The sequence below is a fragment of the Rousettus aegyptiacus genome, unplaced genomic scaffold (assembly GCF_014176215.1).
Source record: "Rousettus aegyptiacus isolate mRouAeg1 unplaced genomic scaffold, mRouAeg1.p scaffold_m13_p_7, whole genome shotgun sequence".
NCBI lineage: Eukaryota > Metazoa > Chordata > Mammalia > Chiroptera > Pteropodidae > Rousettus > Rousettus aegyptiacus.
Window position 1 is genome coordinate 47,549,866 of NW_023416310.1, and position 134,752 is coordinate 47,684,617.

Here is a 134,752-nt window from a genome sequence, read left to right on the forward strand (position 1 = left end):
TCCAGCCCTAATCAATGGGCCGCAGCCGGCGGGAGGGACCAGCGGGAGGATTAGGGTGGAGAAGGGCAATTACAGGCGATCGGCCGCCCTCGGCTTTCCTCCGGCGCGGCTCAAATGCCACATTTCGGATGCAGTGCCGCGCTCTGCCTGTTTGCTCGCTGAGCCGGGGCCCAGGGGCAGGAAGCCAACTCGCAAGTGTATCGGAGATTAGGAACCGCAGCAGCGGGGGCGGGCGCTGGGCAAACACCCCGCGGACGCCTCAATCCCCCGTCCTCAATTCCGCCCGCGGCGGCGCGGGCCAGGCCATGACTCTGCCGTGTGCGGGTGTGTGGGGAGGGGAGCCCCTGCGCCTACCCCGCCCGGGGGGCCCTCGGCACCTGCCCCAGGGGAGGCTCAGCCTTCTGCGCCTGCAAGCGGGAGAGGGCGGGGGGAGCTGAGCTCCCAAGGGGGCGACTCGGAGGAGGCAGGCACCCGGCGGGGGAGAAATGGATTTTATTTTCTTCCTTCCAATGTTATAAATTTGCTCCTTTTCCTTAATAAGCATACACGTGGGGGACCAACTCCCTTAAAAACTGGGGTGGTACCAAAGATCATGATAGAAGAATGAGGGAAAGGAGGGTAGGGGAGAGACAGCAGGACCGGAGAGGGGTCGGTAGGACAAGGAAAGGCCGGAGAAAGGGCAAGAAGAAGAGCGAGCGCCGTCTCCTCAAGAGAGCACCCTCTCCTTTAGTCCATCCTCCTGAATTTGCCCCTGGGCCTGACTCTAACCCTCCCACCTCCCCGCACCCCTAATCCTCCGTCATTCTGGTGGGGCGAGGGGAAAGAGCGCCTGGTTGGGGACGGGTTACGAAAAAGAGCCAAAGGTGGAGATGTGATGATCAAAGTAGCCAGCCCTTCGTACCGGTGCGCATCTGGGACTGGGAGCCTCACCGCGGTGCCAGGGGTCCCAAGGCGACGAGGGACAGCGCCACCTGGTGTCCAAGGACCTTGCTGCTTGGCGCTGACCGCCTCCCAGGTCTGAGTCCTCCTCGCTCTAGGAAGTGAGCCTCTTGACAGTCTTCCAGTAACCTCGAGTCCGAAAGTCCAGATCTTCCAGGGCCCTGGAGGTTCAGAGTCTAGGACTCCGGAACAAACTCCTCTCCTTGGCGCTGGAGGACACCCTCACACCGCCTCTGCCACATCCCCAATTAGAGCTCCACCTTGCCCCTGACCCCAACTCACCCTCAATCCATACTCCTTCCTGTTTCTAAGTAGACTGGAACTCTTCCAAGCATGTCTTTGCTCAGGCTTCTTGGAGGGTCCAAATTCTGCTCACGTACAAAGGCACAGGAGGCTTCTAACCTCTTTCTTTAGGAAGCCCTTCAGGGTTTCTCCAGCTCAAAGACTCTTTGAACCAATTTAGTATCTGATTCCATCTCAGGATCCCTCTGTGTGAGGCCTTAGCCTTCTCTCTTCTTCAAAGACAGGCTACATGTTCTGTTGGAGCTAGGAAGTTTTGCCATGGGTAGGATTTCCCCCCACCTCCAAACACACGCTGGAGCTTGAAAGGGCAGTAGACTGGTCCCTGGAGCACCTGTGCCCACAGGTTCCCCTCTTCCTTCCAGTTTCCCTCCCAGGGACCCCCTACCTGTGCATCACTCCTACAGCTGGCTCCTATGCACTGCCCTAACCCATCCACCACGGACCCTTGGGAGATAAGAGCACTTTGTAATCACCTCACTTCTGGATGCAGTTATGAAATTCATTCTCTTGCTATTGACACTTCTCAACTCAACCATCAAGCCCCCTCCCTTCCTCTTCACTGCCCCCTCTATGTTCCTTGGTGAGCTGCTGGAACCTGTAGAAGTGACTGGGCCAGTCAACTATCAGTTCCAAGAGTTGGGGGATTTGGCTCTCACTTCGAGAGGTTGTGCCTAAACCCATCAGGATCCTCCCTTCGCTGTGGCTGGACATATTGACCAGGCAATTTTTGTGAAGGGCAGTGCGGCAACATCAGCCAGCATTTCGAATGAGCCTCTTTCTCTTCCCAGGAATTGCACATTAAGAATCTCTCCTGAAGAATATTTCCGGGAGCACAGTGCCCATAGGATGCTTTTCATGGGCAGAAGGGAAAAATTGTCTCAAGGCCCATTAGTAGTGAGCTGGCTCAACCATTTGCATACTGTAAACCACTTATTAAAAATTAGGCGGAGCCATGTATACTGACTCAGTGAAGTGTGCAATATATATTAAGTGAGAAAGTAAGTTAAAAAACAGTTTTATAGTTTGATTTTTGTAAAAATCATTATAATAAATATATGTTAGTGTATATATGGAATAGAAATAAACTTGAAAGTTCTGTTCTCGGGGGTTATATTATCAAGGAATTATGAAGAGGCTTTCATTTTCTTAATAGTAATGTTGATGTTTTATTTTCATTATATATGTATGTATATATTACATATATGTATATATATTATACATACACACACATATTAGTTTGGAATCAGAAAAGAAAAATACGCCTGTGAATCCATTTTGTCAGGGCAGAAGTACCTTGGCCAGCGGCACATTTGGGGCCGGTAAAGGTTGTGGTCTGAGGGCAGGAAGATGGGTCTCCCCTCACACACTGCCACCTCCCGGGTGTGACTGCATAAGAGAGATAATTCCCCCCGCCGCCCACTCACCCTGCTGTGAAGAGGGGGAGATGCTAGTTTCTACCTCGCAGTTAGGAAACGTTGACTCTACCAGAGCTACAACAGCAGCAGTGGGTGCCGAAAACACGGTGCCTCCTTTCTCCTCCCCACCCGGGCTCTACCGCCCTCCAGCACAGCGTCGCGGCGCACCTCCCCGACTCCGGCTTCATTTCCTGGAGCTTCTGAGTAGTCTGTAAAACAATTTGGTTCTAACTCTTAGGCTACTGTGTAAAGGGGCTTCTCTCTCCCGGCACAGTCCCCTCTGGCGCACTCTCAGGGGCTGCTGAGACCCCAGGGGTCGGGTTTGCAGCAGGCAGCGGGTGAGGCCCGCGCCCCCATCACACAGTCTGCGCGCGCCCCCTGCTGCCTATCGCGAGAAACAACCTCGGTCGACTGGACCCTTCAGTACCTGATTCCAGGCGCCTCCCTTCCTTCCCCATCTCATGTCGTGGTGCATTCTGTGGCCTCGCTGGAACAGAGCGCAAAGGGACGGGCACTTAAAAAGTAAAATGGTGCCTCCAGGACTGGGCTCGGCACCCCCTGAGGCTATCATCCCACTTCGCAGGGGCCTAAGCAACTTTCCTTTAGCACGTCAAGCAGCAAGTTAGATGTAGGTCAGAACCAGAGCCTCGGTATCCTGACAGCAAGTCCAGACCTCTACAAACCAGTGACAAAATAGAGGGCTTAAATTCTCCAGGGCCCAGTACTAGGAGCTCTGTGGAAACTGAAAAAACTGAATCCTGCCTCCCAGGAACTGAGAGCTCCAGGACAGGCGGGGGTCTGATTCCATGCCCTGTTGCCCACACAGACTAGCTTTGCCAGTCCTTGTTCTGTTGCTGGGCGTAGCCTACCCAGACAGTGAGCCCTGACAGATCCTCCCCAGAACCAAGTTCAAGTGTGTTCCCAGCCAACAGAGAAGCGCCAGCCCAGGAAAACTCCAGAAGCACCCCTTCCCCCAGGGCTGAGAGTGTAAGTTCCCTGGGGAAGGAGGGACAATGCAAGGTGAGGGCCAGAGGAAACTGAAGGGAAGAAATGATGTCCCTTTCTTCTGCCATGTACTAGCCGTGCCACCTACATAAGGGGCTTTCCCTCCTTTCAGAGCCATGTGATCCTTATTTGCAAAGTGGCATTAATGATTTTTCACAGGTGTGGTGATGTTTCACTTCTACAATTATGCAGGATCCATAACATAGAAGATGCTCCATAAATGGTGGTCCCCGAAGCCATTGGATCCCCAAAGGCTCCCCAATGACATGATCTCCCCTGTTTCCTGGAACCACTCTGGCTACAGGGTTGAAGACTGTAGAGGGGCAAGGACAGAGCAAGGGAACAGATAGGTAGCTGCTGCAGTGATCCTAACAAGAGATGGGAAGCTTGGCCCACAGTGGTATCAGCGGAGGTGGTTGGATGAGGTCAGATTCGGGATATATTTGGAAGGTAGAGCCTTATGAGAATTATGCTAATGGACTAAATGTGAGAATGAGAAAAAGAGTGGATCCAGGGATGACTCCAAGACTTTTGGCCTGAGCAGCTAGAAGGATGAAGTTGCCATCTTGCGGGGATGAGAAAGGCTGCAGGGGCAGCAGGATGAGGACAGACGGGGAGGTGCAATATATATTAAGTGAGAAATAAAACAAGCGTTGCAAACTCCCCAATGCAAATATGCACAAGTCTGATGCAAGCCTAGGTCTGTCTGATTCCAAAATCTTTTCTTCTGCTGGTCGTGCCTGCCCTGGAGAAAAGGCAAGGCAAGAAGGGTCCAATCCCTGCCCTCCCTGCCTTTACCCGGGTCAGCATATTCTGGGGGGGAAATTATGCCTTCAAACACCAAATTGTAGTTAGTTTTTGACCAGTTGCGTTCTGTGAGCTGACTTCATCTTCAAAGATCTGTCTATTCAGTGAACAAGAGTTACCATTTGTCACTGGGCTTAGCCTGTGAGATTCTCAAATTATTGAGCTGCCATGGCCTCCTCTCACAGATCTCCCATTCTAGGAAAGAGCCAGACCATGCAATGTGTTTTGCTTATCTGCTGCTGTGTAGCAAGCCACCGTAAAACTTTGTTGTTTAAAACAGCAACTGTTTTATCTGCTCAAAACTCTGCGGGAATTTGGGCAGGGCTCAGCTGGGCTGTTCTGCTTTATGTGGTATCAGCTAGGATCTTTTATGAGGTTGCTATCAGGGCTGGCTTTACGGGCTTGTGACCTATGCGATTAGTTTGATGCTCTGCTGTTGCTATCTTGAATTCTTATTCATTTTGGAACAGCGGAACCTATGTTTTCATTTTACACTGGGCTTCACAAATTATGTCGGTGGTCTGGGTGCATCAGATGGTGGATGACAATGGAACCAGCAGGAAAGTTTCTTTCACAAATCTAGGGTCTTGGCAGGGTTGGCTAGGAGGCTGAGACCTCTCTCATCCTCTCTGCATGGCTAGCTTGGGCTTCTTCGCAAGAGTGAACATCCCATATGAAAACGGGAAAATTTCAGATCATAAGGCCTAGACTCAAAAAGCTACACAGTGTCACTTCCTCCATATTTCGATGTCCAAAAAAAGTCACAGTACCAGCCTAGATCCAAGAAGAGGGGATGGGGAAATAGCAGAGCCTTTTTGCAACAAAGCACGTGGAAAGGAAGGTATCATTACAGCCATGTTTAGAGAAATAGCCTGGCACACAGTGTTTGTGTCCTAAATGCCCAACATGCCCAAGTTCCCAAGAGGACAAGAGAAGGATGTGCCTGCTACTTTTGCTCCTGCCCTCTCCCTACCTTTGTCATGCTGCCCAGCTAGAGCTAGTTGAATTGGTTTGTCTCAGGTAGAGTCGAGGATCTGTCTTGCCCACTTAGACCTGAGAATGACTAGAGGGCTGGCCTTGGCCAGAGAGACTGTGAGGTCTGCCGATCACTTTAAAAAGCAAGGTGATGGGAAAAGGTTGGGCTAGGTGAATAAGTGTGGGAAGCTTAGGGACATGGCTCTATGCTCTGTCCCCCTGAGGACAATTGAAATGAGGAATCTAAAGCACTTATAGAGCCTTGTGGCTCAAAGGTCCCCGGACCAGCAGTACAAACATCACCTAGGAGTATGTTAGAAATGCAGGCTCTGAGGATCCAACCCAATTGAACCGCATCCTTAGGTGATCTGTAAGCACATCAAGGTTTGAGAATCTGGTAGATTTAGTCAGTGTATAGCCCAACTCTTGACTGTACAGTGGAATCACCTGAGAAGGTGTTACGACTCCCAGTGCCCCAGCCACATCTCAGACCAACTAAATCAGCATCTCAGAAGTGGGACTTTGGCATTAGGATACTAGGCAGTTCCCCTGTGAATGAGGAAGTCAGACTCCAAACCCTTCCTGACTCAGGACTCCTCCCTGGAGAAGCTGCACTTGGCTCTTCTCTAGAAAGTAAGAAGCCAGGGCTGAGCTACCAGTGGGGCCCAACTCTTCCCTCTCCTCATCAGGGGTTTGTAGACATTGATTTTCCCAGATTATTCTCTAGACCCTGGAGGCCCTGAGTTAGGGCCATAATCCCCCTTCCCACGCCCACCACTATGTTTGAAGCGAGGACTCCAAGGAGCAGCTCTCCATCCAAGTGTGAAAGGCAAACAAATCAGTCTGGATGCAAATAAGGACACTTCCTAACAGGAACCTCAGTTCAGTGCTGAACAAACAGGCAGCCAGAGCTCCCGCCCCACTCCTAGACCCCCAGCTGGTGGCGAAGCTCAGCCTCTGCACCTGGCCTGGGTGATGAAGTTTCCCACAACTTTCAGCGCCCCTCCCCACACCAGTTCTGTCCCATCCTGCTCCCAGTCCCTGGACTTAACCTCCCCAGCCTTAGTAGGTGGTGGCAAAGCCTCGGTGAGAACTCTAGAAGCCTGCTTGTGACAGAGCTTTAAAAAGGTTACCAGGGGATAAGGGAAGGCCTGGACTAGTATATGGGGCCTGTGACAAGTCTGTCCCCTTCTCCCTGCCAATACCACCCAACATCTACCTGGAAGACACACACACACACACACACACACACACACACACACACCCATCACCACCACCACCAACGCCATCGTTACCACTACCACCATCATCATCATCATCTATTAGCCTCCCTCTGAGGACAGAAACCTCTCCCTGGGATTCTCTCCTCTCCAACTCCATCTGCTTACAAGACTCTTGGAAAGGTCATGCACTCTTTCTGTGACTTTCCATTTCAACAATAGCCCTGAGTGTCTGGACTCTCAGACCACATTCGAATGTTGATGATGCAGAGGAGATGAAGCCTGATGAGCAGCGACTTTTAAAAAAGAACCAATGCCTCTGTTTGCCTCTTCTACTGGGCTTGGAAGCTCGGTCAGTTATGAGTAGTTAAGGTGAGTTAGTCCTTAAAAGGATTTACTTTCACACACACAGACTCTCTCTCTCTCTCTCTCTCTCTCTCTCTCTCTCTCTCTCTCTCTCTCTCTCTCTCTCTCTCTTTCTCTCTTGCTCTCTATCTCTCTCTCCTCTCTCTCTCCCCGCCCCACCAAACTCCATCCCCCATTCACCTCGAAGGAAAAAACAAGAACAAACAACCTTCCTCTTCTAAGAGCTGTGAGCATAGAGGAGAAATCAATTCAATTAAATTCAATTTCAGCTATTTAAATCTACACTCTCATTTTGAAATTGAGTCAGACAGACCTGATTTTGAATTCTGGTGGTTCACTCATTGTAAAACAAAGCACTTAGGTCTGCAAGATCTAAATGGGACTAACAGCATGATTGTGGGGATTAGCAAGATGCACAAACACGCACCCTGAACACCGCTGGGGGGTGTAAAGGAGTTTGAAGACCATCCCTCTTCCTTGTCCTTTCTTCGGACTGGAGGAATAAGGGAGAAACGAAATTCAATTCAGGAAATACATGTGTACTTACTATGTGCTGGGCACTGTGGTAGGTAAATGGCTGGTAGATAAAATGACAAATAAGGGCTGACCTGGGTCTTGATGTAAACCCCTGGGCTGTCACGGGGGTGTAGTGTAGTGTGAGCTAGAAGCTCAGAGCCCTGGACTGAGTTTTGCCTTTTGGGCAAATCACTTCCTACTTAGTTGGGCTTCAATGTCCTCCCTTTTCTGTACCACAAAGGGCTTTGATTAGTTTGCTGCTAAGGTCACAGCCAGATTGAAGTACTCTAAGCAGGTAGAAAACATACTAGTCTCATGTACAAGGGTTGTTTGCTGGGGTCCTTGTCCTTCCTTTCTGATCATTCCCTCTTCCCTCTGTCTTTCCCCGTCCTTGAAGTTAGAAGCCCAAGGGGGACCATACTCACTAGCCCATCTCTCTTCTTTCACAACGCTTTCTTTCTGCGTAGCCTCACCCACTCCTTGCCTTCATGAGTTTACCTCTCATTGGCAGTATCTACAGAGGAAAGCCTCCTCCACGGAGCCTTTCTGGATCCCTGAAGTTATAACTAATCTCTATCCTTCATATTCCCATAGAATCTGCCTCTTTAGCTTGACAGTTGCGTTACTTTGTTGTGGATGAGTCTCTCTGCTATTCCCTCCCCCACCATGAGACTGCGAGTTCCCAATGGGCAGAAACTCAATTCTTCACTCCTTTGTACCCCTCATAAACCCAGCACATAAAATAGGCCTCAAACAAATAGATGTTTGTTGACTTCAGTCTAATTGAAAAGCATAGAATTTCAGAGAGTCTTAAAAGCAGCATACATAAGAAAAAGTTAGGAAACAGTAGGTAACTGCAAAGTTCAGTGTGTGTTAACATATACCATGCCTCCTCTCTGTCACTGTGCATTCCGAGAAGGGAGGAACAAACAACCTTGTTTGCTCTTGACCTGTCAGGTGCAGGGGACACAGGAGGGGCAGAAGAGAGGAGGAGCAGGTGTGGGCTGGAGCTGAGACAGCCAGGCAGGAGGAAGGGGGGGGGGCGGGGGGCTTCTCCCAAGGTAGCCCTCGGGCCCTCTCATCCTGCATATTCCCATTTAGCACCTTTTTTTCTGGATGGGGAAAAAAAAACCTCCCTTTGGAAAGATGAAAGAGAAAGACAGAAATGGAGATAGACACTGCATTAGAGAGTGAAAAAAGACAGAAGGGAAAAGGATTCACAGGGGCGTTGGGAGAATGGGCAGCGCAGGGGCCTCCCGGTGGTGTATCTCCCCCAACTTGCAAGGTCCCCTGACTAGGGATCTTGACTAGGGCTCAAAATGTTGGTGCCTATAGCTATGGTTCTTCCCTCAATTGTAAGCAAGTACCTATAGAAGTAAAAAAAGCTTTGATTGACCAAGTATTTGCTTGAACATACTTACAATGAGATTGGGGGGGTGGGGTGTTTTTAAGTTCCCTAAAGAACTTGGGAAAAGAATATGATGAGTCAGAGTTTCACGTTCCCAGCTCAAGGTCCAGGTAGGGACCCGAAAATTTCTGTGGCTGTCTCACGGGAAAAATTATGGTCCTAACTTCACAGGTCTCTCCTGTAAAATTAGGTAATTGATTGGAAAGGATCATGAAAGTTAGGATGGAGATATGTGTGAATGTGGGGACCTAATTTCTGCCAAACTTCCTTTTTTGCAATAGAAACAGTCCTTCCAGCCCTATCCGAGGAAGTCAATCTCGCCTTGCTTGAAGGACCTTTAATTGTCTTCCGTGAATGCGTGATCCTGATTTTTCTCAGAATCTGCCTTATCACCTCTCATTGTTTATAGATTCAAGTTCAAAGGGTAGAGTGCAAAGCATGATCCTGAGAAGGTATGATAGTTACCAAAATAATTGCATGGTTTTTCCAATTTAAATCAACAGAGACCTGGGGAAATATACAGACTTGGATCCCTAAGGTGTGGGATCAGTGTGGAAAGAATACAAAGTCAGGTTAGGCTGAATTTATTTATGAGGGCTCACTAAGTGGAGATTCCTGATTCAATGTTTAGCTTGAGTGGTTCTAACAGTTTGCTCAGTTGGTTGATTGAAATCTGGAAATTGAAATAACAGAACTTCTTTAATGTGCTATAAAAGAAAGTATCCAAAGGCTAAGAAAGATTGGAATGCTAGAGTTATCATGTAAGACCTGTTTACCTGTTCCCTAAATATATACCTGGGAAAGTCCAGAGGACTTCTTTCACCAAGCTTGTATGAAACACATTCTTGAGGAGAGCCCTGATATCCTTGAAGAACTCTATTGTGGCTAGTCTCTGTAGACCAGATATTATAGTAGGAACTTATGCCATTGAACCTGGCTCCCTAAATTCAGTGGGGATGATGGGATTCCAGGTTAGCAGGGACAAAGCGGTCACCAAAGACAAGTAAGTACGTATAATTACTATAATAGTCTCGTGAAAAATGTAGCCATAGTGGGAGGGATGGAGGTATATATGGGCTTATTAATTTAGATTCCCACCCACCAAGGCCCATCTGTCTATAGCCATTATTGAGTACTCAACCAGCCAACAGCAGTGACCAACACTGGACCCACAATTTGGAAACCAATCAACCAACTAGTGGCAGGTTGGTTATGTAGGAAGGGTCGGTGGTTTGTTCGCACTAGAATAGCCAGTTACAATGACATAAATTTTCCTTCAATGTTTCTGCCAAAATCACCATCCATGAATTTACAGAAAACTTTATCTACAGTCATGGCATTCCACAGTCATATATCGGGTTTCCATATGTTTACCTGGGTCTGTTTCTGGATTTTGCATTCTGTCCCACTGGCCCATTCACCTATTCCTATGCTTATCTTACACTGTCTTTATTACTATAGCTTTATGAGAAATGCTGATACTGGGTAAGGCAAGTTCCTTCATTGTGTTCATTTTATTCAGATTGTCTTAGATATTCTTGGTGCTTCATTCAATAGTTTTTGAATCAGTGTGTCAGTTCTACAATTCTATTTGAATTTTTTAAATTATAATTGCATTTAATTTTTAGATGACTTAAGGAAGAATTGTCATCTTTTGACATTGAGTCTTCCCATCCATTTACTCAAGTCTTATTTTATGTTCCTCAATATAATTTTCTACTTTTTAAACATTTTGTACATCTCTAAAGTTTATTCCTATGTATCTTATAGTTTTTGTTGCAGTTATGAATCAGATATATTTTTCTATTACATTTCCTAATAATATTTGCCTCTACTGATTTTTACATATCGACCTCATATCCAGCAACTTTAATACATTTTATTAGTAGTTCTAATAGTTTCTCTGTGGATTTGCTTGAATTTTCTCTGTAAATAATAAATTGTCTACAAATAAGAGTACTTTGTCTCTTCCTTTCCAGTTCTTATATCTTTTTGTGTCTTATTGCATTGACTAGAATCTTCAGTATAATGGAGTTTTTAAAATTGTAATCATATTTAATTTTTAGATGACCTAGGGAGAATTGTCACCTTTTGACCTTGATTCTTCCCATTCATTTATTCAGATCTTATTTTATGCCCTTCAGTAATTGAAGAACATCACAATAACAGATATACATGTCTTATTTTTAACTTTAATTGAAACTGCTTCTGAAGTCTCATGTTTAAATGATTCTTGCTGTAGGTCTTTGATGACTACCCTTTACCCTTTAGTTTAGTAAAAGAAATACTTTTTAAATGAACAAATGTTGAATTTTATAATTTTTTTCTTTATCTACTAAGATCATTATATTTCTTCTTCAATCTGTTTATAGAGAGTACTACTTCGATGACTACCTTTTACCCTTAAGTTTGGGACTGGATGTATTTGGAGGGAGGAGTGAAGTAGTTCAAAAAAATTTGATTTCCCATTAACAGTTAATGATATGTTATTTTTTATTTTTTCTAAATTTTATTTTGACAATTTATATTTTTCTAGAAAATTATCTCTATCATGTTTTAAATGTATTAACAATGTTATTCATGATGATTCTTTACAATATAATAATCTCTATTGTATTTCTAGCCTTGCCCTATCATTCCTAATAATATTTGTTATGCCTTTTCTCTTTTTACTCTCGATAAATCTTGATAGTGATTTGTTTAGTCTATTATCTTTTCCAAAGAACTATTTTGGGTTTTGTTGATATTCTCGGCTGTGTCATATTTTTTTATTAACTGTATCATTTTTTCTATTTCACTACTTTATGTTCTTATCTGTACTTTTTCTTTTCTTCTACTTTCTTTAATTTTTCTCTGTTGCTTTTTGCCCTCTCTACTTAAGTTAAACACAGTTTATCATTTATTGCCAGTGTTTGTTTTTATTGTTACTTTTTGTTATAGAAAAATTTAAATATAAACAAAATCCAAAAGAATACCATAATGAAACCCTATGCTTTCTCATCAGTCAACTTCAACAATTTTCAACTCATGGCCAATCTCATGTTGGCCAATCACCCACCCAAGATTATCTTGAAGCATATTCTCACATCATATATTTTCATGTATAAATAGTTCATTAGGTTTTTCTAAAATATAGACTCCTTATACCTAAACAATATCATTATGTTACCTAAAATTATACCTACTATTATCATACATAATACTATTATTGGACCTTAGAAAATACCATTATAGCACCTAAAAAAACCCCTCAAACACCAATAATCTTTCATTTCATCCAAATAAAGTCCAATCATTGCAATTGGTTAGTATGTCTCCTATGACTCTTTTAACCTATAAGTTCTCTCTTCTTCTTCTTTTTTTTTTTTTTATAATTACTTGTTGATGAAGATGTATGTCCTATCGAGTGTCCCATAGTTTGGATTTTGATGATTGCATCCCTGTGGTGTTGTTTATCACATTGCTCTGGCCATTATATTTCCTGTGAATTGGCAGTTAGATCTAAAGACTTGATCAGATGTGGGTTTGATTCCTTTTTTTTTTTTTTTTTTTTTAACAACAAACTTCATAGGTAAGTTGTACTTCCATCAGCAGGCACATGATTTCTGATTGTCTCACTGTTGGTGAATGTTAGGAGCCACTGGTGATCATTGTCATTACATCTTACGCTACTTTACTTCCCTTCATTTTGGTTCCCTGAGGTTATTTCTCTGGTAGATTCTTTAGGCAGAGATTGTGGGAACAATATTTTCATATATTTTTTTTAGTCCTCAACAAAAACATCTTAAGAGCAAACTCAAGAACCATGAAATTAGTAAACCTATCCTGGCCTCTCCTCCCTTCTGGAATAGAAACACTCATCTCACTGAAACATAGGCTAAAGGTCTCTGTCTTTTATGTTGTGGTGTGAATGCTTCTCTACTTGGACTTTTTCCTGCTATCTTTTTTTGTACTTTCTGTTTACCATTCTTTTTAAAATTTCTGTTTGTCTCCTTTTCTACCTTCTAGAAAACTGGTAAAATTTTCCACACATGCCTTGCCTCTCCTTTTTAAAATTCTCTGCTGGCTCGGAAACTATGGATTGTATTTCTATTCTTTTAGTCTTTGCCCTTAAATTTTTGATATATATTCTTAACTATTATTTTTGCCTACTATTAAATAAAATTAGCTAACATTTTTAATTCTTCTTCTGAACATGACAATGACCTTAACGGTCCCATTGTTAACATGCTCAATCTTATTATTGCTGTTATTTCTTATGATAACTTGCCTACTTGATCTGGCTAAAACTTGCAGTAGTATGTTGAATAACAATTGCAAGAGGGGACTTTTTTGTCTTATTTGTGATCTTAGAGGAAAAGCTTTCAGTTTTTCACTGAGTAGGATGTTCACTGTGGGTTTGTCATATATGACTTTTGTTTAAAGTACTTGCTTATAATCCTTTTTATTTTTGTAGAATTTATAGTAATATTACCACTTTCATTTCTGATTTCAGTAGTTTTGAGTTTTCTTTCTTTTTTCTTAGTGTATCTAGCTAAAGGCTTTTCAATTTTATTGATCTTTTCAGAGGAACAACCTTTGGTTTGATTGATTTTTCTCTATTGTTTTTCTATACTCTTATTTCATTTATCTCTGCTTTAATCTTTATTTTCCCTTTCTTCTGCTAGTTTTAGGTTTAGTTTGTTCTTTTTTTTTTTTTTCCTAGTTCCTTAAATTGTAAAGTTAGGTTGTTTATTTAAGATTTTTTTTTTTGAAAGAAAACTTTCAAAGTTATAGCTAAAAATTTCCTTCTTAGCACTGCTTTCACTGCGTTCCTTAAATTTGATAAGTTGTGTTTTTGTTTGCACTCATCTCTAAGTATTTTCTGTTTTCCCTTGTGATTTCTTCTTTAATCTACTTGTTTAAAAGTGTGATGTTTAATTTTCACAATTTTGTGAATTTTCCAGTTTTCCTTTTGTTACTGATTGGTAATTTCATCCTGTTGTGGTTAGAGAAGATCCTTGGTATAATATCTATTTTTTTAAATCTATTGAGATTTATTTTGTGTTCTAACATATAATGTATCTTGGAAAATGTCCCATGCTCACTTCAGAAGGATGTGTATTCTGTTGTTGTTAGGTAGAATGTTCTGTGTGTGTCTGTTAGACCTCATTGGTTTATTGTGTTGTCTAAGCCCCTTATTTCCGTACTTATCCTCTGTCTGGTTGTTCTATCCAATATTATAAGTGTGGTATTAAATCTCCACCTATTACTTGAATTGTCAATTTCTCCCTTCAATTCTGTCAGTTTTTGCTTCATACATTTTGATAGTCTGTAATTAGGTTTATAATTGTTATATTTCTTGCTGTATTAAAACTTTTAATATATGATGTTTTTTGTCTCTTGAAACCTTTTTTTATTCAAAATTTATTTTGTAGCTGTCTCTTTGGCACAATGGATAGTGCATTGGACTTCTAAAATACATTTTGTCTGATATTAGTATAGCTACTCCTGCTCTTTTGGTTACTGTTTTCATGAAATATCTTTTTCCATCTTTTCACTTTCAACTTGTTTTTGTTTTTGGACCTCAGATGATTCTCTTGTAGGTAGAATATAGTTGAATCATGTGTTTTTATCCATTTTTCAATCTCAACTTTTGATTGGAGAGTTTATCCATTTACATTCAAAGTTATTACTGATAAGGAGGGACTTACCTCTGTCATTGTGCTAGTTGTTTCTTATGTGCCATAAAGCTTTTGACCTCCATTTTTTGCATTACTGTCTTCTTTTCTGTTTAGTTGATTTTTTATAGTGAAATATTTAAATTTATCATTTCCTTTTGTGTATTCTATAGCTGTTTTCTTCGTGGTACAAAAAATTAGGATTCCATTTAAGATCCTAAAGTTATAACACTTAAAAATTTATACCAACTTAACTTTAATAACATACAAAAACTCTGCTCCTTTATAGCTCTCTCTCCACCTCTTTTGGTTGTCAATGTCACAAACTTATATCTTTATACACTGGTGCCCCAAAACATAAAATAATAATTCTTTCAAATGTGTTAGCTCCTTAAATTATATAGAAAACAAGATTTAGAGTTACAAACCAAAGTTACAGTAATATTAGCTTTTACACTGATTTTTTTTTCTGTTGCAATGTATTAGTCTCTTAAATAATGTACAAAATGAAGAACACAGTTAAAATGATGGATACAATTAATTTTAAATTTTCGTGTGTTTGAATCAATCAATATTTTCCTTTATAGCTCCAGCTTTTGACTCATCCTTTAAGTCTTTTCCACAAAACCTACTCAAAGATCAATTCTACACCTAAATGTAAAAGTTTAAATAACAAAGAATCAAAATAATAACAGAAAAATATCTTCATGACTTTGGGTAGGCAAAAGTTTTTTTCAAGGATACAAAAGCAGATCATTAAACTTTGTTAAAATTGGTAATTTTGTTTATAAAAAATTAAAAGAATTAAAAGGCAGACCACAGGGGAGGAGAAGTATTTGCTTCTGTTTACCTATATTGCAACAAAGAACTTGATTCTGAAATATCCATATCAATCTATACATAAATATCCTTATAAATTAATAAGTAAAAGATAGTAACCAAACACACAAAAAAATAAGCAAACCACTTGAATTGGCACTTCATTCAAAAAGAAGATATCCAAGTGGCTGATAAGCTTATGAAAAGATGCCGAACTTGAACAGTCTTCAGGGAAATAAATACAAATTAAATCCACATTTTGCTAATAGTCACATAGCTAGGGGATTTGAACCTAGGCAGACTATTAACCTCTCTTGCTCTATTTACTTATATGTAAATTAGGGTTATTTATGTCCATCCTCAGGAACTTACAGTCTGAGGAAGAATAAGTAAAGGAACAGAAAACAGATAAAACACAGTGAATTAATATGTACTGAAAATCAGAAATACAGTGAATTATTATGTACTGAAAATCCAGAACACACTGGCCATATATTTTCCCTAAAAATCAGCAAAAGTAGACTTAAAATGTTCATAAGTCTTCCATCACATCAGTTTTGTATCATTCTTTGTCAACTTCCCCTTATTGCAGGGTACATGCTGCTGCCAGATTAAAGCAGTGAGAATGTCAATGCATAAAGGACACAGACCAGGTGCTTTATCTTAGCTCTATAAATCTGACCTCATCCTATCTTTCACTGCACCCTATTAAGAATCTTAGTCCACCTCATCTACCATTGCAAATACTCCTTTTCCTCCCCATAATAGCTACCACTTAGGTAAAGACACAAACTCGTTGAATTATCATACCAATCCTATCGGGTAAGTATTTTCTTACCTAAGAGATCATTCCCATTTTATATATATATATAAAAAATGAGGTTTAAATTGAATAAACCACTTATCCAAAGTCACTGAAATGTTCCGTGACAAAGCTGAGATGTGAAGCCAGATTTGTCCAACTCACAAATCCACATTTTCTGTCACTGTGCTCCACTCTCCCTGAACAGCATGAACTGTTTGCCATCTTTGTGGGCCCAAAAAGGTGGGCCCCCATGCCCTTCTTCACAAGGCATGCTGTTGGTGCCTTGACACTGCTGTCTGCTGGGTCCTAGGGGCTGCAGGGCCCCCACTCCTCAAAAAGAAACATGTTGAGAAGTGGAGCGGCATGTGTAGGATTTGAGAGTTATGAGTGTGGGGTTTGGGGAAGGGTCTCTAGGACTTTTATCCAATCCCGCAACTCCCACAGGATCTGAACCTCAGGTAAACCAGAGCCCCTCTTACAAGTTCACACCCCCACCCATGCCTCTTACTCAGGGCTGTCCTTGGTGTTCCCTCATCTCTGACTCAACAGCCCCTGGCTGGACCACTGTAAGCCTAGACCTTGGACCAGTTGAGCCACTCACCCATCATTTCACCCACAGTCTCAGTTCCAGGCTGCCTGTGGGGGCTGCTCAGAAGGCTCTGCTGAGTATTCCCTGAAGTGTAAAGAGGGGTGGGGCAGGCAGCTGCCCACCCAGCAAGTTTTCTCTGGCTCCTACTTGGCAGTGCAAAAGGGGCATGTTTGTGTCTCAAACAGTTGGTGTCTACTGGTAATGCCATGGAACCACCCTGTACCTGATCGGGCAATTTCAATGTTAGGAATTGATTTGAGGAGGCAGAATGCAATAATGGGAGCCTGGGAGTCAAGAATTTCTTTGAACGCCACCATCACGGCATAGTGCTCTCTATGCACAGGCCAATTCCAAAGGCCTTACATGCATTACTCATGTAATTCGCACCCCAGCTCCATGAAGTAGCTATTATCACCATTTTACAGGTGAGAAAATACAAACAGGAACTTGTAACTTAACCAAGAACAACAGCTAGTAAGTACTGATTATCCATCTGTAAAACAGAATGCCTGCCCAACACCAGCATAAAGCACGGAGTCTTCTAAGCCGTCAGCTCCCATTCATTAGCAATAAATGAGTATTTCTTAATCGGGAACCGTTACAGTTTTTCCCCTGCAACTTTTTTGGATATAGGAAACATTTTTCCAGTGGAGCCTAGGTAATGTAGGTGCAGAAGGTTCCTGGAAAGATCTAAAAGAAGTTGGTAAACTCAGCGGTGCCGGCAGACAGGGAAAGTATGTGGCTGGGGGAAAGAGTAGGAAATTTACTTTTCACTGTGCTTATAAACAGGATATTTAAATCAAATGAAAAACAATTAAAGGTGTGCGCAGTCACAGGTGAATCTGGCTGAGGCACCTGCTTCAAAGACAGCCCAGGAATAAGTGGAGACCTGATGGCGCCCAGTGGCCAGGTGGCTTGCCAACGGTCACCTGGGAGCCACAGTGAGTCCAGGTCCTTCCCCTGGCCACGCTAGAGTGGGCATTTTTAAATGAAGAAGAACAGGGGTGGGGTGGGGAGAACCGCCCTTGGCGCTGTGCGCACCTTGACTTCCCCAGGACCGAAGCGCCAACTTGGAGGTCTGGAGTTCATAGGCTTTGGAAGGTCTGGGACTCCACCGCGCGCGCGAGGCCCCGCCTGGGCTGCAGGAAGAAAAGGCTGGCTCGCCCCGCCCTGTCCCGCCCTGCCAAATTTAAGAGCCCTCGCAAACAGTAGGGCCCGGTCCTGGCTTCCTTGTGCAAGTCTGTCTCCCTTTTACAGAGTGTCATCTCTCGCCTCTCGCGCTCCTCTCCCTGCGCGAGATCCAGGGCCACGCCATGCCCAGCCCGGTGGACCCTCGGGTCCAGCCCTCACGCTCAGGCAGCTCTCCCGAGCCCCGGTCCCCCTCGCCCCAGCGCCACTCTGCCCGCCCTGGCACGCCTCGTACTCCCCGACGCCTCGAGTCCTCCTTCTCCATCCAGGCCATCCTGGCGAAGCCCGACCCCCCGGCGCCCGCCGCCTCCCCGCTGTCGGCCTCCGCCTGTGCCGCCTCGGGCCTCTGGACCGCTCCCTCGCTGTCTCCCGCCCCAGTTCTGCCCTGGGCGTGCCCCGCGCCGTGGCTGCCAGCCTCCCTGAGCGTGGGGCTCTGTCAGCGGTGCCTCCAGCCTTCAGCGCTGGGGCTGCGCATGGCTCACCTCTGCAGCCTCCAGGGCCTCGGCGTCCCAGGTACGAGGTGCCCGAACTCTCGGGTCCAAGGAAGCGGGTGGGGTGGCTGAAGAGTGGAGGCTACAACAGTGGGCACAGGGTAGAGACGTGCCTGAGTTCGAGAAACACACGGTTGAAACTGAAGCCCCAGAGAAAGACTGGCTGAGACCAGCCCGGGTGCCAGGCTCCCCCCAAAGGCTGCTGAAGTGGGAGAGGGTGTGTGTGTGAGGACGGGTGCAGAGCGGGAGGTGCTGGTGGGCCTGAGCGGGGCTCAGAAGACTACCAAGGCCAGCCCTGGGGCTGTAGCGGACCGAGCCCTACTCGCTGGCAAAGAGCCCTTTGCTCCCTCCCACATCCCCTCTGGATAACGCTTGGTGGCGCAGACTCTTCCTCAAAGTAGCTCTCATCTGGAACCCATGGCCCTGTCCTTAGCTGGGAGAAGCAGACGCTAGGGGTGGTGCGATCAGCTGGGAGCTGTTAGGAGCTGGCAAACCCCTAGCCCGTAATACCAGCTCCGTCGCTCACGTCTATGTGAGCTTGTGCTCCACACTGAACCTCTCTGAGCCTGCCTTCTTATAGTACTCTTAAAATAGTAATTTAAGGCTCTGGAGTGCAGGCACTTAAATCTCAATGAGAATTTAACTGTTGAAGTACTTTCTCCTCTAGCATTAACATCCACCTACAAGGGCTTTTGCCGTTTTGGGCTCTCTGGTTCTTTCTCCCCCATGTGCCCATAAAGAAAACAAGAGCAAAGTTAATGCAAGCCTTATCAACCCACACCAAGATTGTTGTAACACCATCTTACTTGGTTCCTACTCCCTAAGCTTCCCCCATCCTGTGTTTCCTCAACTCCTTCAGCTGGGCATTCCTCCCACCCATGGTGAGGAGAAGCCCTGGGCTCCCAACCTCATTCAAATCAATGCCACTGCATCTGGGAGCCACACCTATCACCCCAAGCCACGTTCTTCTAAAGTCCTCACACACCTGAGGTCTGAATTGCAGTTAACTACTTTATATTAAAGTTGTCTCATTTTCAAGTTAGTTTTTGAATAGGCATTATATTCACACAGTTCAAATGTCAAAATGTTTACTAAGAGACATGGAGAAGAGTTTCCTCTACAACTAGGTGACTGACCTTTAGTCATCTAGTTCCCCCCACCCCACAAGCAGCCAATGACACATGTTTCTTTATTCTTCTAGAAGTATTTTATGCATATTTAACACCTGGATACACATGCATACATTCCCCCCCATACTAGATACACTGCTGTGAATATTACTCTTTTTACTTGATTCTTTTTACTTCTTACTTGAGATTTTTCCATATCGATCTATACAAAACTTCTTTACACTGCAGAGTGGTCTACTGGAAGGATGTATGGTAATTTATTTAATCAGGCCCCATTGATTGTTTCTCATCTCTTGCTATTATGCTTATGCTTATGGTAAGCTGGTGGGCCCCGTGGTTGGGGTTCTGGGCAGCCATGGTCCTGGCCTCATTGCCTTTACTGGGGCAGTCTGATTGCCAGCGCTGGAGCTTCCCCAAGGCTTGTGGGAGGTGAGGGGTCTTAGTGCTGCACTTGCTGTTCCTCTGTCTGGAACAACCCCTCCCTAACAGCATAATGGCTCACTTTCTCATTCTTTTCAAGTTATGACTCAGGTATGTCCCTGGTGGACAAATCTTCATCTCATTGGCCCACACCTCAGTGAACTGAATAGCACTTTTGTCTGCATTAGAAAAAGGAACTCCTTCCTTCAGGCAGACATAGTATCTTGTCAGGGGGCAAGAATTGCCTATGGAGAGTGGGCAGAATTTTAGATTCCACTAACCCTCTCAGCTGGGTACCCATATGCAGGGCACAAACTACATAGTGGCCCTGTTCAAATATCACCTCAGTGAGGTGGCTACCCTTTCTAAAGATGCAAAAGATTCCCCGCACACGCACACATTCACCCTGTCCTTCCCTGCTTTATTCTTCTTACTAGCACTAATCACTTTCTAACATACTCAATGTTTTCTTTATATTTTCTACTGTTATACAGGGATTTTCTATTTTTCTCTGGAATCATGTCTGCCACATAGTAGACATTAAAAAAAGGGTCTGTTAATGAATGAAAACGGTAAACCCTTGGGGTCCCTTTTCTACCCATCCTGTGGAGTTTCCTGAGGTAGCCAAGGAAAGGAGTGGAGGGCAAGGAGAGATGGAGGTCAGGTAAGCTCTCTTAGAGCCAGAAGTTAAGCCACTGAGTTGGAGAATAGTGGAGGCAGAAGGGGTCTCACAACATTGTTCCTTCTGTCTCACTTGGTTTTTTTCTGTGGTTTTTGCACAGTCTCCTCCCACTCTGCCTCTTGCTGTTACCCAGCCAAGGCCAAAGGCAAGGTAGGGCAGTGGAGCTGTGAGCATGTTCTCTCTCCTCCAAGATGGGTGGGTAGGTGGGTGCTAGTTAATTTCTTCTCTGCTGGTTGCTTTTTAGGCTTGGAGCTGGCTCACTACCCAGGCCTTTGGGGTCCTTCAGATTGGGTCCCAGCAGAGGAACTTGAGGACACTGAGAGACCCCAAAAGAGAGTTCGAACTATGTTTAACTTGGAGCAGCTAGAAGAGTTGGAGAAAGTGTTTGCAAAACAGCATAATCTGGTAGGGAAGAACAGAGCCCAGCTGGCAGCCCGGCTCAAACTTACGGAGAACCAGGTATGAACAGGGGCTCCTGTACAACCCAGGCTACACCTGGGGACAGATACTCCTCTCTCAAAAGCCCTGGGTGGTGGTTTGGAGGAAGACATGGGGCCCCCTTCCTTTGTGCCAGGCCACTCCATTTGAAATTACATTATGAGAACAATGTATGACATTAATCTAGAAATTTATATTTTCATACTAAATAAGGCACTGACAATAAAATTAAGAAGGTATTCAAGGTACTAAATATTAAAAATAATAGGATGTGGTTCCATAGTGTAGCAGTTAGCATGTATGCTTTACACACAGAAGGTCCTGGGTTCACGCCCCAGTGGAGCCACAGTCCATGGTCTATGGCCATGTCACCTTGAACAAGCCTGATGTCTGATCTTGGGAGTTAAGCAGGGTCAGGCCTGGTTAGTACTTATATGTGAGATCACCTAAGAAGACCAGGTGCTGTAGGCATAAATAATAATAAATAATTTTTAAAAATAATAATAAACATTCCCTTGACCCTCATATTCCCTTCCAGCTACTGCTCCATTTCTCTGCCTTTTTCACAGATGAACTCAACTGGCTATGTTCACTGTCTCCATGTCCTCACTTCACATCTACTCCCTAACTCATTCTGCTGTAAATTCTTTCCCTAATATTCCTTCGAAATTTCTCATCAAGGTCTCTAATGACCTCCACATTGCCAAAGTCCACAGATGCTTGTCTTTCTTATCTTACTCCACCATTCTGTGTAGTCGACTGCTCCTTTTCTTATAGAAACACACTCTTCTCTTGGTTTTCCTCTCAGTTTTCTGCCTACGTCTTATCTTTGCCTTTGTAGGCTATTTTTCTTTTTGTGACTTTAAATTTTTCTCCCAGCCAATCTTATCTATTCCAATGGTTTTAAATACCATCTATAAGCCAATGACCCCTCAATTTGTATCCACCCCCTTTTCTGACTTGTACATCTACCTTCTTGAGGTCTCCACTTACATGTCTTATGGGTAGGCATTTCAAACTTAAAAAGTCTAAACCTCAATTCTTGACTTTTCCTCCCCACATCTTTTCTTCTCCCCACATATGACCCCATCATCCACCCGGTTTCTCAAAACACCTAGTCGTCCTAGATTTCCCCTTCTCTCTCACTTCCAATCCATCAGTTAAGCCTTATCGCCATTCTTTCCAAAATACAGCTGAAATTGCTTCATTTCTCTCCATTGTTCCCACCCCATACCAGCCCCAGCTCTTGTTGGATCACTGTAAGAGCCTCCCAGCTATCTCCCTGCATCTGCCTTCACCCATTTTCACACAGCAGCCAGATGTGCCATTCACCTGAATTATAAGTAGGACTATGCCACATTCCACCTAAAAGCCTTGAAGTTGACACTCCTTACCCACGATCCTCATGTCCCTGGGCGATCTGGCCCCCACTGACCTCTTCCACTTTCCCTTCCTTTGCTTTCTCCTCTCACTTTCAGGTGTGCCAGCGATGCTTTGTTCCCTTCTGTCCACAAACCCTTGCTTCTACCTTAGAGCTTTCCTACAGGTTGTTCCCTGCTCTGGCCTGTTCTTCTCTGTCCCCATCAAGCTGGCCTCTCAATCTTTGAGCCTTGGCTTAAGTGCTGGTTCTTCAGGGAGAGTCAAACCCCTGTTTGTATCCCCATTTGTGTTTATATATGTCTGTTTCTATGTTTGTTATTAGTCTCTCTCCACTAGACTGAGCTCCATGAGGGCAGGGACCATACCTCTGTTGCTCACTGCTGTCTTATCATCACTTAGGGTAGTGCTGAGTACATAATAGGAGCTCAGTAAATACTTGTTGGATGAATGGATGAATGAATGATAACTGGAATTATAGGGAAGGATGTTTTGGAGGCAATGCTTCCCTTAGAAGGAAGAGCAAATTTTGGCCAGAGTGAAGTGGGTACTGTGGGAATGGGGGAAGCAGTGGGAACTGCTGGTCATATTCCAATCTCTGCCCCACTGCCTCCAATTACAGGTGAGGGTCTGGTTCCAAAACCGCAGGGTCAAGTATCAGAAGCAGCAAAGGCTGAAACCACCAGCCACATCTGCCATGGCTGTTTCCATGGATGAGCCCTCCAGCAGCTCTGACACCAACATCCAGAGAGAAGACACTGAGTCAGGAGTGGACAACTGAGGACTGGAACAAAGGCTCATCCCAGGCTATCTGGGCTAGCTCTTCCTTGGGGCACCCGCTGGACCTCCCTGCCCCACATCTTAACACTGAGCCTCGTCAGGGTCAAAGGGCACCAGAAGAATCTCAACTGTTAAGAACTTTTCTGTATTGATTCCCATGCGCTGCAATAATATAATGGTCAGAGGCACAGACTTTGGCCTTCAGCTATGTACTTGACCACATTAGTGAACTTCTGAGCCTTTTTCTTCACCTGTATAATGAGCATGTTGATAACTTAGACCTCCCAGGGTTAAGATGATGTCTGCAAAGCACTTACAGTGTGCCAGGCTCAGTGCTAAGTGTGTAGCTTATCAGGCTTATAAGGTTTCCTTCACCTGAGGGAGTGGTGTCAGTATCAGCCCTGGCTTCTCCAGGAACTGATTTTTTCCTGGTCTGGCTATGGAGGAAAGGGAGCCTCCCAAATCAATGTCTGGGCATAGAAGACTTCCTCATGAGAGATGGCAGTGTTGACAGCAAAGAGGAAGGAAAGGTAGACCATTTAGCTCACTACTCAGGAGTTCAGGCCCAGCTACCTCCTTACAGCAGACATGCTATCCTGACCACCATCTCTTTCCCTCTAGCTTTGACACTGCCACCACCCCCTCCCCCCCATTTTATATTGAGAAATTTGACTCTGCCTTTGCCAAGGCTGGCGTTTAATCATAAACTCTGCTGTATTTTTACAGGACACTTATTATTTCCCCCTTCAGAGCCCGGACTCATGGCTCCCTTTCCTTCCCAGGAATCTGCTTGGTTTATCTCTAAGCTGCCTAGCTAATAGCCTTTCCCAGTCAAGATGGCCACCAGCATTTCCAGAGCTGATTTCTCTAGCGATCCACATTCCTGGGTGGGCCTCTGGTGAAAGTATTTCTTTAGAATCTAGAATAGTTTCTGGGTGCTGAGGTGGAAGGAAGTCGACTCTGCCACCTGGTGGTGAGAGAATTTCTGAGCGAGGAAAGGCAGAGAGCAGAGACCACCTTGGAAAACCACCTGCCCCAAAGCAGTTTACCATCCTATCCTGGACAACAGGCTGCAGGCCTGAGGGAGGCCAGGGTCCAATTCCAAGAATTCTTTGTCCCTATCTTCAGGGAAATCATTCCTAATGCTGGATCCAAAGTCAACTCTTTAATCAAAGGAACCTGCTGAATTTCATCTGCCTCTTCCAGGAACAACTGGCTCATTTTTTTTTTTTTTTTTTTAATCAACAGTCAGTTACTAATTCAGCAGTTACTGGGCTCTACCCAATCTCCAAATGTCACATGAAACCATTGCAGAAGCAGACAGAGGTCCCTTTTCAAGGGCACAGAATCAACTGGAGGACAAGGAAACAAGACATGGTAGTCAGCTCTGCCTGTGAAGACAGATGTTATAAGTCAGTGATTTGAAGCTTTTTGGGTTCCCAAATGAGAGTACAGCCCTCCTCCTGTTGTCAGGACAGTGTGCATAAGCACACTCACTTCTACATACAATTTCAGACCTGAAATCCACTCTGGACCCCTATCTGCCTCCTCACCCCCAGCAGGCTACAAAGTCCCTAAGCCTCTGTAGAGTCTGAGATAGCCACAAGTCCAGCTTGATGATTCGTAGGACTGTCTGCTCCGCTGCCAGAGGGCCCAAGGAAAAGGGAAATCTTGCGCCAGACTGTGGGGTAAGCTAGTCAGTCCTTCCCTTTAGGCTGAGGTTCAGAGAGGACAGGAGTAGCTGGGCCCGTTGCCGTCCTACCCCTCGGCTGGGTCCAAAGACCGCTTTACAAAAGATGGGCACTGAATGGACAGAGACGACAGACAGACACACAAACTCGACACAGATGCACACATCAAAACTATACACCGCACACAGGCTCTACATACTGGTCATGAAGACAGACACAGATGCAAAACTTCACAGATATAAAAGCACAAAGGCAGGTCCAGCTCCCCGCAGTCAACAAACCTATGGACCTAAACATACGTAGGTCAAACAGACCCAAATTCGGAATCGCGGATGCATCAACCCCGGCAGCTTCCAGGACACTCACGGCGGAGTCGGGGCCAGTAGGGGCGGGGCTTTTCGGGTCGAGCGGGGTCAAGGGTCAGAAGGCGGAGGCGCGCCCAAGATGGCGGCCTCCATGTGCGACGTGTTCTCCTTCTGCGTGGGCGTGGCAGGCCGGGCCCGGATTGCCGTAGAAGTCCGATTTGTAAATAGCTCCAAGGTGAGGCCGGGGCGGACCCCGCCAAGAGACCCCACCCCGTCGGCTTTGTAGACAGCCCCCGCGAGACTCCAAGCCTGGAGCCTAGAGGCTCTTCTGCCGCTCGCGTGCTGCGGCCCGGCTCCTGCTCGCGGCCGGGTGCTCCCGGTCCCCGCGCACATGCTTCTGGTGCTGTAACGCGGTGGACAGGGGCTTCCAGAGTCTCTGTGCGCCCCCCCTTCTTCCGGCTCGCCCTGCGGCAGCCCTAATGCGGCTGCACCAGGAGGAGATGGGGAGCCAGCCCAGGCTGGGGGATATTGCTGCTGGGCCCTCATAGCTTTGGGCGGGGACTTGCTGAGCAGAGGGAACTGAGGTGTAAAAAAGCATGAGTCGTCAGGGAACTTTCTGAGTGAGATTCGGGTTGGGCATGAGGAGATAGGCCACGACCTTCACGAAGGGCCTTGGAGTGCTAAGGAATTTGGACCGGAGCCTGAGGCCCGTGACCATTCGAGGGGTTTGGGGAGACTGACATGATTTTGTCGTTTTATCGTTTTTTTTTAAAAGTTCGTTGTAGAAAAAAAATTTTAAATACATGTAAAGAAAGATAAGGTAAAAATCACTTATAATCCTATTCTTGTTCAAACATGTATAGGAACTCCTTTCTGATGCGGCAGTAAATCTATATCAATAAACCTATTTCTATGTATTAATTTTTAAGAGTTATAGTTAATTTCATGGAAGGGCCACAGTTCTCTCAACCAAATACTTATTAATGGGCCCTTATGTCTTATTTTTCATCTCTGAGGTCATAGGTCTGGTAGCTCATATTCTGTGCATGCATCCTTTTCTCTCAAGCACTGAGAATTTTCTTTCCTAGTTATTTTTGCCAGTTGATATGTACAAAATGGTATTGCTTTCTTCTCATTTACATTCCTTTGTTTACTAGTGAGGTCGAATAATTTATCCGGTGTAGGGGTTGTGTATATCCTTAGTTCTTGCCCTAGATATCAGCCTTTTAGTCATCTGTCTCCTGCTGTCAAGCACGTTCATACTGATCCAGTTCCCCAACCCAATCTTCCATTGCCCTCTTTCCACACCAGAGGCATCTGGAGCAAGCATTCCTCTTCTTCCATGGAAAATCAACTCTCCTACATCCTTGCTGTCAGCTGCTCACATTTCCATCTCCACCCTAGGGCATCTGGTACTCCTCATTGGATCAAGCTGATGGTGTCTCAGTTCCATTACTCTCAGCATGCAGAAGTATTCACTTTACCTTCACTTAGCCTCCTATCTCTCAGCCCCCTTCTTTCTTCACTTCTTCCCTCTCACTTCATTACTCCAGCTACTCTCCTTGTCTAATTGTGCTGTCCCAGCCTTCTGTCAAAACCTCAGCTCTGGAAGAATGAGCTGGCCACTCTCTCCATGACTACACCTGATCTGCTGCAGAAATAAATCACATACCTACCCAGACTTAGTGACAAGATAGATTATCATGCACTTTTGATGACTGTATTCATCAAGTGATATTGGTTTGTGATTTTTTGTGCTTTCAGGTTACCACATAAGTTATGCGTGTTTTTTAGTAAAATGGAGAAGCTTTACATTTTTTGTTATTTAAGTTTAGCATGACAACTATTTGGTTTGACCAAGCTGGCTTGTAAAACTATATAGACTGGGGGCCTCATGTGGGATAGTTGCCCACTTTTTCTATTGCTTCCGTAGATATTGGCAGGAATGCTTTTTAAAAATTTACCAACTATTATGCCAGAGATGTGACCAATCACAACAGAAATCTGATCAAATACAGTGGATGCCATCCAAAATGCCATACTGGCGCACTACAGCCAGAAACAGCACCACTTATTAGTCTGTCTAGGCTTTCTTACTTTTGTGTTCAGTTTTGGTAATTTACATTTTTTTATAAAATCGTCCCTTAATAAAGATTTTAAAATTTACTACATGGTCTTAGAGTTTTGCACAATCTTTTTATAAAAATTATTTTTCAAATTGGAACTATCTTGCATAGTTGGTGCCCTTTTCATTCAGGTTCAGTTCTCTCCAACCTTCTTAGAAATACAAATTAAAAGCTATTTTCTTCAAACACTTTTATACGTTTTGGGGATAAGTGGCTTCATAAAGGAATAGCTCTGCTTTTTGTTTTGTTTTGATTACTAGATATCTTTTACATTTGGTCTTTGAGAAAGAGATCAATATATGTTTCATTGTGATTTGAGATTATCAGATAATGTCGGCTCTTGTTCATATCTTTTTGTCAAATAACGGATGGCCAAGTTTTCATCTTGCTAGACTGAGTCCCAGGGGCTACAAGGTGTAGAGGTGGGGCTTCCAGGAAGACAACCAAGAGTGCCTCCACAGCTTTGCCCAAAGGTTTTGTTCCAGCTGCCCCACTCAACTGTTAGAGCTCCTAGAGTTGTTCACAGGGTTGAGATTTGTGGCTCATGGGTTGCTGAGGGCCTGTCTTAGTCAACATTTCCCTGCTGCTCTGCCTTTGGAAGGTGCCCCTGTCTAGCCAAAGCACCAATGCTAGAAAGGAACAAGGAACTACCCAGGAGGCCACATGACAGAACATTTCACTGCTGTGTTGATCCTTTTTCTTTCTTTCCCTTTTTGTGACAGTTCAGTGTTGGCAGGGGCACCACCTCTCTTCTCTAAGTGAATAGTGGGAGTAAGTGCCCAGTGGGGCCAGTAACTTGCTTGTGTTCTGAAACTGTCTCCTGAATCCCTTTGCACATCTGACAGATGTCAACTTGGTGATTGTTTTCTCATCCTTCATCCCTTACCTGATGTACATGATGCTTTAGACCAGTGCTTCTCAAACTTCAACATGCATACAAATCACATGGGAAACTTGTTAAAGTACAGATTCTGATCCAGCAGTTCTGGGCTAGGGCCTGAGATTCTGCATTTTTAAGGGTCTCCCAACCGATGCCCAGGCTGCCAGTCCATCCCCTCACTTTGAGTAGTAAGGAGCTAAAGCTCATGAGGCATGTTCATCTGTGCTATAGCCTTGTACCCTGGAAACTAGCTAGTAGGTATTGTCATAATACTTATTTCTCATATGGGAAACAGATACAAAGAAGTGAAGAAATTAGCTCAGAGGTTACAGCAAGTTAGCATTAGGACTGGCGCTAGGTTTAGTCATTTCAAAGTAACCCTTTGAGAAATCGTTGGGTGCCAGGTACTATACCAGGTGCCACAAGTACCCAGCCAAACCGAGAAGTAGGGCACATTCTACCCCAAACTAGGCCTCCCTCTCCCATGGTGTAGGATTTCTTTGCAACTCTGAACAGCAGCAATACTGCCAAGATCTTGGAGGGGTGTGTAGGAGACTCAGAGAAGGCTGCCCTGCGTTACAGCTTCTGTTACTGGAGGCCCCAGCCTGCTATGAGTCTTGGTCCTGCTCTGACCATTCTAAAAATTCTCCTCTGAATAGTCTGAGATCCTGATATGTTGGCTCCCTCCCCACCGCAGAGCTTCTGCTCTGTACAGGCTGAAAGAAGTGTGACTAAAAGTAGGTCAGAACTGCACTTCTAGAGGAAGCAGTTATGGGGTACTGACCGTGCTTCATGAACCCTCCCAAGATAGAGGCCTCTGCTGACAGGGAGCATGTGGGAGTGAGGCTGGGTGGATCTCTGGGAGCCCTTGGAACTATGTCCTCTGTCTCTTCTAATGGCCATCCTGTTCCTTCTCTGCCTTCTTAGGGGAAGGGCCTATTTGCCACACAACTTATCCGGAAGGGGGAGACCATCTTCGTAGAACGGCCCCTAGTGGCTGCACAGTTTCTCTGGAATGCCCTTTATCGCTACCGAGGTGAGCACATCTCAGTCCACTCTTCTGGCTCCTGGGCCCAGCTGCCTTTGTGCATGGAAGAGAGCTGCGTACATCCCTACTGGTGGATGTCTCTGAGACTCCAGGTGTTGAGAGGAAAGGCTATCTTCCCTTGGAGAACTGCTCCTTAGAACTGTGCCTCTCTTTGATCTTGAGCTACTTGGGACTGTGAACCTATAAGAGAGAGGTTCTTCCAAAGTGCTCCCTGGGGGGAGGATTGTCAGTCACGGGTACTCAGAGACTAGCCCCATAGTATAAGGACTGGATGTCATGCTGAAGGGCTCTATATCAAAGTGGAGCCCTCTACCAAGAGGAGGCCACACGCTCTTTGGTCAGAAAAGGCCATGTTGGGGGTCAGAAGGAAGGGGATTCCCTCAGCTTTGCCAGCCACATGCTTTTTCTACACTTTTCTTAGGCCAGAGACAAATTATGGAAGGAAGGTCACTTGGCTCTAGAATGTGGAGATAACCCAGTCTCGGGGAGGGGAGGGGAGCCCCACAAACTAAGTCCCATAGAGAAGCAGGGAGAATCTGACAAGCATAGTGGGGACTCCAGAAAGGGAAGAGGGAATCATCTACCTTTGAATGCATGTGAAATTCATTCATTCACTCCATTCTTTAACATATTCATTCACTCACTTTACAAATGTTTATTGAACACCTATTATGTGCCCGGTACTATTCTAGCCCTGGGGATACTGCTGTGAAAAGGACAAATATGGCCTCTGCTCTCAGTACACTTACACTGTTACATCTGGCTCTGTCCTTCAGCCTGTGACCATTGCCTCCGGGCACTGGAAAAGGCAGAGGAGAATGCTCAGAGGCTGACTGGGAAACCTGGCCAGGTGCTGCCTCACCCCGAACTATGCACAGTGCACAAGGACCTCCACCAGAACTGTCCCCACTGCCAGGTGAGTGTCCTTGGGGAGTGTACCTGAAAGGGGCCGACAGAGTCCTCTGGGGAGACAGGAGTGAGGACAGCCCTGGTCCCGGCCCTTGAGAGGCAGAGTAGGATAAGACATTGAAAGGTTCAGCTAGTGTTGCAGTTCTGTCCTCCCTGTTCCAGTTCCACTGTCTAGAAAATAGGCTTGGCAGGAGCTTGCCCTCTTCCTAGGAGCCTGGTGGGGCTCGCCTCTCAACCAGCACAGTTCTTTCCCATGATTTTACAAGCCCGGATTAGGTGCCCCCCTCACCATATGCTTTCTCACATCATAGTACCACTGAGCACAGGTGCTGTTTGCGGAAGGAATGCAGTTAGAGGAGGTGAGTACCATGTAGGATGTCTGTGCCCCACCCCATGGCCAGATCCTACGGTGCTGACATCCACCTCCTCCAACAGGTGATGTACTGCAGTGCAGAATGTCGGCTAGCAGCTGCTGAGCAATACCATCAAGTCTTGTGCCCAGGCCCCTCCCAGGATGACCCCCTGCATCCTCTCAATAAGCTTCAGGAAGCATGGAGGTAGGTGGCATTTTATCTCTTTTTTCCTTTATCTTTCCCTCCCTGCCTGCCTGTCTAGGCTCAGCAGATGCAGCTGTCTTTCCTAAGTTTCCCCTCCAAGCTCCCCCCTCCAGCCCCAGATTTTCCCCCCATTCTTAGAATTAAACAGAGGTCATATCACCCAAGCCCCTGCCTTTAGTCTGACTTGCCAGTCCCACCAGCCTCAGCATTTTACAGACTCCAGAAAGAGTCCCATTAAGTCCATAGGAGTATAAAGCCCTACCTGAGCCCTTGCTGATGACATTCTTTGGTTATGAATAGGGTTGGTAGGAAGGATTCTCTGTAGCAGTCAGACTAGACTTCCTTGAACTCAGCTATTGGGAGGGAATTTCAAGGCCAAATATTTTTCTTTCTTCCCAGAAGTGTTCACTACCCCCCTGAGACTGCCAGCATCATGTTGATGGCCCGGATGGTGGCCACAGTAAAGCAGGTGAGCCCACCTGATCCTCCCCAGGAAGCTGACTCTGGCCTCATTCAGCCCTCAGCCTTAGTCTCTTCCTCACCTCAAGACCCTGGCTTGGATGCAGAGTTCTTCCTGAGCTTCTCAAGGATAGCTGCTTACTCTGTAAACCTTAGGAGTCACTAACTGTAAATCTGGCAGGGGAACTGGGGGCTCATCTTGCCTGTAGTCTTTGATCTATGAGAAGACCTCTTGTGCAGCTGCAGTTCACGCATTCGATTTGTAAGTGCCACTTTTTTAGGATTGTGTGTCTTACATAAAGCAAGAAAAGCCATTCTAACCCCTTCTGTTAACATTGCTTCTCCTCAGCTTCATTCTCCCGTTTTTTCAAGTGTTGAATTGGCTTGCTTGGCTCCAGTTGGGGAGATGGTTGGGGGTATGCAGGGTGGGGAGGAAGTCCCTAAGCAGGGGAAGGGTCTACCTAGAAGCTTAGGTGTGATGGTCTTTCCCTCATGGCACGGGCTTTAGAATCATAGGCTACCCCTCCTACATGGGTGAGAGTGGCAGTAAAGATGTGGGTGTCGTGAGTCCATGTGTGAACATGACCCTGAAATATATTTGTTCACTGTAGGCTAAGGATAAGGATCGTTGGATCAGGCTTTTCTCCCAGTTCTGTAATAAAACAGCCAATGAGGAGGAGGAAATTGTCCACAAACTCTTGGGGGACAAATTCAAGGTTGGTCTTCTCCCATGATACCCCCCACCCAATACCTCAGATGTTCTGTGACTATGTAAGGAGAGTTCCATGTTTGGTCCCTTCCCAGCCACAGGAAGGGGTTAGAGCCTAAGGCCAAAAATCTATTCAGAGGACTCACCTTCCTGCTGCTGTTTAACTTTGTGACCTTAAGTGGACCGAAAACTGGGAAGTAGGGTGATGACAGAGGAAGGAGGCGTTGGGTGCCCTGATGTGGAAAGGCAGGACTTCATGATAAGAGCTGTGTGCAAATCAGGTATAATGGAAAATGGAGGGTTAGGGGTTCACAGGGTCAGGGAGCAGTGTGAAAAAGGAGAGTGGTAGCTGCCAATATACTGAGTGCCCACTCCCAATCAAAGAATTACAAATTCTCACTGAGGACAGCAGACTTCCACACAGGAGCTGCCTGAAGGTGGAGGTAGGGGTGTGAAAGTTCATCTGGAGTGGGCTTTCCTGCATTGAATTCTGAGGAAAGGATGGGGAGAGTCAAGCTGATCTGGAGGCAGGTTAGGGGAGCCTAGAAGGTGGTGGTGAGGACACATGTTCCAAGCCCAGCTTCCTCAGCCTGGCCGGTATGAGTGCTAGAAGATAGGGAGGGCTTTGGGGTTCACCACTCTGGGTGGAAGCAGGCCAGTGGATTGTCATGGTTCTTTGGAGATAAAAATTCTGTGGCCTTCCTTTGCCCCCAGGGAAAGCTCAGAGCTCAGTCTACAGAGCTGGCCCTTTTCCTTCTCTTGCATGGTTTTCTGGGCCCTGCCTGGGTGCTAATGGGAAATCCTCAGGGATGCAAGTCTTTCCCTGCTTCCCGTAAACTAGGGCCAGCTGGAACATCTGCGGAGACTCTTCACAGAGGCCCTTTATGAGGAAGCGCTCAGCCAGGTGAGTGTGCGGAAGGAGGGATCAATGTCCTCTCCAGTCACTCCAGCTCTCCAGGAGCAACTGAGTCAGCATCTTCTACTGGCACAGCTCGGCCTGAGCTGACATGGCCTTCTGGAGTTGGGATGGGACTGACTCACGGAAGACTTCCTGAACAGAGAGTTATATCAGGAAGAAAACCAAGTGGCCGTAACCTAAGTGCTCTCTTTCTCCCCACAGTGGTTCACTCCAGATGGATTCCGGTCTCTCTTTGCTCTTGTTGGGACCAATGGCCAAGGAATTGGGACCAGGTTAGGAGACAATGTTCCAGATATATTGGACTTATCCCTCAGGGCTCTGGTGGGATATTGACTGAGGAAGGTAGCCCCACAGGGTTAGGGCGGAGCATGGTGTGACTTTGTGCCCAGAATGCTGGACTGGACACAGTAATGGGGATCAGAAAGACTGAGGTGGGTGGAGTCTGCTCTTGGGAGTCTTGATCTTTTGGGGAAGCGAGGGCTCCCACCCTGAAGAAAGAAATGGGTTTAACTTGCCCGGAGGTGGAGAGCCTTGTGAGCTGGGCCTTCTCCTCTCCAATCACGGTTGCCTGGGACTCCCAGCTCCCTGAGCCAGTGGGTCCATGCCTGTGATGCTCTGGAGCTGAAGCCTCAGGACCGCGAGCAGCTGGATGCCTTCATAGACCAGCTGTACAAGGACATCGAGGCAGGTTGGTGAGATCGAGAGGCCCCCCCCGCCCCCATCAGATAGTAGACCTGGTCTTCTCCTAAGGACCTCTGAGTTGAGGGTGGGGGACATAATCCCTGTATGACTGTGGGAAGCTTCAGATCTGTCCATGAGACACATAGATGAGAAATGGCCCTGAGATCCATGCAGAGGCCCGATGCTGGGGGTGGGGGAGTGCTGGACAAATAGGGTGCTGTCATTTATAGAAAAACAAAGCTTATGCCTCAGAGATGTAAGTTTAGTTGAAATGGTAGGGATCAGGTGTATTAGTGTAATGGGGTGACAGAACAGTGAGCCAGTGCCTGTCCTTATAAACCTAGTTTACTTTTCCCTATAAAATGGGTAGAATAACATCTGCATATTACTGTCTTACAGCAACTGGAGAGTTTCTTAACTGTGAAGGATCAGGCCTCTTTGTACTTCAGAGCTGCTGTGAGTCCTGGCATTGAGGGTGGCCTTGCAGCCATAGTTCATCTCTTTCATTTGGCCCCTTCTAGGCTGGTGGGGTTGAGTCTGAGAGTGGGGTTAGGTCTGAGCTTTCTTGGAGATTGCTCTCCGCCTTTTCGGTCCATCAGTTTTTCATTCATTCATTCATTCATTGAACTGCTCATTCCTTAAAATACGTTTATATATAAAACCTTCCAGTAGGCTAGGTTCTGTGCTCTGGCAGGGCGCAGAGTTCTGATTTTCACAAAGGAAGCATGGGCTGTTCACCACCACTGCCATGTGAGATTTGGCAGGGGAGTGTCATGAGAGCCTGGAAGGCCCTCAGTATCCTGGGAGGAGGGAGCTCAAGCTAGCAGGCAGTCTCATCACCACCTGATGGGGAGGGGTAGAGTTAGCTCAGACCATTATCTGTTGAATATATCCCAGCGTCCCACCCTCTGGTTTTCTCACTTCAGACCCCTCCTCTCAGGCTCCAGGGCCACTCTACCCTCCCAAGCTAGGCTTTCAGAGGGCCTGACTCAGATGTCACCAGCCATCCATTAGCAGACAGGACTGAGTCAGTGGTCTGGCCTGGGAAGCCTTTTCATAGAGAGAGTGATGTGGGTGTGCATTTGTGCCTGTGCTGTATGGTCTTCAGGAAAGAGCACTGAACAGGAAACTTGAGTTCCAGGACCTAGGCAGCCTTCACTGAGATCGAAGAATAAGGAAAGATGGGACCTAATGCTTTGCAGAGTTGAGTTGAGGCTATTATTTTCATTAATCAGCAGTCCTCATTACTTGCCTCTTGTGACCCAGGCAACCACAGCTGTGTCCCCAATGCAGAGACCTCCTTTCCAGAAAACAACTTCCTTTTGCATGTCACTGCCCTGGAGGATATTAAGCCAGGAGAGGTGAGGGGGCATGGAGCTGTGGGTGGGTAAGGGTGGGAAGTGGACCTTCTCTCCAGAGACTGGGAGCAACAGAGGCTACAGCCCCAAGTTCAGGCTGTTCAGTTTAATCCCCCGTGCCCCAGAGCAGAAGTTTTTCCCATGGGTATGCTCTAATCCCATTCCACTTCTTCAAAAAATAACTCCAGATAGCTTCCGAGCAATGTTTGAGAGACAGCTATGTGCCAGGTTCTTGTCCCAGCCACCTTTCGAGCAACAAATCTGAAGCTTCTGAGAAAGCATGGTTCTTTGTGGCTTGGCCTATGGGGCACTAGCTAGTATGGTTTTGGGGTCCTGGCTTTTCGCACAGGGCACAGAGCCTTGTTGCATCTTCTTCCAGGACAAGTAGCATTGCACCAAGATAACCTCTTAACCCAGCTATAGACCTTGGCCCTTGGCTAGAGGCTAATTGCAGTCACCTCTATCTCCGGTGCAGATTGTAGAGCCTCACAGTGGCCTGCTTTCTGAGGCCACAGGGGAATGGATCAGGGTAGCCCGCCCCTTCACTAAAAGGCATCTCAGGCCCCTGGGGACAGGGCAGTGGTTGGGGAGGCCCTAATCTCATCTAATAGAGACCATAGACCCCTCCTCTCCTCTGCCCTCCAGGAAATCTGTATCAGCTACTTAGACTGCTGTCAGCGGGAGCGCAGCCGCCACAGCCGCCACAAGATCCTCAGGTGCCAGCTGGGGACGTGGTGGGCAGCTGGGCTCTGGGGTCCTCCATCCTGGTGGCTGCCTAACTTTTCACCCTCACCACTATCCCCCCACTCACTGCAGGGAGAACTATCTGTTTGTCTGTTCCTGCCCCAAATGTCTGGCAGAGGCTGATGAACCCAATGTGACCTCAGAGGAAGAGGACGAAGAGGAAGAGGAAGGAGAGCCAGAAGACGCAGAGCTAGGGGATGAGATGACTGATGTGTGATGTTTCCCTGCCTGGAAAGGGCCCTACCCCAGACCCTGTCAGAAAAGGGGGCCTTCCCCCAGAGAAGAGGTTTGGAAGCAACTCCCCTCTCCCGTTGCCTGCTTCCCCTTATCCCAGCCCTGTTTTCTACTGGAGAGTAAGACAAAGGCTGGACTCTAGGCGCTCCACCCCCAACCAGAGGTCATGCCCTGGACACTGCTGCTGAGTGGCTCAGCTTCTGCGTTGTCACTGAGCCTCAGAACTTGCCTCCTCATGAAGTACTCCACTCTAGGGTGTGAGCAGCTGGAACCAAGGTCAGGTCTGAACAGTGTTTCTTCCCCTTGGCCCCATTGCCACACTTAGCCATCCACCTGAGCTTTACCCCTCTCAACTTGCTGTGGAGAGGGTGACAAAGTGGCAGTCTGAGAACAGCCGTACTTCACTGAAGAAAGGAGAGAGGGTAAGATGCCTTCACCTTCTTCCCCATCTCCCACCACTGTAGCTGATAAAGCGACTGCCTGACCACTAGCACAGCTAGGATAGGCAGGAAGGAAGAACTGGGCCTCCAGAACAGCTTCTTTAAGAGTCTGTGCCGGGGAACACTGAACCAGGGGGATTACCTCCCTCTCCCCACTCTTACCATTTGGACATCTGAGGGAGTGGAGATTAACCCCTTCCCCACACTCCAGAATCTCTGTACCTTGTGCCTTGACTCTCAGTCCCCAGCATGGTGGCTAGCCCCTGAAGTATGGAAGAGACCTCTTCCTCCCTCAGGAGAGGCGTGTAGGGTATCATCACCCCTTCCTCACAGTCTTCTTCCCATTGAGGACTCCAGCACCCCTGGGGGACAACAGGTCTGTGTTCCTTAACTTAGGATGTTCTAGAGTCTTCCCTGGGACCACTTGAACATGGGTCAGTGAGGGGCTCTCTGGCCTCAGTCTCCATCTTTAGGGTCTCCACAGGGGAGCATTGAAGTCTTTCAGAAACCCAAGGAGCTAGGCTAGATCCTTGAAGATTAGCTCTGTGTCTCCCTGCCCCAGATGAGCACTACCCCTCACTCCTGGATTGGGCGCTGTGGGAATTATAATCCATCACTCACAATTCCTTTCTGCCTACCTTCCCTGAGGGGCCTGCCATATCCCCCTGCTGAGGGATCCCAGGCAGGCAGGGGTCTGTCACACAGGCTCTTTCCTGAATCATGAGCCAGGTATAACCTACCTGTCTGGCCTGTTGGGTTCTTATTCCTTCACAGCAGCCAGCATCCCCTCCCACCTCTGCCTGCCTACTCTTCTCAATAAAATGAGTGGTGACAGGCCTCTGCAGGAATGCTTGGTGGAGAATGACTTGACAAGCTGCTAGGGGCATGCAGCAGTCACGTAGGTGGCACAAAGGCACATTGGGTAGCCCAGGTAATGGCAGGATGTGGGAGCTCAGCTCCCCAATTGGGGCTCATCTCTGGTCTCATCTACACTCTGATGTGCTAATGTTTCTAAGTCCTCAAGCAAGGGTCTTCCGTGGTCCAGTGTGGATCCCTAGCATCAGGCAGCAAGGTGAGTCTTCTCAGTGGACTAAACTAAAGCTCCTGAGATCTTATGAACGAAGCTGTGTTGGGATCCAAGATTATCAGTCTGAGGACTGATCCTAAAGGACAAGTCATTAATCCTCTCGGGGCCTCAATTTCTTCCCCTCAACACAAGGACATGAGACCAGATGAATGAGTTTGAAGGCCCCTCCCACCCTTGTGTGCTCTTATTCTAGGACACAGTTACAACCCTGATGAAAGCCTTTATTGCTAAAAAGTCAGTGAGGGTTTATTAAGTTCTCAAACACCAGCTCTTTAAACCAGTCCAGCAAAAGACACTAAGAGATGTCCTGGGTGGGGGAGGCTGGGGCCAGGTAGAATGTGACAGGTCACAGATGGCTCTCAGGCCACCTCCCTTTAGCCTCTTTTGTTCCAGATTCTAGCCAAGAAGCCCTGGCTCTTGCCCTTTCCTGTAGCATGAGACACCCTTGGGGATCCTGGGGAAATGAAATCACTGGCATGGCTTCCCTTAGCCTAGCCAAGGCCCAAGCCTTTTTTCTCTACCTGGCTCCACCTGTCCCCAAGGGCTACTCCCAAGTCTCAAACAGCAGAATTCTTGGATTTCCCCTTCCCAGCCCAGAGTTGTTTATGGCTGGAAGGTGAAACCAACTCTTCTACCAGAAGGTCCAGGGTGGTTGCAGCAACTCAAAGGTGGGGATGCTCGTGACATTTACTGGGATGGAAATGATGGCCCATGGCAGCCCATGTTGTTCCAGGGAGCGGCGGATCATGTAGCTGGGAAGGCATGAAGAGAAGTGGCCATGGTCACTTTCTTTGGATCCCATCATGCCCTACTGTCCCCATCACTGGGAATTTCACAGCCCAAGGGCTTTTTTGGCCTTCCAGCTAGGGTACCCCAAGATGAGGCTTGTGGGTCGGGACTGGTGTTTGCCCTTTACCTCCCCAAGTCATGGCACCCAGACCGGTGCAACAGCCAGAATCAAGGAGCCCTCACCCATCTCGGCCGAGTAGGAAGAGGGCAGGGATGTCGGCTGTGCGCTGGGTACTATCCTGGATCATCTCCACGTAGAAGCTGTCATTGTCAACTGCGTTGTCAGAGATGATTACTGCCCGCCCGCCGTGCTCCTGAACCACCCGGGTCTTAGAGAGGAAGGAGCAGCCCCTGGAATAGATAGTGATGAGACCAAAGGAAAGGAGGCAGGGCCCTAGCCACCCCTCCCCAGGCTGTCACCCTAAAATGAAAAAAAGACCATGGATAGTTTTTAATAAAGGCTTATAAATAAATGGCCAAAAGGCATGGCTAATCTTAAGACATTTCTTAAAGACCCTTAAAATGATGAATTATTTAAAAACTATTTCAAAGCACCACCACCACGACTGATCTCAGTATCTAGCCTATGCCTACCCTCCCCTTGTGCCAGTGCCTGTCCGCTCCTCACCCCCTCTCCACCAGAGCGATCTGATCCTGGATGAAGAAACCGTTGCTGAGTTCTCCACAGGCCTCTGAAGGTTCCGCAGGGACAAGATGAATCTGCTCATACCTTGTGTGCTGAAAGACATTTAGACAGGTTAGAGTATGAAGAGATGCACCTGCTTTAGGACCAGGCTGACAATCCCGTCTTATCAGTTCACAAAAGTGAGAAGGAAGAGAGTGGTTTCTGTTTGCTGGAAACAACATCCTCACAAAAGCTTATCTAGTTGTCCCACCCTAACCTACCTTTTCACAAGATAGCAGGGGAGTGGGTATGGACCCAGAGATGGAAAATAATTTGCCTTAAGTCATGTCATTCAGAGGTAGAACTGGCAGGGCCCTTGGTTTTTCACTATTTCATGTTCCCAAACATAGTTGGTCCCTCTGTGGTGTCCAGGTCTGTATTATGCCCAGGGAAATAGCTGAAAGCCCTTACTGCACTGCAGTCCCTGGAGGACAGAACTGGATTCTGCTCCCTTTTCTGTCCCAGCACTCAAAGGATTGGTTGAAGGGATGAGAGGGCCACCTTGGTTTAGTAGGGGAAAGATGGAGACAGGATCAGAGATGAGGGGCTCTCCCTGAACTTACAAAGATACCACCAAAGTCCTTTGCAGGTGTAGCTGTGAAAATATATCGAATGTCTCCAGGACTCAGCACTTGGAAGTACAAATAATCATGGATACGTAAGCCTGAAAAGTAAAGAATACAAGTGAGAAGTTTCCATGAACCCTGTGTCTTCAATTGGGCTGGCTATAGTCTGGGCCCAGGGACCTAGCTTCAGCCAAGTGAGTCCTCCAGGTGGGTGAGGTAGATGGTCCTAGCCCTGGGGAGGATAGAGTTGATGCACAGTTAATGACCACCAAAATTTATAGCTGCTGCTGGTGAGCCAGGAAGACTGAGTGCTCTAGTGTTGGCTCTCTCAGGGTTAATCCATCTTAGCTCTAGTGCTATCTCTCTGAGGATTAATCCATCTTTGTTCTGAAGTGGACCTGAGCTTTTCAAGGTGGAGATGTGGTATTCTGGATACAAAATTCTCACTAAAATGTAAAAGTTGACTCTCTGGTCCCACTGCCATCCTTCTAGTCCACTATCATTTCTGTCCTGACTGGTTTTCTGTCTCCATTCTTGCTCCTTAAGGTCCATTCCCCAAACAATAGCCAATGATCTTCTTAAAACATCTTAAAGCAAATATCATGTCACCACTCCCATGGCTTCAATACCCTTCAATGACATCCCTTTCACTTAAAATCTAGACTCTTAACTGTGGGCTGCAAGGCCCTGCTCCATCTGTCCCTTGCTTGTTACTCTAACCTCATCTCCTTCCTCTGTTCAAGCTACACTGCCTCGTTTCAGTTTCTTCACTCTGAGTCTTCTTACAAGCTGTTTGCTCTCTCTGGGAGAATTCCTACCTGCACCCCACCTCACCTCTACCTCTTTACCTGTCTCACTCCTACTCATGTGTTAGATCACAGCTTAAATGTCACCTTCTCAGCAAAACCTGCCCTATGACTGCCCTCCTTTTATGCCCATTCAAAATGTACTTTTTCTCCATTGACAATTTCAATACAGTTTGTAATTATACAGTATTCATCATTTTTTGTTTAATGTCTGTCTCCTCTACCACGGCAAAGATAAGTCTTCATTCAATGCTCTATCCACATTACCTAACCCAGTGGCTAGGATAAAGTGGGTGCACAGTAAAGGTTGTTAAATGAAAAACAATAATTTGCAGCTCTGCTGCACTGAGGAAGACAATTGTCAGAACCAGATTTTTCTGGGGTGTGGGAACTTCTCTTCAGCACTAAAATGTAATGTTTCACCTAGACTTGAGTCCCTGGTTTCCTTAGCCCAGAGAGACAAGAATGCGGAAGGATGGAAGCTGCTGCCATGGGTCCATTAGTCAACAAAACACCAAACCACTACTGTGTGCCGGGGTTGGGGCTGTTTGTAGTTTTAGTTGTCCTTGTCTACTCCCCAAATCATAGCCCCAGGTAGAGCTCCACTGCCTTGGTACCAGGCTATACAGCTTTTTATCCTGGACTTTACAGACACACTCCCAGGAAGCCTTCCTAGATTAGCACTAAACTCCCCTCCTCCCCACACATATTTGCCTGGCCTTTGTATCTGCTGATCTGTGTAAATTAAGCATGGTATACATATGTATATGGTTGTATAAGTTTCTGTACCCGTGTAGGTGCAAACAGGTTGTGTGTGTACGTCTGTGCTTGTGTGTGTAAGCCCACGTGTAGGAATGTGTGTTCCAGTATATGTGAGTGCTCACATACATATTTCCAGCTTGTAGGGTCTCTAGTTCTCCTTTGTTCTTCCTTTTGGTCGCTCCCTCAGCCACCTGGGTCGGCGTTAGTGGGGGTAGGGGAAAGTCTTGCTTCGACGTGGGGAGGAGATGAGGACTCAGAGCCCAGCCGCAGGCCGCGCCCTACTCAAGTCCCTGAGAACCAGCACCCACCCACTCCAGCCTCCCGTCCCCGGACCTGCCCTGCTCCAAACTCGCAGGGTCCCCAAGGTGACCTGTGGCCCCCGGCCCGAACCGTGCGCAAGCTGCATGGCCCGTCCCTCAACACAGCCCCGCCCGTTGCTACTAACCGTGAGCCGTGACGCATGCGGGGAGCCAGATCACGAGACACCACCAGCCCGCGGCGCCGAGGACCATCTCCAGGGCCCGGCTAGGAGCCGCTTCCTCCAGCCGCCCCGCCGCGCGTTGCTCGCCGGACTTTAGCCTGACAGCTGCTCTGGCCTCCCGCCCCCAGACCCGCTCTTGCCTCTGGTTGGCGGATGGAAGCGAGCCCCACACTGATTGGCTCTGGTGCCTGCTCATGTAGCCACACTTTCCGCTCTGCGCCTTAGCCCACTTCCTATTGGTCAAGAGAAGTGAGGCCGAGGGCTGATTTGTCTAAACTCTTAACAGCAACTGCCGGCCCCCACCCCAGCCCCACCCTAGCATTTCTCTGCGACTTTCCAGGACGTCGCGGCCTGGTGGTGGGGGCTGGCGGGGGAGCACAGGGAATTGGAAGTGGTTTCCTCGCAAGACTTACTCGCTTCAGTTGCTGTCAATTTTTGCGGTCTCAGCGTGATTCTCCCCTCAGCCGCCTCGCACGACAGTGATTTGCCTTTCTTCCCCCTGCCCTTTCCTCCTTCCCTACCCGCTTCTTGGGCAAGTATTCGTCTAGCCCCCATATCTCCTGAGACCTCCGCCCTGCTCATCTTCTGCCCAGTACCACCAATGATAGGCGCTGGGGACGCGGCTGGTTGCATTCCACCTTGGAGGAGGCTCTGGCTAGTGCAGAACCAGAACGCGGGCATTATGCCAGGTGCCCACGCCAACTTCTCCACCACTTTGTGTAACTGGGACTTTGGCCACATTTCCTAACCTCTTGGCCTCAGTTCTCCCATCTGTAAAATGGGCATGATAACGGTACAAGGCCATAGGGTTGTGAGCATTAAATGAGATCACTCACGTTAAGGGCTTACTTAGCATAAGCTTGCCCCCACAGCGTTCAATAAATGTTTGCATTTACTGCAGTCTTTGGTCTCGCATCTTGGGGCGTGGAGTGGGAAAATGGAATTAGGATTAGTAGATGTCGCGGACCGAGCAGGTATCCTACATGCTCAGAGAAAAGCATGACCAAAATTTGGCGAATCTTCGATAACCAACGCCTCTCTCAAGAGCGCCCTCAGAGGCTCCGCCTCTGGCCCTTCTAGCCGCCCCGACTCTGTGGTAGCGAACCATAGAGCGACGGAAGTGGCCCGTCCTTTTCCTCCGCGGGTCCAACGGTTCAGCGAACCTTCTGGGGATTTCTCTGGCGCAGGGAATTGTGGGGTTGCTGGGCGGCCCAGAAGCGGAGCTCAGAGGAGTAGCGGGCCACTGATTAAGCTTCCAAAATGATGGTGAGTGGTATCTCGCGGATCCGTTGCCATCTGCTCCCTTCTGGCCTGTGGCTGGCGCTGCCTGGTCGGAACTCGCCCGGTAGGGCCTTCCCCTGCCTACTGATTCTGTTCTCGCCCCGATTCCCTATCTATGGGCGACCCCGGCCCGCCGCGGCTTGCCTCGGTCCTGGCACAGAGCAGGGGCCCTTGGCGATGGCTATGTGGGGGACTCGAGGGGATGCTATGGTCGGGCTGGCAGGAGACTACAAGTTCCAGGGTGCTTCGGGGCTGCGAACCCGCGTCGGGGACCCAGTTTTTGGAGCCCCCCACAATCGTGACCTTTTTTAAACGAGTGCGGATTGAGCGTGCATACGTGATCGGCGGCCAGACTTGGAAGCCCTGGCTGCCCTGGGAAATGCAGATATAAAGATTCATACTTCCTAGAATGGGTAGAGCGCAAGGTCTCAACTCTGGTCTCGCTGTACTCAACCCGCGCGTTGCTGCATAAATGGAAAGAGGCCCCTCTGCTCGTACTTTTATTCATTCATTCATTTATTCAGTAAACACATGTTTAATGCCTACTGAATGTACCGTGCCCAGCTGCTTATTGGGGTGCAACTCTTCAGCCAAGAGAATGGGCAGGGCAGATGGCAATACTGCATAAGAGGTGGGAAGATCCGCGCTCAAACTCCAACCCTGTCTGCCCTTCCGGCTTTGACATTAGATCAAGCTTTTCTAATTGGCCACCTAACTCTGGGACTCATGTTTTTAGATTAGTTGGCTTGATGAATCCTGACCTTCCACGCATCCCTTTCCTCCATCTCATAACTCCAGGTACCTTCCATGGGTCCCAAGCCTCCGTGGTATCTCTTGAGTTGCCATGAAACAGGGCTAGGTGTTTGAGGCAAAACCCTCGCTGAGATATTGCTTTGAGTGAACTGTTGCTTTCTGTGCACTTGGCAGTCATTCATTCATTTAGCTTATTAGTCCAATTCAGTTCTCTGGGGTTTTTTCCCTGCTTTCCGCAGCTGTTCATCAAAAGCCTCTGAATCAGCTTGTACCCAAGATAGAACCTGGTTTTAATCTGTACACCCTCTCCCGTTCATACCTTCAGTGTTGTCTTTTTTCACTCTATCTTCAGCATTAACTCTTCCTGAAGCCATTTTTATCTTCTGTGCAGAGGCAGCATAGTAAAACAGCTGAGAGTAAAGGCTCTGGAGAGCCATGCTGAACGCCTAGGTATATAACTCAGCCCTGCCACTTACTAGGTGTGCGACTTTGAGCATGTTATTGAATTTTTTGCCCTCAGTCTGTTTAGAGGGGATTAAGTGAACTAATACATATAAAGTGTCCGGCATGTAGTCAGCGCTAAGCAAATGTTAGCTGTTCTGCTAGGTGGTTGCTTGCTTCCTTTCCTCCCATAATCCGTCCTCCTGCCAAGGCTACCATGAATTTTGGTTGGCATCCACAGAACTGGGGATCAGAACCAGGGTTCTGTCCAGTGATAAAAACCTTCACCAGGAGCTCAAAATGACCATACTTAGATTTTTCCCAAACTGACCCCTCTTCAGTTTCCCAGTTGTACTGACTTTATCTCTTTTTGGATTGTGAAACTTCTATCACCAAGAATCCTCCTTACTGTCATAGAATTGGTCCCTGATATTTTATAAACCTTTTGGTATTAGAAGAGAGGTAAAACAGCCCCCCAGAACCTCAGTCCTGTGACTTCAGTACAGCTCGTGCAGTGTATGTCCTTTCCTTTTGTGTTGAGCACTATAAGCCTTGGCCTATAAATTCCTGTTGTGGTTTTTATAGAACATCATGCTTAATAATGCTTAGTAAAATTTTTAAGGCAGATGATCAGGAAAACCATTAAGCTGAAATTCCCAAGCCTTCCATGATACACTTGGCAGATTACTGAATTCTGCTATTGTTTCTCTACTTGAGTAGAAATGAGTGAGATTGAATAGTAGCTTAGAGACAGAAACTGGGCTTTCCAAAGCAGTGCCTGCCCCTGGGAAACTGGTAGAAGAGAACCTGTTCTGCTTGACCTGGCTTGGCTCAATCTAGCTCTGCTACCTATCTCTACCCAGCTTGCCATTTCTCTAAGGCCTACAATGCATAGGGAACTTAGGGACAATATGGTCAGCTGCTTCCAAGCCCTTCTTGCTTTGTACTTAAGAATTCTCAATGAATGTAGTGTCAGCATACTACCAGTGCTTTTCCAAAACGAAGTCAAGAAGCCAGTTCTTTCTTACATCATCACTTATATCTAGCACTTATGAGTATGTAAATTTAACAGTTGAATTGTCAGCACCAAAAACTGCTGAATATCGCTTCATGTGTGGCCAAATTTAGGCACTCTACAAATTGAGATTACTATGATTCTTACCTTTGGGAAACTCATACTTTAAGAGAGGATGGCAAATATAAAAGTTGTGTGCAAGAGGAAGCAAAGAGAGAGTTAAGGGATCCCTGTTCAGGATGGCCGTTAGCTGATGCTGAGAAAACTTCCTGGAAGAATTGGGGCTCTGAAAAGTTGCTGGCTTGGTGGTAAGAAAGTAGTATTGCTACACAGAAGTGACAGGGTGGCTCTTGTAGATGGGGGTACAAATTTGGAGATGAGAAAAGGACTACAAAAGTGTTGGATAAGTTAACCTGTTAGAGGGGTAGAAGAATCTGTTGAAGATAATAGGAAGGGATTGAGACTCATGTTGGTTGTTAAGACTCTATCCAGGGCAGAGGTGGACCTTAGGAGACCTGAGGCTGCCACAAGGAACGATTTAGCCCGACTGGGAGAAGGTGGGGCCTTTGAGTGAATATGTCTTTCATCTTTCTTTACAGAAGGTACGAGAGACCCAAAAGAATGCTCAGAATATAGAGAAGCTTTTTTTTTTTTTTTGCCTCCAGACTGGGGACACTACCATGAAAAGGAAGGAATTTTTCCTCCAGCCCATGCCTGGCCTCAGATTTAAGGGGTTATTTAATAGGAATTCTTTAAAAAAAAGAAAAAGAAAAAAAAAGCAGCAATATATGATATGTTCATTAGAAAAAAGTTGAAATAAAACAGAAAATGGACAACACAAAGTGCCAAAACTCTCTTTACTCATTAGAGTTTGTTGGGCATTTCTCTAGCTCCTTTTTGTTTATTTACACATTATATCTTGCTTCTTACCTATTTTCTAGGTTTTTTTTTTTTTTATGTAAATCAGACTGTGCCATTCCTCTGTTGCAGGTCTTTTCAGGGTTTCCCTTCTATGTAGAAGTAAAATCTAAACTCCTTAATACTCTCTACAAGCGAGTGTGTTGTCTGGTTCCTTCCTTCCTCTTCAGCCTTATTCCAACCTTTCACTTACTTACTACCCTCCAGTTGCACTGGCCAAAGGAGTTGAACTTGTTGAGGAATTGCCTAGTTAATATGGTGGCATTATCCTTATGGGTGGCTAGACTTTGTGGTGTGTGAATTCCAGACAGCCCTGTGCTTTTCTGTGCCTTCCCTGCTCAGATACGTGAGGTACCCCTAGGGGTGGATGTGGGCAGTAGCTTTCAAACTTTATGTTATACTCCACAGTAGAAAATAAGTTTTAAATCATAGCCTGATAGCACACATATAAGATAAGTTTTGAAATAGTAAATACCCTTAATATGTTGTTTCATACAAACACATGATTAGTCACAGTCACTGGGAAGACTGAGTCTGGTTCATGAGCTCATCTCTGAAGGTACAAGCTTAGGTGCAGGGACAAAGAGCCCTGGTTTGCGAAGATGAGGAATTACTTTCTGTGCTAACAGTTACTGGAGCAAAGGTTTCTCAGTAGGCTCTTTAAGATGAGCAAGTATCCCTGTCTTCCAGAGTTTCTAAAGCAGGTCTGCAAATTAAGCCTCTGCAGGGGTAGTGACTATTGTGGAGGCCATTGCAAAATAGAGAAAAACTTCTTTGGAGTTTCTGATTGGAGATGAGTCATAGAAAGCTCTATGGAGCCAGCGTAAGAAATGGAAACATTGCTATAGGAATTGGACTTGTTGTCATTTTTGAGGCAGAACAAAAGTACTGTTTGTTTCTCTGCCTGACTACTTCTGGACAGTCCAACTAACATCATTGGTAAAACTGCCTGCCTGGGCATCTCCAGGACAACTCTTGAAGCAATTGATACCTCCTATTTTCCATCAGTGCCCCATCTACTTCTCTGGGATTAAGCTGTGATGCAGATAAGTGAATGTTTTGCTGGAGGGTGAATGCTAAGCATGACCTGCTTCTTCCTTCTGTGCTGTGACCTAATTCCTCAACACTGGGAATGGGGTCAGAAGTTGAAAAGGCTGTGCTCATTCAGCTGGGCACTGGAGAACACATTACTGTTTGATTTGTTCTTTACAATCAGCGTTTCTCAAATCATTTTCTAGCACATGTACCACGTATGCTGTGGTCTTAGCAATGTCTGTCAAGGTAGAGTCTAAAGAATGGATGTGGTGGACAGTGAGAGAATGTGGTTTAAAAAAGTCTCTAGATATTTTTGTTATGGGGAAGATGGGAGCATTTTTCCTCACCCTTCTTGAGTTTCATTGTAATAAATGATTATTAAAAGCAGTCAATTACTTTTTCTTTTCTAGCCTACACCAGTTATCCTGTTGAAAGAAGGGACTGATAGTTCCCAAGGCATCCCCCAGCTAGTAAGTAACATCAGTGCCTGCCAGGTCATTGCCGAGGCTGTAAGAACCACCCTGGGCCCCCGTGGCATGGATAAACTCCTTGTGGATGGCCGAGGTAAGTCTGCAGGGTTCCTCAGGACAGGGTGCCGAATAGGAAGCTCCTGGAGAGTGTTTGAGACCAGCAAAGGTTGACATAAGAAATCCCACTGCTTTTCAGATCTCTGAGGGATCGCTTACTTGAAGCAGTTCCATTGTGTACATGGTTCTAAATGCTGGGCCCCGTGGGCATATTTGGGAGAATCTGGGTTTAGGAGCCTGGTGCCTTATGGTTTAGTGTATTAATTGACATGTGAGATGCAAGAGTGTATGTTGAGAATATCTAGGTGATTCTTATTCTCATTTTAAAAATATTTTCTAGCTCCATTTGAGGTGTACAAAGTGTTGATCAAAGAAAATCAGGAGCTCATGATCTTCAGAAGCTTGTGATTTTAGGTGGTCCTTTGTGCTCAGAACTAACTCTATGAAAAGATCAGTTTATTCTTGCCATGATCCCATCTGCCCCATCCCAGCAAAGGCTATGTGGACTCCAAGTCCAGCTAGAGGACAGAATTTAAGAGTCTTTCAATTTTTACTTTGTGCTTATTCCTTTTAAGGCAAAGCTACAATTTCTAATGATGGGGCCACAATTCTGAAACTCCTTGACGTTGTCCATCCTGCAGCAAAGACTTTAGTGGATATCGCCAAATCTCAAGATGCTGAGGTAGGAAAATAAACAGATTGTTTAAACAGAGGTTAAAACACATGCCCGCTTGTTCCTTTGCTCTCCTCTCTTTAAAAGTTTTTTATTTTATATCTAAAATTATAATTTCAAAAGTAATACATGCTTATAAAAATATTTAGATAGAGTTAATTTTTTAAAATTCTACTGTTCCACTGCATGTAGCTGAGGCCCATGTGGTGTCATTCATATGAGTTGCTAGGTAAATAGTTTAACCTCTCATCTGTTAGTCACTTTGTGCTCCTTAAGAAATATTTAATGCTTCTTGCTACTGTGGTTATTTGTGACACATAAGCATTGTGGTACAAGCATGACTGGGACTGTCTTACTCATTTTAGTGACTATTTTATAATAAATAAGTTTTTGGTTAATTTGCATATGTGATTTTATATCCCAAGGAAGTTCGATTGTCCAAATCAGTCCTCTTGGAGAATGGACCTGGCTGGGCAGTTAATTTTTTAGCTCAGTACCATTTGGTAGGATGGATACCTAACTACCATCACCTTCTTCTACTTGTTACAAACACCTTTACTTGCATAAAAAAGCATCACATCCATTTAAATAGTCCCCAAGTTTAAATGAGTAGACTGCCAAGAAATGGATTTGGGGGCCTTTATCCCTGAACATGAGAAAACATGAATTTCCTGTCATCCTCTTCTAGGTCGGTGATGGCACCACCTCAGTAACCCTGTTGGCTGCAGAGTTTCTGAAACAGGTGAAACCCTATGTAGAGGAAGGTTTGCACCCACAGATCATCATCCGAGCTTTCCGCACTGCCACGCAATTGGTATGGGAGTACTGGCTAACTTGGCCTTGTGCCTGGGCACCTTCGTAGTTCTAGGAGAATACCTTTACTGGGGTGTGGAGAGACTTAGAAAAGAGTTCTTGGACATTTTCTGAATTCTCCATAGGAAGTCTCAGTTCTACCATTCAGTAGCTGTTTAAATCTCTTCAAGCTTCAGGTTTCCTGATATACTATGATGTAGGCATATTATAGGCTCTTAGTAAATAAGAGCTATTTTTGGTTTTATTGAATACCTCATAGCACATCCTGACACCTGGCTTTTTTTGACCTTTATTCTGTGACTTGGGGCAAGTCAGTTCCTCTAGGCCTTAATCTCTCCCCTTACTATCTCTGTTTCAGGGTGGCGACATTGAAATTAGACATGTGAGAAGTGAGATACATGTATATAATATATCTAATTAATATACTAAGTGCTAGAAGTCGTAGATGTTTTTCATAAGCCAAAAAGTTTGGCCTAATCTAGTGTCGTAGCTTGTTTCCACTCGTTTGTTTTAGTGCGTTACCTGAAATAGCCAGAGCTAAATCCTGAAAGTATTCTGATGGTTCTTCAGAACTATACCTACTCTACATTTCTAACTTTGGGAGTTTTCTAAACTATAGAGATTTATGTTTTGTTTTGTTTTGTTTTGTTTTTCTGGGCAGCTACAAGACTTAGAAATGTATCAGCTATAGAGTGGGAATGCTTAAGATTTGGGAATAAACAGATTAGGGACTAGGAAGAGAGGTTAGGATCCACTTCTCCAGTTTGTAGCATGAGAGACTGATTCATCTGCTGTTCTTGGCAGGCAGTTAACAAGATCAAAGAGATCGCTGTGACCGTGAAGAAGGAAGATAAAGTGTAAGTTTGTGGTGGGGCGGTGGGGTTTATCAGAACCTTGACTTTCCATGGCCAAATTGGATGCAGAAGCATGTTGCAATCCTTATATGGGCCTGGGGCTGTTTGGCTCTTAATAGACCCTTGGCTGTACCCCAGCTCACACAGCACAAAAGAGGCTGGTAGACTGTAGTTTAAAAGCTGTCACACATGAGGTCTTTGACTACAGTCACCATCTGTCACTGATAATTTGCCCTAAAGATAACAGAAGTTGGTGAGGGCTGAGTTTAGAGGCTAGAACTGAAACCACTTCCACATGGCAGTAGAATCATACAAGAGAGGCTTTCAGGGCCTAATGCATGTCCCACCCTTGTGTCCCAGGGAACAAAGGAAGCTACTGGAGAAGTGTGCTATGACTGCTCTGAGCTCCAAGCTGATCTCCCAGCAGAAAGCTTTCTTTGCTAAGATGGTGGTGGATGCAGTGATAATGCTCGATGATTTGCTACAGCTTAAAATGATTGGAATCAAGAAGGTACAAGGTGGAGCCCTGGAGGTAAGCCTGCAACAGCCTCCCTAGGAGGCTCCTGCTTTCACACTGACCTTTCAGGCAGCTTTCAGGAGAGCACACATTACAGGGGTAGAGAGACTGCATGTTGAACTGGAAGTCAGGCTTGAGCTGTGTTCTCTGTACTGCCATGACAGGCTATGACTATAGACACATGTAACCTCTGTGGACTTATATTTATTTGTCAGCAGAATGAAGATTGAACTGGCTGAGTTTCAGAATCTCTGTCGATATGGGAGGGGATAGGGCCAGCTCTGATAAATTATCTGTGACCCTCTCAATTAATGTAGCAGTATTTTTCAGTCTATTTTCTCCAGGTGACATGTCCAAGTTCTCTTTTCTTTATTCATTTATTTTGAATAAATGATACATAGTTCAAACTGTGTAAAAGGGCCTAAAGGAAAAAATAAATATCCCTATTCCACTCCTGCCCCAAATTCAACCACAATTAAGTGTATATGTATATCCTTTCAGAATGACCTGTGTACCTACAAATACATGTGTAAATATTAATTTCTTAAACACAAATACTTGCTTATAATACATAGTTTTCTGTAACTTGCTTTGTCCATTTAACAACATATTTAGAATTTGATCCATGTCAGCATGTGTGGCTCTTAACTCAGTGCTGTCCAATTAGAACTTTCCGTGTTAGTAATTCTGTTAAATATCTGTACTGTCCTGCAAGGTCGCCACCAGCCATGTGTAACTACTGAGTATTTGAAATGAGGTTAATACTACTGAATTTTTTTAGGCGAGGCAACCCTTGGTTGACCTCATAGATTGCAAGGACCTTGTCAGCTTACATTCCTTTATTTTTCTATTTTTTACATGCATAGCACTTGGTCTTCTTAGGTGGTCTCCCATCCAAATACTAACCAGGCCCGACCCTGCTTAGCTTCCGAGATCAGATGGGATCGGGCTTGTTAAGGGTGGCATGGCCATAGACAGTAGTACTAAATTTTAAGTTTAATTTCTATTTATTTAAATTTCAGTAAGCAACATGTGGCTAGTGGCTTACTGTGTTGCACAGCATAGCAGTAACTCGTTCTTTTTCAGCACAGTGGTTAATGTCTGGAAACATCCTTTGATGGTGGTGCCTCCATGCCGCTGTGGACCTTTTCCAGTCTTAGCCTGTCCTGCTTCTCCCAATACTCTTGCTTGGTGACCTCAGCGTGAAGTGATTTGGATAGGAACTGCTTGACATATTATAGCCTGGCCCTTCCTCTTTTGTTCTTTGACTTTTACCTTTCCAGGTTGCATTCCACAGAGTCCTTCCTCCTCTTCCTCCTGTCATGGCACATATCAGTGGCCTGAAGTCTCTGTATAATAAAACTGTGAGGAATCTGGAGGTCACCTGAGCCATTCCCATCTTTGGCCCCCAGTACCACTCATTCTGTAGCCCATTCTCTACATCCTAGCTGGCTAACTTTTTCTTTACCCACTGCTTTGGTAGCAATATTCCATCTTTTCCTTGGTCTTCCTACTTCTGTAAACCCTTGAAATTAGATTGGCATCCACTAAAGTGGGGATCAGAACTAATAATCTTTTGTAAGAAAGTCAGGGGCTTTAAGCCACATTTGATTTTTTTCCTCAGACTGTCCCAAATTTCTTAATGTATGTACATCCTCACACAAGACCTGACACACAGAACTCAAAGAGTGATGCTAGTAATTATTTATTTATGCTCAGGATTTAACTGAGAACTTACTGATCTATATCTTTAGCCTTCACTTCTCCCCTGAGCCTCTTGCTCCTGTATCTAATTGCTGCTGAACCCATTAGCTTGTCCTCCAAACCTGTAGCATTTTCTGTATTCCTTGAAGTAGTTGGTATCACCACTATTTATTCAGTCACTCAAACCAGAAATCTGCAGTTATCCCTGAAAACCTTTCCAACTCCCTACAACTTGTTAGCGATTGTCTCATTTTTCTTTAATCTGTCTCTTACTTATTCCCAAGACAGTTGTCCTAACAGTGGTAACCCTTCCTCCCGTCTTGAATCCCCTAAATCCATTCTCTCTGTTGCATTGTGAAATTCCCAGTTTATTACCCTGTGTGTAAAGCCTTTTGAGATTCTGCATTGCCTATAGGATAAGAGCCAGATCTTAGCAGAGCCTGTAAAATTCCCCTGAACTGGTCCCTGCCTTCTACTTTGTATTCTAGCAACTGCAAATGCCTTTTCATTCCCTGATTCCACCACATTGCCTCCACCTCTTGGGAACACCTCTTTCTTTTTTTCTGTTTGACTATTTTCTGCTGAGCCATCTTGATTCAGATCAAGCCTCACCCCCTTTAGGAGGCTCTGGATTTGAATGATGCAGAATCTGTTTACTGATAGGTTACAGTATTAGAGATCAGGATTGTAGATTAGCACTGGCAGAGAACATTCAGATCACTGAACTGAATACCCCTTTTTATGGAATGGGAAATGACTTGGTCATTTAGTAAGGAAAAGATCTGAGAGTTAAGCTTAAGTTTCCTAATAGTGCCGAAGACAGTCCCAGGTACAGCATGCTTTCTGTTATGCTTTGCTATTAAATTCAGCCCAGAAGAAGCTCTGTTATGGAACAAGCTGTGGAAGTTCATGTTTTGAGGGATTGAGATGTGGGAGGCCACAATGATAGCTTGGGTACTATGCAGGGAATTTCGAACCTTTGTGACCTTTTTGGCTTCATCTTCTGGGAAGAAGAAGCACCTAACATACAGCACACATGCCAGAATGTGTGTGTGTGTGTGTGCGCGCACGCGCGCGTGTGCGTGTGTGTAGGCGTGTGCAGTAGGAAAAGATTAGGGGGTTGGGAGTTGGGATCGAAGGGGACGGTAAAAGACAGCCTGTGCCTTATTCATAAATGCCTACCTCCTTTCCTGGCACTGTAGGTAAACACAGCGTTATCCTGCTTCGGAGGCCATCTTAGAAGACAGCCAAAATAAGCCTTTACCATGCTTATTATTAGCCTCTGCACCTGAGTAATTTTCCTTATACTGAAGTGACAGCCAAAATATGTTTTGTATTTTTCCCAACTTTTATGATAATGGAAAAGTTTTAACAGTAAAATTAAAGCATGGTTAACTCTTTCAGATTCACAGGAATAGACACACATTATAAGTCCAGCATACCACCAGCTTGATTTCAATTCATGCCAGTACTGAACTATTGTTTTTTTTTTTTGTTTTTTTTTTTTTAAACAGGAGTCCCAGCTGGTAGCTGGTGTTGCATTCAAGAAGACTTTCTCTTACGCTGGGTTTGAAATGCAACCCAAAAAATACCATAATCCAAAGATTGCCCTTTTAAATGTTGAGCTTGAACTGAAAGCTGAGAAAGATAATGCTGAAATCAGAGTCCACACAGTTGAGGTAGGCCCCACAAGCTGGATATGGCATGGAAATGGGCAGCTTTCTGGGCCAAAGCCTTGCGTCTTGTGGCTGTCTTGGATCCAGCTCTGTTCTTTAGGCTTCTGAGGGTCCCTTTCCCTTTCTATGCCCCTAAATATTGATGTCTAAATACTGGGCCCACTTCTTTTACTCACTATACTCTCTGAGTGACCTAGACCTGAGGAGATTTGAATAGGGCAGACCTGCTAAAATAGTATCCTCTGGTCCCAAACAAGGGCCGGCAGGGGCTCCCTAGCTATATAGTCAGCCCAGTATTTTGATTGCTCTGGTTTGAGCAGATGTGGGCTCCTCCTCTTTTAGACTAGGTCCTGTGGTGCAGGGACGGGTGTGCTCCCACTATGGATATTACCAGGGCTGTTTTGAGGTAGCCATGTCACCCAGCTCTCTGCAGGTGCTCTTGGGAAATGTGTCTCCAGGTCAGAATGGCCTTTGGGGGAAGGGGTCTTGTCATTGGGAACTCCATGGGTGCAGTGACTCAGGAGGGTACAACTCATCTAGACTAAACTTTCTCACACCCTGGCAGTGCCATCTCTGGAGTAGCTCCCAGTCCTGGGGTTGTTTTCTGCTTTTATAGTTTTAAGTTTTAGGTGGTTTCTAAGTTATCTCATAGGAGCTTTGTTGACTTGGACTGAGGAGAAGCTATTCGCTTTACCCTTGTTAACTCCCAAATAAATCAGCATATTTTATCTTGGGGGATATATTTTAGCCCACCATATATGCTAACCTCCACTCCAAAGCATCCTCATCTTTTTCTGGGTCTCTTCAGGATTATCAGGCAATTGTTGATGCTGAGTGGAACATTCTCTATGACAAGTTAGAGAGGATCCATCATTCTGGAGCCAAAGTCGTCTTGTCCAAACTCCCTATTGGGGATGTGGCCACCCAGTACTTTGCTGACAGGGACATGTTCTGTGCTGGCCGAGTGCCAGAAGAGGATCTGAAGAGGACAATGATGGTAACTGAACTTTTACTGGCTGCTTCTTGGCCTTTGTGGCCCGGGAGGGGGTTTTTATTTACCTCTGGTGGACAGGGGTGCGCCGTTAGATTGGCATGTGAATCCAGGCCTGTCCTTTTAACTCTTTTTGTCATGAAGCAGTCTGGTCCCAAGGTGCATGTGCTCAGGTACAAAAGTTAGTCTAATGAAAGCAAGTCAGGGAATCTGATTTGTGAGGGAACCTAGCAGTAATGCTATAAGTAGTTGGATAAATTCAAGTATTGATGCTTCCAGCCAGGTTTCCTTCCAGACACTTTAAGTCTAAAGCACCAATCCTGACTTTAGTCGCTCTGCCCAAAGCATCCTAATTTGAGGGAGGGGTGTTGGGTAAAGCAAAGGGTCCCCATCTCCTTTTAACTAGGCCTGTTTGCCCTTCATATGTCTTAGTTCTATTTTGTTTTCTCCTTTTGGAAGGGGTAAGGGTCACCTAGAGGTCAAGGGCGAGAATGGGTTATCCAGTGCAGAGGGCTCTGGGTTATCATGGAACAGTTCAGCATGGGAACTGGCTTTGTGACTAAGTGGCAGGAAACTTGCTGGTATGGTATGAGCCTTCACTGCTAGATGATCTTGCCTTCTCCTCAGGCCTGCGGAGGCTCCATCCAGACCAGTGTGAATGCTCTGTCAGCGGACGTGCTGGGTCGCTGCCAAGTCTTTGAAGAGACCCAGATTGGAGGCGAAAGGTGAGATGTTGGCCGGGACTACATCTTGGCTGAGTTTACAAAACTTACCTGGCTCTGGCCTCTTGCCATCCTTTGGGTGTGATATATAGCATGTGTTACTCTTTTTTGAGGCCTCACCTTTTGGGGCATAAAGAGTTCAGATATAGAGTGCTTTGGGAGGGAAGATCACCTTGGGTCAGAAGTCTGACTCCACAGTCTTTTATGCCCCATCGTACAGCCCCAGAACTACCTAACGAAATGTGTTTAAGGGTGAGATTGGGGAACCTGAGAAACGGAAAAGTAGCAGCTGAGTGTTAGGAGGATTTGGTGAGGTCAAAACATAGCAGATTGGCAGCAGACAGTTCACATGTATGATCTGGCCCTGGATATAGGTACAATTTCTTCACTGGCTGCCCCAAGGCAAAGACTTGTACCATCATCCTCCGCGGTGGCGCTGAGCAGTTCATGGAGGAGACAGAGCGATCCCTGCATGATGCCATCATGATTGTCAGAAGGGCCATCAAGGTACTGGGCTGGTGGCTTCCTGCCTGCACACCTAGTCTCCATCCTAAGCTGATGAGATCCTAGATTTGCGTGGTGATTCCTTCCCTGGGTGGCATTCAGGCCCTGATTTGCCTCACAAATCATAAATATCCTTAGTCTCTCAAAATAGGTCATGTTGCCTTTAAGGTTAAGACTTGTTCTTGTGTGCAAACTGGATCCAAGGTAATCAGCCATCCCAGGGTTTGTGCCAGTGTCCTCAAGCTATAGGCAACTTTGAAGGTGGTCAGGAACTGTAAACTTCACTGGGTTAAAGTTGGGATATGCTAGACAACGGCCATGTTTAGGCTTCCTGGGGCTTGGGATGGGGGAAGGAATAGGAACCACTCTCTTTCTGGGCTTGGGGACCTGCTGGCTAAGTGGCCCAACTTTTTCATGGCTGGTGCTTGGGCCAGGAGGAACCACTTTTGTTGAGGGCTGGGTCTGGTCTCTGCAGAATGATTCAGTGGTGGCTGGTGGTGGGGCCATTGAGATGGAGCTCTCCAAGTACCTGCGGGATTATTCGAGGACCATTCCAGGAAAACAGCAGTTGCTGATTGGGGCATATGCCAAGGCCTTGGAAATTATCCCACGCCAGCTGTGTGACAATGCTGGCTTTGATGCCACAAACATCCTCAATAAGCTGCGGGCTCGGCATGCGCAGGTGGGTCCTTCCTCTCCTCGGGGTCCAGGGATTGGGCAGGTGGGGCTAGATTCTGAGTGTATGCTGTGCTTAGTCAAACTCTGTGCCCAGCACAGGTGATGGGGCTGAAACTAAACCTGGTACCAGCTAACTGCCTTTTCTGAAGGCAGAGGCAAAGCCACAGTGGCAGGACTGGAGGTTCCAGGGTTCTTAAGTGCTTCTATCAAGGGTACAGTCACTCCTCATAGTGTGATCAGAGGAGCCAGAGGAGCCCTGCGGCCCCTGCCTGGAAGCACACTGACCACGTGCGGTGGATTTCTGGGTGTGGTGGTGAAGCACTCCAGAGCCTTCCTGACACACAGGCCAGCCATGGCTCCGCCTCCTCCAAGTTGTCGGCTCTGAGGTCTTCATTTGTTCATTTGCTTCTTAGCAAATATATATTAAGAGATGTTTTTTAAGTGCTGGACACTGACAGCAGCAGCACTTAGTGAGTGACCTTGCTTCTGACTTGTGTTAGGACTTTAAGCAAGTCACTTTACCTCTATGTCTCAGTTTCCTCATCTGTAAGGTGGGGACTAATGGAAGCAGTGGGATAAGGGGTTGGACAGCGTTTCTCTTGAGAACCATGGTTTGATATATGCAGTCCTCCCCAGGCAGCAGCTTGGAAGAGGGCCAGAGCTCCTGTGTGAGCAGCATCGAGTTTGATGGGGGTGGTTGGTTGGCAGGAGTGGGAAGAGGTGGATTTCCAGGTTGCTGTTGTGATGCCATCTTCTCAGGGAAGTGCCGGAAGCTCAGCGAATCAGGATGCCTAACATTCCGAGTCTTTTGTAAGGAGGGTATACAAAAAGAGATTTGAAAGCAGTTCTGTTACCTCCTCTGTTCTTTTCTTTCAGGGGGGCATGTGGTATGGGGTAGACATCAACAATGAGGACATTGCTGACAACTTCGAGGCCTTTGTATGGGAGCCAGCAATGGTGCGGATCAATGCCCTGACTGCAGCTTCTGAGGCTGCGTGCCTTATTGTGTCTGTAGATGAAACCATCAAGAACCCTCGCTCAACAGTAGACGCACCCCCAGCTGCCGGCCGCGGCCGAGGTCGTGGCCGTCCCCACTGAGGGGCATCCCACCCCTCACACGAGTGGCTGGCAGGCTGGCTGCAGGGTGTGCTCACTCTCTCGTCTTGGTTAATTGGTATTACAAGGGAGGGGTAGTAATTGGCCCACTGTTCTCACTGGAGGTTATTTAAATAAAACTTAAGACTTAGAATTCACTTTGCAAATTATTTGGGGACAGGCATTTTACTCATCAAATATCTTGACTATAGCTTAGGATTTTGACTTTGTATGTACTCAAAAGGTAGAAAAATTATTTTTCTTCCTATTGGGTTGTCTTCAGCAGCCTCTAGTTATTAAGGTAGAGTGTGGTCACTCTGCCAGCGGGGTGCACCACCTAAGTGGCCCCTGTCTAGAAGTAGCTGGGAGATGTGGAGTTGCTTCCTTTTCTTCTGAATTCATCTTATTTAGCCCTGGCCTAGCCATGTACTGTTCCTGGGATTTTTCTGGGTTTAAGTAAATGTGTTACATGATCTTGCCTGACCCTTCCTCCTCCATATTCTTTTGGTGCAGTATTTTGGCCAAATCCTCTAAACTCTAAAACTCTAGTGACCTCTTAGAAGTCCATTGAGGAGGTGGCTGAAGGAGCACCCACCTGTTCTCAGTTCAACCACGGTGGTCATGAAGGTCCCTTTCTCTCCTTGACCAGTGCCAAGTTTGGATTGATCAGCACAGATCAGCTGGAAATCAGCAGGGTCTAACTTCTAACTACCTCCTAGTTTGTACTAATCCTGAGAGCTAGCCTATATATAGCTAGCTGTAATTAGTAATTATTGGTAAATAAGTCACTTTAAGCCACTGAAGCTTCTGCTGCCTAAAACTGAGTTGTTTTTTTTTTTTTTTTAAAGAAAAATCTCTGAGTCCAACCATCCCGGGTTGGTAGATTCAAAAGCAGAATAGGGTAGTGGGCAGGTCCAGACTTTGGAATCCTAATTTGATGGTTTTTGGGTAAACTAACTGTTCTGAGCCTCAGCTGTTAAACCTGTATGAAGATATGAACTTCTGGCTCAAAAATCAGGGTAAATGCTCATCTACTTGTTTGATGCTAGAGCCACTCACTGTTTAAGCCTAAACACCTGTTTGTTCTGATTTTATATATTTTTAAGACAAATCATTAAATCAGTGGGGCAACTCCCTTTTGTAAAATGGGGACGTCAAGGCCAGACCATGATGGGAGCTTGGTCTCTCCTCGGCTGAAGCCTTGATTGGCTGGCTCGACCTACCTGAGGTAGCCAAGCCAGTCTGGGACTGCGCAGTGCCTGCTGTTCCTGTTGTGTTTGTGCTTGGGTTGCCCTTAGGGATGGCCTCTCCTGACTGACAAAAAATGGCACCCCAAGGCTTGTTGTCTGCATGCAGACACAAAGCAAGCTGTGGTAGGGGCAGCAACTTGCATGGCCTCCCCCAGCAATGTCTAAGTCCAGGGACAGGTCTAATGCTTCATTCACCCTGTTGATGTCATTCAGGTTATCCACCTCCTTCCTGCCCTCAGTGCACTTTAGCTGCAGAAAGGCTTGGTGACAGACGGACAGATATGCCACCTACCATTTACTATTCCAGTTTCACCATCTTTTATTGGATACAAAGCCATAAATTCTCTGATGCCCATGTGAGTCTTTAAATACATACTCAGGTACATTCTGCAAAGGGCATCTAGGGGCGATGTGGAACAAAGTGCTGGGATGGTGATGCCTGGGTAGGGCAGATAAGTGGGGCCAGGGAAGGGCCCCCTGGGGGCTGGAGGTACAGGCACCACTTCAGAAACAAAATCAAAAGTTGCTCTCCACCCCTCTGCCTGATTTGCTTGGGGTGGGGTAGCTTCCCTCTCACAGCTCAGGCCCATTGCAGCCTGGCTGTGCAGGGAGGCAGAGCCTGGGGGTCACTTGTGGAGGTCCCCACCAGTGGTTCCCACCAGAGCCAAGCCTACCGGCACCAGCCACAAGGCAAACCTAGGTCACGTCAGACCTCTGCACCTGAATGCAAGACCCCTGCCAGGGCAGAGCTGAGGCTGGGAAGCCCAAGGCCAAGCCTCCCTGGGCTCGCCAGTAGTGGACTCGTGATGAGGAAGGCTGCCTGATTGTCGGGGCAGTTGGGACTGGCCCAGGTCCCAAGGAGTTGGGGAGGGAATAGGAGCTGGTTGCCTTAGTCGGCCCTGGTATTCTGATCTTCACCCAGTCCTATACCTTATCCTCAGGCAAGGGCTGTAGATGAACACACTTATCCAGGAATAAATAAATACACATGATACACAGCAATATATACAGAAATGCAGGCCGGGGACAAGGCTGGGTGAGAAAGCATGGCCACCAGGGCCAAAGACATGCCAGGCTCCTGGGGAAGGGAAGTTACACTCATCAGGGACTGACAGGCTGGGACAGATCCCATCAGTCTGAGTTTAGTCCTCTGGGCACTTGGGCCCTGTACCCACTCACCATCTCTCCTGTGATCACCCCAAGTCCTCCAGGAACTAGGTCTTTGGCACCAATAGTCACTCTGGAAAGGTCTTCAACTTAGCGCCTTAGAGGGATTGGGGCCTGGGCAGCTCCCCACTGTGGCCCAAAGGACTAGAGACCAGGACCAGGGGCACAGTTGGGACCCAAAGGCAAAGGATAGAGCCAAACCTTTGAGGAGCAGGCCTTGGGGAAGGAGGTGGCTTTTTTTTTCTTTTTTCTCTTAAAGCATCTCCTGCGGGGCTGGCTCAAACACCACTCTCATGGGACTAGATAAACAAGCTGCTTTGGTCTTTAGGCGGTTTCTCCTGGCTGGTGAAAAGCCATGTTCTGAGCAGCCCACTCCCTCTCCCTCAGGGATCCAGACATACACAGCATCTCCTCTGTTCACAGCCCGAAGAAAGCATGACAAAGTCATCAAGCCAAGTGTGCCGAGAACCTTCCTGGAGCTCGGTGGGGCTGGGCTGTGTGGCAGGGAGAGGTGGTAGGGACACCATCCATGGAACCTCTACAGATGGCTGGGTCCCTGGAGTAAAGCCTGCCTTGCTTTGCTCTGATATTCCTCTTTGCATCATTAGGTGTGAGAAATATGGAGGGCTCTCCTTTGGGTGAGTGAAGGATGAGGTGCTACCAGGGATGCCAGGGGCCTTCCATCCCTAATCCCCATCCTCAGCCCTAGCTGACGTTGACAAGTGGCACGTCCCAGTCAACAAAAGCTCCCCCTGGTTCCCATGAGATGCAAAAAATAGCATTGAGTTGGGGGGGGGGGGGCTTGAGACCTGTGTCATGTGCACTCTCACACATCCTTCACATAATCAGCTGGAAAACACAGGTTGGGACACTTGGTGGGTTTCCTGGAAACATCTAAACCCATGAGAAGCGAACTTCCCACCTGCCAGAGAGGGAGTCCTGTTCACTCTGCTGCCCGCAGTGCTGGTGCTGCTCAGGGTGTCTGCACAAATGAATGAACCTACTACTGGCATCAGCCCTTTCAGCACCACCTTTCTCCCACTCTAGCTCACTACCCATGCACCCTGACTTCCTTTCCCAGGGCTGATGCTGGGCATTCCAGTGGGTACCCACCCAGGGAGAAAATGCCCAAAGCCTTGTATTCAGGGATAAAGACTTTCTGGGGAAGAAATAGTCCCTCAGTAGGGCAGGCTCTGGCTGGCCATGCAGGGCATCTCTTTGTGCTTTGTCCAAGAGACAGGGAGGGCAGCACCTCTGGTCATGGGGTCGTGGGGAATGGGCTACAGAGGGTGCAGTTGGAAGGCTGGCCTGATGTACCCAGGGCATCCAGGCCCTGAGTGGACCTCCACCTCCAGGCCAGAAAAGTTGTGCTTCTTCCTGTGACTCCTTGGGCCAGGGCTGGGGATGTGGGAGTCGGTGGAGCCAGCTGCTCTGGGGTGGGTTTACCACACAGCCAAGGCTTTGTGCAAGACCTAAAGGAAGTTGCCAACATGAGACCCTTGGTATCTGGGTCTTCAAAAGGCAGGGACAGAACAAGCCATGGGAAGAAGTCGTCAACAATGAAAAGAGCCAGGCCAGCTGGGTATGGAGACAGGGAAGCTGGGTGCGCTGTGGTATCTGTGGGGCCTACCTCTGGAGGACTCGTCACAGGGCAACCAAGGGCTGGGTCCTGAGGTCCAAGCCAGGTTGTGGCAACAAGTTGGGCCCCTGGAAAGGACTACGAAACTAGAGGAGCCCAGCCCTAGCCAGGACCAGCACCTAATAGTTAGGGCTGAGATTCAGTCCTGTGCAGGAGAGAAGAAAACCCTAAGCTGGATCTAGTGAATGTTTGAAAGAACTTTCCAAATGTGGGTAGCAGTACCCACAACCTCTGAGCCACTGCAGTTCTGCAGAGGAACTGGGAAGGCCTGAGTCTTTTGAGCCTTAGTGCTGGGACCTGGTCTTGCATGCAAATGCCAGTAAAACCCCCCACTTGCATTCTGTGTCTTCTCAGCCAAGCAGCTGTGGCTTAGGCCCCATAACTGCCTCAGGCAGAAGGCTCCCAGCAGAGCTCTCAGCTGATGGGGTCGATGGAGACCGAGGAAGGGGACAAGTCCAGTGAGGGGGTTCTTTCTCTCCAACCTAGCTCCCTACCAGGGTCACATCTTTAAGCAAGCTAACCAAACAAGGAAGAAGCCAAATCACCCTCCTCCTGGCCTCTCCCAGGCCCCAGCACAGGGGGTGGCACAGTGACTCCCTCCCACCTAGCCTTGGGGACTCAAAGGCCATCGGAGTCCTGCCCAAGCACCTGGATTAGTACGTTCCTTCTCACATGTGACAGAGTTTCCCAGGGTGGGGAGCCTTGCCCCTCTAGAGGCTCAGGATTACTGATAGGTATGGAAACATGCACCTTTTAGCTTGGAATTTAGCTCTGGTATGTCATGGGGTATGTGGTGGCTAGGGGGTGGGGTCTTGTCTTTTCTACAGCAATAAAAACTTTTCTTCTCTTCCTGGCAATTTTCCCCTTTAGGGAGGGTGGTCTCAATGTTCCGTGGAGGTCAAGGCTTTGCCCTTCCAAGCCCACTCCCACTATCTCACTGTACCCCTGCCCCCCACCTTTGGCTGACCACATGCCCAGACCCTTGGGCCTATTTGTTATCCCTGGAGAATGTGGACCCAAAGACCAGGTGGGCTGTATGAAGAGGGTGCCCCCACAGAAAGCTGGGACAGGGAAAGGCGAGGAGAAGAGCCTTCCTTACCAAGTCTGAGCTGCTTTGCAGAGCTCCCTCTGGCCTGGGGTCTAGCAGAGGTCCCGGACTGGGAGACTGGGCCTCGGGAAGGGGAGGCCTGCCCAAGCAGCCAAGGAGCCACTGGGTGGTTATTGCAAATCCTTGGGGTAATGACACCAGGTGCTAGTGGTGACAGCTCCTCTCTGGCTGTGCCCAGATGGCCGTTCCAACTGGGGGTGGGGTAGGGACCAGTGGGTAGCTTCTGTCCAATCCCCTGCCCTGGAGAGGCATGTCTAGGGTCAAGCCTGTGGCTCCACTGTCCCAGGAAGAAGACAGGAAACTGTCAACCCCTCCTTGGAAGCCAGGAATAACACTAGGCTAGGTCAAGTACAAATCAGGGTCCCTCTGGAGGTCCAAAGAGAGTGCCCTGGTGTGGGGCTGGCAGGGGCCCTGCCGCCCCCCACCCGGGTTAGCAGCCGCCTTCCACCTTGATGTGCAGGATCTTAGAGAAGCCTGGCCTCCGTCGCAGGGCCTGCAGACCGAACCCTGGGTTAGTTCCCCTCAGGGTCAGACAGGTGGGGACTTCCCATCACCAGCCCCAACCTAAGGATGCCACTTGGGATCTTGGTTGTCCTCTGAGCCAATTCCTCACCTGGAGTTTTGTCACCATGTCCTCAAACAGCTTCTGGGCCTCAGGACTGTTGGGCTCTTTGAAATAATCGGCAATCCCAATCTGGACCACAATGGACTTGAGGTTCCGGCAAATGCCTGGGAAAAGGTGGGTAAGGGAGGGACCCATGTTTGGCCTGAGCAGTGGGGCTGCCTCCTCTCCTCTTACTAATGAAAGCAGAGCCCTACTAAGAAAGTAGTCAAATGCCAGAGGCTGAGAACATAAAGAGAAGAGCAGACCCATGCTGTTCAGGGGCTCCACTGGACAACGGAAGAAGGTGGAGGGTGAGGTCCAAGAGCAAAGGCTGCAGTGGACTCTGGGATGGTGAGTGGGCAGCAGCCAAGTGTGCAGGCGCTCTGGGAACTTCCCTGGCAGAGGGGACAGTTGTGCTATGGCCTGGGCATTTGGAAATGAATTACAAGCACGGTGAGGATGATGGGTCTTGGCTGGTAGCAGAGTACTTAAAGGACTGTGTGCTGCCATGAGTCAGGGGAGGAGGAGTAAGAAGGTCAGGAGGCTGAGAGGGTCCCAGAGGTCATGGTTTTGGAGACTGAGCAGTTCCAGTGGTCAGTTCAGGGCAAGGCCATGAGGCTAAAGGGGAGGGAAGAAGAGGGTCCTGGAGATCGTAAGGTCAAGGAAACTTCAGTATTTGGGACATGGAATCCTGCCAGGGGCCAAATGGTCCTAGATGATTGTCTTGCCTGATGGTCCTGGAGATCGTAAGGTCAAGGAAACTTCAGTATTTGGGACATGGAATCCTGCCAGGGGCCAAATGGTCCTAGATGATTGTCTCGCCTGATGGCTGTGAGCAGCCTGAGTTGGGCACTTATGTCCTCAATGAAGGTAGAAGAATGACCAGGAGCGGACTAGGTAGCTGGAGCGAGGTAGGGCTAGAGGATGTATGACTTGGCGTCTACACCAGGGGTAGGGGAATCTTTCCCCTGAGGACTGTCTTCAGGGACTGATTATCTCATTTAATCCTCTCATTCTAGAAAGTCAGCTTAGAAGATGGAGACAGAACCCAGAGAAGTATAGTAACTTGCCCAAAGTCACACAGCTAATAAGCAGTAGAATCAGAATGGAGACCCAGGTCGGTCAAGCTCCAGAACCTGGTGCCCTTAACTCATCTGTTCTCTTGCCTCTGCCCTTGGCTGGAGGCACACAAGGGGTCAGATGGTGCTGCACAGCTTCTGTCTCCAACGTGGGTGGAGCACAGACCAATAGATATCTGTTGAACTGAACTATTTGGACCAGATGCTGGCAGGCCTTGAATGCTGCACTGCCCTCAGAAGGCACTGGTGGCAAAGCCAGGACTAGAACCCTGGTCAGTCTAACCTTAGCACTGGAACTTGCTCTCTAGGAGTGACAGGAAGCTGGGTATGCTACATGCTGATAACGCATGGTAAGAGGTGACACTTGTACCCCACCCTACATTCCCCATCACTTACTGTTGAAATGTAGCAGGGCCTTCGGGGTGACAGGGGTGGCCGTGAGCACCAGCATTTCCAGTCCCTTCAGGCCTTCCCGACAGACCTCAGTTGCCACCTCCTGAGTGATCTCTGACACATGGTCCAGCTCTAGGACCTGCAGCCGCATGCAGTTTCTCGCTAGGAAGAGGGAAGAGGGGAGGTCCTGCTGCAAACTCCCCAGGTCGCCTCCTGCCTAGTGCCCTGATGCTCCCGCCACCACCAAGGCTGCAGCCCCAAACCCCTCTGAAATTTCAGTGTTGCACCCATGACTGCTTGCCATTACCCCCTACCCCAATCCCAAGGAAAGACTCACCGAGCGATGCCAGGCCCTGCACCCCACAGCCGGCACCCCCAACCCCCAGGGCCCGGAGGTGAGGCCAACAGCGACCGATCATCTGCAGGCAGCGGTTACTGAAGCGTGTGGGCTGCTGGCTGGAGAATAGGGGGCAGGAAGGGCTGTCAGGGAAGCCACTAGTTGCATGACTCCCCAAGCCTGCTCCTCCTTTGGACCACACTCGGGTCAAGGGCCCCACCAACCACTCAGCTGCTCAAGTCAGACACCTGGGATCACCCCTGACTCCTCTCTCACCTCCTGCTAAGATCTATGAATTCTAATTCCTAAATAAGTCTTTAACTCACAGCTCAGACCACTGTCAATATTCACCTGGATCATCTCCCTAATTTATCTTCCAAGCTCTTGACAGTGAGCCAGTCATTCCTACATTCTCTCACTCAGTCATTAAACAAATGTTTCTAAGTGTCTACTACAGCCAAGAACAACTGAGCTAGACCCTGGAAACATAGTGGTGATGATTCAGACAGGGTCCCTGCCCTCAAAGAGTAAATAGGAAGGTGAAGGGGGGATAAAGAATGTTACCCAACTGACGTAATCCTGTTTTTTAAGATCTAAAATACCCCAACTGCTTTCGAGATGAAATGAAAAAAATCCAATCCCCTCAGGCAAGGCCTTCCTGACCTTGCCTCAACCTGCCTCTCCACACGCACAACTTGGTTATGCCCACCACTCACACCAAACTTGCTGTTTTCCTGAAAACGTCATCCCTCAACACTCGCCCAGGCCACAGACATCACTCTGGCTTGGTATTAGGGATGTGGAAACAGACATTCACAGCCTCTGCCACAGCGGTTGGGACAAGTACCGTAAGAGTGGAGGCAAGGGAGTAGTGACAAATTCTACCAGGGTGTATTTAATGAAGGGACACAGAGTGAGGGCCTGGAGAGCAAGACACGGGGGGCAGAAAAGCCTGATATGTTGGAGGAACTCCAAGGAGAGCCATGAGTGATCTCACACCCTGGAATCTCCAACAACCAACTCTTTAATACATTATACATTGACTGCCCTGAATGGCCTTTCATATGCCAAACCAATCCGTCTACTTCTAGGTAGTGTTTACCCAATATTCACTGCAGTCTTGGTGAGCGCATCTCATTTGAGCCAGCAACAGTCCTAATAAGGTCAACAGATCCCTAATATCACCTTCAATATACAGATTGAAAAAGTGAGGCACAACTGAGGCACCAAAAGTCACACTGTTAGTAAGTGAGGACGTGACCCCAGGTCTGATTTAAAGCCCTGCTTCTAACGCCTAAATACACGGATTGATGAATGTGAACCTATTTCCCCAGCCAGCTGGTAGAGTGGGCCCAGATAAGCTCAATTCTCAGCCCCAGACCACGTCCAACTCTGTCCCTTCCCCACCCCTGCCAGGGCTCACCAGGGGTGAAGTGGCGCCACCTGGAGGGAGACAATCTCTCTGCAACCTGCACCAAGGGCCCAAATGACCTCATGGCCTACAGGGTCTGTGGAGCTCCTGTTGAAAAGACAAAGCTAGGGCCACCTACCCTGGTGGCCTCCGCTCCCTTTTCTGGGACCACAAAGCCCTTGGGTCCCTTTGCCTGAGAGCCATTGGGGAAGAACATGCAGGGTCCAGGGATCCCTTGGGCCAGAGGCCAAGAGGGTATGGGCCTTCCATCTGGTGGGGTAGACCCACCTGTAGGTGACAGCCTGCAGGGCACGGCAGTAGCAGCTGGCCAACCAGAGTGAACGGTCGGTGAGGATGTTAGGACAGTGGGAGATGCGCAGGATCAGCAGGTTGCCCCCCGCCGCCTTCAGCAGAGACTCCAGCCCTGCTTCCAGGCAGCCCCTGGAGATGGTCAGGATCAGGAAGCTGCTTGTGGCTACCTCCTCCTCTGGGAAGCACCCCACATAATTCTGGGTCTTTGGCCCAGGAGCATCCACCCATCCACCCACCCACCCACCACGGCCTCACCGGGTGCTCCGGGCATACTCCTCCTTGCTCTCCTTTTTGCCCCGCTGCCGGGGCTTCAGGTTCTGCAGTGTCAGTGAATGGGCCTGGGTGCACCACTGAGCCAGCATTGACAGGAACTATAGAGAGAGAGGGGTTACCTAGGCATGGGGTGCTGAGCTTGGATGGTTGGAGAGGGACCAGCTCCAGGATAGGAGGCCTCATGAGAGCATTTCAGGGAGCCAGACAGGAGCTAGGGTATTATAAGCATTGCAAGGCCAGACCTGGAGGGGCTAGATTCAGAATGGGAAGATCTTTCAGAGCAGGGGTGAGTGGGGGGGCAGGGGCAACGGGCAGGGACAGGCACCTTGGAACAGACTCGGGCATTCTCGAGCAGCACCCGTGTCCAGACGGCGGGGTGGCGGGCCACGAAGCGCCAGTCCCGACAGACCTCGGCGGCATGCAGCAGTGTACGTGTGTCCAGGTAGGTGAAAATGCAGAACAGGGCAGCTCGCATCTTGAGGATCTCAGGGCTGATGACCTCGTTGGAGCGGGAGGGGCTGCCCCTCTCTGCTCGCCGACCCCGCCCACTGCCTCCCTCAGGGCGGGCTGCACAATACCAGAAGGTCAAAGGTGAGTGTCAAGCATCAAAGGACAGCATGGGGATGTGGGTGGGGAACTGGGATAAGGTGGGAGCTATAGGAGGAAAGGGCATGAGACACTCATGCTGGGGAACCAGCACCTTGGAAAGAAGGACAAGGGGCCTCTGCTTCCCCTTTCTCTGCATTACCCCCGTAACTAATTTTTCAAATTAGGCCTTTCCTCAAGTAAACTCTTTTTAAGATCATATATCACCACATAGTCCAACTCACCGCCTAGATGAGGCAGCTGAGTCAAGTTTGGAGAAGGAAAGGGTCTAGAGGGTTATGATATGGATGGATAGAAACCAGGCCTCTGTGAACAGAAGGCAGGTGGAAAGCTCCCCAGGGCAGTCACAGAGGCATAGCCATACACCCTGACCCGAATCCTCTCACCTTCTCCCCTGACTCACCCATATATGTGGATGACCTTGTATGCGTATGGGAAGGCATGCTCTCCAACTGCTCCAGGGGCCTCAGTATCTGAAGTCAACACTCAGCTACTCTCCCATAAGTGTCAAGGAGCCCACACATAAATGGACCGACCCCCTAAGATATGGCATCCTTGTGCAAAGTCCATCCTGAGCATGTTGTAATGTCACATAAGTTCCTGCCCCAGGCTTGCAGGGTGCTATGTGGAAGTGCATCATTCTCACTGTGGGAAGTCTGAGGCAAGGGGAAAGGAGGTGCAGGAGCCCAGGAGACATACTGCCTCAGCCCTGTGTTCCCTCAGAAGGCCAGTACCAAGTACCTGGTATCTTTACCCACCCACCCAGGACTCACCTGAGAGTCGGCAGCTGCTCAATGGCCCAGCCATAGCAGGCCCAGGGCGGGGGGCATCTGAGGGGCCCTCAGCCTCTGACTCAGTGGTTCGGGAGCCCACATCTGAGACGTCACCCTCTTCCCCTTCTGTGCTGTGTCGGCGGGGTCTTCGCTGCCAGTTCTGGATGGCCTGGCGCCGCAGGCCTGAGCTTCGAGTAGGTGGGGCCCGCTCTGAGCCACCATTGGCAGCCTGGGCCCGTGTGCCCAAGCCCCCAGGGCCATTGTCCTCTGGGGCCCCCTCTTCTGGTCGGGGTAACTCCAGACTGTCACTATCATAGCAGCCTGAGCTCTGAGATGCAGCTGGGACTCGGCTGGAGGCCCTGGGATGGGGTGGACCAAAGAGTAAGGAGAAGGGAGGGCACCAGGTCTGCCCAAACTACCCCTACCACCAGCCAAGGGAGACCCACCCACCCTACTTTCCAAGAACCCCCTCTGAATATGGAAAGGCAGACAGAGGTGATCCAGGGAGGATGGGGGTGGGAGGTGCCAAGCCTCCAGACGGGTCAGCCATCCAGTGGGCCAATGGAATTTTCCAGGGTGAGGGTGGGCTTAGTGGGGTGGGCTACGCCCAAGGCTTACCCTGTGCTGGGAGAGGAACCATGCCGTGACACTGCGTATGTGCTAGGCATGGCCGAGCCTGCGTGGTGTTCTCGCTGTGGGCCCCCCAGAGCGGGAGGGAAAGGAAGGGAAGCAGAGGAGGCAAGAGGATGAGAAGAAGCGGAGAAACAGGGCACAAGATGGAGAGAAGAGAAGAGAGAAGGAAAAAAGTTGGGAAAGATGGACAAATAGACAGACAGACAGCCCAAAGAGGCAGGCTCACCAGCCCCCTCCCTGCAGCCACCCAGCACCCCAGGCCCGGCTCGTGGCTCCTGGGCTCTCATTTACAGAGATGGACAGAGACAGACTCCTGATTCACACCTCACTATAGTCTCAGGGGCCTGCACTTCTGCCCAGTCAGAGGGTCTGCCCTTTACACCTAGACCCTTACTTCAGGCCTGCAGTGTGCTCACAGGGAAGAGCCAAAAAAGGGAAGCATGGAGCATTACAGGGGGGGATGTCAGGCCACATGTGAGAGGAGTGTATGGGGGCCAGGTGTGTATGGAGGAGGTAAGACAGGTGGGAACTCACCAATCTGCCTGGGACTCGGGTCCCGGGCCCAGCACCACTTCCCCCAGCTCCACGGCCCAGGCTGGTACTTGGTGTGCTGCCACAGCTGCTGCTGATGACCTGCAGCTGCCGTTCAGCGCGGTCAGCCCGCTCAAGGAGCTCCTCAATGAACTGCTGCAGCCGCAGCTTGGCGCTGGCCTCCCGTGCCGCTGTCTCCTTCAGGAACTGGTCGATCTGCACCACCTCCCTGGGCACAGAGCAATCTCTTACCCCACTTCCTTAGCCTAGCTGCCCAGCCACCCTCTAGAGGAGGCCCTGGCCAGAGGGGAGCAACATGGGTACAGCTGCCCACTGGGTCTGCTCATGGTCACGTGGGTACATGCAGAACAGGCCCAGGCACCCTTCCTCACATAATGGCACACACAGAAATGCCCAGGCACCCTTCCTCACATAATGGCACACACTCCATCCAGCCAGCCCCAAACACAAAATTAGACACCTCTGCTCCCCACAGAAATCCTTAGGCATAACAGTCACCTCCTCCCTCCAGACACACTCACGGGTGTACACAATCACGTAGCCCAGTACACAGCCCCACGCACTCCTATACCTGTACACACATCATGTTCATTCACAGGCACACAGTCAGAGACAGGCACAGTACCAACAACACACAAACACGCGAGCACACACACACACACACACTTTCAGAAATGTTCTCAGATGCAGAAGCATACTTCCAGTTATACCAACCTCCAGGAGTTGCACATACACGCAGCACACTTAAGAGTCACAAGAGTATTTACTCCGGAATGCATTCAGTTGTTCATGCATCCACACAACCTTGACTGAGGACCTCCTTGGTGCCAGGCACTGTCCTAGGTATTGAGGACTGGGCAGCGAACAAAGCAGAGAAAAATTCCTGTCCCCATGGAGCTTATATCACTATGAGGACAGATTAATAATACCTACATATTTCATAATTCTACATTTAAAGGCCAGAGCAATAAGGAGACACCAGCAAAGAAGACCGAGAGGAAGCACACAAAAGACAGAAGGAGAGCCAAGAAGACTGTCCTGGAAGCCAAGTGAAGAAAGTGTTTCAAGGATTAGCTGTGTTAAACGCTGCTGACGGGCCAAGTAAGATGATGGCTTGGCTTTGGCAACTTGAAGGTTGGTGGTGACATGGAGGACAGTGGTGGAGGTGGGTACTTGATCAAGAGTGGATTCAAGAGAGAATGTGAGGAAAGGAATTGGAGACAAAGAACACAACACTTTCACCAATTGTCCTCTGTAAGGAGGAGAGAAAAGGGTCAGCTCAAGGGGGACGTAGGGTTATGTATGGCCCATGAGAGAAATGAGCTTGTTTGTATGCTTTTAGAAATGACAATAGATAGAGAAAATCCGATGAGGGGAAAAGGAGAGGTGCAAAATGGAAGAGGATCCGGTGCCGTAATGCAAGAGCTGGCCTTGGTTAGAATAGAGAAGGATGAGAAACCGTCTTCAGAGGCAGGCATATGGCCATACTGCCATGGTCTGGCAGTCCTAAACACATACTTATGACACCAACTTGGCCTCACATGCACCATCATTACATGCTCATGGCCACAGATCCCATAAGCCATGGCCACATACACGGACACACTCAGAGCCACACTCACAGTGGTGGCAGTGACACACAGTCACCCACTCAGGAACATTCGTGGGCACGTCTACCATAAGGCCCTGCGGGCCACTCACTGCTGCTTGCGGCTCAGCTCCTGCTCCTTGTGCACCAGGTCCTGCTTGAGCGAGGCCAGCAGCTCCACACTCACGTCCACCTGGCGCGAGAGCTCAGACGCACGCTCCTCCAGCTCCTCCTTCTCACGCCCCAGTCGCGCGCTTTCCTGTCGCGCAGTCTCCAGCTCCGCGGCCTTGCGCTCCAGCTCGGCCTGCAGCCGGCCCACCTGGCCTGCGATCTTTTGCTCCACCTCCTCGCTTAGCCGCTCCAGCCGCCTATCCACCTCCAGCTTTTCCAGCGCGCGGATCTTGAGGCGCGCCAGGCCTTCCTCGTAAGCCACATCCGCGGGTGAGGGGGATGCGGGAGAAGCGGATGCGGGCCCGGGACAAGAGCCGGGGCCAGAGCCGGGAGGTGGCGTCGAGCACGCGGAGGAGGTCACAGACTTGCGGGCGAACAGCTCCCCCAGTGGGATCTCAATCTCACGCAGCGCGTAGCGCGCGGCGGCGGTGGGCACGAGGCCCGGCTCTGCCAGCTCCTCGCAGGGCAGGCTGGCAGGCACCAGGTCGCCGGGAAAGTGGGCGAGAGGTGCATGGTGGTGGTGGTGGTGTAGCAGGTGGGGCGCGGCCGGCGACGGCGCGGCGGCCTGCTCCTTGCCCTGGAAGGACGTGCTCTCGAAGACCTCGCGCCGGGCTCCGGGCACGGCCAGCAGGGCGGCAGGCTCCGGCGCCAGCGGGAAGCCTGAGGCAGCGGCGGCTGCAGCCGCAGCGGCGGCGCCATCGCAGATGCTGTTGGTCTTGGAGAGGATGTAGAGCGTCTCGTAGGTGTGGCTGTACTCCAGGTGCGCGCGCAGTGACGACAGGCTCCGGAAGCGCTTGTGCTCCCCGCAGCGGGGGCAGCGGTAGGGCAGGTCCAGCGAGGCCATGGCCCCGCCGCCCGCGAGGCGCCCGGGCTCCACCGCGGCCGCCCCGCCGGTCAGCCGGGCGCACTCATGGGGGGCCGTGGGCGAGCTCCCCTGCGGGATCAGCAAGCCTCAGGGCACCCGTAGCCAGGGGCAAGGAGACTAGAAGAGAGGGAGGGAGTAAGTCTTAGGAGGGGGTAGCCCCGCACCTCCTCCTCCCCACCCCATATCTCCCACCCGTGAGGAAACTGACTTCCAGAAAACACATGCCCAGAAGAGAGGGGCGAGGGGAGACCCATGGCCTAACCTTCCAGAGGGGGCTGGCCTGCTCTGGTACCTGTGTGAGGGCCTTTACATGTAGAGAGTGAGAAAGAATAAGAATTATTTAAGAAAAAATAAAGGCATTAGTTTTATTTTTAATAGTTCCAACGTGGACATAACCCAAGTCCCCATCACCAGCAGAATGAATAAACTGTGGTATATTCATAATAAAATATTACCCAGCAGTAAGAAAAGGAACCACTGGTACATGCAACAACATGGATGAATCCATTCAATGTATGTTACACGAAAGAAGCCAGACCAGACTGCATACTGTAGGATTCCATATACGTGGATTCAAGAACAGATTAAATTGAAGATGATAAAGTCAGACAGAGGTTACCCCTGGGGGAGCTATAGACTGAGAAGGGGTAGGAGAGAACCTTATGTGATGCTGAACCTTCTGTCACATTCTATACTTTGATCTGAGTGGTGGTTATACAGGTGTATAAATATGTAAACAAGCTGTGCACTTAAGATGAGCGCACTATATGTATGTTATATCTCAAAAGAAAATATCCTTAAAAGAAGATACTTATTTCCATGCCATGCAAACCACACCCATAAGACAGCCTGGACTATTGGCACCATGTTGCAGTGACCAGGATGTTACTTCACCTGATAATAAATAACCTCTGTATGTATGTGTCACTGTTTGTTCTTCTCCCTGCTTCTGTACCACATCCTCCCATCCCTGCCACTCCAGGCACCTAGGTCTTTTTTCTTAGATTTCTTTGCTAGATTGGTCTCCATTAAGTGCCCTTGTCCTCCCCCAGGCCCTTTTTGCAAGGGCCACGATATTTGTCTTCCCCAGGCCCCTTCTGGCACAAGTCACCAACCACACTTCGTGGAATCCCACCCCTGGTCACCCTGAACTCCTGCTACTCATCCCTTCCTATCTCTGGCTTCTGGCCACCCCTCCCCTGCCTCATGGGGTCTAGACTCCATTCCTCACTGCCATCTACTTCCTAACTGCCCACAATCGAGTTTCAACCACCCTCTGCTGTCTGTGCTCCACCGGGTCACAGACCACTGTGTGGTAGTCAAACAATTCAGCTGATGCCAAGAGTCTTTACCCACTTGGTCCTTTGGCTGATGATACTCCTGATCCCTCTATCTTCATAGGCTGCCCCTCTTCTTGCTAATCTTCCCGTATCTCTGATAGGAGGTTGGCCTTCACACCCTCTTTGCCTCTATTCTCCTCCCAGGCAGTCTCATTCACTCCCATAGATTAACTCAGACCTCTAAGCCATTGAGTCTCATTTCTGCCTCCCCATCCCCACCTGCTCTTGAGTTCTGTTTGCTCTGGCATTTTCACATGGATATGTGGGTGGATGTAGGTTTCCTTTGCCAGCCCAGAACCCAGTCCTCCTCCTGAGAATAGCACCCTGCTTACACCTTGGGGAACCATTCTTCCTTCCCCACTTCCAGTCCATGCTCTAGGTGGGGGTTGATGGTCCACCCCTGGCTCCAGGGGTAAGAATGACATAGGCCTGGCCAGTCAGAGTCCAGGGATGGGCACAGATCACCCAAGTTGAGTTAATGAGTCTTTTCTCATTGAGTCAATGAGTCATTTCTCCAAGACTTCTCTGGAACTAATGAAGGAAAGCATTCTCTTCGGGTCAAGTTTCTAAGCTGATGGGGAGGGTCAAAGCTGTGAGGGCCACCTTTGGGAGGAACCACCTGGGAAAGGCCAAAACAAAGAAGCAGAACTGGGATGGAGAAAGAGAATCCTCACAGACACTGTTTGAGATCCTGGTCTGTTCAGTTCTATAAGCAAGTCAACTCCCTTCTTTGCTTAAGCCAGATGGAATTGGTTCTGTGTTACTGGCACCAGGAAAAAGTCCTAACCCTGAAATTAAAATCAGAAAAGGAATTTTTTAAAAGTAATAGACCCTAAGAAGGAATTAGTTGAACTGAGGGTGGGAGGAGTAAGAGAGTACTGATTCTCTCACTCAAGAGTTGGTGAACCCTGCTACACAGCAACGAAGCAGCTGATTAAACTCTCTCTCTCTGCCTATGGAATGCAGATGATGTTCCTACCAAGGCTGAAACTTTGGAGACTGTAGAAAAATGTCATGATATCAGGGTGTGGCTTTTCCCAAGGCCTCAGTAAGGTCCAAGAAGAAACAGATACACTTTGGCTGAAAGGGACCCATCTAAAAGCAGAAAGGAAGAAAACTGCTTTGCTCAGAGAAGCACTTTGTGCCTGAGGCTAGTAATCCAATGTGGCTGAGAGTCAGATAATTAAGAGCCAGTTCTCTGCTTCCAGCTAAAGTCAGCTCAAGCAAAGACAGGAAGGCTGGAAACACAGAGTGAGACAAACCTGGGGCCTGAGAGGCTCTTGACTCTTCAACCCCTGAGACCCTTCTGCTGTGCCCCCACCCCAGCTCACAGAGGCAACCAATGCTTCCATTATAAGCAGCCTCCCACTGGGCAGGAGAAGCAAATGAACTCTCCCTCCCACCCTAGAGTAGGGGTTTGAATTACCCTGTGGCAGAGGCCCAAGTAGAGGCCACAAAAGCTTGGGCTCCAGGGGTGTGTAGAGCACCAAAGCCTGTTGCTAAGAGACAACCCCTCCTCCCTCCCCAACACCATCACCAGGGACTCCATTCAAGAATTGTAACTTCCAGTGAGGTCTCTAGTTTGGTTAATAGCTCTGGGGATGACTGAATGCAAGCTGACTGAAAGCTTCCTAATGATTAAGAGAATTGTATTGCCAGAAAAAATAAGAACCTGCAAAGCTAGAAAACAAAGGCCAGGGAACACTTAGACTCTAAAGTTCCCCACCCACCAAATCTGCACCAATGGGAGGGAGCTCCTCAGTGGCCGCAGGGCACAAAAGATAATGGCAGCTCTCTGAGACAGCAGAACAAGAGCAGCCAATAGGGGACCAGAGAACCTCATTGTAGCCAACTGGCCAAGCATATGGTCCATGCTATGGACCTATGACCCGAGTTTTTCCTTATCTCCCCTCTTCAACTGGAAGGATGTTCTTTCATTTGTCAGCTATCTTATTTTTTCTCCATCATCGTAGTCTGACCATAGAGTGAAAGACCATGAGAGGCTAGCTCAGTACTCTGCCAAATAGCCCAACAACAAGATCTTGAATTGTGGCTGGATGTGGTAACTGAGTGAGAACTTGGAATGTCTCCTTCTGGAGAAGGGACGGTATGTTTTAAGTTTTGTGAGGGGATAGCTGCATTATGATAAACAGAAATTTTTTAAAAATTACATGAGAAGATCTGTGTAGACCGTAGGCAGCCATCAGGTGGAATGTAGTGGATGTGTATTGTTTTAGCTGCTCAGCTCCAATCCCCCTTCATGGATAGATCCCCAAATATTCGCTTAGAGAACCATTCCCCCACTTTGAATCATTGTTTGGATAGAGCTGACCCCACCTCCTAGCTCCAGGGGCACACACAGGACCTCAGCCTGTACATTGTCACAGTGATCATTCAGTAATGGGCCTGTGCTCAGCTGGTAGAATGTGAACCTAGATCTGCTTCTGAGAGTTTATGTCCTCTCTTTGGGCAAGAAGAAAAAGACTCCCGATGACCTCCCTTGAGCATCCAGATCTAGGCGTGCCTGAAATTTTAACCCAGGAATTGTCAATTGTGAGAGGCAACAAATCCTTTTTGTAGCTTAAATTATTTGAGTTGGCTGCCAGCCACTAGTAATGAGACCCTAGACTAACGCAGTAACCCACGGGACTTCCTCCCGCCCGCTCCCCAGCATCCTTGTTTCCTTCCAGCAGCACCACTGTCCTCCCAGTCATATCATACCCACTGGCCATTGTGCTTTTGCTCTCTGCTAACCATCAAGAGCTGCTGATTTTTCAACCCAATTCTTTTTATGCTTCGTGCCCCTCTAGGCCACTGCCTCCTTACAACTGGACTGCTGGCCCAGCCTTCAGTCTCATAGCCCTGTTCCATCCTATAGCAGGCACCATATTCATCTCTGTCTGCAGATGACTCCTGTTCATGCTCCTTCAGTGGCTCCTCATCATCTGTCAACTGCAGCCAAACTCCTCAGCTTCACGCTTTGGCCTCACTGTGTACTCTTGCCAATTTGAACATGAAAAATGGCCTGGCTGTTTCACTTGCATTTCTTTGATTACTATGGCTGGACCTTTTTTTCACACATTTATCAGTTGTCTATCACTAGTGACTTGCCTATATCACACTTTGTTCATTTTTATATTGAACATTCATATTTTCTTACTGATTTGGAAAGGCTTTTTATAGTATTGATCCTTTGCCATTTATATGCTACCAATATTTTTTTCAAAGGTGTTGACTGGCTTTTACTTTTATTTATGGTCTTCACTGATATATTAAAGTTTAAAGTTTGCTTCAGTAAATTTTTTTTGCTTTTTGATTTTGTCTTAATGCTTAGGAAGTCCATCCTTCCTAAAATTTATATATGTTTTCTATTAGTACTTTATGATTCCTTTTTGTAAAAGTCCAGAAATTTTTTTTTTTAATTAAGGGCTTTAAACAAATAATCATAATGAATCGTAATGCCATAAGCTGCCAATGACTTGGTAGCATGCAAGTACCTCAGTTGTGTGGTTTCCTTTTATATACTAGAGTTTTAGCTATCTATAAATTTTTGGTATGTGTGGTGAGACAAGGATTAAAAAAAAACAACTTTTTAAAATGGACATTTATGTGTATATTCAAAAATAGAATATGATGATTAATTCCTATGTACCTATCTTCCAATTTCAACTATCAGCTCATGGCCAACTTTGTTTTACCTGTACACTGCTCGCCTGCCTCACAATTCCCCCATCTGCCACTGGATAATTTTGAGCAAATCCTAGATATCATATTGTTTCACCCCAAAATACCTCAGTCTGTATATGACAGGGACTTAAAATTCTTTTTTAAAAAACTAATATTTAGTAATTGTTCTAATTTCACCTTCCTCTAGCTTTATTAAAACCCCAAAAGTAGCCTTGAGAGTTAAATTCAAAAGATGGTTTTCTGAAAAGATAAACAAAATAAATAGCCCTCTGGTAAATTCAAAGAGAAAAAAGAAAGACAGAAAACAAATACATAACACTATAATGAGAAAAGGGATATTAATGACAGATGTTTTTTCAAACTACTGATTGCTACCAGGTACAACTCTTGGCCCAAATTTTTGAAAATCTGGATGAACTGTATGCTTTTCTAGGAAAATATAAATTACCTTAATTGATTCAAGAAGAAATAGAAAACCTGAATAGACTAATAACTATAGATAAAACTGAAGAAGTTGGCAAAGTGACCAGGGATATTATAAATAGAATTCAGTTCATATCCACACGACTGTTCATGAACAGGGTTATTCTGTAATGCATGGCAGCCTGGTGTCAGGGTACCTGTATATGCCTGTGCATCTGAGCTAAGTGCTGGTCCCTCCTGTGGAGGCATCTTTTGGCCCCCCCCTACCCCACCCCATGTACCCTTTGCCTGCACAGCACCCTACTAGAATAGGGAAAGGGGAAAGTTTGGGGGTATAGGCCTGTGTGTCAATGTGCAAGGTAGAGGAAAGAAGGGGCTTCTAGCGTCCAGGTGGCTCTTCACCTGAGGCCAACTAGAACCAGTTTCCCTCCATCAGCTGGAGCTGAGGAATGACTATGAATGATTCTTAGTAATATTTTTGCCTACATATACACACCTCGGCATGAGCATGAAGCTTTGCCTGAATGCAGACGTGAAAGGGATGGAGGCAGGGGGAGGAGGGAGAAGAAGTAAAAGAAAAACAGAAGTGTCATCTATTCAAATTCCATCACAATTCTGTATTATGAGCACCATGACATAACAGTCGATTTTCCTTTGTACACTAGTCTCCCCAAATCAGCAACCTCTGCAGCCCTGAGATCTACCTCCTTTTTCAGCCTAGCCCTGCATCCTTGGCACCCTCAGGACCTGTTATGCTCCCTCCCCCATCTGAGATGCCTATCTCAAGTCTACTTTGTTTAAGTCCAGTTCAAGGTCTTCTTTGGGTAGAAGAACCAGTCAGAAGCATTATCATTTTTTTTTTTAATGATTTCAAGTGTCTCAGCCTCATCTCTTCAAACAAGACCAGCCATCTCAAGGTGTGTGTCTTCTCTGGTTCCTGTTAACTGTCACATTCTCACACGTTGGCTGCCAGAAATACAGATAATCTTGCATTTTCCTGACTTCCACTACCACATGGTCACTGAGAATCTCTGCAGTGGATGTTATTATTTTTATCTGTTCAGTAAGTCATCTTCACCTTCTAGTAATAGCAACATCTTGTCCTTTCCTCGGTAAGCTATTGCTCCCTACTCCAAGTGTTTCTGACTGGGCTGCCAGTCCTATTAGGATGGACACACGACCCAGGCCTGGCCAATCATGGTCTTCCATCTTCTTGGCCATAATGATTGACCCAAAGATGGGCACATTCCTCAGGCTGTGCCAACAGAGTCTTTCGCTGGGAATTTATATGAAAGATTAAACAGTCCTCTTGTCCCTCTGGTATCACATGCTGGGATGATCTATGACCTGTCTATGGCCTTGTGCAATCTTTACCCACCATGGAGAAAATTCATGCATGGTGGGGAAAAAATGTGGCAACACTCAGAGTGAGGCTGAGCCAAGAGCTGGAGAGTCCTTACTCTAACTTTGAGAACTTGGGTAGTTATGCACAAAACCCACTCATCCCCACTTCTTTCTAGTTATATGAATCAGTACATATATATATATTTTTTTGCTTAAAGTAGTTTGGGTTGGATTTCTGTCACTTGCAATCAAAAGTCCTGATACTCTTGCAGATCTGTATTTCTAACCTAGAATTCTCTCCTAAGCTCTATTCAAACATAGATTCATTCAACGTATATTCTGAGTACCTGCTTTGTGCCGCGAACTATGCCAGGTGTTGTGCTTGGTATGTTGAGGACACACAGGACAACAAGATCCATTCCTTGCCTTCAACCAACTTGTGATCTCCTGGGGCAGATTAAGATATTAGATGATATGGCCATGAGATAAAAGTAATGTCAGAGGAAGGCACAGGATTTAACACTTAGCTTGAGGAATTGGAGGTTTGGGGAACTCCCAGAGGTGGTAGCATCTAGGCTGACTCTTGAAGAGTAAAGTAGTCAAGTGAAGAAGGGCAATTATGAGGTTGAGGAGGGGAAGAAAGGCATCCTGAGTGGTAGAAACAGCATGTACAAGGGCAAGTGAGAAAGAGTATGCCTCCTTCAGGGAACAGAAACGTAAAACATTGTTTGTCTCAACTACTGCTACTTCCCCAGCACTTACATCAGTACCTGGCATAAGAAGATACTCAGTAAGTGTTTCTGGAATGACAGACTGGCAAGGACTTAATCAGAGGTACAGTTTAGAGAATGCACTACAGAGGGTCAAGGTCAGAAAGAAAGCTGTTGGGCATTGGAAGTAGAAATTGTTAGCCAAGGTAGCAGGAATGCAAATGGGGAGAAGGCTGGCTATAGGAGCAATTAAGGAAGGAGAGTCAAGAAGGCTTGGTGACAGAATAATGGTGGAAGGTATGAGAAGGAAGTCAAGAATCAGGCTCTGGTTTGGGTTTTGAGCATCTAAGTAGATGGGGACATGGTTCAGTAAAGAGGGAAAATGAAAGATGGCAGGTTTTGGGGTGAGATAATTAGTTTGGTTGTAGATCCATGACTTTGAGGTTCCAGTGGGCCTTGGAAGTGGAGATATTCAGTACATAGTTTGCAATATGGAGCCAAAAAAATACGGTTTTGGCAACCTGAGCATGAAAAGAGAAATGGATGACCAGGACCAGGGAAATGGTGCAGAGAGGGGGGAGCAAGGGGGAGAAGTAGACCCTCAGAGAGGCAGAGGAAGGAGAAGAATCAAGAAGTTCTTAAGAACCAGCAGCAGAAATGGGAATTCTGGAGGGAAAATCTTAGGGAAGAAGGATGTCAGGGAAGGAAGGAGTAGGCAACAGTGTAAATTGTAAACAACTACTCAAGAGTTGACAACTCAAGTAGGAGCAGAGGGGGAAAAGGTCCACTGGTGACTTTCAGAGGGGCCACTTTGACAAGCCTGGCTGATGTGGGTTGTGGAGAGAGTGAGGTAAGGATGTGAGCAGAGACACTGAATGGACACAAGAAACTCAACTCTAAAGGGGAGGGGGCAGCATGAGAGAATCCAGAGCAGTAGTTAAGATGAGAGACACTTGAAATTTATAGCAATTCTTTTTTTTTTTTTTTTTTTTTTTTTTTTGAAATGCTTCTTAGAAGCAGTAAGTAGAGAGAGGATAAAAAGGATATTTCAGTGTAGGCAGCTCAAAGTGTAATATGCTAATAATGAACTCACGGTACCACAATACTCACCATCAAATCTGGTTCTTGCTCATGTTTTCCACCTTGACGAATATCTTCATTAACTACTCAGCACCCTAGATGCAACCCCCAAGGCATCTCTTTACTCTCAAAATCCCCCTCAGATTTCACCAATTGCTGATTTTTGTCAATACTATCTTCTAAATATTTGACTATGTCTGCGTCTTGCTTTTCTTATAGCCACTGCTCACGACCTATTATCACCTTCTATCTGGACCATTGATACTGTTTCTAACCTGAGTCTCTAACTCTTCCCGCTTTGAATTCTCATGGTTTCCACAAACAGAGATCCAGTCATGTCACTCTTCTGAAAAAAAAAAAAAAAAATCTCTGAAGGCAGGCCATCTTCTAAGAGGTAAAGCCCACCCTGATCTGCCTGCCCTCAAGGCTGGCTGGAATCTGACCACCATTCAGCTTTGCCAGCCCTAGCTTTTGCCTCTGCTTCCCTCGTGTATCTTTATGCCCTATGGGGTATAGCTTCACCGAGAAGTGCCATGTGCTATCACATCCTCAAGTCTTGGCTCATGCTAGTCCCTCTTCCTGGGACTCCCTTTTCCAACTGATGAATTCTGAAGGCCCAGCTCAAATGCTACCCTTTCTACGAAGCCTTCCTTGATCCCCTCCTCCAGCTCAAATCACATCACAGCATGAATCACTCCTTATCATAACTCTTCACATGTAGCAACAAGAATCACATGCTGGATGGTCGTGGACCTGTTTGCACATCAGATCCCATCCTACACATACACTGGAGGTCAGGGACTGTGCTACTTCTTCATACCTGCCTCACACACAGTAGACATTAGTGTATTCTTAAGAGGAATCATACTGAATAATGGATGAATTGACCAATTTATGTAACCAAAGTGATTTCCACCACTCATTGTTATGGAACTGGGCAAATTTGGTTACCAATAAATCAATCCAAGAATCGCCTCTAATATCAAGTGCTTCTCTGGTTCTGCTCCTGACCCACATGCTGTGTCTTCATGACACTGTTGTTCTAGCAGAGCTCCAATGCTGAAGACTTGTCTGTTTCATTCTATTTTAACCACTCAACAAAAAGATGTTAAAGACAAGGTCTGTGCCAGGCACTGGGGACACAAAGGTGAGTAAGACAGTCAGACCTTCATAATGCTTGTAATCTAATAATCGAAACAGTGAACATTTACCTACTAATTATTCTGGTCAGACATCCCACTTCTCATTTAGTCCTCACAACAGTACTGCCAAGTATGTGGTATCATCTCCACTTTACGATGAGGAAATTGAGGCTCAGAGTGGCCAGTAAGTGACTATAACAGACTGTTGCTTTGGTGGTCCCCAATAAGTCAGGCCTCCCAGTTTTCTTGCCTTTATGTGGCCCCCTCCCACACTAACTCAGCTTGACCACATGACTTGCTTTGGTCAACAGGACATTAGCAATACTGAAGCAGGCAGAGACTTTGATAAGCAGTTGTACCTAGGGCTTATCCTCTTAGCTTTCTCTTGGGATCCAGGTGCAATGTAAAAAACTTAGGCTATATGACTGAATGATTAGACACCATGTGTAAAGACATCTTAAATGATGAAAGGCCATCCTGATATTCCTTTCCAGTCTCTCAGCTGAAAGGTGTCAAATAAGACTACAGCCACAGTCACCGCCAACCCACAGACCATGAAAAATAATAAATCACTATTGTTTTAAGCCCCTATATTCTGGGGGAGGTTTGTTTCATACCAGTGAATTACTGAAACAGTGACAAACTAGGATTTGAACTCAGTACTACCTGACTGATTTCGAAATCCATGCTCTTGTGTCCCAACACTATGTTCCTTCTGATTGGCAATGGAATGTTGCACCAATACCATAATATTCACAAGTTGGCCCATAGTAGCACTCAATGAATATTTGTTGAATGAATAAAGGGTGTGGTGTGCCGTCAAAGAGGTAGGAAAGTCCAGGGAACACAAAGGTAGAATGACAATAACCTTTCAACAATCCTGACCCCCCCCCTTTCTACTACAAATATTCCAAAACCAAAAACAAGCTAGGCTTCCCCAAATCCAGAAACAAGTGTGTAGGTATCACCAAACTCCCTCTCTCTGTTAAATGAAGATCACGCAAAATTGAGACGTTAGCAGAGCTTGATTTTTGATGGTCATTCCCCCTACCCCCAACCCCCCACCATACCACTGGCATCTCCTTTTCCTCTCATTTGGCATTCTGGCCCCAACAGCTTTTTCTCCCTCTTTTCATATAAAATTCACATCCAGGAAAGGAGCAGAGAAACTAGAAATTACAGAAATGAGGAATGAAGATTTGGATATTAACAAACGGCTTCATAGACCAAAACAAATGAAGCTCTAAGATCAGTGCTTTCAGGAGACATCTGGCAGCAGGTGGGAGAGGTATTCTAAGGAAGGGGAGACAAACGGAGGTGTCCCTGTGGATGGGGAATAAAGGAAGGCCCCCCCACTCTCTAAATTCTTCTGAATCCCCCAAGAAGGCAGGGGCTCTGGCTCTCTATACCTGAAGCTGTGGCCCCAGCATGTGTACATCCCAGAATACTCACTCCAGCCTGGTGAAGACCCACAGGAGTCAATGCATCCAGTCCTCTTGCTTCTTGGCAGTCCTGACACTGCTGTTTCTGTCTAAGCTCCCCTTCAGTCTCCAGCTCCTGCATACACACACACCTCCCAAGGTCACATGCACATGGCTCCAGCACCTGGACTCACACCCAGAAAACCACCTGGGCCCCTGGCTGCAGACTCAACGTAAGGAGAGAGCAGGCCCCACTCCTACTCAGAAGCAGACAGTGGGAAATGCACATAGGCACCCTGTCACATATGCAAAGCAATGCAGTGGGGAACATACATCCAGATCACTGTGGGCACAGTCACCAGTGGAAGCACTGGGAGATGAGGAGACAAACATGCGGGCACACACATGCACACCTCCAAACCATCACATGTGCACGCGGGCACGCACACAGACACCCAAACCCTCCCACCTTCAGACACCAGCACAGGTGCCTAGCCAGGCCTCAACACCAAGCCCCTCCCCCACCTTTCAGGAGGAGGTGGGAAGGACTGGGGTTTGAGGGCGCTCCCCCTTCTCCCTCCTTCTGGCCCCATCTCTCCAAGGTCCAGAGTCCCAGAGGTCTGGGGCCCGCCCCGCCCCCCCAACCTGGCTCAGGGAGCGAATGGCTAGAGGGGGATGGGAAGCCTGGTCTCAAATTGTTCTGATTTTAAGTCCTTAAATTAACCCCTTCTTTGCCTCTGGCCTGGCCTGCCCAGAATCCCTCCCCGCCCGGCAGCCTCCGGGCCTCTAGAGGGCTGTGGGGGAGAAGCGAGAGGAAGAGGCAACGGCTGGGGTCCTCCCTGCCTCCTCTCTCCAGGAGCGGTCCCGCAGCGTGCCCGCGACTCGCCCTTACCTCCTCCACCCCGCGGCGAGGCCAGGCCCCGCGGTCCTCGGCTTGGGGAGCAGAGGCAGCCCCCGCGTGCCTGGTCCAGATGCAGGGCCGCCCCGGGGCCTCGGATTTTGTTCCCCTCCGCAGCCTCGGGTGGCCGCCGCGGCTTGCGCCCCCGCCTCCCTCTCGGGGAGGGGGTGGCCAAGCCTCCCAGCAAGTCGCAGCGGGAGGGGCTCACAAGCCGGGTGGGGGAAGGATGGAGGAGGAGGGAGGAGGGGGCGCGCGGCCAGAGGAAGGGAAGGAAAGGGGGAGGGAGGCAGCGAGGAGGTGGGGCGGAGCCGGCCCCTCCTCCGGGGCGGGTTCTCCTGCAAGCTGGGGAGCGGCAGATGCAGCCAGGAGCGGCTGCGCCGGGACCCCACGTTTTTCTCTGAAGGTAGCTTTGATGGGGGAGGGGCCCATGGCACCGCCCTGGGAATGCAGGGACCAGTCAGGCCACTCTCTCCGGAGTCCCTATCTTCCCAGCTCCTAGCACCTTCCAGTGCACTCTTCCTGCCCCGGCACCTCCAGCGGTGTCCTCTGTTGCCCACCTTTGATCCCAACCTCTCCACCCTAACCCTACCATTCTAACTTGGGTCTCCCCACTCGGGGCAAATCCTAGGGTGGGCGGTTCTGTGGCATCGGATGAGGGAAGGCATGCTGCACTACTCCTGGTATATGCGCCACCGTTCCTAAGCAGCCTCCTGGGCTGCACGCCTGGGTTGTGTATTTGGTGACCTCAGGTCAGATGCGTGGTTTCCGAGGAGACTCCATGGGTCAGTTTCCTCTGGGCATCTCTAGGGAACCAGGAGAACAGGGAATGCTGAGAACAGGCTCCCAGTCTTGCCCTGGAGGATGCCATCTAGGAGCATATGTCCCATCACAGATCCTATTCCTCACTTAGAGAAGAAGGCCCAATCTTACCTCAAACTTGGTTAGAGGAGAAAGTCTCGCCCTTGGCTTTAGGCCTATCCTGTTGTTGAAGCAGGAACCATCTGGCTCTCCTAGGCTTGGAGGAAATGCACAGGGCTGAGTGGGGCCTAAGAAATCAGACAGGGTTTTGGGGCTACCAAACCCAGGGCTGAGTTGGGCTTTGGATGTGGAAGAGGAAAGATGGCAGTTCAGGCTAGGGGTAGTGCATGGGCAAAGGTACAGAGACTGGCTTGGCCCAAGCTGAACACCAAGGCCACGAGCAGCAGTCCAGCTACAGCAGAGCAGAAATCCAGCATAGCCCCTGGATTGTCCAGTAAACGAAGTGGATGAGGAATTTCCTTGACCCCCACCCTGCTCCTGCTAAGGCAGAGGCATTGGGTACTTTGTATCAGCAAGGATAATTTGTAGACTTGTCAGGTGGCTTTTGGAGAGAGGCAAATTTAATAAGGAGTGAGACTGAACAGTGGCCAGTCTGGTCAAACTTTCCCCTCCCCCACATATTCTCTCCTTCCCCTACCTCCTGAATTTCTTTGCTCCTCCAGAAATTCTTAGGTTGAACAAATGAGAAATCACTTCTCCTAAGACCTAAATGACAACAGCTCCTATTAACCAAGTGCCAAGCATCATATCAATCATTTTACACGTATAATTCAATCATCCTAATAAACCTTTTAAGTAGGTAATATTATTATCCCCACTTTACAGATGGGAAAGCTAAAGTTCAGAGCTCAAAAAATGTACTCAAGAAGAATTCAAGTTACCAAATTCCAAAATCTATTTTTAAATACAGTGCCTTCCTACCACCCCTTTGCTGTATTATGCCCACTGAGCCTTCCCCTGCCAAAATGAAGATTCCCTAAATCCACTTGCTTTTGCAGACAGCCAAAAATATCCATATATTATTTTGGTTCTACCTTTGTTCTAGTGATGTTTGTCTGTCCTTACTCTGTTTCCTGTGAATATGCAAAAACAATTTGAGGCATGTTCGTGTATGTATGTGCTTTTTCTGTGTATGTGTGTATACATGACTACGTACAGGTGTATACCTGTGCATATGCACATTTGGGCATGTATGGTTGTGAATGCGTGTGTATCTGAATGCATGCATGTGTATACATATGAATGTACATTGTGCATGTATGAATGTGTGTATGTATGAGTGAATGTACATGTATATGCATGTGGGTGTACATGTATTTGTATATATGTATGCAGTTGTGCTTGTGTATGTGCACGTGTGTATGCATGTGTGCTCATGCTACATTTCACAGACAACAGTTCCTGCTTGGTTGTTATGGGAACCACAGTTCTAAAAATGTTAAATTGAATCCCACTCCATGTGGGCCAGAGAAACCAAGAGAGAGAGAGAACTGAATGACAGACACATCTGGGGGCCCACAGCTTAGACAGAATCATGGCCTCAGCAAGAATTCAACAGGCATAGACTAGTTAGAAGCCTGGTCTCTTGATTCTTTCCCAGCTTCATACTCTCTAACCACCTCCCTTCCTTCCTCTTTCCCCCTTATCTTTTCTTTCCTTCTTTTTTGGGGGACCAAAAAAATCCACATAATAATTAAGCACTTAGGTGTGCTGGGCAGTGGACTTGGTGATATGGAGCCACAGTGTGAATCTCTGCACTTCAAGTAGCTCAAGGGTGGGAGATTTGAATACTACGTGGGGGAGGGGAGAAGGCAGAGCAAAAGGAGAGATAACAGAGGAGGGTGGGAGATGAATTTAGGTCAGGTATGGAGGGCTTTAACTCCAGTGTATTTTTTCAAAAAAGGTGGAAACTGGTCAATTTGAGATAAAATACCATGAATAATGTTTTAAGGAAATTACAGTAGTAGTAATGTGTAATGTCAAATGGAGGAAGAGAGAATGGAGGCAGAGGGACCACAGGAAGCAGTTTGGTATAGTGCAGGTTTATCTCAACAGGGCACAGGGGTTGGGGTAAAGGGAGAGGAAAAAGAAGACATTCTGCGTTGCTTTGTCACACTTTCTCCATCTTCCACCTTATCAAGATTCTCATTATTCTTGCCTTTTTCTCCAAGACTCGAGTGAGCCTTTGTTACCAATGTGTGTGTCGAATTCCTCAAATGCATTGGAAAGGAAAAAACTTGGAACCACTGGCCCAGCATGTGGTAGGCACTCAGTAACACTTGTGGAATGAGTGGATATATGGATATGCACTGGTCTTGGAACTGGAAGGCCCAGATTCAAGGCCCTCTTCTTATCATCTGTGTGCCCTTAAGAAAATCCCCAAACCTGTTGGCTCTCAGTTTTCTCTTCTGTACAATGAGGAGGTCAGACAGGATGTTCTTATAAGACCCTTCCAAATACACATTATTTTGTGATTCTCTGTGATTGTCACAGCAAGGTGTTTGTGTCACATACTGAGGTCCTGACGATAGATACAGAGAGAATAAGTGTGGAAAATATTTAAATAGAGGAATCAATATCTGGCTTCAGTTTTCAGCAATATTGTTGAATAGATAGATAACCAAAGACCTTCCTGCTACACAATATGCAGACTGATTCACAAAACATAACAGATACCTGAAATGCTTAACTGAGCTTGCAAGAAAGGAAAGAAAATCTACATGGATCAAAACAAGGAAACTGAGACCAAGAAATGTAAGCATGAAATATGCTGTGACTAATCCCAGGAGGTATGGAGAGGGAGGTATATTGCTTGTCTTTCCTGACCCAAGTCCTGATTGGAGTAGGAGGAGTAACCTCTGAGAATTTATAACTACTTGAGTAAGAGTTTGAACTTAATACCTGCATGGTACAGGAACCCTAGGCCAAAAAATTAACATAAAATTAGTCTACATCAGTTGATACTCCTGGAATGTCTGGCACAAGGAAACACAAAACTACTCAGGAGAAACATACCCTCAACCTAGATCACAGAGTATTACTGCCCATGTAAATCCCCACTGAAGATTAGCTCACAAGCTGAAAATTACAATACATAAAAGGAAACAATATATCATGAAAGAAAGAAGATAAGATCCTGAAGAACTTCAATAAGATTCAACAAGTCTGAGTAACAGCCTAGGGGTCGGGGAAGGAGGGATCAAAGGTGAATCCCATAGAACTATAGTTATTTAGGTGTCTAGGGAACCAAACAAATGGTCTCCATTAGCAGAAATTGTGTATATGGAAGGGTGATTTGATTTTTAACAGATTGTATTTGAAATGGTGGTAGGACACTGATATGAAGATATTCATTAATCAGAATAAAGGGGATGCAGCTAGGATAGAGAGTAGGGCTGACTGACTTAGAAATCATCTATGTAACAGTGATAGCTGAAGGCCTGGGAATGAATGTGCTCTCCAAAGAGAGTGTAGAAATAGGGAAGGACGGAGCTCAGAACCAAGTCTGGGAAAACACCCACATTTTGAGGACCCGCTGAAAAAGAGGATTAAGTAAAGAAAATGAGCTCTCTGTTAGTCCCTAATTCTGCTTGGGTCCTGGGTTTGGGTTGGTTTTATGATTGTTTGATTTTCTTGCCATCTCTGGCAAAATATTCTCTCCCCTGGGAATCCCTAGAGACACTCCAGCAAATGCAGCAGTTTCTCTTGGGAATAATAAGAAGTACTTCTCAGCTGGGAGTTCTGGAGCCAGGCTGAGCTCTGGTACCACTACCACTACTAAGTCAATTTTCTCATCAAAGATATTAGGCTAGGTAAGTGTGAGGATTAAGATGGGGCCTGATAGAGCTGGTAGTACTTGATGGAATGTGGCTAAAGGGAGCAAGGTGGGGTAGTTCGATTTTACCCACTCACAGTCTGTCTGCCTTTCTTCCTTTATTCAGGTTGTGTGTTTGGGGACAAGCTGCTTAAAATCTGGGCCTTTGTGCTCTTCCTTATACTACTCTGCATGGAAAGTGAAGTCAGGTGGTCCATGCCTGTAAGTAAAAGGTGTGGTCACATAAGCAGTAAGATAATGAGAGTCAGTATTATGTCTTTGAGAATCTACCACTTACCCATTATAATGTCTGATGATCCATCATTTGAGCCTCTCTATATAGCAGGAGTCCTCAACCCCCCGGGCCACCGACCAGCACTGTCTTTGGCCTGTTAAGAACTGGGCAGCACGGCAGAAGGTGAGTGGCAGGTAAGCCAACAAAGCTTCATCAGTGTTTGTAGCCACTCCCCAGTGCTAGCATCAGGGCCTCAGCTCCACCTCAGATCATTAGACATTAGATTTTCATAGGAGCACTGGTCCCTGGTGCCAAAAAGGTTGGGGACCATTGCTCTATAGGGTTAAACATTGTCCTCTGCAGGCTACTCTTAAAATATTAACTCTCTTGAAAGAGGTAATATTAAATCCTTTATCACAAATTGGTTTATTAGCTACTCATATTATTGCAAGATTCTCAACCATATGAAAGTGCTTAACACCTGGGGAGAGAAATGGGTGGAATTCTCTGGTGATAATTTTGTCTCTGGTCACCTGGACTATAGGAGTGGAGGGTGAACACGTCTGAGGGTGAAGGAATGAAGAAGCCAGAGGACCAGAAGCTGGGTTGATCTGGCGCCACAGGGCTGTAAGACTCTCTTAATTCAAGAACAGCTCAGAAAAGAATGAAACCCCCAGATAGGCCCTATCCTTTCCTTACCAGAGAAGAGTTGCTGGGGAGAGGATATAGGATGCATGACAAGCTTCTAATGCTCCCCAAGGTCTGCCCAATGTAGCCAGAAAAAGTGTAGAAGCTATTGGGTTGGGAATTCAGGAAGCAAAGGGGGCCAAATTTCACCCATTACCCACTTTCTCTTAGCTGCAACCTCCCCACCCCCACCCAAGCCATGAAGGGTTCACCAGGAGGAGAGTTAGAGAAAAGGGGCTATGGCAGGTGCTAAGCTGAACAGTAAGTGGGCTGCTGCCTCCTGGAGAAGATTCTTTGTGGAAAGAGAAACCAAGGTGGCTGTGAGCCTCTAGCAGGCACCCTCTGCTCTCTGGGCTTAGCTCTATCCACCAATGGATGAATGCTGAGTCTTTTTTGGCCCTGACAGCATGTGATTCTCATACAGATGCATAGGCACTTGCCGGAGCCTCTGTGACACCCAGCATACTGGGTGTTCACAAACAATACTGAAATATTGCAGTCTTCTGCTGCTATTGCTACTGCTTGGGGCTCCCTCTAGTTGCTGAACCTATTTCACCTCTTGGTAGGAAGTCTTTCTAAACAGTGATATTAAGCTGAGGTGCCATCATTCTTGGGTTTGGGGAAAAAGCACTGGATTTGGAGTTAGATCAGAGTTTGACCCTGTTGCTCCTAGCTGGGTTACCCAGCAAGTTACCTACTTTCTTCTTCATCTTTAAAATAGAGTATGACTGCTGCACTCAGGATTGTAAGGATTAAGGAAGATAATATATATGCACAGTGTTTGACACCTAAGCCTCTCAACCACTCTCAAGTTCCGGAAACGCCTTGAGCCCTTAGGTCAGCTGTGATAAAATTCATTCGTTCATTCAGTACATATTTATTGAATGCCTACTATGTGCTACAGTACCTGACAGAAGGTGCATAGTGACTCCATGAGCAAAAGTATGTCCTTTTCTAGCACACGTTCTCCTGGAGGAGTGGTTGGGGGAAGGGTCAGGAGCTTGGATGGCAGATTCAGTAAGCTTTTAGCACAATAATTTTAATTGCAAAAATAAACAGTTTTGCCAACTGCTTGAGAGTAGCGTCTGCTTTACAAAAATTAACAACAACAAAAAGGAAATAACCCCAAAGCAAAATGTTACATCCAATGGCTGCTGGAAACGACAATGCTGTACAAAATACCGCGCGAGACCGGCTCGGCGCTGCCCCAGCCAGTCTGGGGCGATGGCGGGCGGGGGACGGGGAGTAGAAGATAGGGGATGACGTGGGGCGTGCGCCTGTTACAAAAAACTGTCGAGTCCCAAGTAAGTACCTACTCAGTGGGTGGCCTGAGAGAACTTCCCCCAAAGCTCTGCTGACACCAGTCACAGCGCCGGACGGCGGGAGCTGTCCACATAGCTGGTGCTGAACGGGCGGGTGCGACGGGCGCTTCCAGGGAACTTGGAAGCCGGACCAGAGGCCGGCCCCGGGGTGTGCCGGGAAGATGAGCGGGGAAGAGGGGTGGGCCAGGTCTTTTTGGGCGTGCCGGGCGGCAGAGCCCCAATCTACAAACCCATTTCCCCCTCACAGGGCGGCGAAGGAGAGGCCCAACGAGTAAAAGCCTAGGCCCTTGAGCCGCTCCTCGGCGCGCGCCTTCTGCTTGAGGTGCACCTTGCTATGCCGTTTCTTCTCATCGCTGCGCGCGAAGCGGCGGCCGCACACGTCGCAGGCAAAAGGCTTCTCGCCTGTGTGGGTGCGCACGTGTGTGGTAAGATGGTCGCTGCGGCTGAAGTTGCGGAGACAGATGCGGCACTGGAAGGGCTTGTGGCCGGTGTGGATGCGCAGGTGGCGGTTGAGCTCGTCGGAGCGCGCAAAGCTGCGCACACAGCTCTCCACGGGGCAGGCAAAGGCCTTGGCGTGCGGCCGCGGGCAGAAGCAGCGTGCACTGCACTTGCCGCCCCGGCGCCCCTTGCGCCGCGCTTTATTTGGGGGGAATGAGGCCGGCGGCCCAGGAGGCTCAGGCACGCCACTGCTCCCTGGGATGTCCGCCACCAGAGGTTTTGGGAAGTCCGCCGCGGCGCTGCGGAGGCCCAGCGGGGAAAGCTGAGACTGCGTACTGGCCAGAAACTCTCCGCCGTCGCCACTACTCCCCCCCTCCCCACTAGGAGGGGTCAGGAGCCCCGGGAGACCCTCGGTCCCCTCCCCTAAGTCACCGGGGACCAGCGGGAAAGCGTCGTAGGGCCCCGTGGGGTAGAGTCTGTTGGTTGGGCCGGCGGGCAACTCTGCGGGGCAGCTGATGGACAGCAGATCTTCAATCTTGGCCCCCATTGAGGGGAATCGGGTCTCAGGGGCGGCCTGGTAGCCTCCCTGTGACCCACAGCTCCCTGGGGCCCCGGCTGAAAGCAGCTCCCAGGGAGCGTAGGGACCTTTAAAGGCTGAGGCAGTATCTAGCGCTGGAGAGGCCGGAGGAGCCCGGCGGCCTGGCTTGACGTCGGGTGGGGAGAGCTGAGGATCATACAGACACTGCGAGGGGGCGCCAACCGAGGGCGAGGCCTCCCAGAAGGCCTCTGGGAAGGCGGCAGCGCCCAGATCCGGGGAGTAAAGGTCCGGCGGACCTGGCAGCAAGACTTCGGGGCCTGTGGGAAAAGAGGCGTCCAGCGGAGACCGGGATGCTGCCACCTCAGGCCCAGGGAAAGGTGCCAGGCCTAGAATGCCCGACATGAGGTTGAAGAGTGCCTCCGGGTCGTGCGGGTGTTCCGGCACTGCCTGGATGAAGAAGCTACCACTGTAGCTTAGGCCAGGAGGGGGCGTGGGCGCAGGCCCCTCCAGGAAGCAGGAGTCGGCTAAGTCACCCCCGGCGCCGCAGCTGCTCAAAGCCCAGCTCAAGAAGTCGCCTGCTGAGGAAGGAGCAGGAATCAGCTCCAAGCATATAAAAGGGCATGCCTCGGAGGAGTCCGCAGACCCTACCCAAGGATCCCTTGGTGCGCACTTACACATACAAAGTGCCTTTTGCACATTCTGATGCAGTTTGAGCCGGCATGAGCCCCAAAGCACACACACAAACATGCACACGCAAAACACACGTGCACAGGCTAAAGGACGCCTTGATACACGCACGGTTTCCTGTGGAGGCGCTGCCGGCTCAGCGGGGGGTAGGAATGGCGGTGCGTACCCCAGGACACCTTCGCCCCCTACCATGCCTACCCCCACGCCTCCTGCGTTCCAGTCCCAGTCCCCGCCTGTTCTCATTCTCCGGCATTGTGCGCCCCCGTACTGTGCCGCCGTCTGAGCACCTTTGGCCGCGCTCCTTACCTCCGGGGTAGCCAGCGGCTGCGGGCGCGTCCCTGGCGGGCAACCGGGGCAGTTCCGTGCTGGGTTCGGAGCAACAGCCCTCGGCGGACTTGACCAGGAGCGCGTCGGAGCTGGAAAACTCGCTAAGGTGGAGCATGGCGCGGCTGCGGCTGCGGGGCGCCGGGGGCCTCGCCCGCTGGGATTGGGGGCGAGTAGATGGCAGGGAGGCCAGCAGTCTGGGCGCCTTGCGCTTTGCAGACTCAGGCGCCCGGGCTCCTGGCTCTGGGCGCTCACCTCTGGGAAAATGGTGGGGGGCCGAGGCGCCCTTGTTCGCTGGGACTGGCCCCGGGCGGCTGCTCCTCGCCTCTCCAAAGCTCAGCCGGGCTCCCCCAACCCGCTGCCCCCCCACTTATATAGCAGCGGTGGCGCTGGCTCAGGGCTTCCGATTCCCGGGGCCACTGCCATTTCGGGAGGCCCCGGCCCTGCCGCCGTGACGTAAATGCCCAAACATGGACACAGGATGTGTGCCGGGGACTCCCGAAAAGGAAAGCTCGGTCTGTGACGTCGTCGCCGCCGCTGCCGCCGCCGCCGCCGCCGCCGGGTCCGCGCCGCTGCGTGCGCGCGCGCTCCCAGAGCGTGGCGCCCTGTGCGCGCAGGGGCCGCGGGTGCCTCTGCCTGGGGCCCTGCGCCGCATGGTGCGGGAGTTCCAGTAAGTGCACTTCTGCCGGCAGAGGCTGAAGGACGGCGGGGAAAGTCCTCATGGGTTTAGGGGTTCTGATGTTTGGGGTTCGAATCCGTTGTTACTAGCCGTGTCATTCAATCTCCCTGAATGTCAGTTTCCTCACCTGTGAAATGGAGATTATATATGCGTGTCTCCTTCATAAATTTGCTATAAAGAGTATTTAAGTTAGAGCACATTAAGTTGTACGCACAGGGGTGGCCAGAGAGAATATTGCCATTATTCGTAATTTTTCCACACTTGTGTTTTTCATTTTCTTAATAGTTTTTTTAGTTTGTTCTAGGAAAAAGAATTTGTTTTGTTCATATGTAAAAAGATCATAATACTTGCTAATGGTGAGAGAAAAGGGTCATTTAGTACAAAGGGTATAGTCTCAATTGAAAAGTGAAAGTCTCCTTTCCTACCCACTTACCTGAGGTATCCACATCTAAGTTTCTTGTGTATTCTTTCAGAAAAAAAAAAAAAGTTATGCATGTGCAAGCATTCACATCGTCCTGATACATAATTTTCCCACTTATAATAGTTGATAGATTGTTCCATATCCGAACACAAAGAGTTTGGTCATTCTTTACTAAGGCTGTATAAGTATTCCATTGTAAAGGAGGTCAATTGGTCTGCTATCCATGAGCATATAGCAAGTTTCAAACCTTTTGCTTTTATGAACGTTGTTGTAGTCAACGTCCTTGACTATCTGTGGGATAAATTCTGATGAGTGTAAATTTGGATCGAAGAGTATGTAAATTTTTGATAAGACAACAGGCAAATTATCCTCCAGAGATGTACTGCCAATTTCTGCTCTTCTCTCACCTTTAGGGTATGAGATTTCTGTAGACCTTTTTTCTGTGTTCATATTAATGGCTTTTATTCTAGAGATGTTGTTCTCAGCAACACACAGAAGATCCACAGGATATTTTCCCCTGGAATAAGTACCTGGAATAATTGAGCTCTTTCTGAAACACTAAAAATAATAATAATAATAATAATAATAATAATAATAATAATTCCTAACCTTAAGGAGGCTGTGAATCTTGGCTGCATGTCAGTCACTTCCTGCAAAGAAGCCTGCCTGCTCTCTTGATCTTATCTCTCTTCTGCTGCGGTTTTTCCTGTCTTATTTTCTCATCTTTAAAAAAATTTTTTTAGATTTTATTTTTTTATTCCAGCTGACTTAACTCCTTTCTGGAACCAAACTGGGGAATTAAATCCATGAGACAGCATGTTTTTCATTAGAAAGAGTATCAGTTCTTTGGACTCTGGATGTTGGAAGGTGGAGAGCAAGGACGGGATTCCCTCTTCCTTCTCTGCTTTCCTAAGAATGAGAACAAAGCTATTCAGGGGTTATGGGCTACAGCATGACTGGCATTGTATCTCCCAGCCCCTCTACCTACCAGTTCTCTCCTTTTCAAGAGAGAGTGCCAGAATGCCCACCAAATTCTTCAGCCTTTCACCCTATGTCCATTATCCAAACATTCATTTATTCAGTTTCTCAATGTTCATTCATTCAATATTATTTCCTTAAGTATCTACTATGGGTCAGAAGGTAGATTTTGGTTTTTATTTTACTGGAAACCTGAGACCTATCTCCATCCCTAGCTGCCCCACCCCTCAAACCCACAAGGACTCTACAGTCATGTTCACAGAATATGTCATCACATGATCACCTGCAAAACACATGCGGACACACTTGGATTCATCTTTTTGTGTCTGGAAATCATACAAAGGTTTTCAAAGAATTATGCACATGTAGCATATTTTAACGAATGCCACAGATATAATTCTATGTTAGCAGCACATATGTTTGCATGTAGGAAATTCAGAAACCCACACATGTCTGCAAAGATTAGACACACAGAGCACTATTTCCTTTAAACTTTATTTCAAACTGGAGTTTGATTCTAATCCAAATGCATTGCCAAGACCAGGTGAGCCCACACCAGACATGCAGGGCACACATGTCTCAAATTCATTCTGGCATCTTGCAGCCTGGGAGGGAGGGGGACCAGAGGGGTTTGGCTAAACCAGTGTCCAGGGCTCCCCAGGTTGCCCCGTCGAGCCAGATTGGCCAGCCCCAGGTTACCTGTCCCTTCTGCTGTTCTTCCCTCTGCTGCAGTAATCCTCCTCCTTCTTAGTCATGGATAATTTTCCTACTCCTTTGGCAAGTTCCCAGGCCATTGCTGCTTTCCGCTAAGGGTCCTTGGACTATGTCTGTGCTAAAATAAGGGTCTAAGTCCCTCCAACATCTTCTTGTTAGAAACCAGGCCCTGGGGGCAGAGCTGGGAAGGGGATGTGAGTGAGAGAGGAGATGGAGAACATAGCTTGTGCTCTGGCTGTGTGCTGGCCCACACCACCATCTTTGCACCACTCACCTTCAGTGGACACATATACATACATACTCTCTCACACATGGGATGGTTACCTGTGGAAGGCAGTTTCATCTCCATTTGGTTTCTTGAGGCGGAAGAGAAGATATGAAGGGGGAATGGACATTTCATAGTCCTTCTCAGGACAGCCCCTCTTACCCTCAAATTTTAACAGCTTAGGCTCCAATAGAATAAGGTCTTTGGGAGGGGATGGAAGAGAGAGGAGCTTAGATCTGTGAGCTCCACTTTAATTCATACTTCAAATATAAAAACATAAATTTACAAAAAGGGAAATCACGCACAATGAGCGCTTTAAAAACATTTTTAATCATCACAAAAGCTCAATGGAGAAAGGACTTGGAGACATTTCACAGATGGGAAATAGACTTGAAAAGGTTAAATAACTTGCTCAAGGCCACACTTCTATTCAATGGTGAGACTAAGAGTCAAGCCTAGGCTAGCCTATTCCACAAGATACTTAGGAAAAGATCGTTTCTTTTACAAAAAGATTCACTCTAGGATGACTTTAGATGGAGGATCTCGCTCTAGCTTTTCAAGTAGGGTATGAGGTGCAAACTCAATCTGGATGATATCCATCCCTGAAGAATTTCCTGGAGTGACTACTATGGAAAGGAATACTGTGGGTTATATCAGACACATGCTGAAGAGGGGTGTATACAAGGTTCCTGGGAGCCAGTGCGGAAGTTGTTGTTGGTCGTGGTGGTGGGGTGGTGGTTGTGGTGTGTGTGTGGGGAGGGGCAGCAGCAGGGAGGATGAGAGCAAATTTCTAATCCCTAGGGCAAAAGATAGAGGAAGGAGAGTTTACTTTCTAGACAAGCACTGAACTGACAATTAGTGAATGAATTAATGAATGAACAAATTCATTCATCAAATGTTCATTGAGTACAGCCCTGTGCCAGTGGATGAGACTGGAAGCTCTGGATCCAAGGAGGGAGGAGGGGAGAGATCGGTGGGAGTAAGCATCCCATCTCTCTCTTCTGGGAAGGACCCAACCCCTGTTATTCCAGTAATGCTACTACTCCGCCCCCCTCCCCACCTTGATCTTTCTGCTCTAAATATCATTGTGTTCAAATAATAGCGTATGTATTTTAAAAGACTCCAAGAAGACAGCTGCCTCGGAGTATTAATCATGGAGAGGCCAGCATTCAGTCTCCATGGCGACTCCTGAGAGCCGAGGAGCAGTTCCACATCCCACTTCCTGGGCCATGGAAATGCAGGAACACAGCATCTTTCAGCCCTCTCTTTTTCCTCTGCCTCTCCTCTCTCTCCTTTTTCTCTCTATTCTTCTTCTCTCCCATCTTCTCTTTCTACTCCCTCTCCTTTTCTCTTCCTAAAGGATTTTTTTGAGAGCAGAGACAGAGGCGGGATCCAGCCATCAAAGTAACGAGAACAAGGACAAGACTGCAGCAGAGATGAAATTTGCCTTTAGCTGTAACCTCTGCAGCACACAAATCTCCCCAAGGTCCCTGCAGTGCCCCTAGACTTTGCTGACCACCAGGGCAGAAAGAGTCCAATCATCTATCCCTGAGGCAAGGCACCCACCATCAGGGTCTTTTTCTCTCTCCTCCCTCTTCTCTGCCCATGGCCAGACATTGGTTTATGGTTTGGATCCTTATTGTTACTATTTTTTAATGCCCACAAAAGTAATATTGGCTCATTGGAAAAAGACAACCATGTTAAAATTTATAATGCAAAAAATGAAAATGTATTCCCCAATTTTATACTCAGATATATACATTTGAAAACTTTCAGATTGATTCCTATAGATTGTTTTTATGCACATTCATTCAACATTTATCTATTTAACTGTGACATCATCATCATCATTATTATTTATACCAGCGGTAGCATACTATACATACTCTTATAACCAACACTGTACCTTGAACAATTTTCTTTTTCCCCAGTCATGGTACAGACTAATCTGTAACATTGTTACCAACTGCCACAGAGTGTTCCATCATGTAGAAATACATAACTTTTGACCCTGATAGTTTCCTGTGTTTCACTATTATAAAGAATCTGTTTATGTATAGCCTTTTATGATGGAAGTAATAATAGTACAGTATGCTAGCTAACATTTATACACCACTTTCTATGGGCACTATTTACCAGGTATTGAGAGAGCTTTACTATGTATTACAACAACTTGATGAGCACTGTTATTATCTCCATTTCACAGATGGGGAGGTTAAGAAACATGCCGAAGCTTAAAAGGTTAATAAATGATGGTGCCAGGATTTGACTCTATAGTATAAATGCAGGCTAGATTCCAAAAAGTAGAATTCCTAGGTCAAACCTTCTTCTAAAAAGATCGTTCCAATTTTGGGGCCCGAGAGCAGCATACGAGAGCCAACTGGTAAGCAGAAAAGGCTATTCCAGTGATATTTTAATTTGCATTGTAGAAATTATCAGTGAGGATGAGAACCTTTTCACGGGTCTTAGTATTTCCTTTTCTATGACCTAAGGGCCTAATGCTTCACCTAAAGACACTTCGGTGGGAGCCTTCTTCACATCCCCACAGTGGGCACTGGAGATGAGGCTTTTCTGGCATGGACTGGGGTAGCGATATGGGGTATGAGAGCTTCTGCACCCTTGTTACTTTTGTTCTTTCTAGTTTGGGTCATGGGGGAGGTGGAAGGGAGAAAAAGATGGCTTCAAACCATTTAGGAAAAGTTTCTTAGATTTTTCCAAGACGGCTTCTAAGCTATTCTCTCATCCATTCTACATCTGCCCAGGACAAAGTCAACATCAAACAGAGCTGATGATCACAGAAGAGGTGTGACTAGGATGGATTCTAGGAGGGCCAGAGGCAAGGGGGATGGGCACAGTGACTTCTCCACAGCACTACCCACCCTGGCATTCGGCATCAGCCTCCCACTACCCCTTTGTTATCTAAGCCTGGTTCTCCCTTTGTGAGCAATGATAAACTTAGATCTTGATTTTTTTTTTATTTGATTAGTGTCCCAAGTGTTGATTTTCAATTCATGAGTTGAGAAGGTGTAAAAGAGGCTAAAAGAGTAGACTGAGATCTATGGCTCTAGAAGAGAACTGGAATCAAAAACAAGCCTGCTAAACCTTCCTGGCATGTTTCTCTTCTCCTTGGCTTTCTCTTGCTTCTTTTCACCTGAGCTCATGTCTCTGTCTTTTACCCTCTCTCCTCCACATCCTGCAATAGTTTTGAAGTAGATTGGTTGGCGTACTGGGATCTGACAACATAACTCCATAATACCCAGGCAGTGCATCCACAGTTGGGCCATTGAGCCCTAGCCCTCTGTGTGTCCCTGAACACTGTCCACCACCTTTAGGTTAGGCTTCAGATTGCAAGTGACAGAAATACAACCAGAATTAGTTTATAACAAAAAAAAAAAAAAAAAAAAAAGGAATTTTATCAGCTCACAGAATTCAGGGGAGTGTCAAACAACCAAACTACAAAGGATAGGGACACAGCTGTCTCCAGAGCTAGTAGAACCAGGGGCTAAGAGTTTTCCGGATGTTCTCAGCTCTTCCTTTTTTCTCTCATTGATGACTGAAAACCTGGCCACTAGGTTTTTTTATGTCAGCGTATGTTCTTTATGTCCGCATGCTGTGATAAATAGATTCTCATTCTCAGTTTCATATAGGAAAGGCCTTTGCTATCCTCCCTCAGACAATTATCTAGCTGGAGAGCAAGGTAATATACTCCCGATAAGGGCTTTTGCTTGTGTTTTTAGGGTCACTCTCAGAGAAGGGAGACAGGAAGCCTTTCAAGAGGCCACTGTCTAGGGCCTTAAAGGCAGGAGCCAGGCAGCAATAGGCTCTGGCATATTCTCATAATGGGCTGAAATGGATAGTTCCCTCTGCTTAACAATGCCCCTGGAGCAAGTCCCCTACTCCATCTGTCTGCTAGCTCCAAGGAACACTGCTCAAAATAAAAATCCCTAATTAGTCATTTCTGCAATCCAGAGCAAAACAATATATTTGTTTCCTAGATTAATCTGGAGCCATATTTGGCTTGGCAACTGGTGGGTCTCACACATACATTCATTGTGCCATGTGAAGACTCCCGCAGGGACCTTTACTCAGGTCATGAGGGGGGGGCCCCAGGGGTCCCTTGCCCCGGCAGCGTCAAGCAGGGGCCCAGAAGAGAACTGGCTTTATCAATGCTATGCAGTGGGTGTTCTGGTACAAGGTTGGTAGGAAATGGAAGGAACTTCAATGGGACTTCTAAATACCAGTTCTCATAAAGGACACATTAGGGACACACAGCCTATAGAGTCATAGAGAATTCATCGTTGTGTATTGATCTCAAGCCTGGTAGTCAGGGGAACTGATTCCAACTCCACCGTGCTGTTAGCTTGTTCTATGACCTTGAACGAATTCCTTTCTGTGCTTGCGTTTTCTTACATATGAAATGAGGGGGATGGGCATGTTATTCGCTCTACCCATAGTATGAGGAATAAGAGCTAGAATTAACAAATTAGGCAATTGAAGCCCAAGCACTTATTATAGCAATGAAAGGTGATAGCAGAAGCAATCTATCTAGTTAAGAAATAGTGGATAAACCTGTCCACCCAAATGTGCTCCCTATGTTTTTTGGGTGCCTCCTCATATAGGGGTGGTATTTGTCACCATGACCTGAATTTTATAACTAGCTCCCCCTCATCCTTGCTGTCATTCATTCATTCATTCATTCAAATATTTATTGAGGACTTAACATATCAGCTACTTCAACAAATTATTACAGAAAGGTGTGATGCACGTGACAGTGGCAGAAGGACAGGGTGGTTAGACACCTTCTCTTTGAGGTAACCACTTTTCTCAATTCTGTCTCTAGAGATTAGTTTTGTCTATTTTTGAACTTCATATATATAATCCAACATGTACTGTTTTGTGCGTGGCTTCTTTGCTCAACACAATGAGTATAAGATGTATCGGCTCCATGTTTTCCATGTATCAGTATTCTTTTTTTTTTTTTTCAAATCACTGACTAGCATCCCATTTTTTGAATATACCACAGTTTGTTTATCCGTTCTCCTTTTGTTGTTGTTCTTGTCGTTTGTTTTTATGTGTGTTTGTTTTGAGGAAGCTGAAAGGAAAATAATTCAGAAATAAATGACAGTGAAAAGACATAGCAGTCCTAAATCCTTGTGACCTAATATGTAGCTTTAAAGTGTATAAATAAAAAGTATGAATAAAAGATCTCATTTACTTTAGCGAAAATAAAACTTAAAAAAATATAGTAATAAACTCGAGAATGTGCCAGATGAATATGAAGAAAACTATAGCATTTTCCTGAAAGGCATTAAAAGATAAATAAGTGGGGAGATATATTACGTTGGTTGGAAAGACTGAATATAAATATGTCAGTGTGTCAGTGACAGTGGGTTATCTGCGAAGAAGATATTAAAATGGAGTTGGGGCTACAGAGAGTATATTTGGGAGTAACATATGTGCAAGATAAAAAGCAAGATTGGGCAGGAGAGCCTCAACCTGCAAGGCACATCTGATTAAGTTTCAGTCAACCCAGTGATGAGTTCCAGAGCAAAAATTTCCCATGAGAAGAATCTTGTGCTGGGAAGAAAATGGCCAGTTTCCTAGTACTCGCTCTGTACTCAGTGTTTGGTGGGGGCCTTCCTGGAAAAAGCATGGCTTTGGCTTGAAAGCTGAGGTAAACCTGAGAGGTGCTAACAACTGGAGACTCAGCTGTAATTGCACTCCTTGCATCTGAATGCAAGTTATTTCTTGAAGGGACACATGAGAAGCACACCTCCATAATGGCCACACGCAATTCTTTCCAAATTGATCTACAAATTTAATACTATTCTAATAAAGATGCACAGATGATATTATTATGTACAGGGAAAAAGCTCAGGGAATGAACAGATAGATTATGAGAAATTATGAGAGTTTAAAAAGGTTCTTGATACAAAGTAGACATACAAAAATATTTTTTCTATACATCAACAACAGTGAGGTAGAAAATGAAATGCAAAAGAGAACAAAACAGAATTTTTAAAATTCTATTATTTTCTAAAACAACAAAAATATAAAGTACTGAAGTATAAATGTAAAAAAGTAAAATCTTTATAAAGAAATTGATGACATTTTATTGAAGGAAGTTATGCAAAGAGTTAATTAAATGGGAGATACATCATTTTCATGTATTGAAAATTAAGGAGTCTTAAGAACAGACCTCCCAAATTCACTGATAGTGTAAACAAACAAAATATTAATATTAATGTGGTGGTTCTTGACAAGTCGAATATGAGATTTATGAAAATGCAAAGACCCAAGAGCAGTTAAGATGCTTTTTGATGCTTAAGATGAGGGGTGGGGATCATGCTGTTTAATATCAGGAAAAATTATAAATCAAGAGTAAATAGGGTAGTTTATCATAAATAGTAGAGAAATTTAATAGACTAGAGAGCCTAGAAATGTATCCATGAATAAAAAAGGCCAATAAGGTATAGATTTTTTTAGGAATTGGGGTGCAGTTTGACAAAGTCTAAAGTATGTTTGCAATAATGTAAAATAATCAAGAGAATTTTTAAATTTATAACTAATTCTCTATGAAATATCAACACCTATTAAAATAATGTAGTGCTAGAGCAAGGATACCAAGATGAATCAATAAAATAGTCAAGAAACCAACCCACATATATAAGGAATTTAGAATACGGTAGAAGTAGAATTTTACAGTTATGGCAAAAATCTGATTATTAAATAAATGGCATTGAGAGAATTAAGTAGACTTGTAAAGAGAAAAGTAGAATAGTTATTTTATGAGATATTCAAAAGTAAATTCCAGGTGTATAAAAAATTATAACAAACCTAATTTTCTAAAATAGCAAAAAATGGGTAGGAGAGTATTTTTATAATCTTGGCATAAAGAAGGTCTTTGCAGCATGAAATAAAACTCAGAAGCCATATTAGACAAGACTGGCAAGTTTTTCTATGAGATAGATTAAAATGTTGCTTGACAAAAGGCATCATAAACAAAATTTGAAACAAAGGACAGTCTTGGAGAAAAAAATATCTCTATGTATGTAGTAGACATGATTTAATATTGAAAGAGTACTTACAAATAAAATTTAAAGAGACAAAAAAACCTCTTGTATTAGCCAGAGGATAAGACAGGCAATCTAAAGAAGGAACATTACAAATGATAAAGCGATAAAAAAGGTATTCAACTTCATTGCTAATAAGATAAATGCAAATCAAACAACAATGAGGTAAAGATTTTTATCCTTCAGAGAAGCAAAAGTTTAAAAGGTTAATAACGTTCAGCACTGATGTTAGAAAAGAATGATTTATTTATGATACCACTTACTATTATACATTATATTTGATTATATTGTTAAGTAGAAAAGCAACACAGAACACTATACATAAAACGATTCCATTTTTGAAAAACAAATTGATTTTCATGTGTTTCTGGTGTGTGTGTGTGTGTGTGTGTGTGTGTGTGTGTGTGTGTTCGTATATGTGTAGAGAAAGGCCTTGAAGGACATACATTAAATTGCCAAGAATGTTTTAACTCTGGGTAAATGTGTGTGGAGGGATTTCTGCATTTTACTTTATATAACTCCTTGCTTAAAATTTTAAATAATAAGAATGCATTTAAAAATAAAGAAAAACAATAAGAATTCTCTTTGATTCAACTGCTATACTTCTAGAAATCCATTCCAAACAAAACTTTCCACGATGTAGATATGTGTGAAGATTCTTTATGAAGGGATTAAGAAGTACAAATTGGTAGTTACAAAACAGTCACAGGAATGTAAAGTACAGAACAGACAATATAGTCAATAATATTGTAATAACTATGTATGGTGCCAGGTGGGAACTAAATTTATCAGAGGGATTACTTTGTAAATTTTATAAAGATCTAACCACTATGCTATACACTTGAAACTAATATAAAACAATATTGAATGTCAAATGTAATTGAAAAATTTAAAAAATGAATTAGAAAGTAAATGAACAGGAAAAAAGACTCCTTATAATAGCGGTCCCCAACCTTTTTGGCACTAGGGACTGGTACTTCCATAAGAATCTAATACCTGATGATGTGAGGTGGAGCTAAGGCAGTGATGCTAGCGGTGGGGAATGGCTGAAAATACAGATGAAGCTTGGCTGGACTGCTGCCGCTGACCTCCTGCTGTGCGGCCTGGTTACTAACAGGCCACGGACAGGTACCAGTCCACAGCGCAGAGTTTGGGGACACCTGCCTTATAGCACTGATTGTAATAGAAAAACACTGAAAACAAAGTACATATTCATCAAGAGAAGATTGGTAAAATAATTACAGTAATCGATGCCATTGTAAAACTTGGAGCTGTTAAAAATGAGATAGATCCACATATTTCATTAGAAAGGTATTTTGATACATTTGATATATTGCAGTATATATTTTGAGTCCCTTAAATTGTTATGAGTACAAAAATATTAATGTATATAAAAATGACTGGATGGATACACTTCAGACTATTAACAGCACTAACCTTTGGAGGGACTGAGGGGCGGAGTAAGACAGGCTCAACTGGGAAACAAATCCTAAGGAATAGATGCCTAAGGGTTAGAAGAAGCCGGGTGGGTGCTCCAGGGGCACATGGGCACAGAAGGTTTTGATTTCCCCTGCTTAAAGTGTGCAGTCTCCTCAGTGCAACACTTATTACATTCTTTTAATTTCGCTAGCCAGTGTAAATACAAATCTGGGTGATGAAAATGGAGAGAGAAGGAGATGAAATGAAATAAAAACAGTGTCTGAAAAAAAAGGAGATAAAATTAATATAATCAACTGGGCAGAGTATCAATGTGGATACTTTTGGCTGATTTGTTTAATCTCTGTTTCACCTTGCTTCTAAGGGCCTCCCTATGTTGCAGAGGCTGGGAAGCTGAAAACTACATTTCTAGACCATTTTGCCTCTAGAAGTCTGAATGCAAATTAGGTAAAACCAAGTCGATATGATGTGTGAGAGTTGGAAGGCAGGCATGGGGCAGAAGTCTTCTTGCCTCTTTGGGTTGTTTTTCTGCTGTCAAGCCATCCATGTCAAGGAGGCATGAAGTTTTCCCTCAACAGTGCTGCATGTCCCACTCCCTGACTTCTTAAGTGTTGAAAGGTGGTTGTGTTAGCCAGTAGGGACTCCCTAGTTTCACAGGGGATTGCTTGGGAAGACTGCTGCTGGTGCCCAACAGCTACTGTAGTGTGTTTTTGAACTCAAAAATTTTAGTCTGATATTTATTCCAGCCCTTCCAAAGATTTTATAAGTACCTGATATCCTCTAATAAACCTCTTCTTTAAAATACCTAATGCAGTTTCTATTTTCTTGGTTCATCTTAACACTGCATAACAAACCACCCAAAAATTAGTGGTTTAAAACAGCAACAATTGTTTATTTTGCTCACAGATCTGTGATTTGGGCAGAGCTTGGCGGGGAAAGCTCTTCTATTCCACACCGTGTAAGTTGGAGGAGCTCTGTTGAAGAATGGACAATGTACTTCCAGAGGGCAAGTTAGTGCTGACTTTCAGCTGACTTGCTTGCTTCTTGGCTGTACAGGCCTCTCCTCACAGCATAGTGGCTGGGTTCCAATGGTGAGTGTGTGTGTGTGTGTGTGTGTGATCATCTTTAGTAATTACTTTCAGAAGTTCCATAGTATCAATTCAGCCATCTTTGTTGAAAGAGTAACAAAGACTCACCCAGGTTTAAGGGAAGAGGACTTAGATGTCACCTCTTGTTGGAAGACTGGCAAAGTTCTGGAAGAGCACATGGGATGGTAATACTGTGGCCATTTTTAGGAAGTATGGTTTGCCACATTCCTGCTCTGAAACATGGCTGATACAGTTAGTTAATAACAAGGTTTTTATTTTTTTTAAACTTTAAAAATAAAAGGTTGAGCTAAAACTAAATGCAATAGAAAGTATTAAATCTGTAAATACCTAAAGAAATAACATTTAAATAAATATACAAGAAAATGAAAGAAAAGACAGATTTTAAAAGATTAAAAATTTAAAAATAGAAATGCTATATTATAGAAGCAAATAGTTTTCTATAATTTAGCAAATGGTGCTAAATTACAGAAGCAAATAGTTTTCTAAAGCTTAATACATAGGATGTGAAGTTAGGAAAAATAATAGAGAGAAGGTAGAACTAGAAGCCTGAAAACTAGAAGGAGAAGCAATCAAATAAAGATAAGGATAGAAAAAGAACAATTGAAATAGCCCACATCAAGACAACAAAATATGTTTGAATAGCACTGAGACAAAAGTCTGTTAAATCAGATATATCTTTGTTAAAGGGGAGAAAGATGACTAGAGGTCAGTTCAAGGTGCGTTCTGGCCCTAGACAGAAGGGATCCATCTTCAAAGGGCCCGTGAGGCCAGGATTACCTTTCAGGACTGCCACTGGGACCCCTGCATATCCTGCCTTTTTAGGTCTTGCCTCTTGGGTGAATCTCTCTCTCTCTCTCTCTCTCTCCTCTCTCTCTCTCTCTCTCTCTCTCTCTCTCTCTCTCTCTCTCTCTCTCTCTCTCTCTCTCTCCCCGCCCCCCCCCATTTTCCCCATGCTAATTTCAGACTTCTGCCAAAACAAATCTCCTTGTACTTTGCAGACTATATCCAAGCCTTTTTCTGGTCCTTTGGCTATCACAACTGGGTCATCATCCTGATGAGGACAGAGTCCATTGAGGTACTTCTCTTGAAGGCCATTTTGCCACCATGCAGGTTAAGGCAGGAAGTGGTCTGGGAATTGATGTGGGCAAGTGGTTATGAGGACCCAGGAATCCGCTGTATCTTCATAAATGCATCCTGTCAGTACATGGATTTCTTCATTTCTCTTGTTTAATCGGCTATTGCCCTTATGGCTGTTTTGTTTTAATGACAGTTATTAAGAGAGAAATCAGTCATCATCCCAAGCATGCACTGTCCATTTCCAGATGGGAGGGTCTGGGCTGATTCACTTCCCTGGACAGTGCTTTTGTGCTATCTCCTTTGGCTCTTTTGTCTCGTCACTGGGTTGCAATTATTTCCATCATTGGAGCTTTGTTGTTGAGCCCCAAACCACCACCACTGTGGAAGACCCAGAGTCCCCACAGGACTGTTTGGAAAACACACAGGAGCAGAATTTACCCAGCTGTTGGGCACCAGCAGCAGTCCTCACAAGCAATCCCCTGTGAAGCAGGAACTGGGCCGGGGGTGGAGGTGTGAGAGGTGAGCCTGGCAGGCTTCAATTACGTTGCTAAGTTCTGAGTTGCTGGTTTCCTGAATGGCTGTGTTGGCTCACCCTGGTAACAGTCACTTTCCTGGCAGTTCCTTATATAGGCTGCAGGCTGCCTGCTGCCAGCACTTTTGCCTTAGAGCTCCCAGCTGCCAGGAGGTTCTGCTGCCTTCAAGTGCCTCACGTTTCTTGTGTTATCAGAGGCTGAACCTTTCTCCAGAGCAGCAGGAGTACCAAGACTCCCTACTTTAGGGTGTTAGCTTTGTGGGAGGGGCTGGAGGAGATGAGAAGGTGGGTGGGAAGAAGAGGGACTAAAACCTGTGATTGAAAATATTTAGTCTGTCTACCTATTTTAGAAAATTAAAGAACGATTGGAGTGTTGGGATCTGAACTGATTGCTCAATGGAGGGATGAGGTCCTTGCCCACCCCTGCTTTCCTACAGGGCCCCTTAATGATCAAAGGCACCTGTTTTCCAATGGCTGCTCCCCCACCAGGGTGAGGTCTGTGTTGGAGTTGTGCTTCATCTTGGATGTGGAATTAAGAAGCATTAATGAATCCATAGGGACACTGAACCCCAACCCATTGGCCTCAGTAATCCATGTTATGACCAACTGAATGAACTGCACCTGCATTAAAAATGGAATGGATTTTTGGAAAGATCAATGGGGACAGAGATATAGAGTGGGCACTCGAGTCTAGTGGTAGAGAATAACCCTAGTTCACACTGATGGCTGCTGACTCTGTGCTGGCACTTCATATTTGTCAACTCATTTCCTGCGCATCCCAGTTCCAACAGGTAGGTAATTTCATTGTTCACATTTTATAGATGAGGAATCTGAGGATTGGGAGTTTGTTTATGTATTATGTGTTAAGGAGCTAGGAAGTGGGAGATCTGGGGCATAAATGCAGCAGTTGGGTCCCAGACCATGTCTCTAACCACTACTCTCTATTGTCTCTACTTCTTCACATCCTGTGCAGCACCTTCCGAAAGTACCCTTACCTACCAGAATGCTTTGGCTCTCCAATCAGGGCTCCTCCTCCCTAACACCGTACTTGCTCTCCAGAGGCAGTCTCCCCAGGTGGCGGGGCCCAGGGCTGATGCAGCCCTTTGTCTCCCCCAGCATCTGTGCCCAGCCCTCATATCACTTTGGCCACATTAGGCTCGTCCTTAGGGACTCTTGGGCCTTCCGGAAAGCCCGGGACGGTAATTCAAATTTAGAGTCTGCCCTTCCTCATGCACCCTGTCCTTGCTGCTTCTCACCCACCCTTTCTAAGCCTTCTAGCATACCGTATCCCTGTCTCTTCCCAAGCCTCCCACTCATAGACTTCAGAGAGGCTCTCCCTGGCTTTTCCTCCAGGCCTCAGCACAAGGTGACTCAAATTCTCAAACAGACTAATCCTTCCTCTTCTCACCGTACATTCATTGCCACTGCCTTTTAAGTCTTGTTCAAATTTTGTGTTTTTATATAAAATAGATATTTACGTAGATGCCTATCTCCCCTATGAAATGTCAGCCTCCCTATGGAAGGCACCAGCTCTTATCTTGCACCCCTTTTGGCAGCCAGCTCCAGGCTTGGCTCATGTTAGACGGAATGTACATTTGTCCAGATGACTTGCCAGAGGGGTACAGACTATTCCTGGCCCCCCACAGTTCACTCACCACCCGTTAAATGCCCTTAATCTTTTTTTTTTTTTTTTGGCTTGAACCAAATGAAAGTGACCTGCTTTACATTTGTGTATTTATTTACTAACTGGTGTTCTAGTCTTTCCCAATCATTTCGAAATCACAAGCTCATGGAGATTCCAGATTCTAGGTCCACATGCCTCACTTTGATCGTCACTTAGGCTCACACCATTGCAACTATATGCGTGTAAACACTTTTGAAGATTTTAAAGGGAAATTTTTACCAATTGTATTGAGGGAGTTTAGGAAGCTGAAGTATTTTATTGCCATTTTATATGTTAGGAAGTGCCTACCTCAAACCTACTGAGACCTCCAGAATTTGGAGGGGTGGTAAGAGAAATGTTTATAATTTGCACACCAACGCATGATAGGATTATAGAGTATTGACCTGTGAATCTGGTATTTTCTAGACATTTTTAAAAATACCATTAAAAAGATAAGAACACGGAGTTGCTGAGGGCTTAGCGACTCTTCTATTTCACCCTTCCTCCTCATTTATAACCTACTTTTATTAGTTAGTTTTAATTATGTAATAAGAACCTAAAAAATTACCACTCAGAATAAAACTAGGCCCTCAGCAGTAACCCACATATAACTATGCGGTTCCCCCATCCCATCCTTTCACCTTTTCTCACCCAAGGTGACCTTCAATGCTTTATTTAAATCAGGTTAGAAGTCAGAGGCCTGTACTGTTATAGCACCTTCTCATCTGTCTCTGTTGTCACAAATAAGTCAAATATGCTTTGGCAGGCTTAACATTTAAAATATCCTTAAATGGCCTCACTTGGCAGAGAATAAAGATCAGATTGAATGCTGCTTCTTGTAACATAATTTTTCTATGTTTAAGAGGAGCTCAAATATAGCTGAGATATTATTCATCTTGAAGTCATCACCCATCAATTTGGATATAATTTCCTTTGTCACATTCTAGACATTTTCTTCTAGGATAGGACCAGGGCAGCTGACTAAGAGATCTCCACCCCACACTCTCTGCCCACCTCCTCTCCAATACTGATTAGTGTTTTTCCTTCAGCCTCTGCCATGGGGTGGAATGGCTGCTGAGTGACATTCACCTTCTAGGCTCATACTTTAGAGGCTGCTGCATGGAGCGACACACACTACCATTAGTCACTCCTCCCAGCACTGAGTTTGTATCTGTGTTTTGCAGTCACAGACAGCAAGTAGGAGTCATAAGACATATACCCAGACTTGAAAAAAGGATAAAAAGAATGATACATGTTGTGGAATCCCCATCTTCACCCTTACTGGGGAGAGAGCCTCTTAGAATTAAAATGAATTCTGAGAGATGACTTGAATTAGCATGATAAAGGATTATTTGTCTTACAGATGTTTTATTCTGAAGAATCTGCAAGGCTTAAAGTTAAAGAGACTGAAAGTGCTGTAAGGAGGCTCCATCTGCCAGCAAGAGAATGCAATCTCTGATATTGACCACAAGGGGCTCTGTTAGAATGGAACCAGGAGTCTGAACCAGGCGGAGCGGGGGATGTAGAATAAGGGAGGGGAGACAGGTGGTGGGAGGAAGTGGGAGCAGAGGAGTAGAAAGAGAAGAAGCGGGAGGGGAGAAGAACAAGGGACTTGGGATTTCCCACCTAAAGCCAATTCAGTCTGCACTAAAGGGCTGATTAAGCGAAAAGTAAGAATTTGTTTAGTATCATCCTCTGGGCTCTGGTGTCATTATGGCTGGCTTGGAAAGATTTTTTTTCTGGTCAGGATGTTGCAGGACATAAGGACAGGGTAACATACGGAAGATCATAGCATGAGCAATGTTTGGGTTGGCCTGCTGCATGTCAGAGCTCTAATGAGATGGTGTGCCAAGGCTTATGATGGGCCCTGTGCTAGGGAGCTCTCTGGGTAGTGCCCAGCCCACACTTGCTCCTTGCTTGAGAGCTGCCCCCAAATCACAGGAGTGTGGCCCACCAACCAGATCTGTGTTCTTTAATTCTTCCCCGAGGCAGGTAATTGGTCGGGAGGAGGAAACCTGTTCCAGGTTGGGCCAATTGAATCGTACCTTCTGGGAGGATCTAGAGTATGGAACGGAGAGAGAGATGTGGGGACTGGGAGTTCCTAGAGTGGGGTCACATCAAGGTGATGCTCTAGAGGGAAGTGGATCCTCCAGCCTTAGTCAGGCTTTCAGGACAGCATAGTGACTTTCACCAGAGCCAGAACCACCCACGTAAGCTGCTTCTGAATTTCTGACCCATAGAAATTGTATGAGATAATAAATGTGGTTTTTTTTGTTTGTTTTTGTTGTTGTCACTGCTGTTTAAAGCTGCTAAGTTTGGGGGTAATTTGTTATATAGCAATAAATAACACAGAAATAAATAAATATACATCTAAGGTGTATCAATTAGGAATGCTTCCTGCAGCAAGTAACAGAATACTTGGCCACAGTCTTAGGTCTTGGGAACATTTAAGCTGTATTAGTTTCCAATGGCTGCCATAACAAAGTACCACAAACGAGATGGTTCAGAACAACAGAAATTTATGTCTCACAGTTTTAGAGGGCAGAAGTCTGAAATAGGGGTGTCAGTAGGACCATGCTCCATCTGAAGACACTAGGTTAGGGTCTGTTCAGGCTTGCCGCTTAGCTTCTGGTGGCCTCAGGCATTCTTCGGTTTATGTATTGTTGTCTTCTCCCTGTGTCTCTTCACATTGTCTTCCTTTTATGCATGTGTCTGTCTCTGTGTCCAAATTTTCCCTTTTTATAAGGACAATAGTCATTCGATTAGGGCTCACCCGATGACCTCATTTTAACTTGATTACCTCTGTAAAGACCCAAAGAAGGTCATAATCTGAGGTACTGGGGTTTAGGACTCCAATATATCTTTTAGGGAGTACACAATTCAGTCCAAACAAATACTTACATACCAGGAAATTTGGCATCTGGAGGCCTCAGGGCTAGTGTGGCAACTGTATGATGCTATCAAAGATATAGATTCCTTTTATCTTTCTTCATTATCCTTAGCTTTTAGGGAATGCTTCTTCTCCATTCCTGCTTTTTCCTTCCCTGAGCAGAGATACTCATTAGTGCAATTCCTATCCTTTCTCCAAGGAAAATGAAATCATTCTCTGATTAGTAAAGCTAGGTAGAATCTGAATGTGCTTGTCTTAGCTTTATTTCTTTTAGGACTCATCTGCCAGCAGAAAGGTCATGTGCTCTTTAATCCTCTCCCTTATTACATAAGTTTTATATGGGAAGAGGCCTTACTCCTTGGGTGGGCCTTCATCTTGGCAATGAGCAACCCCTGAAAACTTGGACATTTGGGATGTTGGCCAGAAGCATTAAGAAATAACCCAAGAGTGGATGTAGAAGAACAAAATAATCATATGGGAAAGCTTTTGGTAGGCCAGGATGTGTGATTTGCTGTTTTGTATTATCTTCGTGGTGTTTTGTTAAGGAGGAAGCACTTTTACTGCATTAGCTTTTAATTCTATGATCAGGTGACAGGTTTTCAGCTGCCTATATGGAATTTAGCTCTTAATGTGACTATAGCTTATGGAGGTTTTTTCCATAGGTGTGACTATTTCTATAGAGCAGTGGTTCTCAAACTCAAATATGCATAGAACCACCCCAAGGGCTTGTTAAAACACAGATTTCCAGGTCCCCACCTCTTTCTTCTCTTTCCCCCAAAAGACTAATCTGAGGCAGGATTGTTCTACATGGCCTACTTGGAAGATATCCTGTGTGGCCGAGCAACCAGCATGTTTTTTTGTGAAGCTGTGGTCAGTTTGGTAGTGTACCAACTTCTATTTGCTTCCCCTCCATTTTTGCCTCACCTCCCATTTTTCCTCACTTTTGCTGCCCTAGACTTGTCCCTCTCAATAAAGTACAAACACATAAGCTTTTTTGCTACTTCTTTTTTGCTAGAGAACCAGAGCTAAGAAAGGGCTGAAAAGGAAATTAAAGTGTATGCAGGTGGATTCTCCTCATAGGAATGACTTACTCAAAAGTTATGGCTTTTAACAAAAGTACCCCTATTAAATCTGAACAGCTTGCAGGCATGGACTCAGCTGGGGATGTGGGGACTGGAATTTGCATTTCCCATTTGTGTCACATGAGAACCAGAGGTACTTCTTGTGGACTAGGCAGCAGATCAAATTCCTCCTCTGGGTCTACAGCCACGAAGATTTCTAACCCTGGGAAATTTACTTAGTTTCTTTGAGTCACAATTCAATCAAATCACAGAAGCTGAGAATTGAAGGTCATTTTACCAAGGGGTGTATGTAGCATGAAGACTGAGAACCAGGAGAAGTCACTAGACCTGCTGAGCCTTAGTTTCTGCATTTGTAGAACAAGAAGGCAGGAAGAAATAAACTTCAAGATTTCTCACTCTAAATCATGGAATTCTGTATTTTGGGACTTACTTGGGGGTCACAGTAAGTCTGTGTAGTGGAGGACTAAACCTGCTTTTCCCTGTCCCCAGTCAGATTCTGGTCTTATGGCTTCAAAGTTGAATGCGATTGTTGTCTTTTACTCTTTTGCTCTGTTCTCCTCTTGACTCTTTGGGGTTGGGCTACGTGGGTTTTGGACTATGTGGGATCTGAGGTTGGGCTAAGTGTTTCAAGATTTTCTCAAACCTGTGGGGACATTGTTTGTAGCACTGTGATCTTTGGAAAGAGCTTTTCATATATAATATCTGGCCAGAACCTGACAGTCTCTTAAGAGCTAAGTATTCATATTTACTTTTCAGGTGAGAAATTGACTCTTAGAGAAGTTAAGGATTCAAGATCCCAAGGCGGTGAGTTAGAGGCAGAGCTTGGCAAGAAGCCAAAGGCTATTTACTTAGAAATGGAGAGGCTGCTGGGAAGAAGATAGTGTGGCTCAGTGGGTGGGGGATAGGGGTGGGGGTAGAGGAGTGGGGGTGGGGTGGGGAGGGGGAAGCAGAATGTGGAAGGAAGGAGACTTGAAGTAAGACTCAAAGGAGAAGGAAGAATAAGGTGGTTTCCCTGCCTGGCTCCTATTTACTGCTGCCAAGCCAAGCTAATGCTTCTGTTTTCTTTTAATCACTGCCTTTTTTGATTGAAAGAAAGCCATATTGGCTTTCTGTAGAAGCCATATGGTCTCATCACAAATGATTTAATCAGAACAAAAGAATAGAAAGTAATATGAAAAACTTCTCTGCTTTGGTCCATCTTACGAGAGCCTTCTCAGAATGTCTCACAAGATCCTTTCTGTGGTCCCTTACATGAGTCATGTACTCTTGAAATGCTTGTGAAGATAGCTAGGTCTATTCCACATATTTCCTATTTCTATTTGGTGTGAGATTTTCATGTCTGGATTATAGCACATGTCCTTTATCCATTTCAGGCTTCCTTCAGCTGTGAATGGAAGTGGGAAACCCAGCACCACATTATTAATAGAGCACAAGTAGGTATCACCTGCCAAAAGCAGGGCTTCTCTGGGTTGGAGCACGAGGCTTAGTTCTGAAAGTCTAGGAGGGGCTTCCTGTGTCTTTTCTTCTGAACTGGGGATAATTGAGCCTGCAGAGGCTACATACTCGCCCTTTCCCACAGGTCCAGGCAGAGAAGGCAGAACAGGGGCGTTGACCAGAAGGACAACCAAACCTGTGCTGCTTACTGCATGGAGGCAGGAAGTGGAAGAAAGAGTAGAGCTCAAACTCTCCCCTGTTATAAAATACAGTCACTCTCCTCACCTGTAAAAAGCAAGGAATGTCCTTGGCTTTGAGCAACTCCCCCTCTCTCGGAAAGGACTAATAATGTGGTATTCCCTCCTTTAAGGGCAAAAATGGACTTACTCATATTGTAGTATGCAGACATACTCATATTGTAGAAATATTCTACAACAAATACCTTTGAGCAGACTATGTTGATATCTACTGAGTTAGAAATTGAGAACGAGAGATAACCAAGATGTATCCCTGCTCTCAAAGAGCTTACAAACCAGAAGAGAAGACAGATACCCACCTAATAGTAGAAATCAATTGATAATTATAACAATGACAATAGCTAACTGTTCTTGAAACAATATGTACAGGTATTATGCCAGCCATGTTACATGTTTTATCTTGTTTAGTCCTCCTAACAATCCCACTAAGGGAATTTTAGTATTCCCAACTTTCAGATGAGGGAGCCAAGTCTTTGAAAGGTTAAGTAGCTTGCCCAAAGTCACACAGGTAGCAAGAGGCAGAGCCAGGAGTTGCATTGAATTCTTACTAAACTCTCCATGTATGATCATGACATTATATTACTACAGTAGAGAACAACACAGGGTGCTACAGGAGTCCAGAGAGGTGTTGTCACACAGATTGCAGAGGTCAGGACAGAAAAGCTCACACAAAACTCTGTGAGTGCCTGAGCACCTAGTAGGGACCAGCCATTAAAATTGGGACAGAAAAGAGGGAGCATTAGTAGGTCAGGTCTGCACAGGACGCCTCAGTGGGAGAGAGGAGGGAGGAGGATGCTGAAAGGGGCAGGAGGAGTGTAGAGGGGGTGACATGAAGACTGAACTTCACAAGTACATAGGATTGCGCTCATTCGCCTCAAGGTTAATCCAGAAGCGTTTAATAATGACCACTATTGAGGTTGGTTGACATAAAAATATTTATTTCTGATGAGAACACAAATGAAAATATCTAAGAGAGGAGGGATGGGGAGACATCAGGGCATCAGGAGCCGGAATCTCAACCATCTGGAATCCTACTGAAATTTGGCGGCCCATTCGAGAGTCTCAGGTATCTTGCCAAAATATTTTTTAAAGGAGAAAAAAAGAAAAGAATAATGTTGCCTGCTATAATAATACACCAGAAACCCCTCACATTGACATTTACAGATTTCCTGCCAATCGCCCAGAGAGCGCATAATGGACAGATAGCAAAGGCAGCGAGGGAGAGAAAAAGCAAACGAGTGATTGAGCTGTGCCTCCTTGGGTTTTTATTATCATTGCTGCCTTTGGCCATATGCTTCTCAAAGGCACTGACAAGTCTGGACCAATTTCAAAGGAATTCCTAAACCCAGATTTCAAAATCGTCACTACATCTCTGGACTGTCAGAGCTCTGTACAGGAAACACAAATTTACAAAAGTTCTTAAATGTTTCTCCATAAATGTTGATCAACCTCTCTCATTATTACATGATATGACAGGATATTGAAAATAGATGCTAATAAATTGCCAATCCAGCTTATTACCAAGTAATAAAAAGCATTTCTCTTCTTTGAAATAATCCTATTTTGTCTTACCACTTGAGTGGGTTCCAGTAGCTGCATACAAAAGGGAATAAGATGGTTTTTTTTTTTTAGTCTGGTTGTTCCTTACCACCCCCACCCCCACCCCCACCATAACTTTTTAAAATGGAAAGAAAACAGATTCAATCTGCTGGGAACACAGGTTTTTAAAGTACAGCATGGACCCTATTAGTGTCACAGCTGTCATCCAAGACTGTTGTCATTCCTTGCCACCACTGGATATTCCATATGGTTGAATCTCCACCCATTACAAGGCTTTTCCTATCCTTTTTCTTGTCCCCCTTCCATATACCAACCTTGCTCCATTTCACAAACAGAAAAACTAAACCAGAGGTTGAAAGGTCAGGTGGTTGGTGAGTCAGGAACAGAGCCTGGAAGCCCTGGTGCTGGAACTCTGCAGCGTCCCTGATTCCATCTTTATCCCAAAGATCAGCGTGCTGTTTTGCAAGAATGATGGCATCATACCAAAGGCTCTGGAGAACTAAAAGCCACCAGTAATATGGGTGTTTTGTTAAGTCTTGTGTGAAAGGAGCAAAGCGAAGGGATAATCTTGTGAAAATGCAGGAGTCTTCCACTTCAGAGAAGTTTTTGGATGGAGGGAGTATGCTGAGATCTGGCGTATGTTGGGATATCTCATCCAAAAAAAAAAAAAAGAAAGAAAGAAAGAAAGAAAGAATGAAAGAAAAGCAAGTTGCTTCACCTTATGCCTCAGCACTAAGAAGAAGACCAGTGTTTCGAGAATACCCTTGAATGTTGGAAGCAGCATGGTTACATATTTAAATGTCTGCTCCACACCACTAATTGGATAACACAAAATGCTCCCTGGGAACCAATACAAAATAATGTTCAGCTCCTAGAGATGAAAGCATGGGATCATTAAATTTTTCCTGGACACATATTGCATGCCAGGCATTTTTCTAAGTACTTATTATGTATTCACTGATTTAATCCTCACGAAGGCAAACAGGTTGTATGGCAAAGCTAGCAGTTGAACCCAAGCATGTGGTTCCCAAGTTCACTGTTATAGTCATCATGCTTTACTGCTTTCATTTTCAGAGCTGTTAGTTAATTTTGGAGATTGCAATTTCCAGGTGATGTCCATTCCTCATCCAGTTTATCATAATTCCAGTATTCTTCAACCTATAGAGTGAGTGATAAATTTAAATACTGCCTACACACCCACTTACAATAGTGAGAAGTGGGAATGAGTAAGAGGAAGAAATTTGCCATAGCTAGTATTTTAAAGAAGAGAAAAGCAAGTTAATTATTCAATCTTTAATGCTCTAGAAAGCATACAGAAATATGCAATTAATTAAGAACATGGTAACACACTTATGACTTTTGTCCCTTTTTCTTCACTACCACAATGAGGATATACATAGCCTCCACAATTTGGAGACGATTCTAATAACCAATGACATTTAAAACAATGTATTTTTTAGCATCTTCCTTCAGAATTATGACTTTAGAAAAAGCAATCGTTCTTATTAATTTCTCACACAACCTTGAGTTCTTTAAAGTTCTGGTATAATTCTTCCTTTGCACTTAATCCTGTCCATGTAAGAAAACACCTTGCTTCCAGTCCTGAGCTATACCCCTGACCTCTCCTTTCACTGTTCAGTAGATGCAGGGTCCTCAAAGTCAAATTTTCAAAGCTTATTTTGTGGAACTCCCAAATATGACAACACAAATTTTGCTATTATTTTTAAAATCTCACTGCCCTCTAAGGATGGTGGGTCTTTTGTTTGCTAAGTTCAAATGAAATCATTGTCTTTGGTATAATAACCTTCTATATTCTCAAGAGTAGAATTTAAATGCTGGGCAAGGAGGTAAGTGTTGTAGATATGTAATTTTAGATACAGAAGCTAGAAGAAAGCAAGATTACTGTGTTTAAGAAATAAAGAGCTATAAAATAGAGAGAATAGTAGTTTCAAGACATAAAATTGTTTTGAAGGATAAATGAGATCACTTAAAGTATCTGGGCACAATTTTCAGCACACAGTTAGAGCTGAAACAATGTTAAAATGTTTTGCCCAAAGAAAAGAAAAAGAGAAAACAAACAAAAATAAATATGTAAAACGTTTTGCCCTGCTAGCATTCTTGTTGTTGCTGTTATATAAGCCTTTCCTGGTGGGGGAGCGGGGAATGCTAATGCTAGAAACAGAATCAAGAAGAGAATCAAAATAAAGAGAAGTACAAAGGATGTTTGGAAGTGCTACATGCAATGCCAATATAAACATAGAGCTAGGAATAAACACTAAAGAAACTAAGGTTATAGAGCAAAATCTGGACAATGAAAAATGAAATAACATGTATTAAAAGTCAGGGAAGAAGTGTGAGGGTTAATTTGTTTTGAATATATCTCTATAATACAGCATTCAGTTGGCTTTTGCTTTGTGAACGAATCTGAAAGTTTTGTACGTAATACCTAAATTTTGTTCATTTATATTAATTAATATGATGTGTTTGGCTTTATTTCTGTAATATTTTGTTTTATACTTTCTGTTTTTCGCCTTAAAAATATTCTGCTTGTGTTTGCTTTGTTTTCTTTTTCACGGAATTTTATTAAGATAGATTCACATGCAGTTGTAAGAAAAAATACAGAGAAATCTCGTGTACCTTTTACCCAATTTCTCCCAATGGTAATGTTTTATAAAACTCTAGTACAATATCACTACCAATCTTATTCATATTTTTCCAGTTGTTTGCTTTGTTTTGAGTGTGTGTTTCTTCTAAAAATTTGGAAAGTTTCTGTTTTTATTCTGTTTTTTAGCTTTGTAATTTTGTGTAACTCTTCTTTTGAAATTGAGATATATTGATGTATAACACTATTCATTTTAGGTGTACAACATAGTGATTTGATATATATATAGCAAAATAATATACCAAGATAAGTTTAGTTAACATCTATCGCCATATAGTTACAATTTTTTTTCTTGTGATAAGAACTTTTAAGATCTATTAGCAACTTTCAAACATACAATACAGTCACCATACTGTACATTATATCACCAGGATTTATTTATTTTATAACAGGAAGTTTTTATTTTTTGACTACCTTCACCCATTTCACCCATCTTGACGGCCCTGCCTCTGGCAACCACCAATCTGTTCTCTACAGCTATGAGTTCAGCATTTATTTTCAGATTCCACATATAAGTGAGATCATACAGTATTTGTTTTTTTCTGTCTGACTTACTTTGCTGAACATAATATCCTCAAGGTCTATCTATATTGTTGCAAATAGCAGAATTTCTCATTTTCTATGTCAGAATAATATTCTATTGCAGAAAAAAACTAATTCAAGAAGTCAATGGAGTAGTAATTTTAGAATATTAAAAAGAAATAATTTCGGTTCCAGATATTTTTATACATTATGTTATAATCTAAATGTGAGACCGTAGTAAAGATATCTTCAGGCACAAAAGATCTTAGAAGGTTACCACATAAAGAACACTTTGGAAATGCTCGTAGTAGACGTATTCAGATAAGAGAAATAAACTAAGAGAATGCTTAAGTAACTTAGAAATATTATCATTTCCTAAAACCTTAATGACCAAAGGAAAAAAAGAGAAAAAGTATCTTTATAACAAGCTGACTGGAACAAATTTTCTGGACTACACTAAATTTGTCATGGTTTTGAGGGACATAAAAGTATGTTAAAGTTATTGCTTTTTTTAATATGTTGATAAATTTAAAAGATCAATATGAGTAAGTAAACATAAGTATTGAACTTATGGGCAACCATCTAACAAAAATAAAAGGTATTCAATTTTATCTATCCAGTGAAAAATAGGAAAGAAGAAAAATGAAACAAAGTGAAGAACAGTACATAGAATATATAAAATAAGTCTCAGTTCAATAAATATAAATGAGTAAATCCATCAATTAAAATATAAAAACTCTCAACTACGATAAAATATAAAATAAAACAAGATCCAACAATATGCCATGTACACAAGGAACACTGCAAGCAAAGTAAAAAAAATAAGCTGAAAATTTAAGACTAGGAAAAGATATGAACAAAAAAGAAAGTTGAATAGCAATCTTTCTATATGATGAAATGGATTCCTAGACAAAAATAATAAGAGACGAAGATGGTTTTATGCTTGGAAAAGGAACCATAAAACGAGGACTTATAACTACCATGAACATACATGCAGCAACATAGCCTCAACATATATAAAATACCAACTGACAGAATGCTGGATTTTACCTACAAATTGATAGATTAGTACATGAAAAGTAAGCATAGATATAGAAAATCTGAATACCATTAATAATATTCAGCTGCTAAATATATATTTAACCCTATATTAAACGGAGAATAAATTCTTCTCTTTAAGTATACATGTAATATTTACAAAAATTTGCCATAATTAAGACAACAAAGGAAGCCTTTAAAAATTCCAAAAAATCAATATTATACAGACTATTTTCTGTAAAGGATCAGATACTAAATATTTTTGGCTTTGCAGGCCAGATGGTATCTCTCTTAACTACTCAACTATACAGTTGTAGCACAAAAGCAGCCAAAGACAATACATAAATAAATAGCTGTGTTCCAGTAACTTTATTTATGAAAAAGGTGGCTGGGTGAATTTGAGCATGGACTGTAGTTTGCTGACCTCTAATATAGACTAATACAGATATTTTAGAGAGTAATAGTATAATTTGGGGTTTAATAATTCCAATTTGCATATATATCATAAAGAAATTCTCACACAGACCTATAACTGGGGCATATCTGGAGATTGAATCCTCTTTGTAGGGATTTTGGAGAAATCTAAGTGTCGATCTCTGGGGAACTGAATAAGTAAAATGCAGTGGATAAACCTCAGGGAAGACTATATAGCATGTAGAAGCAAGAGACTAGATGTGCCTAAGCATCATGAATATATGTTAATATTAGAGTGCTGAGTCAAAAACCTGAGACATAGAATGAGGTCTAAAGTATAATAATAATAATAATTTTAAAAACATAACAAAAAAATACATGTTTTTGAGACATATATGTTATATATGTATATATGTTAAACATGTTATATGTGTGTTGTTAGATATGTGTAACAGATATGTATATCTATATGTGTGTGAATACATGTATAAACTCATTAAAATAATTGCCTGTATGTGTGTGTGTGTGAGTGGGAAGTGGGGGTTATGTAGGCTTTGGGGTTGGGGCTAAAAAAAACAACAAACTAGAGAAGCTCCTCACCCAGAAAAAGCATGATAATGGCCATGAACTGATGGAAATTATTAACTCTGCATCTGAGGTCCAGGATGTTACATAGCAGTTGTAGAGTGTTTTCAACTAGTGATACTCATTTCTTTCTGAGTGCACCAATGTTTCATTGTCTGCTCATTTAGTAATTATAGTTTAATAATTATAGTTTAAACAATGTTGTAGTGTTGTAATTTATCTTTTGATATATATTTTTTGGTGTAGCTAATTTTGTAGAAGCATTTCTTGTCTATGACTTCTATCTGGTTAGAACCACATAATAAATTGAGCTAACTGATTTGGCTTCTCATGTTACACGGCAATCAAGAAAATATTGCCATATTTGTATAGCCTCATGAACAATATGAAACAAAAATGTTCAAATTTTAAAATTCGGATGTACAATTTAAGTGTCTTAATTTTATTTAAAATTATACCTCAGTAAAGCTGAAATAATTTAATAAAGCCTGATACTCAATCTTAAATTACACTTTTAAAATTTATTATACTTATTTGTTTTTGTTGCACTTGATGACTAAAATATATAAGCTCCTATTAAAGACCTATAGCAAGTGAAATTGTTTCTGAGAATTCTTTTAAAAACAGGTTTGGCTTAAAAGGTGAGTTTACTATCCCAGTCTATGGGAAGAGTTCTCACATTTATAGAGCAACTACCATAAGCCAAGTACTATACATGTGTTATTTCAGTTAATCCTCAAGTAGGCAGTATAATTATGTTTTACCAGTAAGAAACTAAGGTTCGGATAAATCAGGTAATTTGCCTATGGTCTCGTAGCTAGCAAGTAAGGGTGTTAGAATCTAAACTGAATAAATGCATGTTATAACAAAATTCAGTGTTTAAAACATCATGACAGGGTTTGAGTTCTAGCATGGTAGTATAAACGCACTACAGCGCATCCCTCCAGTTGATTACAACTAAAATCACTGACCAAATTCCAAAAAGAAAAAAACCCACTACTCGAGTACTCTGAAAAATAAAAATTATATCTATTAAATAATTTTAAAATGCATACAGATCATGGAGGAGAGTCAAAAATTGGAGAGGCAACCAATGTGGGAGTGAACTTCCCCTTGTTTCTCCTCTCTTCTCTTTTGGCCTTGCCATGAGGCAGGGGCCCTGGTTGTAGAGAAGTGCAGAGGCACTTATGACTAAAATTTGAACAGAAACCCAGTGTTTATGGCCAAAGAAACCAGGAAAATGGGCCCTGAGGAACTGAGAGCAGGGAATAGAATCTTATAAGGAGATAGCCAGAAGCAGAGATCCATTAATTCTGTATATAAATCCACATATATCAGCATGCCTTGAACTATGAATGCATGGATAGATGTGAATATTTGAACTGCATCATCAAATATCAGTGTTTAACCCCTGAAAAGCACAGGTACAGAGCAGATCCAAACAAAGGCAGTGAAGGCTTGGGGAACTGAAGCATGATTTGAATCACCTGAACAACTTTCAGAATAATAATCTCTGAGCTGCACATAAGACTCAAAGTGGCATAACAAAGGCTTACAGAACTGAACTGAGATTTAAACCTACCACAGAAGTTGAGAAAGAAATGATAGGTTAATTGCCGGCTAAAATGAAAACATAAACATGCTTTAGAAGATTTTAATAGGATCCAGAATCTATCCAACATGACACTCACAATGTCAAGATTCAATAATACAAACTTATTCAACATGAAAAAGAACTAGGATATGTAAATAATTGTCAAGGGAAAACACAATCAACAGATGCCAACTTCAAGATAACTTAGGGAATAGAATTATCATATGGAAATTTTAAAGCAGCCATAATAATAAATATATATTAGAAAGTTATAATAATTATTTTATATGAATTATAAACAACACTATTATATAACTATTATAACCATGAGGTAAAGAAAAACATTTTATTTTTATTCTTCCTATACCAAAAAAGGATTTACTTGGGAAAAAGAAAGGAACTTGCCGCCACAGTGAGCCATGTGCACAAAGAGAGAGCAAGAAGCAGGACCAAGAAATATACACTTTAATTGAATGAAAAGAGTGTTAATCTCAGCAAAGAAATAGAAACTATAAAAAAGAACCAAATGAAAATTTTATAGCTGAAAAATACAATCTCTGAAATGAGACTCACTGGATGGACTCAATAGCAGAATAGACATGCCAGAAAAAATAAGGAAATCGATGATAGGATAGAAATTATCTAATCTGAAGAAGAGAGAGAAACAACGTTTAAAAAAATTAACAGAGCCTCAGAGAATCTGTAAAAACAAATCCAAAGATCTAATTTAAGTGTAATTGAAGTTCTAAAAGGAGAAGAAAAAATGATTGGTGCAGTGAAAAACATTCGAAGACACAATGTCCTAAATTTGGTAAAAGACATAAATTTACAAATTCAAGAAGCTAAGCAAGCCCTGAACCGACTAGATTTAGAGAAAACCACACTCAGAAAGTTCATTATAAAAGTGCTCAAAACCAGAAATTAGGGAAAATCTTTGAAACTAGCTAGAGAAAACAACATATTATGCACAGAGAATAATGGTTTGAATATTTACAGATTTTTTCATCAGAAATTATAGAGGCAGAACACTATGACACTGTCAACCCAGAATTCTATAGCTAGCAAAAATATTTAGGAATGAAGGGGAACTAAAGACATTTTCATATAAAGGGAAACTAAGATAACTTATTGCCTGATCTGCAAGAAATGCTAAAGAAAGTTCTTCAGGTTAAAAGGACTGTTACCAGAAGGAAATATGAATCTTCAGAAATGAAGAACCACAAAAGTGATAAATAGTTGTATATGACCCAGTAATTTCACTTGTAGGTTCTACCCAAAGAAAAATGAGTACATGGTAAAAAGTATATTTTACCACAATTAAAAAAAGTTAAGCACAGAGTTACCATGTGACCCAGTAATTTCACTTGTAGGTTCTACCCAAGAAAAATGAAAACATATGTCCACATGAAAACCTATATATGAATATTTATAGCAGAAATATTTATAATAACCAAAAAGTAGGAACAGCCCAAATGTCCATCAACTGGTGAATGGATAAACAAAATTTGGTGTATCTATACGTTGGAATATTGCCCGGCAACCAAAAGAAATAAAGTATTGACATATGCTACAACATGGATAAACCTTGAAAACACAATGTTAAGTGAAAAGAAGCAAGTCACAAAACATCACATATTGTCTGATTCCATTTATACATTTAGAATAGGCAACTCCTAAGAGACAGAAAGTAGGTTAATGATTGCCAGGGGCTGGGGATGGAGGGAAATGGGAAGTGACTGCTAATGGATATTGGGTTTCATTTGGGGGTGATGAAAATATTTTCAAATTTGATAGTGGTGATGATTGCACAATTCTGTGAAAATATTAAAGATGACTAAATTTGTATAATTTGAAGGGGTGAATTGTATGGCCTGTGAATTATATCTCATAAAATTGTTATTAAAAACCTGCATATAGGCATAGAAATGTACCTAGAATGATGTTCACCTAAAGTGTGCAATTTTAGGTGATTTGTTGCTTTTATATTTCACTTGGATTTAAAAATAAGAAACATTAATTCATTTTTATAAAAATAAGTCATGGCTTTCAAAGAAGTAATGGGGCAAGTGAATTCAGACCATAGAGGTCTCAGAACTAAAGGAAGGAGAGTAATTGTTCAATGGTAAGAGGAGTAGATTTTGGAGAGAAAAATCTTATTTCCAGTGGCTGTTATCTGCTGTGCCTATGCTTGCTGAAGAAATGCAAACTTCATTAGCATGATTACAATTAGTGCCATAATTTCATTTTTATGTTCTCTTAAGCTGAGTAATTTTCAAATAAAACACAACTCACGATGCAATTTTGCTGAACTCAAACAGGATCTGTTGGGACAGATAATTTACTGACAGAAAAGCCACTTTCAAAGAGGCAAGAACGGAAATATCTCCTTTCCATGGTGTGCCTTGGATTTAATCGTGGAAAGTGTGCCTGCAAACATTATCTCAGCAGGCCTATCCATAATTAGAGCTCTAATTTTCCTCCAGGCCTTTCTCTTGACTTGTCCAAGGGACCCAATAAGAGGTGCCCATAAAACCATGATAATGGTTCTAAACACTTACAGTGCCAGCACTACCACAGAGCTGATGTGTGGGAAGTGGAAAGGTGCATGGTGCTATAGGAGAAAAGCAACTTCATGACTATTAGGCTTGCATCTAAATTCCTCCCTCTGGGCAAAGTAGCCGGGAAGACCCACAGATCCACCATAAACCTGTTCTTTGAAGACACTTTTTTTTTTGAAGCACCCGTCCCAGAGAAAGTTTATCTTGGTCACCAGAGTAAAAACAAGATGAAGATAATCAGTAAAGCCAAAAGTTTGGGAAACTTTCTTTGTTGCAAGAATGATAAAAGTTGGTAATGAATGACAGGTCAAAAGTTAAGTGTCTAAACATCTGTCACCATTGGTTTCTACATATCACCTATACCTTGATTTCATGTGTCCCTTGCTTTGACTACCACTTCTCGTCTTTCCAGCATGCTTGCTCTAGTAACCCATTCCAGCAATTCTTAACCACATAGAGTTCTCAGTATCAATCAACCCCTTCATGATCTCATTTCAGTTCTTACCTAACTTGTACGTCTCAGATTCAGGAAAATTAGGAATCTCGATGTTTGTTTATTTTTAGTTAACTTCTTACAATTCAGCTACCTCCAAAACCAGTGTGAGATAGATTGAAATAGCAAAACACTATAATGGAACAAAGTGCAGATTTAGACAAGGAAATAAAAATGATTTAACATGTTAATCAAGAGAGAATCGATTATGTAATTTGAAGAGAACACACCATTTCCAAACCTCTTTTTCACTGTCAGGGAATAGAGAGATGATAGGCCTTGGCTAATAATTTAATTTGGCTGAGGATTAAGAGAAAAGGTTATAACCAAAACAAGTCTTTGTATAACTAAAAGAGCCGTTTAGTAACGGGCCCTGATCTTGGGCCCAGAACACTGGTGATTTGAAAGGAGTGGAGAAAGGTTGAGTGAGTGAGATGAGCAAGAAGAACTTGCACTTGCTCTGCATACTGTCACATACTCTGTCCTTTGTTGCTAGGGGCTATCATTAAATTCATGTGGCATTAAGGAAAGGTTTTCTTCTTCTTCAATATCAATTTAGGCTGTACTATCCCCAAGAAATTAGTATTTGTCCTTGGGAAATATGTGTGATTGTGAGTATGTGTATTTGTTTGATCCATAAGTACCTATTAGACATCAGAAAGACAAAAAGGAATAACTATAACTTACTCCATGTGGTGGACAAGACTCTAAGGTGGCTCCCATGATTTCTGTCTTCTGGTGTCCACAATTTCTGTAATCCCCTCCTTTGAGTGTGGGCAGGACCTGGGACTTACTCTTAACCAATTGAATATGGTAGATGATCGTGATTACATCATATTATCTGAAATACCATCTTGTTAGCTGACTTACACGAAGAGACTCCTCTCACTGGCTTTAAAAAGCAAGCTGCCATAAAATAAGTGGCTATATTGGAGAAGTTCATATGGCAAGGAACTGTGAGTAACTTCTTGGATCTGAGGGCAGCCTCCAGCAGAAACAGAAGTCCTCAGTTCTGCAGCTGCAAGTTCTGCAGGGAGCTTGCCAGTTGATCCTTCCCCAGTCAAGCCTCTAATGAGATCATAGCCTCAGCTAACATCTGGAGTGTAATCTGATGAGGCCCTGAGGCAGAGAGTCTACTAAATTGTGCCCAGATATCTGAGCTACAGAAACTGTGTGTTAATAAATTGTTTTAAGCCATTAAGTTTGTGGTGTTATGTTATGTAGCAATAGGAAACTAATATACCTTGAATGGCAGTAGCACTTTTGGAGGCAGAAAACATTGGGAGAAACCGGTTGGAGATGTGATATGGAATAAAAAGTTTTAACTATGTTAAATTTTAGTTTCCTATTAGATATCCAAGTGATGCGTCAAGTTGACAATTAGATATAGAAGCCTGTAGCTTAAAGGAGATCCAGGAAAATGATATAATTTTGAGAATCAGCAGAATATGACATTTAAGGTCATGAAACTGGATGAGCTTTCTATAGAGAATGTAGAGAGAAAAGAGGAGAGGGCCTGGATTAAGCACCAGAGGATATCAAAGTTTAACTGCTAGACAAAGGAGGAGGAGCAATCAAAGGACAGAGAAGTAGAAGGGAAACCAAGAGATTATAGGATCCTGATAATTCAAAAGGAAGGAATGATTATGTGTTGAATATTGAATAAAATGAAGATGCAGAAGTGGCCACTAGATATGACCATTTGGACGTCACTGGTTTCAGTGGTTAAAGGAATTAAATAAGAGCCAGATGTAAGAGGGATGAGGAAGGAATAAGAGGTGAGGAGCTGGTAAGGCAAACTGAGAAGTTTTGCTATGAAGAGAGACAGAAATGGGAAAATTGCTGGAGAAAGGTGTAGGAACAAGGGTGGATTTTTCAACGACAAGAGATCCCAGGACATGTTTGTAAACCAGTAGAAATAATTTAGAAGAGAAGAAATTGATGATGGAAAAAGCAAGGGAATAGTTTTAGGAGCAAGATTTTAAGGCAAAAGATAATGGAATTCAAAGCACCAATGGAAGGGTTGAACTTAGATTTGGGGATCCACCCACTGTGAGAGGAAGGAAGACTGCATGGATATAGATAAGAAGTAAGTCTGGTGGTGGAAAGGTGAGAACGTTCCAATCAGATTGTCACAATGATTAGTGGCATTTGATGTGAAGTCTTCATCTGAGAAATGGAGTGGAAAGAGTGCTGAAAGTTTGAGGATATAGAGGAAGCTTTAAAACAGACTTCTCTAGGAAGTTTTAAAAACAGTGCAATCCCACTTTAGATTTGCAATCATGAACTTAAAGTGAAACGAGTCCAAAGAGTAAGACAGTAAACACTGGGGAGAAACAGTTTGAACAACAATGTTCAAATTCTCAGATACATGAGAAGGCAGATAGTTGAGCTTGATCAGGTGAGTGCAGTGGAAGATGAGAGAGGGTCAAGAAATTATGTTTCTTTGCAAATGAATCTGCATAGTAAAGAACCATTAGAAGGAGTCTGAGCACAGAGGATAACAAGACAAGGGGAAGGGAGAATGAGAGAGGTGTGGAGCCACTGATTTGGGAATTTCGGTAGGTCAAAGAATTGCCTAGAGTAGGGGTGCTAGAATTAGCAGACTGGAAGGATAGGAAGTGGTCAGAGGGAGAGATGCTTGAATTTGGGATTTTTGGATGCAGCACATTGATTGATAATGGTAGCTACTTGGACACTTGTTCTTTGGCTTTGTTAACCGTCTGAACTCTTAAAAACTTCAACTCTGATGATTCACACAAACCACAGCTTGTAATTATTTAAGCTCAGCCATTCTTTTATTCCCAAAATAGTGGAATCACATCATTCATGTTTTTAACTAATTTAAATTTGGTTCTAAAGGCTGGGGAGTGGGGAGTGGGGAAATGAGAAAAGGAAAGAAAGAATAATTTAAATATCACAGTTGCTTCACTGCCTTTCTGTTTAATGAGTGTGTGCCCAGGAGTAAGGATGAGGTAGGAGCTGTGACTTTGCTGTTTCATAGGTTGACCTTAGTTCCCATGTACCTCTTATGGGAGCATCTCACTGTCCTCGCTGTGATTCTAGTATTTAGAGAGCAATCCCTGGTTTTGTTAATACAGCCTCTAAACACACGCCCGCCAGTTCATATGCTGCTCAATCTAAGACAGAGTTCTGGATGAATGCTGGACGTGTAGTTATTAAAAAACAGTATGTCAGGATGTCAGTGCAAACTGTATTTTGAGGATGATTTAGGCCATTTCCAAAGGTAAATTTCAACTCATGAAATTTATGCCCTAAGTTCCGGCTTTGGAATGTAGTCTGTCCTGTGATGCAACTCCACTATATTCCCATCTTGGCCACAATCTGACCCTGGGTCCCTTGTCCACTTCATTTTCTCCCAATGAAATCAATATTCTTATACCATAACTTATTTCCTATTGATCTCCAATCATAATATCTAATTTCATCTGGGCCCTCATACTCGCTTATCGATCCTTCTGTATGTCAGAAATTATGCCTTTTTCGTATCTCTCCAGCAGTTAACCTTTGTTCTTTCCTCAAATCCCTCCCTCCAGTTTCTTTTCCCAACTAAGGAATGTGAAAATTGAGGCCACCAGGCAAGAACTCTCTCAAATTCCTTTCCTACACACTACACCTACTCTTAACCTGCCCTGTTCCCTTCCCTCTTGCCTGTGAAAGGGGTTTCTCCCTCCTCCAGGCTTGGAATTCCTCACTTTCTTAGGAACTCTTTCACCGACAAGCTCCTCTCTCCTTTGTATCTTCAGCCTCTTCTTCACTCACAGTACTTTTCTTTCAGCACTTAAGTCAAATCCTCTCTGGTAACAACCCGGTGACTCCATTGTTCCATAAACAGGCTATTTCAAAGAGTCAATTACAAATACTATTGCCAGTTACTTTGCTCAAAAACCATGGCAACTAGACTTCTGACCCACCACTCTAGTGAAACTCTTTTTCCTGAGGTCACTAATGACCTCCAGGATACCAATGGACCATTGCCTTTTCTTATTTTATGTGACTTACCACTTTATTCCCCCTTGAAATCCTCTTGTTACTTGGTTTCTATGATATCACAGTGTCCTGATTTTCCCTCTGTCCTCTCAAATCCAGCGTAGCACCCCTAAAATCTCTCTACTCATTGTGGCCATGAAGGAAAGGGTTGCCATTGCAATATGTAAAAATCTATCCAGCTGGGATCTGTTATACCAATTCCTTAGGCCAGTGAGTCTCAAAGTCTGGTCCTAAACTGGCTGCCTCAACATCACCTGGGGATTGTTAAAATGCAAATTAAATATTGGGCCTGACCTCTGATCTACTAAATCAAAAATTCTGAAGATGGAGTCCAGCAAACTGTGTTTTAACAAACCCTCCATGTGCTTCTGATGCAGGATCAAGTTTGAGAACCATTACCTTAGGCCTTTGATTTCTAGCTCTTTATCTTCAATTAAAATGTTCTTATTTATGTGGTTACATCTCTGGGATACTTCTAACTCATGGCTGGGAAAACAATATTGGAAGATGGCCTTCGCCATTTCGGCTTTGCCATGATGCTTAAATATTTAGGCAAAACCTTGGACATCTTCTGGCACTTAGGGTTCAGCATCTTGAATGTCCATGGTACTCTGGACATGGTACTACTGACATCTCAGTAGTCTTGTATTCTAGACAGTCGTCACTGCCAGCTAAGTGCTTCCTCTGGACTAACGAGAGTCAGTGGAAATCTGATAGATTAATGTTCCAGGGTTTTGTTCTGTCCAGCCAAATGTAGGCACACTTACCAAAAAAAGGGGCCTTGATGTAGAGTGGGGCTTTCAGTGTCAAAAACAATCACAGACTCCTAGAGATTACCAGATTCTCCTGATGATTTCATTCCTGACATTTTCAGTCTTGTTGTCCCAATACTGAATTTCCATAGGAAGGGACCCTTGGATGCTGGAGATTCATATTGCCAAAGTGCTTATTGTACAAATCTCTACCCTGGAGAGTTTTACAGGTCTGCCCTCCTCCATGGCCCTTCCTTGCTTTTGAATCTTGGCTTTGTCACTTACTAATCAGGTGACCTTGGCCAAGTTTCTTGACCTCTTTGAGTTTTGGTTTATTGGTTCATAAAATAGATATAAAGACTCCTACTTCTGAGGGTTATGAGGATTAATTAATAATGAGCATTTAGCATTGCATCTGACAAATAGTAGGCACTTCATATCCAACATCTAGTATTCTTATTGCTTTTTAAAAATAAAACACCTACCCTGGTTTATGTCTGGAAATTTGTAGCTGTGTACCTTGTAGACAGAAACACACACACACACACACACACACACACACACACACACACACACACACACACACACTGAGAAAAGATGCAGAGCAACAAAATGACTTTAAATCCAAGTTCCAGCAGGACACTGGGAAGGGAATATTAGGTCCAGAGAGATCAGATGGGAGAAATGAGATCACACAACAAGAAAGCTCAAACTGAAGCCATTTCACATTTTTATTTTAATACTTTTCTTAGCAGATTGATTTTTCCATTCTGCCTAATTCGGATACCCTGGGGAGAATAAAAGGTTACTTTGATACAATCAGGGAATATGTAAAAGAATATTTAATGGAATGTCAATAAAACTCTGAATAGAGTTTCTCTTTTTTTAAAAACACTTTTTAAACATAAGTGGAACATGTTTATTATAGAAAAATCAAAAAATTCAGAAAGGCAAAGAAACAAAACAAAACCCATAATCATGCCACTCAGAGATAGCCATTATTAATATTTTGCAGTGAATTTTTTCAGTTAATTTATTTGAACACACACATACACAACCAAGAAACACATACCCATACCACATACATCTTTAAAGCAAACGTACTTGCACTGAATATACTATTTTGTAACCTGCTTTTTCCGTTTAGCAAAATGTTCTGAAAGTTTACCACAGACATTATTTTAAATGACAACAAAGTATTTTATTTCATGAATGTACCCCAGTTTATTTAACAAATACCAGAAATGATGAATCCAATGACATTATGGGCAATGCAATGATGAACATTGTTGTACATACATATTTTTGTTAAAATTGTAATCGAGGTATAACTTACATATAAGAAGCATGTCCAAGAATATTTTAGCTTGATAAACCACCAAAAAATAAATATATCCAGGAAACATATCCCAGCCCAAGCAATAGAACAATACCAGCAGCCCAGAAGTTTCCCTGTGTCTCTCCCAATCACTATCCTTTCCCTCTTTCCCATTCTTAACCACTATTTGATATTTAGCATCATAAATTATTATCACATGTCTTTGCACTTTATTTATGGAATCTTACAGTATGTATCATTTTGTATATGGCCTCTTTCACTCAATATTATGAGTCTAATTCACACTGTTGTAGCATTGGTTTGTTCATATTCATATCTCTATACTATTGCATTGCATGAATATATCATAATTTCTCGACTGATCTTATTAATGGACTTTTGGGTTTCCATTCTTGTCTATTAAGAAAAATATTGTTCATGAAAATTCTTCTACATGTCTTTTGGAGCACATATGTATACATTTCTGGAGTATAGGAGTAGGAGTAGAATTGTTGAGTCATAGTATGTTTTCAACTTTCAATTTATTTTCACTGACACAGATGATACCAATTTATATGTATGCGAGTTCTCATTGCTCCATAGTCTCTCCAACGCTATACTGTCAGTCATTTTAAATTTAGCCACACTGGCCGGGTGTGAGTTAAAGTCTCAATGTTGTATTTTGCATAAAGTTACACCCTTTAAAATATGTATATTGACTATTTGAATATTCTCTTTTGTGAAGTGCCTATTCAAGTCTCTTGATCATTTTTCCATGAGTTACTATCTTTTCCATTCTAAGAGTTCTTTCTGTGATTTAGATAATAGCCCTTTCAGTTATATGTGTATTATGGCCTGAATGTTTGTGTCCCCCACATTCATATGTCGAAATCCTAACCCTCAACATAATGATATTAGGAGATGGGGACTCCAGGAGGTGGTAAGATCAAGAGAGGGGAGCCCTCATAAATGGGATTACTGCCCTTATTAAACGAGACATCAGAGAACTTTCTCACCTCTTCTGCCATGGGAGAACACAGCAAGAAGATGGCCATATATGAACGAGAAAGCGGAATCTCACCAGACACGGAGGAAGTGGAATCTCACCAGACACCGAATCTGCAGGTAACTTGATCTTGGACTTTTCACTCTCCAGAACTGTGAGAAATAAATGTTTATTGTTTAAGCCACCCAGTCTATGGTATTTTTGTTACAGCACTCTGAACTATGACAATATGTTACAAACATCTTTGCCAGTATGTGGTTTATACAGTTGTACTTTTTATGGTGTTTTTATGGTGAAAAAAAGTCCCTAATCTTTATGGAATTCAATTTATTAATCTTTTTCTTCTTAGCTCAGTGTTTTTTATGTCTTAAGAAATTTTTACCCTACCCCAAGGTTATGAAGACATTCTCCCATGCTTTCTTCTAAATCTTTATTGTTTCACTTCTCACATTTAGATCTGCAAGCCACCTGGAAATGATTCTTGGGTATGGTGTAAGATGGAGTCAAGTTTCTTTTTTGGGGGGTAGGTATCTATTCGATTGAGTCAATACTATTTACTGAAAAGATTGTCTTTTATCTATTGCTCTGCAGTGATAACATTGTGATTAATTCAGTATTTATAAATGTGTAGAACTGTTTCTGGACTCTATTCTTCACAATTGGTTTATTTATCTATCTTTCACCCAGACCACACTGTCTCAGTTACTATAGTTTTATAATAAATGTTTATATCTGATTGTGTAGGTCCCTCCCACTTTGTCTTTCGTTTTCAGAAGGACATAGTTGATGAGATTATGGAGCAAGAGGAATTCTTATATGCCGTTAGTGAGAATGTAAATTGGTACATGCACTGAAAAAAAAGTTTTGTAGTACGTGCTTAAGATTCATATATGCTATGACCCAGCAATTCCACTCCTATGTATATACCCAACAGAAATGTGTGTATATGTTCACTAAGAAGCATGTCCAAGAATATTTTAGCAACATTATTTATGAGGACAAAAATCTGGAAATAACTCAAATGTTCATCATAGTAGAATGGATGAATATATTGTGGTATAGTCATCCGCAGAGCCATACAAATGAATGAAGCCAGTGTGAATCGCTATGTCCTTCTACAAGTATGGATCCTGTCGAGTGGCTCCTCCATAGCTCCATCTCTTGCTGGGTTCCAGAAACACATTTCTTCCTC

The 134,752-nt window shown here is 45.2% G+C and overlaps 6 protein-coding genes and 1 pseudogene across 11 annotated transcripts; 3 read left to right on the forward strand and 4 right to left on the reverse strand.

The window, feature by feature from the left end:
• Nucleotides 1-18,140: 18,140 nt before the first annotated feature.
• NOTO (notochord homeobox) lies at nt 18,141-23,493 on the forward strand. Its single transcript, XM_036225054.1, has 4 exons — nt 18,141-18,535; nt 20,839-20,888; nt 20,983-21,197; nt 23,176-23,493. Exons 1-4 carry the CDS (start codon nt 18,141-18,143, stop codon nt 23,332-23,334), a joined length of 819 nt encoding a protein of 272 aa, XP_036080947.1. The 3' UTR covers nt 23,335-23,493.
• A 1,961-nt stretch (nt 23,494-25,454) lies between these two features.
• Nucleotides 25,455-37,241, forward strand: SMYD5 (SMYD family member 5). The gene is made up of 13 exons (XM_016130641.2): nt 25,455-25,564; nt 29,263-29,371; nt 30,160-30,299; nt 30,728-30,849; nt 31,249-31,318; nt 31,920-32,024; nt 32,859-32,921; nt 33,138-33,208; nt 33,518-33,624; nt 34,017-34,073; nt 34,884-34,978; nt 35,621-35,691; nt 35,792-37,241. The coding sequence occupies exons 1-13, from the start codon at nt 25,469-25,471 to the stop codon at nt 35,934-35,936; spliced, it is 1,251 nt and encodes a 416-aa protein (XP_015986127.2). The 5' UTR covers nt 25,455-25,468; the 3' UTR covers nt 35,937-37,241.
• A 439-nt stretch (nt 37,242-37,680) lies between these two features.
• PRADC1 (protease associated domain containing 1) lies at nt 37,681-41,678 on the reverse strand. The gene is made up of 5 exons (XM_016130642.2): nt 41,534-41,678; nt 39,518-39,618; nt 38,898-39,007; nt 38,453-38,620; nt 37,681-38,232 (listed from the first exon to the last, which is right to left on the reverse strand). Exons 1-5 carry the CDS (start codon nt 41,598-41,600, stop codon nt 38,112-38,114), a joined length of 567 nt encoding a protein of 188 aa, XP_015986128.1. The 5' UTR covers nt 41,601-41,678; the 3' UTR covers nt 37,681-38,111.
• Nucleotides 41,679-42,681: 1,003 nt separating this feature from the next.
• On the forward strand, nt 42,682-57,920 carry CCT7 (chaperonin containing TCP1 subunit 7). The gene is made up of 12 exons (XM_016130644.2): nt 42,682-42,835; nt 47,423-47,576; nt 48,115-48,221; nt 48,901-49,026; nt 49,830-49,882; nt 50,240-50,411; nt 53,615-53,779; nt 54,585-54,773; nt 55,395-55,492; nt 55,864-55,996; nt 56,469-56,675; nt 57,548-57,920. The coding sequence occupies exons 1-12, from the start codon at nt 42,830-42,832 to the stop codon at nt 57,767-57,769; spliced, it is 1,632 nt and encodes a 543-aa protein (XP_015986130.1). The 5' UTR covers nt 42,682-42,829; the 3' UTR covers nt 57,770-57,920.
• Nucleotides 51,254-51,372, reverse strand: LOC118605958 (annotated as a pseudogene).
• Nucleotides 57,921-59,317: 1,397 nt separating the features above from the next.
• FBXO41 (F-box protein 41) lies at nt 59,318-84,835 on the reverse strand. Of its 5 annotated transcripts, XM_036224129.1 has the most exons (15): nt 84,567-84,835; nt 81,142-83,810; nt 72,790-79,768; nt 71,605-72,644; nt 69,886-70,111; nt 69,337-69,410; nt 68,719-69,077; nt 67,665-67,906; nt 67,322-67,437; nt 67,043-67,195; nt 66,767-66,862; nt 65,344-65,462; nt 65,010-65,168; nt 63,544-63,659; nt 59,318-63,423 (listed from the first exon to the last, which is right to left on the reverse strand). In XM_036224129.1, exons 4-15 carry the CDS (start codon nt 72,504-72,506, stop codon nt 63,361-63,363), a joined length of 2,625 nt encoding a protein of 874 aa, XP_036080022.1. In that variant the 5' UTR covers nt 72,507-72,644; nt 72,790-79,768; nt 81,142-83,810; nt 84,567-84,835; the 3' UTR covers nt 59,318-63,360. The 5 variants fall into 5 exon arrangements, with proteins under 5 accessions (XP_036080022.1, XP_036080024.1, XP_036080023.1 ...); XM_036224131.1 differs by lacking the exon at nt 81,142-83,810 and having other exon boundaries at nt 72,790-72,831; XM_036224130.1 differs by lacking the exon at nt 72,790-79,768 and having other exon boundaries at nt 83,663-83,810.
• Nucleotides 84,836-91,145: 6,310 nt separating this feature from the next.
• On the reverse strand, nt 91,146-93,941 carry EGR4 (early growth response 4). Of its 2 annotated transcripts, none has more exons than XM_016130550.2 (2): nt 93,419-93,941; nt 91,146-93,003 (listed from the first exon to the last, which is right to left on the reverse strand). In XM_016130550.2, the coding sequence occupies exons 1-2, from the start codon at nt 93,552-93,554 to the stop codon at nt 91,691-91,693; spliced, it is 1,449 nt and encodes a 482-aa protein (XP_015986036.2). In that variant the 5' UTR covers nt 93,555-93,941; the 3' UTR covers nt 91,146-91,690. The 2 variants fall into 2 exon arrangements, with proteins under 2 accessions (XP_015986036.2, XP_015986037.2); XM_016130551.2 differs by having other exon boundaries at nt 91,146-93,000; nt 93,419-93,924.
• Nucleotides 93,942-134,752: the final 40,811 nt, after the last annotated feature.

Excerpts from the sequence above, each read along its gene's own strand:
- NOTO (XM_036225054.1), top strand. The coding sequence starts at position 18,141 with ATGCCCAGCCCGGTGGACCCTCGGGTCCAGCCCTCACGCTCAGGCAGC. Across the intron at positions 20,889-20,982 it reads CAGCCAAGGCCAAAGGCAAG|GCTTGGAGCTGGCTCACTAC; the intron begins GTAGGGCAGTGG and ends GTTGCTTTTTAG. Across the intron at positions 21,198-23,175 it reads TCAAACTTACGGAGAACCAG|GTGAGGGTCTGGTTCCAAAA; the intron begins GTATGAACAGGG and ends CTCCAATTACAG.
- SMYD5 (XM_016130641.2), top strand. The coding sequence starts at position 25,469 with ATGGCGGCCTCCATGTGCGACGTGTTCTCCTTCTGCGTGGGCGTGGCA. Across the intron at positions 29,372-30,159 it reads TGCCCTTTATCGCTACCGAG|CCTGTGACCATTGCCTCCGG; the intron begins GTGAGCACATCT and ends TCTGTCCTTCAG. Across the intron at positions 33,625-34,016 it reads GTACAAGGACATCGAGGCAG|CAACTGGAGAGTTTCTTAAC; the intron begins GTTGGTGAGATC and ends ACTGTCTTACAG.
- PRADC1 (XM_016130642.2), bottom strand. The coding sequence starts at position 41,600 with ATGGTCCTCGGCGCCGCGGGCTGGTGGTGTCTCGTGATCTGGCTCCCC. Across the intron at positions 39,008-39,517 it reads AGGACTTTGGTGGTATCTTT|CACACAAGGTATGAGCAGAT; the intron begins GTAAGTTCAGGG and ends AATGTCTTTCAG. Across the intron at positions 38,233-38,452 it reads TTCCTACTCGGCCGAGATGG|CTACATGATCCGCCGCTCCC; the intron begins GTGAGGGCTCCT and ends ATGCCTTCCCAG.
- CCT7 (XM_016130644.2), top strand. Across the intron at positions 49,883-50,239 it reads GTGAAGAAGGAAGATAAAGT|GGAACAAAGGAAGCTACTGG; the intron begins GTAAGTTTGTGG and ends CTTGTGTCCCAG. Across the intron at positions 54,774-55,394 it reads ATCTGAAGAGGACAATGATG|GCCTGCGGAGGCTCCATCCA; the intron begins GTAACTGAACTT and ends CCTTCTCCTCAG.
- FBXO41 (XM_016130643.2), bottom strand. The coding sequence starts at position 72,506 with ATGGCCTCGCTGGACCTGCCCTACCGCTGCCCCCGCTGCGGGGAGCAC. Across the intron at positions 69,411-69,885 it reads CCCGAGTCCCAGGCAGATTG|CGAGAACACCACGCAGGCTC; the intron begins GTGAGTTCCCAC and ends GGGGGCCCACAG. Across the intron at positions 65,169-65,343 it reads GCAGGGCCTGGCATCGCTCG|CGAGAAACTGCATGCGGCTG; the intron begins GTGAGTCTTTCC and ends CCCTCTTCCTAG.
- EGR4 (XM_016130550.2), bottom strand. The coding sequence starts at position 93,554 with ATGCTCCACCTTAGCGAGTTTTCCAGCTCCGACGCGCTCCTGGTCAAG. Across the intron at positions 93,004-93,418 it reads AGCCGCTGGCTACCCCGGAG|CAGGCGACTTCTTGAGCTGG; the intron begins GTAAGGAGCGCG and ends CTCCTTCCTCAG.